This window comes from Apodemus sylvaticus, chromosome 1, assembly GCF_947179515.1.
Source record: "Apodemus sylvaticus chromosome 1, mApoSyl1.1, whole genome shotgun sequence".
In the NCBI taxonomy this organism is placed as follows: Eukaryota; Metazoa; Chordata; class Mammalia; order Rodentia; family Muridae; genus Apodemus; species Apodemus sylvaticus.
Genome location: NC_067472.1, coordinates 102,505,921 through 102,650,099, shown reverse-complemented (window position 1 = coordinate 102,650,099; position 144,179 = coordinate 102,505,921). Strand labels below are relative to the sequence as shown.

General features: G+C 36.5%; 11 protein-coding genes and 1 pseudogene across 11 annotated transcripts; 8 read left to right on the top strand and 4 right to left on the bottom strand.

Annotated features, from left to right (window-relative positions):
* Positions 1-3,076: 3,076 nt before the first annotated feature.
* On the bottom strand, positions 3,077-4,030 carry LOC127681034 (olfactory receptor 52E2). The gene has a single exon (XM_052176920.1). The coding sequence runs from the start codon at positions 4,028-4,030 to the stop codon at positions 3,077-3,079; it is 954 nt and encodes a 317-aa protein (XP_052032880.1).
* Positions 4,031-16,375: 12,345 nt separating this feature from the next.
* Positions 16,376-17,326, bottom strand: LOC127681027 (olfactory receptor 52D1-like). Its single transcript, XM_052176907.1, has one exon. It carries the CDS (start codon positions 17,318-17,320, stop codon positions 16,376-16,378), a length of 945 nt encoding a protein of 314 aa, XP_052032867.1. The 5' UTR covers positions 17,321-17,326.
* Positions 17,327-39,207: 21,881 nt separating this feature from the next.
* On the top strand, positions 39,208-40,146 carry LOC127681018 (olfactory receptor 52J3). Its single transcript, XM_052176895.1, has one exon. The coding sequence runs from the start codon at positions 39,208-39,210 to the stop codon at positions 40,144-40,146; it is 939 nt and encodes a 312-aa protein (XP_052032855.1).
* Positions 40,147-53,499: 13,353 nt separating this feature from the next.
* LOC127681011 (olfactory receptor 52D1-like) lies at positions 53,500-54,483 on the top strand. Its single transcript, XM_052176884.1, has one exon. It carries the CDS (start codon positions 53,500-53,502, stop codon positions 54,481-54,483), a length of 984 nt encoding a protein of 327 aa, XP_052032844.1.
* Positions 54,484-62,666: 8,183 nt separating this feature from the next.
* Positions 62,667-66,987, top strand: LOC127681005 (olfactory receptor 52E2-like). The gene is made up of 2 exons (XM_052176872.1): positions 62,667-63,575; positions 66,967-66,987. Exons 1-2 carry the CDS (start codon positions 62,667-62,669, stop codon positions 66,985-66,987), a joined length of 930 nt encoding a protein of 309 aa, XP_052032832.1.
* A 15,300-nt stretch (positions 66,988-82,287) lies between these two features.
* LOC127680998 (olfactory receptor 52E1-like) lies at positions 82,288-83,222 on the top strand (annotated as a pseudogene).
* A 5,383-nt stretch (positions 83,223-88,605) lies between these two features.
* LOC127680991 (olfactory receptor 52E4-like) lies at positions 88,606-93,397 on the top strand. Its single transcript, XM_052176848.1, has 2 exons — positions 88,606-88,613; positions 92,458-93,397. Exons 1-2 carry the CDS (start codon positions 88,606-88,608, stop codon positions 93,395-93,397), a joined length of 948 nt encoding a protein of 315 aa, XP_052032808.1.
* Positions 93,398-100,396: 6,999 nt separating this feature from the next.
* On the top strand, positions 100,397-102,731 carry LOC127680984 (olfactory receptor 52A1-like). The gene is made up of 2 exons (XM_052176836.1): positions 100,397-100,639; positions 101,547-102,731. The coding sequence occupies exon 2, from the start codon at positions 101,575-101,577 to the stop codon at positions 102,532-102,534; it is 960 nt and encodes a 319-aa protein (XP_052032796.1). The 5' UTR covers positions 100,397-100,639; positions 101,547-101,574; the 3' UTR covers positions 102,535-102,731.
* Positions 102,732-108,309: 5,578 nt separating this feature from the next.
* On the top strand, positions 108,310-110,672 carry LOC127680977 (olfactory receptor 52A1-like). The gene is made up of 2 exons (XM_052176823.1): positions 108,310-108,539; positions 109,657-110,672. The coding sequence occupies exon 2, from the start codon at positions 109,685-109,687 to the stop codon at positions 110,642-110,644; it is 960 nt and encodes a 319-aa protein (XP_052032783.1). The 5' UTR covers positions 108,310-108,539; positions 109,657-109,684; the 3' UTR covers positions 110,645-110,672.
* A 6,318-nt stretch (positions 110,673-116,990) lies between these two features.
* On the top strand, positions 116,991-117,938 carry LOC127680970 (olfactory receptor 52A1-like). The gene has a single exon (XM_052176810.1). It carries the CDS (start codon positions 116,991-116,993, stop codon positions 117,936-117,938), a length of 948 nt encoding a protein of 315 aa, XP_052032770.1.
* Positions 117,939-124,816: 6,878 nt separating this feature from the next.
* Positions 124,817-125,761, bottom strand: LOC127680963 (olfactory receptor 52K2-like). The gene has a single exon (XM_052176797.1). It carries the CDS (start codon positions 125,759-125,761, stop codon positions 124,817-124,819), a length of 945 nt encoding a protein of 314 aa, XP_052032757.1.
* Positions 125,762-142,080: 16,319 nt separating this feature from the next.
* On the bottom strand, positions 142,081-143,025 carry LOC127680958 (olfactory receptor 52M1-like). Its single transcript, XM_052176784.1, has one exon. The coding sequence runs from the start codon at positions 143,023-143,025 to the stop codon at positions 142,081-142,083; it is 945 nt and encodes a 314-aa protein (XP_052032744.1).
* Between the last annotated feature and the right edge of the window lie 1,154 nt (positions 143,026-144,179).

Here is a 144,179-nt window from a genome sequence, read left to right as displayed (position 1 = left end):
CCAAAAAAAAAAAAAAAAAAAACCAGTATGGTATTAGTACAAAGACAGGCAGGTAGATCAATGGAATAAAATTAAAGACCCAAAAATGAACCTACACACATATGATCTCTTAATCTTTGACAAAGGAGCCAAGTCTGTCCAGTGGAAACAAGAAAGCATTTTCAACAAATGGTACTAGTTCAGCGGGCAGTTATGATGTAGAAGAATTCAAATAGATCCATTTTTATCTCCTTGTACAAAGCTCAAGTCCAAGTAGATCATAAAACCTGATATCCTGAAATTAATAGAAGAGAAAGTGGGGAAGAGCCTTGAACACAAGGGAATAGGGGAAATTTTTCTGAACAGAACACCAAGGGTTTATGTTTTAGATCAAGAATTGACAAATGGGACCTCATAAAATTGCAAAGATCCTGTAAGGCAAAGGACACTGTCAATAAGACAAAACAACACCAACAGATTGGGAAAAGATCTTTTTTAATCCTATATCTGATATAGGGCTAGTATCCAATATATACAAGAAACTCAAGAAGTTAGACTCCAGAGAATCAAATAAGCCTATTAAAAATGGGGTACAGAGCTTAACAAAGAATTCTCAAATGAGGAATATCAAATGGCTGAGAAGCACCTAAAGAAATGTTCAACATCCTTAGTCATCAGGGAAATGCAAATCAAAACAACCCTGAGATTCTACCTCACACCAGTCAGAATGACTAAGATCAAAAATTCAGGTGACAACAGATGCTAGTGAGGATGTCCAGAAAGGGGACCACTCCTCCATTGTTGGTGGGATTGCAAGCTGGTACAACCACTCTGGAAGTCAATCTGTTGGTTCCTCAGAAAATTGGACCTAGTATTGCCTGAGGACCCAGCTATACCACTCCTTGACATATACCCAAAAGAAGGTCCAACATATAACAAGGATACATGCTCCACTATATTCATAACAGTCTTATTTATAATAGCCAGAAGCTGGAAAGAATCAAGATATCCTTCAACAGAGGAATGGATACAGAAAATGTGGTACATTTACACAATGGAGTACTACTAAGCTATTATAAACAATGACTTCATGAAATTCCTTGGCAAATGGATGGAACTTGAAAATATAATCCTGAGTGAGGTAACACAATTACATAAGAACACATATAGTATGCATTCACTGATAAGTGGATATTACCCCAAAATCTCAGACTACCCAAGAGACAATTCACAGACCACATGAAGCTCAAGAAGAAGGAATACAAAAGTGTGGATACTTCAGTTCTTCTTAGAATGGGAAATAAAATATACTTATGAGAGCAAATACAGAGACAAAGCATGGCACAGAGACTGAAGGAAAGCCCATCTACAAACTATCCCACCTGGGGATCCATCCCACATACAATCACCAAATGCAGACACTATTATGGATTCCAATAAGTGCATGCTGACAGGAGCCTGACATAGCTGTCTCCTGAGAGACTCTACCAGAGCCTGACAAATTCAGAGGTGGATTCTTGTAGCCAACTCTTGAACTTGAATTGAGCACAAGGTCCTCAATGGAGAAGTTAGAGAAAGGACTGAAGGAGCTGAAGGGGTTTGCAACCCCATAGGAAGACCAACAATATCAATCAGTCAGGCCACCCACAAGACCTCCCAGACTAAACCACCAACCAAGTGTACATATGGAGGGACCCATGGTTCCAGCTGCATATGTAGCAGAGGATGGCCTTGTCAGGCATCAATGAGAGGAGAGATCCTTCTTGGTCCTGTGAAGGCTTGATGCCCCAGTGTAGGGGGATGTGAGGGCGGTCAGGCGGGAGTGGGTTGGTGGGTGAGGGATCACCCTAATAGAATCAAGGGGAGGGGGCCAGGAAAGGGGATAACATTTGTAATATAAGTAAATATCCAATAAAAAATAGCAATGCTAAGACATTCAAGTTGTCATCCAAATCAATATGTGGAAGAAAAATAGAATAAAATGATATTTTTAAACCTCTGAAAGAAAAATCTATAGTAGAATTTTATATCAGCAAAATAATGCTCAAATAAACATAAAGTTAAATGATTTTAAGTAAATACAAAAATACCACATATGATATCATATCAAAGAAAACATTATCTCGAGGTATAGAGAACAAGAAATATTATCATATTTGGAAACAACTAAGTGAATATTGAGCATATATGATGGTAAGCTAATGAATGTAGAGTTGAATATAGAGTTGTATAAACAACTATAAAAAGGAATGTACATAAATCATCAAGTAAGTAGGTACACTAAAAATTTTCAAAGAATCTTTATTAATAGAAATATATAAGACTGTTATTTTATACCTTCTAGTTGCATAATTACCACCAGGACAATGGCTATACTTATGGTAAAAACATATGCTATGTTGCTGAAATCTATAATTGCAAACAATAAAACTTTACTGACAGACCAAAAGCTTGAGGTGAATTGAAGAACATATGTGTGTGTTCTGATATATACATACATACACATATATGGTAGTTGGCTGAATGGAAGGGATGAGCATATTTTGTTAAATCTGAATAAATACAGTGGTATATTAAAATTGATACTGTGTTGCAATAGAAATTTATGGTCTTTGGAAGCATATAGTGATATAAATTATCATGATGTACAAGGCTCTAAAGGAAAGAATGGCACTTTATAAACTGAGTGCTAGCAAATTAAAACTTTGTAAATTTCAAAGTGAGAGAAGATTTTGTAATCACCATTTCATCTTCAAAGTCCCACAGTTATGATATCAACATTCAGAAAATTAGCACAGTCTCACCAAGAAAAGAAACTCCAGGAAACATAACCTTTTGTAACAAAAATGGTTCTCTTGAAATATTTCGCAAAACACCCACCAGGTCTCTGATGAAAGAGAAAAGAGGTTTGCATTACTCAAATACAATTGCAAGGACACTGAAGCATCAGAATAAAACACCAGTTTTCTCTTTTGTGAAGTAGCATGAAAATCCACACATTTAAAAGACTTAGAGCAGAATGTTGACTATTGGAAAGTGACTTTTACTGCAGGACATGTTTCTGGGTGATATCTGTGGAGCCTCATACAATGATGTGCTATTCCTTTTCCCTTCCTCGTGCTTGTAATAGCATTTTCTTTACCCGGTCATAGATTTGTTTGGTTCTCACCCCATATATGACAGGATTGAGCATGGGTGGAACTACAACATAAAGGTTGGCCAGAAGTATATGTATATAGCGAGGCACATTCCTACCAAAGCGGTGAGTCATGAAGGAAAAGAGAGCTGGTGTGTAGAAGGCAAGGATGACACAGACATGAGACCCACAAGTGCTGAGGGACTTGAGCCGGGCTTCCTGAGAAGGGAGATGAAATACAACACGTAATATTTGTATGTAAGAAAGAGCGATGGCTACAATGTCAAACAGTAGATTGCATATGGCACACAAGCCATAAATTACATTGGCCTTGACACTGGCACAAGACAGACGTGCTAGTCCCATGTGTTCACAGTAGGTATGGGGAATGATGTGATGCCCACAGAATGGCAGTCTCAAAATGAGAAATATAAATGGAATAACAAAGATAATTGCCCTCACTAGCACAGCAATGCCAATCATAGAAACGACCTTGTTGGTGAGAATGGTGCTATACCGAAGTGGGATACAGATGGCCACATAGCGGTCATAAGCCATCGCCAAGAGGACTGCTGACTCCATAAGTGTGAATTTGTGGATGAAAAACATCTGTATAAGGCAGTCTTCAAAGAGTATCTCTTTGAGATTAATCCAGAAGATCCCAAGCATCTTAGGGATGGTTGCTGTTGAGAGGCCCAAGTCAATGGTAGCCAACATAGCCAGAAAATAGAACATGGGCTGGTGGAGGCTGCTCTCAGTTTTGATCACAAACAAGATGGTTACATTTCCTAAGAGAGCAATCATGTATACAACACAGAAAGGAAATCCAATCCAGATGTGAAGAGATTCTAGTCCTGGGATCCCCAGCAACAAGAAAGTGGAAGGGTGAAACTGAGTGTCATTGGGAAGGATCATCCTATAGGAGAACGCATGAATCAGTCTTCAGAATTGCATGCTCATTAATTGGTAGCTCTCAGGGTAGATTTTTAAAATTGGAGACCTGGTACTATTTAAAGGGATGAGATATAGCCTACACATGTTTTTCTGGAAGCCATTGTATCCATTTCAAGTGCACTGTGAACCACAAGGGCAAGCCTTGCAGGAAGCTACACATAACACAGTAAATAAAATTAAAATATTGTGTTAAATCTATTGTACAGTCATCCTTTCAGAAATAGATAGCCTTATAACCAATCATTAGGAATTATTTTTTATTGATACTGCCTTTTATGAGTACTTTTTATTTTTACCATCTTTAATAATAGGGTATCCTTGTATGTTGATAAATTTAGACTTCAACTAGCCCCTAATATAGTACTGGAAATTAATCCAGTTAACCAAAGGACAGTACTGCAATGGTAGGCCAAGACTGTGTTAAGAATCACCCAAGAATACTAAACTCACTCCTGGATGACTTTATGTTAATCTCTAGACACTATTAAATCAGAACATAAATGAATTAGTAAAAGTTTTAATCTATTGGTACATTACAAATTTGAATGTTTACCTGTTATACATGTTGATCAACATCTTCAAGCATGCAGAATCAACACACAATCCTCCACAAATATTGTAGAAACACACAGTCCCTGTGAGTATCTCAATATCTTGCTGAATGCTACATATTAGCATCTTTAGGTTTGTAATTGAGGCAGTGATAGATTTTGGAGTTCAAGGACTTGATCAATACATGATTGTGTATTTGGAGAATTATCTCAGTGAAACCTATTAGTATGACAAATATGTTTCAGTATTTTAAAAATAAGAATATATATTACTGCTATATTTATCTGATAGATGCTACCTATACAACTACATATATCAACCATTTCTTTTTAATTAATTTTTATACAATATATTTTGATCATGTTTTTCATCTCCCCATCTCTTCTTAGATCAATACCACCACACACCCCAACATACTTTTGCTCTTTCTCCCCACTTTTGCTATTATCTATTGTCTGTCTATCATCTATCTATCTATCTATCTATCTATCTATCTATCTATCTATCTATCTATCTATCTATCATCTGTCTATCTATCTATCTATCTACCCACTTACTAGGATATATATGCATTTTTTACTTAGTTTACATACTAACCACTCAACCCACATCTCCAGCCCAAACCACCATACTTGAGACTAGTATAGTATGATGATATTAAATGCTTCAGAGTATGAAGTCTACATCAGAATGATTTTCATAAAACAGCTTTCTCAGTAATTCAACATATATTTGAAGAAATTTAAGATCAAGTGTTGTTACTTTCCACAAATAAAGTCTCTATGTGTCTCTTGATATGGACAATAGAGAGTAATTAAAGCTAATACACTTTTAACCTATTATTTTTAGAATAGGTATTTCTTTCAAAGTCAGTTTAAACCATATGTCAACAATATTCTATCATACATTAGACACCAAGCAGACTAACCTTTCTAAAATGTACAGTCTAGCATCTTCTAATAGTGTTACATAGCTTTCATTATACTTGTCCGTATTCCATGTCCTTTATTCCTGTAAATGTTTACAAAGCTTCATTTGCAATTTTTGCCTTCAATATGCCTCATGTTTCTTGGCCTCTCTTCTGTTTTCTCTTTCCCTTTAACTGTCTGTGAGCTGAAAAATGAGAGACTCACCAGGCTGAACTCCAGGATGAAATCTTGCCTTGGTTGTATGTTATTCTGGCCTGCTTTTATCTGAGCTTTACAATTTTCCAGGAAGAACCTTTCATTATTGCCATTTCCCCTAGAGCTACTATTACATAAAAAGAAATGAGAAAAAAAAACAGGTCCCTGTGGATTTCAGTTCTATTCTTTCTTGATCAATGAAGAAAATTGTAGCTTTTGAGCAAACCAAACTAGAAGAAATTAGGTTTTTGTGCAAGTACCTTGCATATGTCTGTGAATCTCTTCTCTTCTACACTAGTGGCTTTCTTGGCACCCATTTCTATAATTTTATACTATTGCCTCCTTCCTGTATCAGACAGATTTTCCTTTCTAGGAATTCATATGCATGAAAGAGAAAAAAGATTTAGAATTCTTTTTTCTTACTGAATTAGAAGGAAATGTAATGAAAAATGGTAACACAAGAATATGAAAAGCAGTTTATATACACAATCTAACATTTACTTGGTAGCTTTGCATTGCCTTAAAAATTGGATATTTGTGTTTTGTGTGTGTGTATGTATAAAACTTCATGTTTCTTTTTGATAGCTTCAGCAGAAAGATACTGAGAGACAAGACATCCTGTCACTAGGCCACCATTGAAGAGGAATCTGCACATTTCCCTGTAAGCAGACTCAGAAAAGAACATTTTATGAAGTAAACTTTGCTCTTGCTTATAAATAGTATTCCAAGGCAGCAGGTTTCTCTGGTCTCTGGTGTGAGTACCAAGACAGGAGAGGCTAGATGACAACTAGAGTTTGAGAGATGGTTTGAGGAACTTGATCAATCAAAATACACACACACACACACACACACACACACACACACCGTAGAAAGTTCTAGTTTGCCGCATTAAGTACATCATTTCGTAGCTCAAGAAATTATTTCTTATATAGCTTTAATGACATTTGTCCAGTTGAAACCTCTCTACTTTTGCCTGTAATGTTCTTAGTTCTAAAAAGCAACACTTCTATAAAATAACTTTTTTTAACACCCACCTTCCTTTCTCCAGGGAGGGAAAAGAATCTTTTTTCTTCCTTAATATCTTTTTTTATTCGATATACTCTTTATTTACATTTCAAGTGATTTCCCCTTTCCTGGACGCCCCCTCCCCAAAAATCCCATAAGCCCTCTTCCCTCCCCCTGTTCCCCAATCCACACTTTCCCACTTCCCTATCCTGTTATTCCCCAACAATGCTGCACTGAGCTTTTCCAGGACTGGGGCCATTCCTTCCTTCTTCTTGGGCATCATTTGATATGTGAATTGTGTCTTGGATATTCCAAGCTTCTAGGCTAATATCGTTTATCAGTGAGTGCATACCATGATTGATCTTTTGAAACTGGGTTGCCTCACTTAGTATGATGTTCTCCAGCTCCATCCATTTGTCTAACCATTTCATGAATTCATTGTTTCTAATGGCTGAATAGTACTCCATTGTGTATATATACCACATTTTTTTGCATCCATTCCTCCCTTGAAGGACACCTGGGTTCTTTCCAGCTTCTGGCTATTATAAATAGGGCTGCTATGAACATAGTGGAGCATGCATCCTTATTACATGCTGGGGGATCCTCTGGATATATGCCCAGCAGTGGTATAACAGTGTCCTCTGGAAGTATCATTCCCAGTTTTCTGATGAACTGTCAGACTGATTTCCAGAGTGGTTGTACCAGCTTGCAACCCCACCAGCAGTGGAGGAGTGTTTCTCTTTCTCCACATCCTGGCCAGCACCAGTTTTCTCCTGACTTTTTGATTTTAGCTATTCTGACTGGTGTGAGGTGAAATCACAGAGTTGTTTTGATTTGCATTTCTCTGATGACTAAGGATGTTGAACATTTCTTTAGGTACTTCTGAGCCATTTGATATTCCTCAGGAGAAAATTCTTTGTTTAGCTCTGTACCCCATTTTTAAGAGGGCTATTTGGCTCTCTGGAGCCTACCTTCTTGAGTTCTTTGTATATCTTAGATATAAGCCCTCTGTCTGATGTAGTGTTATTAAAGATCTTTTCCAAATTTGTTGGTTGCTGTTTTGTCCTTTTGACAATGTCTTTTGCCTTATAGAAACTTTGTAGTTTTATGAGGTCCCATTTTTCAATTCGTGATCTAAGAGCATAAGCTATTGGTGTTCTGTTGAGGAAATTTTCCCCTGTGCCCATGTCCTCAAGGGGATTCCCCAGTTTTTTTCTATTAGTTTCACTGTGTCTGGTTTTATGTATCTTGATCCACTTGGACTTGAGCTTAGTACAAAGAGATAAGAATGGATCAATTTGTATTCTTTTGCATGCTGACCTCCAGTTGAACCAGCACTATTTGTTGAAGAGGCTATCTTTTTTTTCCCACTGGATGGCTGTAGCTTCTTTATCAAAGATCAAGTGACCATAATTCTGTGGGTTCATTTCGGATCTTTAATTCTATTCTATTGATCTACTTGCCTGTCACTGTACCAATACCATGCAGTTTTTAACACAATTGCTCTGTAGTACTGCTTGAGGTTGGGTATACTGATTCCCCCAGAAGCTCTTTTACTGTTGAGAATAGTTTTAGCTATCCTGGGTTTTTTATTATTCCAGATGAATTTGAGAATTGCTCTTTCTAAGTCTATGAAGAATTGAGTTGCGATTTTGATGGGGATTACAATGAGTCTATAGGTTGTTTTTGGCAAGATGGCCATTTTTACTATAGTAATCCTGCCATTCCAAGAGGAAGGAAGATTATTTCATCTTCTGAGGTCTTATTGGATTTCTTTCTTCAAAGACTTGAAGTTCCTGTCATACAGATCTATCACTTGTTTGGTTAGAGTGACACCAACTTATTTATATTGTTTGTGGGTATTGTGAAGGGTGTCATTTCCCTAATTTCTTTCTCAGCCTGTTTATCCTTTGAGTATAGGAAGGCTACTGATTTGCTTGAGTTAATTTTATAACCAGCCACTTTGCTGAAGTTGTTTATCAGCTGTAGGAGTTCTCTGGTGGAGTTTTTGGGTCACTTAAGTATACTATCATATCATCTGCAAATAGTGATAGTTTGACTTCTTCTTTTCCAATTTGTATCCCTTTGACCTCCTTGTGTTGCCTAATTGCTCTAGGTAGAACTTCAAGTACTATATTGAAAAGATATGGAGAAGAGGGTGCAGCCTTGTCTAGTCCCTGTTAGTGGGATTGCTTCAAGCTTCTCTCCATTTAGTTTGATGTTGGCTACAGGTTTGCTGTATATTGCTTTTACTATGTTTAGGTATGGGCCTTGAATTCCTGTTCTTTCCAAGACTTTTAGCATGAAAGGATGCTGAATTTTGTCAAATGCTTTTTCAACATCTAATGAAATGACCATGTGGTTTTTTTCTTTGAGTTTGTTTATGTAGTGGATTACATTGATAGATTTCCGTATATTAAACCATCCCCACATCCCTGGGATGAAGCCTACTTCATTGTGGTGAATGATTGTTTTGATATGTTCTTGAATTCGGTTGGCACAAATTTTATTGAGTATTTTTGCATCGATATTCATAAAGGAAATTGGTCTAAGGTTCCCTTTTTTTGTTGGATCTTTGTGTGGTTTTGGTATCAGCGAAAGTGTGGCTTCATAAAACGAGTTGGGTAATGTTCCTTCTGTTTCTATTTTGTAGAATAGTTTGAAGAGTATTGACATTAGGTCTCCTTTGAATGTCTGATAGAATTCTGCACTAAAGCCATCTGGTCCTGTGCTTTTTTTGGTTGGGAGACTTTCTATGACCCCTTTTATTTCTTTTGGGGTTATGGGTTCATTTAAATGGTGTATCTAATCCTGATTAAATTTTGGTAATTGGTATCTGTCTAGGAAATTGTCCATTTCATCCAGATTTTCCAGTTTTCTTGAGTATAGGCTTTTGTAGTAGGGTATGATAATTTTTTTGGATTTCCTCAGTTTCTGTTGTTATATCACCCTTTTCATTTCTGATTTTGTTAATTTGAGTGCTGTCTCTGTGCCCTCTGGTTAGTCTGGCTAAAGGTTTATCTATCTTGTTGATTTTCTCCAAGAACCAGCTCCTACTTTTTTTTGATTCTTTGTATAGTTCTTTTTGTTTCAACTTGGTTGATTTCAGCCCTGAGTTTGATGATTTCCTGCCTTCTACTCCTCTTGGGTGTATTAGCTTCTTTTAGTTCTAAAGCTTTCAGGTGTTCTGCTAAACTGCTAGTGTATGCTCTCTCCAGTTTCTTTTTGTAGGCACTCAGAGCTATGAGTTTTCCTTTTAGCATTGCTTTCACTGTGTCCCACAAAATTGGGTATGTTGTGCCTTCATTTTCATTAAGTTCTAAAAAGGCTTCGATTTCTTTCCTTATTTCTTCCTTGATCAAGGTATTATTGAGTAGAGAGTCATTCAGCTTCCATGTATATGTGGGCTTGTTGTTGTTTTTGTTGCTATTGAAGGTGACCCTTATTCCATAGTGATCTAATAGGAGGCATGGAATTAGTTCGATCATCTTATATCTGTTGAGGTTTGTTTTGTGACCAATTATATGGTCAATTTTGGAGAAGGTACCATGAGGTGCTGAGAAGAAGGTATATCCTCTTGATTGAGGATGAAATGTTCCATAGATATCTATTAAGTCCATTTGGTCCAAAACTTCTGTTAGTTTCACTGTGACTCTGTTTAGTTTGTGTTTCCCTGACCTGTCCATTGAAGAGATTGGGGTGTTTAAGTCCCCCACAATTATTGTGTGGGGTGCAAAATATGCTTTAAGTTTTAGTAAGGTTTCCTTTACGAATGCAGGTGCCCTTTTACTTGGGGCATAGATGTTCAAAATTGAGAGTTCTTCCTGGTAGATTTTTCCTTTGATGAGTATAAAGTGGCCTTCTGTATCTTTTTTGATGACTTTTGGTGGAAAGTTTATTTTATCTGATTTAGAATGGCTACTCCGGCTTGTTTCCTGGGACCATTTGCTTGGAGAACTGTTTTCTCACCTTTTACTCTTAGGTAGTGTTTTCCTTTGACACTGAGATGCGTTTCCTGTATGCAGCAAAATGTTGGGTCTTGTTTATGAATCCAGTCTGTTAGTCTATGTTTTTTTTTTTTATTGAGGAATTGAGTCCATTGATGATAAGAGATATCAAGGAATAGTGATTGTTGCTTCCTGCTGTTTTTGATGTAATTTTTATGTTTGTGTGGTTATCTTCTTTTGGGTTTGTTGAAGAAAAATTACATTTTTGTTTTTTCTTGTGTGCAGTTTCCCTCCCTTTGTTGGTGTTTTCCATTCATTATCCTTTGAAGGGCTGAATTTGTGGAAAGATACTGTGTAAATTTGTTTTTGTCATGAAAAACCTTGGTTTCTCAATTTATGGCAATTGAGAGATTTGCTGGATATAGCAGTTAGTTGGCATTTGTGTTCCCTTAGGGTCTACATGATGTCTGCCCAGGCTCTTCTGGCTTTCCTAGTCTCTGGTGAGTAAATCTGGTGTAATTCTGATAGATCTACCTTTACATGTTACTTGACCTTTTTCCCTTACTGCTTTTAATATTTTTTCTTTGTTTAGTACATTTGGTGTTTTAATTATTATATGATGGGATGAATTTCTTTTCTCGTCAAATCTATTTGGAGTTCTGTAGGCTTCTTGTATGTTCATGGGCATCTCTTTCTTTAGGTTAGGGAAGTTCTCTTCTATAATTTTGTTGACATTTACTGGCCCTTTCAGTTGGAGATCTTCATTCTCTTCTATGCCTATAATCCTTAGGTTTGGTCTCATTTTGTCCTGGATTTCCTGGATATTTTGAGTCAGGAGCTTTTTGCATTGTTCATATTCTTCGATTATTTTATCAATGCTCTCTATGGTATCTTCTGCATCTGAGATTCTCTTTTCCATCTTTTGTATTCTGTTGTTGATGCTTGGATCCATGACTGCTGACTTCTTTCCTAAGTTTTCTATGTCCCCAGTTGTCTCCCTTTGTGATTTTGTTATTGTTTCTACCTCCTTCTTTAGAGGTTTTGTTTAATTCCTTCAGCTGTTTTGTTGTGTTTTCTCTTAGTTCTTCAAAGGCTTCTCGCTGTTTACTTGTGTTCTCTTGTATTTCTTTAAGGGAGTTATTTATGTCCTTCTTGCAGCCCTCCATGATGCCCTCCATCAGCATCATGACCTGTGATTTTAAATCCAAATCTTGCTTTCCTGCTGTGTTGGGGTATCCAGGACTTGATGTTGTGGGAGAATTGGATTCGGATGGTGCCATATTGCCTTGATTTCTGTTAGCAACATTCTCACATTTGCCTTTTGCCATCTGGTTATCTCTGGTGTTAGTTGGAGCTGCTGTCACTGCCTGGAGCTTGCCCTTCCTGTGTGTGTGCCTGTAGGCCTATCTCAGCAACCTTGGGTGAGCAGCCTTCTCCTGGCGCAAATTGCTGTTGTGCTGCAGAGTTCCTGGGTGCAGGTGGAGTCCTGGTGTGGTGTGTCCCCAGTGATCCTCTACTCTGGTGAAACCTGCCTACCAATCTGTTGCACAGTCACAGAAGCAAAGATGACAGCCAAGATCCACTCTCTTGTAGTTGTATTTGGTATGTACCTCTGTGGCCCTGATCAGCTCTGAATGCAGGTTGTGCTGGCTGTCTCCTCCTCACTGGCTGCTGGGTGTATAGTTGGCTTCCTGCACTGCTTGGAGATGGTGTGCTGTGGTAGAGGCTGTTCCCGATCCAGATGTGGAGACCAGAAGGCTCTTGCCAGAGGCCTCTGGACTGGATACTCCTCTCTGCAGGGCTGGACTCAACCTGTGCAGGCTGCCTCTTCCTAGTTGGCTGCTCTAAAATATTTTTTTTTAATTTCCTGAGACTTCATTTATCTGACTTGATGACTTCTGTGATGTCAATCAATACATTTAAATGGTACAGGAATAAACGTTCTCCAGCTAGTCTTTTGCAGCCATTCTTGGCTTAGAACCTGGAAAGTTTATTTTGTACACTCTGTTTTCTAATCCAGGGATTCCCAGGAGGATGGAAATTAGGAATGAAATAAAGTAGTGTTGTGTGAAGGCATTCCTCTGTGATTGTTATGCCAAAAAAACAACATAGACCAAACTAGAAGTTTCTAGGAACTTATGGGTGCTGAGTCCCCAGAATCACCAGCATTCCAAGTAAACTGAAGAGAAATACACACACATCATCAAAACCTGTTAATTTTTAAGTAACCACATTCTTGTTATTGCTGACTTCTGTCTTATTAACATGTCAGTTGATACTCACCTTAATTCTTTTGTGAGAAATAAAGGTATTAAAACCAAAAAAAAAAGTACTATCTTTGTCCACTCTTATCTTTGCTTTATTCAATTTATGAAATAGCCATAAAAAAATTGAACAAAAATGGGGACAAATAATAAAACATTTAGAAAGGAATTTAATATATATATATATAATATATATATTAATATATATATAGTCATTAAGCAAATATTAAATATGTATTTGTGTAATGTAAAAAAACTTAATATAATAATTATAAATAACCAACCACAGATGTCCCATGTTATTATCATTTTATTTTATTTTATTTATTATTATTTTTTCTTTTTTTCTTTACACTCAAGATTTTACTCCCCTCCTGGTCCACCCTCCAACTGTTCCACATCTTATACCTCCTGACCCCTGTCTCCACAAGGATGTCCCATGCCAATCCCCCACCCTACCAGATCTCTAAACTCCCTGGGGCCTTCAGTCTCTTGAGGGTTAGGTGCATCTTCTCTGACTGAACCCAGACCCAGCAGTCCTCTGCTGTGTATGTGTTGTGTACCACCTCTTATCAGCTGGTACACACTGCCTGGATGGTGATTCAGTGTCTGAGAGATCTCAGAGGTCCAGGTTAATTGAGACTGCTGGTCCTCCTACAGGGTCACCATTATCATTTTAAAGTCCCCTCTCTCTCACTCTCACTCAGATTTTTATCATATCCTACAAATGTTGAGGTATGATTTCAGTTGTGGAAATAAGTATTTTGACAGTTATTTGTATTGAAATTGCAACAATTCCATACATTTAATGTAATTAATGATGTTAATAAGAAAAATGTGCATTTGGTACATAATAAGTGATGACATGTAATATATGTAAATATATTCCATGGGTATCACTCTTATGGAGACAAATGTACACAGAATACTACAAATGTTAAAAAAAATAAATCCAAAACCAAACACTATGAAGATATAACATATGCAGTGCCAAGTAATTCTACTGGTTAAATGCTAGTAGCAGAAAGTTAGAACTTATCTTCTTTATATAAAAGACAAGCTACATGAATATGTTTGGACATGGAAAACAAACTGCACTGGTGCAGCCATACTCACTGGGAACAGTGAAAGTCATGAAGCCAGCACAGCTGCTCTACACAGTTCCAGCAAAGCTGAGCCGAATGCTGCACTCACTGTCAATCCGTCTCTGGCTTTTGGGTTTTGGTCCCTGCGTGTTGGATTCTTGGGGACATTCTCCATTATTCATTTTATGTCCTTTCCAGAGAAAAGTATGTCTGAGTCTTTCTTAGGAATTTTCTAAACACAAGTTTATCGGGGTCTCTATTTGGAAGTTTTCCTTATGTTCTGTAGATTGTTACACACAGATAAGCACTAATAAACTGGGAATCATTAGATGAGGCCATTACTCCAGATATCTTCTTATGGTATTTGCCCATGAGTAAATTCAAACAATATAATTGGTGCAGAGATAATTGACAAACTCTGGTCAGGAGAAAAGGTTACAAATTCAAGACTTCCCTTTAGAATACACTTATTGCTCTCTTAAAAAGTGATTTAAAGATAGAGATCATACATGGTACATCTCTCCTGAGGAATAGAACAGTAAATAAGATAAGTTGATATTCTTTTTCCTACTTTATGTCATAGATGATGAAACATAGTAAAAGAAGTTAGGTATTAGTATTTGCTATTCATAGAAAGATCTGTTCAGATATTTTCTGTTTGTCTGCAGTGCTTTCAAAATGTAAACACTTCCAGCCTAAAAGCAGACTGTCATATAATAAATATTTTCTTTGGAGGAAACGTTCTTCAGATTCTTTAAATTTGAATTATAGGGCTGATAATAAAATTAAAATCTGTTAGGCAAATGCTTGAAATTGGAAAATATAATCCTAAGTGAGGTAACTCAATCACAAAAGAACACACATGGAATGCAGTCATTGATAAGTGGATATTAGCCCAGAAACTCTGAATACCCAAGACACAATTCACATATAAAATTATTCCCAAGAAGAAGGAAGGAGAGGGCCCTGGTCATGGAAAGGCTTCATGCAGCAATATAGGGGTTTACCAGGACAGAGAAGTGGGAGGGGGTTGATTGGGGAATGGGCTGAGGGAAGAGGGCTTATGGGACTTATGGGGAGGGTGGATTCTGGAAAGGGGAAATCATTTGGGATGTAAACAAAGAAGACAGAAAAAAAAGAACAAAAAGTAAAATAAAATCTGTTCTGTATGTATTTTCAAATTGTGACTGAAATTGTAACCCTGGACATGTAATGAAAAAAATCAAACCCATAATCTGTATTTCTTGGATAATCATTATCTTCCCTTGTTCTGTGAAGCCTGTATACATAAACCAGAGCAAACTGCTAGTCATTCAGAGCTGCAAGATTCCTAGACCACTTAAATCTGACACCTGCACTCATCTCACGGTCTCCTTATTTACTCTGCATACCTCCCTGTCAGCAATGTGCCAGGTGGTGAAGGCTCCGGTACTAAATACTCTCAATGTTGTCATAACTTAAAATGTTAAAGGATATTTAATTTCAATCTTCACTTGGACATTTTCCTTGTTCTATGATAGATAGGGCAAATTTTAAGTATACAGACTTTTAGATTAGTTGGTAACGATCTCTTCAAAAATGGAGGATGAACAATAAAGTAGGTACAAACAGGAAACACACATCAAAGAAAGGACCACAAAGTGTTGTCTAAATGCCGAAGTGAACGTAGGTAAAATGCATCCTTTGCAAAGCTTCTTGCTTATTTTATAAACCTGTTTTTTAAACATATCTAGATTGATGTTTCCTATAGTGTTAATGCACAGACACTTATGTCAACATGAATATTTAAATAAGCTTCATAGTAATCTCAGTGATTAGATTCAAATCATCATGTGAAACCAGGAAATGAGGCTGCCGGGCTGGACTGATGGCTCAGTGGTTAAGCCTGTTCTTTAAACAAGCAGACTTAGGTGTGATTCCTAGTACCAACATTGTAGCTCACATAATCCATATAATTCATTCCAAAAGATATGTCATCTTTGAACTGTGTGGGCATTTTGTGCACAAAGAGTTCACAGATTTACATGCAAAAAATTACCCATAAACAAAAATTCTAGAAAATAATAAAGAAAGTGAGGCCACATTTTGAAATAAAAACAATAAGATGACCATTTTGGCATACTTATATTTCATATTGAAAGTATTCTTGAAATTCTCAGTAGTTATGTAGTTATGGATCATTAAGCAGAAATGACATTTGGATCATTTCCATTTTCAGAAAAAAAAGATCACTTGATTCTAAGAAACTATCTTAATAAAGATATGTGACAAATAAAATCAAAAGTATAATATTTTGTATTGATGTTACTCAACAACAAAATAATTAAGTTCAAACTCGTTGGAAAAGAAACAATTTAAGGAACCTGTCTCTTATCTTCTTGGTTCTTACACCATAAATAATTGGGTCTAACATGGGTGGTACAAGAAGATACATATTGGCAACAAGTATGTGTACATGTGGAGCCACTTTGTGCCCAAACCTATGGGTGAGGAAGGAGAAGAAGGCTGGCGTATAGAACACTAAGATGACACAGACATGTGAGCCACAGGTGCCCAGAGTCTTCAGTCTGGCATCCTTGGAAGGAAGATGGAAGACTGTGTTGAGTATAAGAACATATGAGCAAATGATCAATATGAAGTCAACCCCGCCCGTGAGGAAGGCAACAATGAGACTGTAAGCTCTGCGGATACTTGTCTCAGCACAGGCGATCTTGATGAGGGCCATGAACTCACAATAGGTGTGTGAAATTATATTTGTCTTGCAGTAGGGAAGCCAACGTAGCAAGAAAGGATGAAGACTTAGAAAGGCTGCTCCGCGAAGTACAATAGCCAGGCCCATTGCCCCAGTTACAGTGCGTGTCAAAATAGCTGAGTGTCTTAATGGGTTACAAATCGCTACATAGCGGTCAAAGGCCATTCCTACAAGGAAACCAGACTCCATCGTTGAGCAAGAGTGAATTAGGAAGATCTGAGTGAGGCAAGCTTCAAAGCGAATCTCTCCATCATGAAACCAAAAGAGACTGAGAAGTTTGGGAACAGCTGTAGTGCATACCACAAGGTCAGCCACTGCCAACATGCAGAGGAAGAGGTACATTGGCTCATGGAGGCTGGCATCTGTCTTGATGATGAACAGAAGTGAGCTGTTTCCCACCAATGCCAAAATGTAGCCCATGCAAAAAGGGATGGAAATCCACCTGTGTGCTGCTTCCAACCCAGGAATGCCAATGAGAATGAAGGTTGAGGGATGAACATTAGTTTTATTGTATGTTAACATGATGAGTGTCAAAGTTTGTGGATATTACCTTGAAAGAAACAATACTGATTTATAAAATATTTAAAAGGAGGAAGTCAATACACAGGTGGCTATATTCCACAGATCTACTGGAATTCTTGTAAATATATACCTACAAATTATTTCATCTTATATGGAATCAAATAAAGTTGTAGTCATTCTGCTTTCAAAACAGCATCACTTAAATTCAGATTTAGATTTTGCTAACAGTGAAGTCTGCAAAAATCATGTTACTTCTTTATTGAGATACATTTAATTCTTGTATCTGCCATGCAATGGAAAACCTTAATGCCTTTTCTCTATATGTTGAAATCTATATTATTTTGAATTACTATTTTGCTTTTTAAAAAGTGAACTGGAAATTAGTGAGTATGTTTAAAATAATGGATATAGAAGAATAAGCCTTAGTCAAAGAAGAGAGATATGTGAGAGATTTTAGCAATTATTTAGTAAATGCTAGTTGATATGTTAATTAGACTTTTGACACTAGAAAACCAATACTTAGGAAAATGATTCAATGCTACGAAATTTTGGAAGGAGATTTATTTACATCTGCCTGATTATCATTAATGAAATCTCAAAACTATGATAAGAATAGAGGTAGAAGATGATCAAGGCAGAATATTATTGTTAGCCCTTCACTAGCTGCAGAATTGATATTCACTCTTTAGCTTATAATGCAGTTATTGCAAAAATTTGATTGTAATCGGTGGTCTCTGCTCCCATAATTTCCTTTTATGTATCAGGTTAGTCAGGTGATTTTCTCTCCTTACGTTGACTATACAGTATTCTACTCCATTCAAGCTATTGTGATTTCCCATTGCTCTGACAATTTCTCTTGTATCTTTTGACACCATGGTCAGCTTCATATTGACATTTGCTTATTACACTGTTTTTATTTTTAGATCACGAGGATACTATTTAATTTGCAGTATATTGTAATTTCTTTTCTTTTATTAAAGGTAATAGCAAGTGTCCTAATCATTTTAGGATTTATTATAATGGATATCTATGCATTACAAACTTCTTTAGATTATGTAAATCATTCCTTAAGCCATTACTCAACAGTGTCTGAGCTGGAATTGTCATAGGAGACTGAACATTAATAATGAATTAAAATGATAGTATTGTAGACTTTTACTCCACTATTGAAGTTTTACAACCAAATGATTTTTAACTTCATGATTTTACTTACAGAGACAACAGTGATATGTTCTCTTTTGAGTTTGAAACAGCTGGAAACATGCATCTAAGAAGCCTCAGAAAGTCTGAGGGCATAGTAATTTTGAATCACAGCAAACACTGAGCAGAAGAAAGCCAAACAGTTTAAAAATTATGTAATGATATATCAATTAACATGTTCAAATCTTTTAGTAAATAGTAATGAGTAAGATTTTCTTTTGTGAACAGCTCATATTATGAAGCGTAAATTTCATTTATGTATTTAGCTGAGTATAGATTAAGTCAGTTACATACATTTAAACAGCTCATAGAAAACAAGTCCTGTTTGTAGCCCAGGTATGGATTTCAGAACCTTGTGCCAAATCTAAGTGCTAAATTATCCTAATTATGTGACTTATACTGATGATGCTATTAACAGAAATGATCGGCATCACTCAATGTACAGCATGAAGATGAGCCCTTGCCACTGCTTTTGATGAATAATTACTGACATCACTAGTTTTGAATGCTAAAAAGCTACTGTAACACTTAGACCTTCTTCTAATAAAGTCTTTTCCAATGTACCCACTCAGCCAATCATGACCATTTACCACAACTAACATGCACAATGCAATGATACTCTTAGTCTTACTGGTACTTTGCTCTGTGATTGATTTCATGTGTGCACATCCAGAATATTGTATTTTTATTTATTTTCCTCATTTTCATTAAAATTAGGTCTTGTATATTTTATTCTACATTTTAGTGCTTTTAATATTTTTTATTGAAAACTTTCTGATCTTTTTCTGCTCAAGGTTTTCTCTTCCTCAGCTTCTCCCAGATCCTTCTTATCCCCCAACTTTACTATCTGCCCTTTCTTTCTCTAGAAATAAAACAGATACATAAACAAAAACTCAAACAAACTATAATAAAGAAAAAGAAAAAAGAAAAATTCAAGAAACACACACAGACACACCAGGTATTTTTAAATTTTCTCTTTTGCTATCTATTCTTACCTTTATACAATATAAAAACATTTTTCATAGTAAAAAGTAACGGTAAGCTATGAAGGAAACAATCCACACTGTTGTGACTGCAAGTGTATAATGACTACACTTCAAGTGAGTTCAACTCTAGCTTCAATCATGAAATTAAAAGTGAAAAGACATAAATCACAGGATGCCAAGATGAATGCTAAATATAATTAACAAAAACATGAAATTTTATGATAAATATGAGGCTAGGATTAAAAGTCATTGCTTAAGAAAATTGATACATCTTTTAAAAGAAAATAATAGGCTAATAATTACTATTAAAATAACATTTTGTTAGAGTAACCAAATGAGTTGGAACTTTATGAGTTATATATGTATACATAAAGCTGTGTGCAGGGAGTCCTTACCATAATACTATTTATAATAAATGATATGAATTATTTAAAGCATTCAGCTATAAAATGATTAGATATAATTAACTTTTATATTACCTAGTTTGCATAATTTGATAGTACATGTTTCTATAAACTAATATAAAAATCATATAAAATGAACATTAGTTTTCCAGTTGCATTGGTATAAATACAAAGCTTTAACACATTTATAATACAAGCATTATATACTGATCACTTTATAAACAAGGAAACATAATTTAACTGGGACTCTGTAGTTAGTGGTGGATCAAAAGGAATGTAAACTATATAGAATTTACTGTGATTACTAATGTTTGATTTTTAAGTAGCAAGAACATATTTATTGCTTTCTTTTTTCCAGGTGGTATTACAATAAGTAAAAAACAATGAAAGCTTATTTTTGTATTCATTAGAAAGAAACCACAAACCAAGATAATACATATAAAATATTTCAAAATATTAAGAATCAGTGATCATTTGAAATATACTTATTTCTACCTCTTTTTATATATAATTGACTAGTTTTCTGTCAACTACAAGCAGTTATTCTTGGTGGGTTTATTGCACATGAAATAGTTTAGTAACTTCTAAGCAGAGTTGAAGATTCTATTCACATATCGCTTTTGCATTATTTTTACAGCTTTCTTGAACTATCACTGACACTTGTCCCTGGTGCCCTTGTGATGTGACACCTACCTCCTCCCTTTCATAGTTTTGCGTTTTATGTTTGGCCAATACTTTCTTATTTAATGTGTTGTAGGTAATTATTGATTAAAAATGATACTTTTCTATTGACTTCTAATGAATCAATAGGTAAAAATGAAATTGGCAGGTAAAAGAGTACATCATTTCAATATAAATTTAAGGTAAGAGTTACTTATGATTACAAACAGTAAATCTGAAGGAATCTTCAAACAATATTTCCCTAACAATTTCTTGGTTACAGCACTGAATTTTGAGATATAGTGAAGAATTTTTTTTTGCCAACAAAGTTAAATTCTATAACTAATGATTTTTAACTTCCTGTTTAAAAAATCTTGGGAACATAGAAGAAATTTAGATATGCATTTGAAGAATAATAAAGTCAATGATGTATAATGTTGGTATATCTTTCATCCTTGGCCCATATTTTAACACAAATGATGTTAAACAATATAGTGCCATAATTATTCTCTTTCATTCTCAGTTTTAATATTTGCTGTTTGGTAATCCTACTTATGACATAGATAGCTCTAGGAAATGACATTTGTAAATTATAATACAAATACAAGTGCCAATTCAAAGAACTGGAAAAATATATTATTGAAATGTATCATAATAAGAAATCATAGTTACCATTTACAAAGCTGTTGTAACCATAAAGTTGTAAACTTTGGATTTGAAAACAAATGATTATAAGCTTTAAATCTACATTATTCCTAAAACCATGTAGAGCAGGGTTAGCAAATAAAAATGACCTAAAGCTGCCAGATTGCTTTAAAGGAAGAAACATTGTTCAAATATCATAAATGTGTGAGGCTTGCGCAGCATATATGCTGATACAACTCTTCCCATTCCTCAGTAGTCTTCAGCTCACTGGGGTGCACAGAGGCCAGACACCATTCATTCTTAGAAAAAGTTTAGTTTCCTCTCAGTGTCTATCAATGATATATATAAAAAAATAACTGCTATTGTTTGTGTGGCCAATGAAGTCTAGACAGGAACTATAAAGTAAAAAGAATTCATCAGTCCAAAGAAATTTTACAGAAACCTATTTAAGCAACTGAGCCATCTAATTAGAGTCCTGCTCCAGCCAGAAGTTTGCCCAAGTCGTGGCATAATGAGAGTTACTGTAAAGTCCTTACCTCACTAGCTGTTTTGTGTAGACCAAGGTGAGTCCTTGAGCAAGCCCTGTTCTCTCATGACTTATAGCTTTCCATTTAGACTTATTATGGGCAGCTTCCAGGTCCTTCTGACTCTCATTGGCAGGGAAGGAGAATGACTTCTCCATGGGATCAAAAAGAGAAACCACAGGGAGTTTGAAATTTGGGATCAAAAGGCTACATCTAGATACTTAAAGCAACAGTACCTCAATAACAGCAGAATCCAAAAGCATAGAGGCCAAGGAGATTTCAACTTTCTGCAGCCTGATTCCCAGCAGGACTAAAGTCTCAGAAGAATTCCTTGAAATATTTATACATGTATGTAATGAACATGGCCCCCTGATATTTCCCTGTCCTCATCTTTCCCTTCCCTTTCCATTATTTGCTTCCTAGACTGTTCTGCTCCTACTTTGGTATCATACATATATCTGTGTCTGTGACTATTTGTCTATCTATCTATGCCTCTGTGTCTTTATCTATGTATCTATCTATCTATGCATCTATATATCTATTTGATATATATGCATGTAATATATATACATATATATTACATATGTATTTTATTTATACACACACATATAATTATATGTGTATATAAATAAAATTATATTATATACACATATATACACATATTCATTTATATACATATATAAAACTTCATGTATATAAAGCCTATGAACTACCAATAAGAAAAAATTTTTATATTTGTCTTTCTGGAATAGGCTTGATTCAGTTATATGGTTATCCCAGATAATTTTATTTTCTTGCAATGGGCATATTCTCAGGAAGGCTGTACCTGAGTCATATGAAAGTTATATATACCTAAATTATTATTTATAAGTTTTTTGATAAAATACTATTGACTTCTATAGTGGCTTGAATAGTTTATATTGAATAGTGGCAGAATGGTTTATTCTGACCAGAAGTATATAAGGCTTCCCTTCATCCACATCCTGGACACCAATTTTTGTTTGTGTCTTAATGTCTACAAATTATGATTGACATTAGAAAGAATCAGAAGGTAGTTTCATTTTCATTTCTATGATGTTTAGATTGAAATTATAATATTTAATATGTTGCTTCTGTAACTCATCATAACCAATCGCATAGAAAGTTGTTGAGTCATATGAAATAATAACTTGGTGAGAATTGTATTACATTACACACTAATATGAAAATGTGTTCTGTTTAGTGAACCAGCCCCATTTGTTCTGTCAGCTGATGCTTTTACCCCATTCTCAAATTCCTTGGGGTTTGTTAAATATATATTCTTGAAAAATCTTTGTGCCAGTCTCAGCAATTTGGTGAGTTGAAATTTTGAAATTTCACAGTTTATGATACTTTCACTCTTCTTATAAGAGATATTCTATATTAATAAAACACATCTATGGTATTGTTATCCTTGTCATTTGCACTAAAATTGTTGCTATTCCCTAAAATGTATTTATAACCCCAAATATGTATTGATGGCATATTTTCTATTTATTAAACTTTGCGTGTGTTTTATGATGCTGGTGTGTGTTTGAACATTAAGGCTGTGTGTGAGCTGTTCCATAGACAACTCTTGGAAATCTGTTTTCTCTTTCCACTATTTAGGTCCTTAAGGAACTCAGGCAGTCAAGCTTTGTGAACACCTTTCCCTACTGAGCCATCTCTCTGTCTCTTGATAGCCTATTCAAAATAATTAGAATCACTCACAGAGCTCAATAACCTGACATGATTATTCCCAGAAGCTTAGCAAGGCCAGACTCTGAGTTTGGTTTTAGATTTTATATCTTACATATAATGCTTTTTTGACACTTTATCCAGTTAGTTTCTCTCTTTCCCTCTGCTCACATCCCACTGCCAAAAATGCTGTGGTACATTTTCAAGAGTGCAGTTAAAGACCTAGAAGATTTTCATGGACCTCCTGGAGAGAAGTATTTTAGACAAACCACATTCAGAGTGAGTTAATGTGCTTCTGGTTACAAATTGGCTTGTGAATATAATTCCAGCACTTGGCAGCTTGAGGTAGAAAAATTTTGGAAAGAAGGAAGGAGAATTAATAACTGAATAAAGTTTCCCATGGGAATACAAAAGGAAGTTTATCTGCATGCATGTAAGTCCTGTCTGCAATGTGCTGAAATAGGTCTGTAGTATGAGACAAAGGCCTGGAGAGTAATGTCTTCCTAACAAACCATTTTCTTGATTAGAATGGCATGCTCCTCTTTATCTTTTCAGATTAGTTGTAGTTTGAATTCTGTCTTATCAGATATTAATACAGTGAAAGTTCTTTGTTCCTTGGTCCTGTGTAATTGGATCACTTTTGTTCATACTTTTCCTCTATGTGGTGCCTTTAAAGTGTGAGGAATTGGTTGAGTAGGTGGCTGGGGAAGATTAGGGAGGAGTTGGGGGATGAAAATCTGTAATCAGAATATATTATGTGAGAAAATTCCATTTTCAGTAAAAAATAGAAAAATACCAACCAAGCCAACCCACCCACCAACCAACCAACCTTCCAAACAAAACAAACAAACAAACAAAACAATCCAAATAAACAAACAAAAGAAACAATTGAACGCTGACAGGCACTACCTGTGAAGGTAGTCTTAGCCCTAGCTCTGCAACAGAATACTTGTAGCCTTCCTTCTATACTCCACCCAACCCACATCTCCAGTGAATCCCATAGACTTTCCCCTCCTAACCTCCCTGCCCCCACTTATTGCTTTATCCCAAAGCACAGCTCCAGCTGGCACTTCCTGCTAACCCACAGCCAAGGAATCAGGTCGACTGAATGCAGATTTTCACCTTTTACTCTGCATCCTAGACCCAATCATTTAGTTTCACTCCCAGCTCTCCAACAGAACAGCTACTGCAGCCCCTCCCAGTCGCCCACCCCCCATCTCCCCATGATTCAAAAGATCTTCTCCTCCTAACCTCCCTTCCCCATCACTTTCTGCTTTATTCTTGGCAGCCAGCTACTCCAGCTGGTACCCCTGCTAACCCAAAGGTCACTCCTGCTAGAGCCGCAGATAGGATGCTAGGATCCAATTTCCCAGTCTCATCCCCAGTGCACTTCAGCAGACATTCTGGAGTGACCTCGTTTTTTACCCTCCCCTCATTATAAGGAGATAATAGGCAGATCCTGTTTGAACAGTTTGTTTTCCTGCTACCTGTGAAACTCTTCAGACTCCTAGCCTATCCCTCTTCCTAAGTGTCAGCTCCCAATACCTACCTACACATTTTACCTGGAGCCCCCACAGGCAACACTTGTCAGGTATTGGTTTTTCTACGCAGGTCAGTCTGCCTACACCACAGCACAGGTCACCTGTCTGCCAGGATGCGGTGGAGACAAGGGCCGCAATGAGATACACCAGGCCAAACAGTTCCACGTGGGACTTTATTTAAGATGGGGAAAGGGGTAGCGGGCGGGAAGAAGGGAGGAAAGAAAGAGAGAGGGGGGAAGAAATGCTACCTAGTTATATACGGGTGACGATGTAAATTACAGGTAAAGGTGGGCCATTGAATTCTGGGTATATGGCGGCTGTTGCCTTGGCAACAGGCCTATAGTTCTAATTGTCGCCTATATGACGTCACAGGCCTCGCAGGTCTCGGTACCAACATCAGGTACACAGAAAATTTCCTACTAGACAACACACAGCCACCATACTCTCCTAAAGGCCAGAGGAAACAGAAACTAGGAACAAAACACCCATCCCACAAAGACAAAACCAGAAATCAGAACCTAGGCCTGTAATCATCATAAGCCTAGACACCTGCTCCCAAATACAATTAATAACAGGGTGATATGTCTCCACTAGAGCTCACAGCCCTACCACAGCAGGGCCTGAATATTTCAACATAGCTGACGCACAAGAAAAACGCCTTAATGGACATGACAGTAGTTCTTAAAGAGGAAATAAAAATTCCCTTATGAAATTCAGGAAAACACAAACAGCTGGAGGGAATGAATAAACCCCTACAGGAAATTAAGAAAAACAAAAACAGCAGAAGAAAATGGGGCTGGAGAGATGGCTCAGCGGTTAAGAGTACTGACTATTTTTCTAAGGTCCTAACTTCAAATCCCAGCAACCATATGGTGGTTGACATCCATCCACAAAGAGATCTGACACCCTCTTCTGGTGTGTCTGAAGACAGCTACAGTATGTACTTGGATATAATAATAAATAAATCTTGAAGAAGAAGAAGAAGAAGAAGAAGAAGAAGAAGAAGAAGAAGAAGAAGAAGAAGAAGAAGAAGAAGAAGAAGAAATACATAGAACTTTTCAAGATCCAAAAATGAAAATAGAATCAAAGAAAACCCAAACTGAGGGAATACAGGAAATAAAAGAAAAAAATTAATTTGGCAGGAACTACAGAGGTAAGCTTCACAAACAGAATACAAGAGATAGAAGACAGAATGCCAACACTAAAGGTACAATTGAAGAAATAAATGAAAACATTAACTTTATTATTGGTCAAAAAAATGTTAAATCTAAAACCCTCCTTACAGAAAACATCCAAGAAATGTGGGACACAATGAAAAGACCAAATCTAAAAGCAGCGGGAATAGAGAAAAGTAAAGAAACTTAGTTTACAGAACCAGAAAATAATTTTAACAAAACCACAGGAGAAAATTTTCCTAACCTTAAGATGGAAATGTCTATAGAAGTACAGGAAGCACACAGAACACCAAGAAGACTGGACCAGAAAAGAATGTTCCCTTAGGGCATAATAATCAACACGAAACATACAGAACAGAGGGAGGATATTCAAAGCTGCAAGGGAAAGGAAAAAAAATATACGAAGGCAGGCCTGTTAGAATTACATTTGACTTCTTAATAGAGACTCTAAAGGCCAGAGGGCCTGGACAGATATGCTACAGACTAAGAGACCATAGATGCCATTCCAGTCTGCTGTATACAACAAAATTTTCAATCACCGTAGATAAAGAAAATAAGGTATTCATGATAAAGCCAAATATAAATGATATTTATTCACAATCCAGTTCTACAGAAGGTGTTAGAAGAAAAACTCCAAGATAAAAGGTATAACCTATAGAAAACACAGGGAATAAATAATCTTAGAAAGTCAAAATCAAAAGAAGGAGCATGCACACACACACACACACACACACACAAACTACCACCACTGACTAACTGGACTCACTCCTTACCTAGTGTCTCTCAATATTAATGGTCTCAGTTCCCCAATAAAAAGTCGCAAACTGACAACACTGATGCAAAACCAGTATCTATCCTTCTGCTGTATCCAAGAAACACACCTCAAAATCAAGGGCAGATATTACCTCAGGGTAAAGCAATGGACAAAACATTTCAAGTAAATGGTCATAAGAAGCAAGCTGGTGTATTCATTTTAATATTCAACTAAATAGACCTTAAACTGAAATTAATCAGAAGAGGTAGGGAAGGACACTATGTTCTGACATACTCATCAAAGAAAAAAAAATCTACCAAGATGACATTCAAAGTTTTAACATCTATGTCCACACACAAGGTTACTCATATGTAGCAGAGAATGGCCTTGTGGGAAATCAAAGGGAAGAGAGGCCCTTAGTCCTGAAAAGGCTCAATGCCCCAATATAGGGGAATGCCAGGACAAGGAAGCAGGAGTGCGGGGGTTGGTGAATGGGGTTGGAGGGTTAGGGGAGATTGGATTGTGTATTTTTGGAGGGGAAACCAGGAAAGGGGATAACATTTGAAATATAAATAAAGAAAATATCTAATAAAAAAAAAACCCTTGCTTTCACAAGGTTGTTCAGAAATGCCAGAGCTAACAGACATTTTAAACCAAATGGATCTAAAAGATATTTACAGAACATTTCACTCAAACACAAAAGAGTATACCTTGTTCTGTCCATGGAACTTACTCCAAAATTGAACACATGCTCAGATATAAAGCAAGTATCAACAGATACAAGAAAATTGAAATAACTCCTTACATCCTATCAGATCACCACATTAATGACAAAAACAGTAAAACATGGAAATTGAAGAACCCTACTGAATGATAAAATGGGTCAAGAGAAAAATGAATCAAATACTTTCTAGAATTGAATGCAAATGCATACAGCACACTCAAATTTATGGGACACATTGCTAAGAAGAAAGTTTATAGCAGTCAGTGCCTATATTAAAAAAAAAATTGGAAAGATCTCATACTTGTAACTTAATAGTACCCCTGAAACCTCTAGAACAAAAAGAAGAAATTAAATACAAAAGGAGTTGATGGTAAGTAAAAAACAAAACAAAACAAAAACTCAACTAAAATAAAAGAAAGTAACAGAGAATAATACAAAGAATCAATGAAAGAAAGTTTTGGCTCTTTGACAAAAATCAATAAAATCAGTAATCTATTTATCAAAATTAACTAAAATGAAGAGAAAGAATAGTCAAATTAAGAAAATCTAAAATGAAGTGGGGGACATAATAGATACCAAGAAAACCCAGAGAATAATAAAGACATACTTTTAAAACCTTTACTACACCAAATTGGAAAATCTAACAGAAATTAATAATTTTCTTGATAGTATAGCATACCTAATTAAATTAAGATCAGATAAGGAATTTAAATAGGCCTATACCTCCCCTAGGGAGATAGGACCAGTCATTAAATGTCCCAACCAAAAAAGTACAGGGTAAGAAAGACAGTTTTACTACAGATCTACCAGACTTTTAAAGAATACTCAACACCAATACTTCTCAAATTTGTTCACAAAATAGAAAGAAAAGGAACTTTGCTCAATTCATTTTATGAGGTCATAGTTACACTGATATCTAAACCACACAAATACCCAACAAAGGAAGAGTATTACAGATTGAGTTTCTTTATGAACTGTCAGGAGCCATAATGGGACAAGCTAATATACTAGCAAAGAACAGACCAGAAGAGTTTAGGAGAGGAGCAGAGTTGAGAGAACTGAACTGAGAAGAAGTTTTTAGTCAGAAGAGAACAAGATTAGAAGGAGAACGCAGAGTAGAATAATTTAGGAACTATAGGTAACATAAAATAACTAAGAGAAACAAGGATGCAAAGGGAAAGAAGAAAAAAAGATGTTGCAGAGAGCAGAGGAGCAAGCAGGCTTCTCCTTACAGGACATGACAGGGTAAGTCTTATTAAGAGATACAAAGTGTATGTATACCACATTTTTGCATCTATTCTTCCATTGAGGGATACCTGGGTTCTTTCCAGCTTCTGGCTATTATAAATAGGGCTGCTATGAACATAGGGGAACACGTATCCTTACTACCTGCTGGGGAATCCTCTGGGTATATGCCCAGGAGTGGTATAGCAGGATCGTCCGGAAGTGGCATACCCAGTTTTCTGAGGAACCGCCAGACAGATTTCCAGAGTGGTTGTACCAATTTGCAACTCCACCAGCAGTGGAGGAGTGTTCCTCTTTCTCCACATCCTTGCCAACACCTGCTGTCTCCTGAGTTTTTTATCTTAGCCATTCTGACTGGTGTGAGGTGAGATCTCAGGGTTGTTTTGATTTGCATTTCCCTAATGACTAATGAAGTTGAGCATTTTTTAAGATGCTTCTCAGCCATCCAAAGTTCTTCAGGTGAAAATTCTTTGCTTAGCGCTGTACCCCATTTTTTAATAGGGTTATTTGGCTTTCTGGGGTCTAACTTCTTGAGTTCTTTGTATATATTGTATATTAGCCCTCTATCTGATGTAGGGTTGGTGAAGATCTTTTCCCAATTTGTTGGTTGCCGATTTGTCCTTTTGATGGTGTCCTTTGCTTACAGAAACTTTGTAATTTTATGAGGTCCCATTTGTCTATTCTTGATCTTAGAGCATACGCTATTGGTGTTCTGTTCAGGAACTTTCCCCCTGTACCAATGTCCTCAAGGGTCTTCCCCAGTTTCTTTTTTATTAGCTTCAGAGTGTCTGGCTTTATGTGGAGGTCCTTGATCCATTTGGAGTTGAGCTTAGTACAAGGAGATAAGGATGGATCAATTCACATTATTCTGCATGCTGACCTCCAGTTGAATCAGCACCACCTGTTGAAAAGGCTATCTTTTTTCCACTGGATGTTTTCAGCTCCTTTGTCGAGGAGTACTATTTAGCCATTAGAAACAATGAATTCATGAAATTCTTAGACAAATGGATGGAGCTGGAGAACATCATACTAAGTGAGGTAACCCAGTCTCAAAAGATTAATCATGGTATGCACTCACTAATAAGTGGATATTAGCATAGAAAATTGGAATACCCAAAACATAAGCCACACATCAAACGATATACAAGAAGAACGGAGGAGTGGCCTGGTTCTGGAAAGACTCAGTGTAGCAGTATAGGGCAAAACCAGAACAGGGAAATGGGAAGGGGTGGATGGGAGAACAGGGGGAAGGAAGAGGGCTTATGGGACTTTCAGGGAGTGGGGGGCCAGAAAAGGGGAAATCATTTGAAATGTAAATAAAAATTTTATCGAATAAAAAAATATTTAAAAAAAAGAGATACAAAGCCTTTTTCCTAAAAGCATGTATTTAATTCACTTAGCATTAAAAGGGTAGAAGCTTTTTCTTTCTTGATGCAATAAATATTGGAGTCCATTTTTCATCCAGAATGAGTGAGTTCTTTCTGCACCAGTGCTTGGTCTTTTGCTCCATATGCATATGTAAGTATGGATGTGTGTGTAAGTATGCAATTGTGAGAATGTATGCATGTGTTTGTATAAGTATGAAATTGTGAGAATGCATGCAAGCTGAGCCCAACTGAATTTGTGTGGAAATATATATGTTTGAAGCTGTGTATGAATTTATATGAGATTATGCATATTCACTTATGTAAAAGTTTTTCCTTCTGCATGTGTTATTCTCTTCTCCTGGTTCAATAGAAGTTTATTGTTTCTAACTTCCCCCTACACTGACAAGCAAGAGGCATCTGGACAATAGGGAAAAGGCTCTAGCAACTAATCCTTTAGTTAATCTCCTGCTGTTTTAGGATGAGGTGCTAAGTGCCTGAGACTGCAGCCTCTGGTTTCAGAGGAACACTGAAGGCAGGTTAGCTACATTAGCATAGTAACTTAGACTTAGATAAATCAGCTTTTTATTATACAGCAACCCTAAATTTTCAATAAGACAAAGTCTACCCCCCACACACACTCTTCCTCCCTGCCTCAAGAAGAACCAAGAAGAAAAACCTCTGCCAGGTCTGGCTCCTGGCAATAAACATTAGTACAAAAATAATAGAATGTTTGCAAACTAAATTCAAGAACATATCAAAATTATCATCCACTATGTTCAAGTAGGCCTTATCCCAGAAACACAGGGAAGATTCATTGTATCATAATCAAAAAATTAAGCCCAATACTTAAACAAAAGACAAAAAACACATTATCATCTCATTTGGTAAACAAAGGCCTTTGACAAAGTCCAATACCCCTTCATCATAACTGTCCTGGAGGGATTACGGATACAAGGGACATACCTAAATCTAATAAATGCAGTTTATAGCAATCCCATATCTCACACCAACTTAAATACAGAGGAAAAACTCAAAGCAGTTCCAATAAAATCAGGAACAAGATAAGGTTGTTCATTCTCTTCATCCTATTCTCTATACCTATTCAATACAATATGAAGTTTTAGCTAGAACAGTAAGACAACTGAAGGCAATCAAGGGAATATAAATTGGTAAGAAAGAAGTTACAGTATCCTTATTTGCCCATGATCTGACAGTAACATAAGTGACCCCCCCCAAAAAAATCCACTGAGGAACTCCTACACTAGATAAATACATTCAGCAAAGTAACTGGATTTAAATTATAAAAATCAGTAGCCCTCCTCTACACAAATGGCAAATGGACTGAGCAAGAAATCAGAGAAACAACACCTTTCACAATAGTTTTAAATACCATAAAATATCTTGGTGTAACTCTAACCAATTAAGTAACAGGCTTGTACGATAAAAATACAAACAAAGCAAAACAAAACAAAATGAAAGCATTGTCTTTGAAGAAAGAAATTTAAAAAGAATTTTTAATCTTAGCCATTCTGACTGGTGTAAGGTGAAATCTCTGGGTTGTTTTGATTTGCATTTCCCTAATGACTAATGAAGTTGAGCATTTTTTAAGATGTTTCTCCGCCATCTGAAGTTCTTCAGGTGAAAATTCTTTGTTTAACTTTGTACTCCATTTTTTAATAGGGTTGTTTGGTTTTCTGGAGTCTAACTTCTTGAGTTCTTTATATATATTGGATATTAGCCCTCTATCTGATGTAGGGTTGGTGAAGAGCCTTTCCCAATTTGATGGTTGCCGTTTTGTCCTTTTAACTGTGTCCTTTGCCTTACAGAAACTTTGTAATTTTATGAGGTCCCATTTGTCAATTCTTGATCTTAGAGCATAAGCTATTGGTGTTCTGTTCAGGAACTTTCCCCCTGTACCGATGTCCTCAAAGGTCTTCCCCAGTTTCTTTTCTATTAGCTTCAGAGTGTCTGGCTTTATGTGGAGGTCCTTGATAGACAGCAGATGTTGGCGAGGATGTGGAGAAAGAGGAACACTCCTCCACTACTGGTGGGGTTGCAAATTGGTACAACCACTCTGGAAATCAGTCTGGCGGTTCCACCGAAAACTGGGCACCTCACTTCCAGAAGATCCTGCTATACCACTCCTGGGCATATACCCAGAAGATTCCCCAGCATGTAATAAGGATACATGTTCTACTATGTTCATAGCAGCCCTATTTATAATTGCCAGAAGCTGGAAAGAACCCAGGTATCCCTCAACAGAAGAGTGGATACAAAATATGTGGTATATATACACAATGGAGTCCTATTCAGCCATTAGAAACAATGAATTCATGAAATTCTTAGGCAAATGGATGGAGCTGGAGAACATCATACTAAGTGACGTAACCCAGACTCAAAAGATGATTCATGGTATGCACTCACTGATAAGTGGATATTAACCTAGAATAGTGGAATACCAAAACCATAATCCACACATCAAATGAGGTACAAGAAGAATGGAGGAGTGGCCCCTTGTTCTGGAAAGACTCAGTGAAGCAGTATAGGGCAAAACCAGAACAGGGAAGTGGGAAGGGTTGGGTGGGAAAACAGGGGGAGAGAAGGGGGCTTATGGGACTTTCAGGGAGTGGGGGGTCTAGAAAAGGGGAAATCATTTGAAATGTAAATAAAAAATATATCGAATAAAAAAAAAGAAATTTAAAAAGATATCAGAAAATGGAAAGATCTCCAATTCTCACTTATTGGTAGGACTGATATGGTAAAAATAGTCATCCTACCAAAAACAATCTACAGATTCAAAATTTCAACACAATTCTTTACAGACCTTGAAATGTCAGTTTTCAGCATCGTATAGAAAACCAAAACCCCATGGTAGCTAAAACAATCCTGAAGACTAAAAGAACTGCTAGAAGTCTTCCCATTCCTGATTGCAAGGTATACTACAAAGTTACAGTAAGAAAAACAGCATGTTATTTGCATCAAACCCAAAATGCTGATCAATGCATTCAAATTGAAGACTCATACATAAATCTGCACAGTTATAAACATCTGATCTTTGATTAAAAAAAAACAATCACTTGAAAAATCCCAGCACCTTCAACAAATTTGTTCTGATGAAACTTGATGGCTTCATGTAAAAGAGAGCAAATAGGACCATTTTTACCACCTATCACAAATCTTAAGATCTTCACAAATCAAAGATCTCAACATAAATTCAGATCAAAGAGAAATTCACTGAACCTGATAGAAGAAAAAGTGGGAATTAGCCTTGAATTCATTTGCACAGAAGACTTTTTGAACAGAGTACCTTTAATGAAGACACTAAGATCACCACTTAATAAATGGGATCTGAGGAGAATGGAAAGCTGCTGTAAGGCAAAGTCATTTGGACAGAGCAGCAGCCTAGAGAATGAAGAAAGATGTTTTAGCAACTCCACATTCAGTAGAGGACTAACATCTAAATATCCATAATATGTAAAGAACTCAAGAATTTTATATCAAAAAGCCAAATTGTGTAATTAAAAAATGGGTTATAGCTCTAAACAGAATTCCTGATAGAGTAAACTCAAATGGCTGAGAAACACTAACTGTTCAATAACTTCAGCCATCAGGGATATTTAATGAAAACCACTTTGAGATTCCATCATACACTTGCCAGAATGGCTAAGATCAATACAAGAAATAACAACTCATGTTGTTTAAGAAGTGAAATAAGGGGAATTTGCTCATTGTTGATAGAAGCTCAAACTTGTACAGTCAATGTGGAGAACAATGGCAGTTCCTCAGGAAGATGGGAATTGATTTACGTCAAGGTCCAGGCAAAACACTCTTGGGGACATAAATCCAAAGGTGTTCATATCATCACAAGGACCGTTGCTCAACCATGTTCATTGTTGCTCTATTCATAATCACCAGAATCTGATAAAAAAAAAACCAACATATTTCTCAACAAAAGAATGGATAAAGAAAATGTGGTACATTTGCACAATGGAGTATTATCATCTGTAACAAAAGAATGACATCATAAAATTTGCAGGTTATCTAGATGGAACTAGAAAAATCATAAAATTTGCAGGTTATCTAAATAGAACAAGAAAAATCATCCTGACTGAGGTAACACAGACCCAGAAAAATAAATATGGTATGTATTCATTTATATGTGTATAGTAACCAATTAAATAAGAGATAATGAAACTATATTCTGAAGACCTAGGGAAGATAGGTATGGAAGAAGAGACACATAGATCTCTATGTAGGGGTATAGAATAGATGTAATGGGTGGAATGGTGGCTGTGGAACAGCAATGGGAAGATCAGATAGAGAAGGAGGAGATGGGGTTGAGAGAGGGAATGCAGAAAAAACAGCTAGAATTGAGGGGCATTTGAGGTATCCCATGGTAAGCTAGTGCAATGAGAACTTCCTAAAATGTATGAAACAATTATATATATAATTCCATATAATGAAAAAATTCCATATAATGAAAAACAAGAGTCTCGGTTGTCTAACTCTAGTCACCAAACAATGCTTCCAGTACTTGGACCGGGTTACAACCAATTGAGTTGTTTGCCAAAGATGTCATTTGGAAAACCCCAGTCAGGCTGTTGCCAAGCAAACAGGTTGCTTTCCACAAACTGACAGCAAGGCCCCATTGCTGAGGACAACATCCACATAACTCATTGAACATGGAGAGGTCAAGCTGGTGCCTCCATAGAACCTTTACTCCTATGATCTAGAGTCTTTGGTATGTGAAGGTACTTTGTAGGCTAAAACAAAACAAAATAAATGAAAAAGGAAAACAAAACAAAACAAATAATAATAAAAATGCCAATCCAGCCAAAAACTTATACATGCAGTGATATCCTGCATGCAAAATATTCTAGGGCAATCATGTCACAAAGCTTATGGAAATAATAAATTATGGAAAAATCAATTTGATTTGACTTAAGGCCCACTCCAAGAGTTGGAATCCATATTGATATTGCTTGGGTGACCAATACTGATAGACTAGATATCTCAGAGACCTATGGTTATACCAAATACTACTGGTCTTAAAAAGGTAAAATTACTCCTACTAGCATTCTGCTATACTCATAGATCAGTGTCTTATTCAGTGACCATCAGAAAAACTTCCTTTTGTAGCAAATGGAAATAGCCAGATACTAATCACACACAAAGAGAAACCTTATAACCTACAATTCTAAATGAGAAGTCTTCATCAAATCCTTCTTAGAGGTCAGGGAACCCTGTGACCAAGGAGGCAAAAAGTATGTAAGAGCCAGTAGGAATGAAGGACAACTAACAACAAGGCCCTCTAAATCAACTGAGCAATGATCATATGGCTTCACGGAGTCTGAAGCAGCATGCACGAACCCTGTATAGGTCTGCACCAGGTCATATATGTATACATTTGTTTTAGGTTTAGTGTTTTTAAAGTACTCCCAAGTATATGAACTAGTGGGTATCTGATTCATGTGCCTTGTTTTGTAGGTTTTTTGTTGTTCTTGTTCTGTTCATTTGCATTGTCCAACTTCTTTGTGATAGTTTATTTTTAAAGATTTATATATATTTTTTTATATGAGTACACTGTAGCTGTCTTCAGACACTCCAGAAGAGGGCATCAGATCCCATTACAGAGAGTTGTGAGCCACCAAGTGGTTACTGGGAATTGAACTCAGAACCTTCAGAAAAGCAGTCAGTGCTCTTAACTGCTGAGCCATCTCTCCAGCCCAGATGGTTTTTGTTTTATCTTATATTTTATTTTGTTATATTTTGTTATTTTGTTGTTGCCTCTTAAACCTGTTTTATTTTTCTAATGAAAGACAGAAAAGTAATGGATTCAAATAAGAGGAAAGATGGGCAGTGGCGAATCCTGTATGTTGTATGGTCACATGAAAAGGATGGCGTGACATAACTTCTAAACCTGGAGTAGGGACAGCAGGGTGTGAGCCACTGTGAGTGTTGAAGTTTGCTAAATGCTGTAAGGCTTGTGTTATATTTTACTTTATGATCCTTCTTTGGGGAAATATGCTTTCTGCCAAGGTTAATGACTACAAAATAATTAGAGACAGCAGGAGTCCAAGAGGTGAGAGTGTCCCCTTAGCAAAATGGTAAACCTTGTGATCTTCCAGGCAGCCCTTAAGGCTGAAGGAAAGGCATTTTGAAGATATGAGTTCAAGAGTATGTAATTTCTCAATTATGAAAAGTATAAGGAAGCAATATGAATTTTTAGGGGGGGGGTTACGGACCTAAAGGAACAGAGGCAGCTGTACTATGAGCCAGTTTCTTAGAAAGATTTTTAAGGAAGAACATGAAGAGATTTAAGGAATAGTGATCACAGGGCAAGATACCACCCAGCTAAGTTTAGTTTTTGCTTGTGCTTACAAAAGCAGTTAGATTCCTGAGTTAAGGGTAAGCTTGGGAAAGAGCTAGTTTATGCCCAGGAGTGGTGGGAATGGTGATCGCAGAGCTGGGTCCCACCTAGCTAGCTTATTGTCTATGCTTACAAAGGCAGAAGAGCTCTGAATTCATTGATAATATATGTATGTATACATACATGTATTAAAAAATGTACCTACTGTCCTTTTCTAAGAATAAAGTGGCTAAAGTCATACAATGGCAACCTTGGGTTGACAATTGAATTGATATGTAAATAAAATACTAGGCTTTGGTCTGAGAGACCTAAGCTATCTTGATGACTGTTGAGATCTCTGGGAAGCTGTCTCAAGCAGAACACAAGGCTGTCAGCTTGTACCCATGATCTGACTGAGTACTTCCCTTTGCCTCTCCCAAACACCCTTCCCTAGAACCCCTCCCCAAGCCTAGGCTGGCTCTTGACAGGGAGGAGGTGGAAATTGTAATAAGGACATACTATGATTTCAGAAATAGAGGGAAGTAACTTGAAAAAAAAAACAAAATAAAAAACTATTTGAAAGGGATCCTAGGCTGGCTAGGTAACTTGTCTCCTAAGCTTTCTCCTTGAAATAGCCATTGTGGTTAGGTAGGTTTAAACTCTGGAACAGTCATTGCTTCAGTTTGGTGTTTCTACCAGTTACCTCAGGAGACTTCAGAAAACACCTTCCTACTATGTCAGTTTTACTCTAGCATACAAAAGAAATTGTATTTATATACAATGAACTCAGTGGTATTTTTGTGGACATATGCTTTGCTTTTCTAAAAATTTGCCTTATTATTTTTTTAAATTTGTTTTGGCTTTTCATTTCTTTTTTGTTTGTGTTTGATTGTATTTCTTGGTGAAATAATATTTTAACCAGTCCAAAGTGTGATGACTGGCTGTTCATTTCTTAAACTTCCTTGAACTGACTTTATATTTTGATATCACAGTTTAGCATTAGTTATTTTTTTCTTTAATTAGTACTTATTCTTTTCTCATACAATGCATCCTGATCTCAGTTTCCCCTCCCTCCACTAGTCCCCAGCAATGGATATGAGAACTAGTCTAGATCTTACAAGTTGTGGAGGGTGCGTGGATATGGAGGGCTAGGGATAATCAGTGTGTATGAGATGTCAAATAACAAAAGCCAATGCAGAGACTGTATTTTTATGGAGCACAATGCCATGGAATTTCTACTGCAGTCATCTGAAGTCAATGAGATATCCAAGTCCCTGGAACTTTTGTATTCTTCTGGAGTAAAATAGTAATGTTTATAATATTATTTGGTAAATTTTCAACTTCATAGCCATGTTTCTGTAAATATATGCCCTGGCACATGCACACACACACACACACACACACACACACACACACACACACACACACACACACTCTGAGTTTTATATATATTGGTTATCATTTTAGCTTCATAGCTGGTGTTATTTTCATCATTAGCATTTTATGGCAAGGAATTCTAGTTATGATACAGATAAGAAAATGAGCTTTAATAATTCTCAGGTTGGGTTTAGTTCTTGTGCTTCTGCTTCCAGAGCAGAATCTAGGACTACATAAGCAGTCTCTGGGGATTCAGCCCCAGAGCTGAGTCTAAATCTGAGGGTAAACTGTGATGTATTTTTAGAAAAGTCTTTACAGTACTTGAAAGACAATATAAGTGTGTCTTTTGTGTACTGCTGAGACAGGAGTTTAACTACTGTGTTTTTCAAGGTTCTTCAGAAGAACCAGTGGATCTCTGCTAATTTCTGGTGAGTTACTAAGACAGTACTTGGAGACACATATGGGAAGTACATGGTGAGAGCAATTTTCATACATGTGTCTCTATAATGCTCTATACCTTCCACAAGTCAGAATTTATATTCTGAATTTGAACTTTCCTATAAGTCTGAATTCATAATTCATTTTCACTATGAATGTCTTACTATATTTGGACCTCCCTTATAGTGTATTCCCCTTTTCCTATACTGAATCCTACAACAAAGTGTATTCCCAGAATCAAATCACATTTTGTATTTTTTTTCCAAAGGAAGAAGAGAGTTCTGGTTATTATACATCTGCCTTGAATTTCCTGCAGTACCTATGCTAAGAGGTAAATGAAAAATTAAAATATGAAGGTGGTCAGAACTGGTCAAATGGCTAAGCAAATGAGTGAGCATACAATCTGTTGCAACAAGCTGTGCTTCATGGTAAGAGTGAGTTCAACTCTATACATGTATTTAACACACTACACTAGCCACTTCATTCCCCACTGTCTCATCATTTTGTGTTCTATCTGTCTCTGTTTCTGTCTCTGTCTCTGTCTCTGTCTCTGTCTCTCTCTGTCTCTGTCTCTGTCTCTCTCTCTCTCTCTCTCTCTCTCTCTCTCTCTCTCTCTCTCTCTTTCTCTGTGGGTGTGTGTGTGTGTCTGTCTCTCTCTCTGTTACTTGTCTATCTTTATCCCCTGTCTGTCTTCTCATTCTCTTGTGTGTATGTGTGTGTGTTTGTGTGTGTGTGTGTGTGTGTGTGTGTGTTTCATTTTTCCCCACAGAAAGAAGAACTTCACCTCTTCTGACCAGTGCAGAATGGCAATCCACAACAACAGGAGTGCCTCTCACCCAGCCACATTTTTCCTCATTGGGATTCCAGGTCTGGAGGAAGTCCATGCTTGGATCTCTCTGCCTTTCTGCTGTATTTATCTTGTGGCCCTAATGGGAAATACCACAATCCTGGTAGTTATCAAGACAGAGCGCTCTCTCCGAGAACCCATGTTCTACTTTCTAGCTATCCTTTCTTCAGTTGACTTGGCTCTTTCTACAACCTCCGTGCCCCGTATGCTTGGCATATTCTGGTTTGATGCCCATGAAATAAATTTTGGTGGCTGTGTGGCTCAGATGTTTTTAATCCATGCCTTCACTGGCATGGAGGCTGAGGTTCTCATGGCCATGGCTTTTGACCGTTATGTAGCCATTTGTGCTCCACTTCACTACACAACCATCTTGACATCTCGCGTCCTAATAGGCATCAGTATATGTGTGGTGATTCGTCCAGCCTTGTTTATATGCCCAATGATCTATCTCATTTACCGCTTACCCTTTTGTCAAGCCCATGTAATAGCACATTCCTATTGTGAGCACATGGGCATTGCAAAATTGTCCTGTGGAAACATCCATATAAATGCTGTGTATGGCCTTTTTGTGGTCTCTCTCTTTCTTCTGAATTTGTTACTGATTGGCATCTCATATGGGTACATTCTTCGCGCTGTGTTCCGTCTCCCATCTCAGGATGCACGGTTAAAAGCCCTCAGCACGTGTGGTTCCCATGTTGCTGTTCTCTTTGTTTTCTACATCCCATCAGTCTTCTCTTTCCTCACTCACCGATTTGGACACAACATTCCACACTACATTCATATTCTTGTTGCAAATCTCTATTTGGTCATTCCTCCCTCCCTCAATCCCATCATTTACGGTGTGAGGACAAAGCAGATAAGAGAACGTGTTCTCCATGTATTCACTAAAAGGTAAGAGAGTGTCATATTCTTTGATTCACCTAGGAAGACTCGTGTTCTTGTCTTAGTGTATAGTTCCTATCCTGCCCTGTGGTCTACCAGTTTGCAAGACTAGTTGATTTGTCTCAGACTGTAGATTAATAAAACAGTTATTTAGACACTTCATCATATTTCAAAGTTGAAGGACTGTTAGATTAGACTGGAAAGGCTACTCTGGGAGAAGATCATGTGGAAATTTCTTATATGCCATCACAAAAGATTCTGGTTTTCTTTCCTTCTTCTTCCACTCATGCATGTTAGCATTCATTTCTTTGATTTGCATTAGTATTGTGTCTGTTATATATCTTGAAACATTCTAATTTTGGAAGATAAACCAAGAGCTAAATATACTCAAACTATTTGGCTCTATAAACATTATGATCCTGTATGCTCCTCAAAAGCCACAGTCCTGAGTTTAGAACAACATTGCCAAATTAGTAGTTTAACCATGAATAGTCTGACAAGTATATGAGACTTAGTGGAGTGATTGACAAAGCAAACACCAATTTTCAAGAACATTTTCCACAGAGTAACCAGTACTGCATCATTGACTATCCTATATTAACTCCATAACCTAATGGAACCCAGCCATAAAAACTATTCACACCTATTTAACATGTTTGCAGTTGTCTGGCACTGTAGCTAGTTTTGCCTTTCTAATATACATTTTGGTTTTAAAATACTCTTTTTATTTAACATCCAAGATGTCTTTTTATGAATTTGTGGAGTATTTAGGAACATAATGCATTGTTAATCTTTGTTTTTGAATCAGTATTTTTAAAAAACTTTATATTTTCCAATAATTTCATTTTATCGTAAATCTTGAATTATTTAATTTCTCTGTCTTTAGTTAAACTGCCTTCTTGACTAAGTCTTGCAAATTATAAAATTTATAACTCTTGTTTTGTTGGTTATTATTAAAAGTTTCAAACTTCATTTTTCATTTTGTGTTAAAAACCAGTTTGTAACTATTCTCTGTGAAATAAAACGAACCTATTTATAAAATTTTTTCTTGTGTTCCTGTTTATCTCATGTTATAATCTGGAATTATAATATTAGATAGAAGAAAAAATGATAACTGAAGACTTTTATTTCTTGAGACATGTTTTTAACAGTTTATTTTTACAAAAGTATCATAATTATCTTCTTTGTTTGGAATCACAAGTTTCCATAGACTATACCACATATTCCAAATCATTTCACTGTAGCTGAAGTTTCCGTCGGGCTTGCTATTTTTTTGTCTTTATGTTCATATTAGCCTAATTTGCCTTTGTATGTGAATAATAAAATAGAAGTTTATAGAATTTTGATCATCCTATTCTATTGCTTTCGTATTTGTTTTTATTTTCCCATTAAATAATGTCAAGGAAATTTATTTATACAAATTCAAATTCAGTTCTTTAAAACCATTTTCCATTTTGTATGTGACATTTATTTTTGATGCTGTAACATTTACCAATATGTTGATTATATACACATGCATATTTGACTAATTGTATATACTTTATTTATAATTACTGGTTTTGTGTGTGTGGGGGAATCAAGGCATACATGTAGATGTCAGAGGACAAATTTATATTGGGTATTCCTTCTTTATATAGCTATCACTGACTGACCTCAGACCCTGTCTTACACACTACACCACACAAACACATTCACACATACACACACACACACACACATACACACACTTGTGTATGTATGTATGTGTATGTATATATTCATGTTCAGTATTCAGTAAATTTTTATTGTAAGAAATTCTATTTATTTACCATTATAAGAGATTTTTATGGCTTATTCATATGTTGTTTCAACCTAACCTTCAGTACATTCCTGTCAATATTGAAAAATAAAATTCTAATTCTTAAGTTCATGAATTTTAGCTTTCATCTTTAAAAATTTTGTTTTGTCTTTATTATTTTTTCTCTTCTCAATATAAATGTTTTCAGACACTAAAATTTTTGTAATTACTCATGATTATAATTTTCTGTTTTTCACACACATACTCATACACTTACACATCGACATCTTTTAAGGATTCTAACTGCATATCTTTAAAACACTGAAAGGTATCTAATATTTCATGCACTTTCTTATCATATTGTTAACATTTTAAAAGCTGTGAGTAATGTTGAAAGTATGATTTTTCTTTGCCCTTCTGATTCCCTGTTGAACTATCAAATCATCCTGACTAAGCACTTTGAAAGTAGAATTTCAAAAATGAATATTCTGAGGTGGAAGTAAGAAAGTAGGAAGCTCACTTGGGAGTGGTTGAGTAATTAAACACATTAAAATTTGTTGCAAAGAGGATTAAGATCAGAGACAGTATGATGGTTGTCAATCAGTTAACTTCAAGGTAAGAAAAATCTTCTGATTATCTAGAAGACCTGATATAATCATGAAGATCATTAAAAGTGGAAAAAAGAAAGATAAGATTGAGAGGAGATGCAATGACAAACGATGGCTGCAGTCGTGTCATAATAGGTTGAGTCACACCCCCGAAGCAACTCTTACACCTTTTCTTGCAACTCTTGAGTCAAGACTATGGGCAGACTATAGAAGGATGGAAAACAAGAGGATGTGTTCTCTCCTTGAAACATATAGCCATTTTTAAACAACAGAACAAGAAATGCTAAATCAGTATTCATTTAAATCATTAAAATTTTGGTTAACTGTACTCTACCAATAGAAACCAGACACACCTGTTCTCTTAAAATCAACATGATAGCAAGTTGAGTGAAGGGAGGAAGGAAATATTTGTGGCATACTGAGGTAAAGCCTTGACCTTCAGAGTACTGAGCTGCAATGTCCCTTCATGTTGCTCTTGGTTTATGGATCATGAGAGTCGTTTATCCCGAAGGATGAGTGTCCCACATTCCTATCTTTGATGGGCAAGCCTCCAAGCTGGAAGCATTGGATACTCAGGTCTGCAGCGTCATCATATATCCCCTGATGTTATATGCTTTCCGCTGGATGGTCAATGGCCCTCTGCAGGGAACTTTCAAAATTGAGGCTAGTGATGAAATGTGGACATGGTTTTTATATTACTAGTTGGTGGAGAAATAACAATAACAATAATAGTATGCATCTCCTAGATTTTTATCTTATTTCACTCACAGAAAAATCAATGAACAAGCTCAATTGTATGGCTCAATGCAATAAAATTTCTGTGTTGAGATTTTTGGGGGGGGCAATATTAAAACTGGAATTATAATCTTGACATCATGGTAAACCACATAATTTTGTAATGTTGGAATTCAGAAAATTGATAATGTATTGTGGTATGATAAACTGAATTTGACATTGTTGCTGACATGAACATTATGAGTATGTAGACAATCAATCACCTTTGAGGATTGCAGGCCAAAGAACTTAGAATAAATTTAAGCTCTCTATTAGGAAAAAGTAAGGTTAAAAATGTATAAGTTTAAACAGTTCACCTGATGGAAACAAGACAGTTTTAACCTTGTGTGTTTGGCCCTACATCAGATTACAGGTTAGTACTGTCTATTAATAATTTAATGAAAAATATTTAATGAGGAAAAATTAATACTGTTCTGGCCCCTTTTGTTTTTAATTTGCACTTCTAAAGACTTGTTTGTGGGTTGTTGTTGAAGTACCAAATACTGCTCCACTGAGCAAATGGAATTTAGAAAAATGCAAACAGAAATTTTCTAACTTTGCTCCCCTTTAGAATCTGGATCTTTATCTTGAGTATGTGAGTTCAAAAAAAGATAAATGAATGCTCTAATAGGGAAAGAAATGATAACTTCTGATTGTGGGGATGGGATGGAGACTTGACTGTAGGGATATATTGATATTCATCCTGTATATTGCTAGTTTTCACTGATGTGGAAGTGCTCTAATTATTCATTTTCAGTGTCTATTATCTACATGTTATCTGATTTATATATATATATATATATATATATATATATATATATATATACATATATATATGTGTGTGTGTGTGTGTGTGTGTGTGTGTATCTCAATATATTCAAACTTTTAATATTAGGTAAGTGGCCCCAGTTGAACACTATATTTCAAACAGCAGTATAACAGTATTGGAAATTACTTTAAATCATTTTAATTGGTTGTTCCCCACAAACTGATGGCGAGCACTTATTGCTGAAGACAACATTTGCACAAATCATTGAATACGGAGATGTTGATCTGGTGACTACATAGAGCCTTTACCTTATGGTAGTGTTCATGGCACTGGAAGGTACTCTGCATTCTACAAAAGGAGAAGGGTAAGCACCAACCCAGCTACAAACTCTTTGATCTACAATGATGATGTGTTTCCAAGATGTGCTAGTACAAATATATAATAGTATAAATTTTACTCCCATAAAATTTGTGGGTGTAAGCAACCATCATGTGATCGGATTTGAGGCTCAGTTCTCAAGATTGAATCCATTCATTGATGCTTCTTGTATCACTAAGAATTTGATACTGAATTGAGCAGGGCCACAGAGGAAAACAAGATACTACTGTTCTGCTAAAGCAATGTAGTAGTAAGTGACACTTACAGGAATCCTACTATATTCATAGATTAGTCCCTGGCTCAGACATCATTAGAAACACTTCCTTTTGCAGTAGATGGATACAAATATAGAGACTAACAGCCAGACATGCTAGGAGAGTTGAGAGACCTTGGAACACTAAGTCCTAAATCAGATTTCTCCATCAAATTCCTTACCTCAGGGCTCATGAAACTTTGAGGAAGAAGGGGTAGAAAGACTGTAAGAGCTGGATGGGATGGAAACAAGAAATAGGACTTCCAAACATGGCAGGACCAACACACATATAAACTCACAGACACTGTGGTAGTGTGCACAGGACCTGCATGGCTCTGAAACAGATGGAATTCCAGTATTGATGCAAGTGGACACAAACACCCATACCAAACCCAGTAACTATCTCTAAATAATAACCACTTGCAAATGAAAATTAGTTTTCTCCAAAAGAGTCTTAGTGGGAATACAAACTATTAACTTTTAAAGTATCAGATATATATTTTTATTTTTATTTTTACATTTCTTTTTTATTTATTCTTCTGTCATACAATAATACATTCTAACAGCAGTTTCCCCTCCTTCCATTTCTCATACACACCCCCCCCATCTCTCTTCTCCCACAGATCCACTTCTCTGGGATATCAGACTGAACATGGTATCATGGATATCACCTGAACATGGCATAACTAGTTAAGATAAGATTAGGTACAAATCCTCACATCAAGACTGAGTGAGGCAGCCTGGTAGGAAAGGGTCCAAAACCAACTTACTTTAAAGAGCAGGATTCCCATCATTGGATGACTAGCACAAGACAAAGGCAATGACATCTTTGGAGGTTTTTTATCTCATAATGTTTAGTCAGAGAATTTATTTATTTATTCATTTTCTATTTTACTTTTCATTTCTTAATATTATATTATATATTATATATATTAATATTATTTTTGTAGCTATTATTACTTAGTTTTCGAGGTCTTTTGTACATATCTTATGGCTTCCAATTTTGTGTTTTTATCTACTCATGTGTGCAAACATGCGCCTTTACATCTGAATGCGTTTTTTGCGCTTAGTCTTTGGTTCTTTTTCTTCTGTTTGTTTTGTTCTATCCCAATTCATTTGCTTTTAGTTTATCTTATTTTATTATGATTATTTAGACACCTACCTGTTTTCTAAGGAGAGTCAGAAAAATATGTGGATTCAGATGAGAAGGTAATGGGGAGGCTTCTAGAGGGTATGGATAAGAGAAAATTGTAATCAGAATATGCTGCATGAAAAATTTTCAATTAAAGAAAAATGGTAATACCTCTTATCGAGTCAGGAATGAAAAAGAATTTGAGCTCTCTACATTAAAAATATGGAGGCAATGATATATCTGGATTTATGAATAAAACCTCAAGCAGTTGTCTCTCTCGCATGACTACCAAGAAATAGATTAGAAGTTAACTATGAAGCCAGACTTGATCACTCATGTCTCTAAGACTGTGACTGTGGAGACTGACTAAGATAGATTGTAATATCATGGCTTATCTTGATTTCATAGTGATTTCCTGTCCACATTGGGCTATAAAAGAATAGCTCTTCTTTCTTTTCTTTTTCTTTTCATTTTTTGTAGAACAAGAGAGGCTAAAACTAAAAAGAAAGACAAAACAGAAGAAGGGATAAAGAATAAAAGAAATATCTGTGGGTTGTAAGTGCTTTAGGAGCTTACCCAGAAGGTCGTCTACTTACTCACATTCAAAACTGATTAGGAGCATAGACTTTGTGGCTTTATGCTCTACATGAAAGGTATATTGTATTTGCATAACTCAGAAGCATCACCCATGAAGAATCATATTGACATTAATTTAGTGTAAAGTATGTCTCATCCATAAAGTAAATTTTAACACTAAATATTCTTTAGTAAGTTTAGCCTAAAGTTTCCTAGGAGACTCTTTTCATGTTTAACAGATTACAATTTTTGTCCGATTCATATTTCATTAATCAAGATCACTCACTCTGTTACCTGTTGTAGTCACTGGTACAAATTGAATACCAAGGACAAACACAAGTTTCAACAGCTGCTAGACAACAAAGTTACTTACCCACAGATTAATAACAACTTGGGTTGCAACAAATGACTTCAAAGAAATAATACAGTTCTGAAGTGTACGGTAATGGCTTCAAAAGGGATGTGATAATTGGTATAAGAGAATTATTCCATATATCTAAGTAATGTAGTTAGTTATTTAATTACTTAACTTACTTAAAGTGTTAATGAATAGCAATACTTTAAAGAGAAGAGATGACAGAGTAGTTATCATTTAAATATTCTCAATAACTACGCTGAAGTACATTCTTGAGAGAAAAGGCAATTTGCTCAAGAAGACTGTGATACATAAAAGAAAATTTGTATGTGTTCCAAATGGTGAATCACAGATCTGTGAAACCTTACCTCATTACCACTCCTGTTCTCCCCAGTCTGGCTTCTGTTCTCTTTACATTGGATGGTGTTCTTTTTTTTGTTTGTTTGTTTGTTTTGTTTGTTTGCTTTTAAATAAAGAATATTTTGATAAAGTGTTTTCCTTGGAATCATATCTGTTTCAAAATGATGGCTTTCACTACATCTATAATAATTTTTTTTTTCTGTTTCCATTCAAAACACTTTGTATCCTCTGGCCACAAACATCTATTGGTTGTATAGCCGACAAAGTTTTCTGCCCAAGCAAACCAATATGAGTAAATTTATCTAGGAAAAATATGCTACTGATTTTGATGTTCATCTTCTGAAAGTCTAGAGCCTACCCTCAAGTGTGGTTAATATTCAGTGAGAATCCATTGGAAAAAATAAGCCAACTGCTTAATTGCTAGCAGATACCAAGAGGAGGTAGCTGCTTAGTTAGGGATGGAAGCTCACGCCCACTTCCCCTTCACAGTGCTGGGAGCCTGTCTGGCTTGAACTTGTACAGGCCACATTTCAGGGAGTTCATATGTGCATCAGTCCTGTTGTGCCTGGAAGACACCATTTCCTTGATGGCAGTCACCATTTCTGATTCTTATAAATCTTCTGCTTCTCTTCCTCATAGCTTCCTGAGCCCTGAAGGGAAGGGTTTGATGAGACCATTGGTCTTGTGAAGGCCCAGAATAGGGGAATACAAGTCAGGAAATTAGGAGTGTGAGCAGGGGGATCAGGGATGGGATAGGGGGTTTTCAGTGGGGTAACATGGAAAGGGGTTAATGCTTGAAATGTAAATAAAGCAAATATCTAATAAAAATAAGGAAAACATCCCATTTAGTACTGAATGATCCAAAGTCTTTTACTCTGCACATATTGTCCAGTTGGCTTTGCGTGTTAGTTCCCACTTCTTTACTGAAAGAAGTCTCTCTGATTATAACTGAGTGAGGAACTGATTTATGGTTGTATCAGAATATTATTATGAATCATTTTATCATTGTATTCCTTTAGCAGAAAAGTAGCATTTAGTTTTTACTAGGCCCACAGTCCATTGTGCCTCTTGGGCTGCAATAGAAAGCTTCTAAACTGATAGATGAGAGCCATAATAATTATATATAATGATAATATTTAGAAAGAAGTTTGACACTATTTTTATTCAGTAAGATAGCAGTAACAGGTTCTCCTCTAAGATAAATGAACGCCACTGCTATGGGTTCTTGGTCAGGTTTGCAAATATGAATTTCTACTTGTAGAGTGGGAGTGTATAAACCACAAAGCTATTGGTTATACACCACATTTGTGTCACCACAGCACCAATGGATGTACATTGCCAAGCTGGTCAAAATTGTAGTTAGCAAGGATCATAGCTGGGTAAAAAATACTCATGATCCCCCAAGAGGCCTCTATGTCACCTTCTGGAGCTGTGTAAGCCAGCCAAAATAGAAGAAGTTGTTAAGTCAGTACCTGCTTGATTTTTTCCACATCCTATGACCAAAATATGTAGTATCTGATATGCTTATAAAAAGATAGAGAGTTATAAGGTATGTTCTGTGGGGGTGTGGTGAGATATGGGGGAAGAGGATGTCTCAGAGGTCCCATGCCAAGACATCCCTTTCCCCAGAGGGACTAGCCACACGATGGTATAGTATAGAAGAGAGTTTATTCAGGGCATGGGGAGGGGAGTTAAGAGGATAGTAGAGGCAGAGAAAGGCAGAAAATGGAGAGAGTAGAGAAGTAAAGGCCAGTCATGACCTCGTGGAGAGAAGGGGGAAGAGAATAGGGAGAGAAAGAGGCAAGAGAGAGAGGTGAGAGAGAGAGAGAGAGAGAGAGAGAGAGAGAGAGAGAGAGGCAAGAGAGAGAGACAAGAGAGAGAGAGAGAGAGAGAGAGAGAGAGAGAGAGAGAGAGAGAGAGAGAGAGAGAGAGAAGAGAGAGAGACAAGAGAGCAAGAGAGAGAGGAGAAGTCAAGAAGCCCCCTTTGTAGTCAGTCAGGACTACCTGGCTGTTGCCAGGTAACTGTGGGGTGGAGTTTAGACCTTTACAATCAAGTTCTAGTAGAAGAACAAAAACAATGGTACTAGCCTATTTTATTTTATTTTATTTTATTTTATATTATTTTATTTTATTTTATTTTATTTATTTTTAAATCTCTGGGATCCTCTCTCCATAATCATCAAGTTGGAAGAAATGATCCAACAAATAACACTTTAAGTTTTGTTTGGTAACTTAAGCCTGACCAATTGGAGGATTTTTCTCTTTAAAGTGGTAATTTAATCACAGGGCACTAACAAGTCACCCCATTCTGTCTTGTAGGGTCGCCTTGTAAATTTTCGGAGAAATTCTTGTCCACACATTCATCATACATTCTCAATAGATACAAAGATTTCTAGAGACACATCATGTGCACATAGGGAAACCTCTCTTTCTTTGGGGACATGTGCTGATGCTTTAACTTGTAACTCATATCAGAGAGCACTGGAACTCGTTAAGTATGAAGCGTGTCTAATTAAGTTAATTTTTTTTAATCAAGCACATGACAAAATTTTGGCTCTTGGGAACACTTTACAGCCTCTCAGCACTGTACTGATGGACCATTTTATAGGGAAAGGTAGGATAATGAAGAACAAGGCTGAGTAACAATGTACAAAAGATTTTGTGTATATTATGAGCTTTATAGTCAGTGAAACCAGAACTTAAGAATATTACTTTCCCTACCTTCATCTGAGAATATGTATATTGGGACAGCCAAAATTTTGACATATTTTTGTATGTTCTTACTACTTTGAATGAGCTACCTACATTCATTTGTAGTTTAAATTATTATAAAATGAAATCTCTGAATCATTATGTATACATATAGTGCAATACATATTTAACATGCATATACAAATATAATGTAATAAAAATAAATTTATATTATTCCAAGTTTTACATCTAACAAAATTAGCAAGGTTGACCTTTGTTATGCTAAGGATTAACTGTCAACTTGATAGAAGATAGAATAGATGTTATCTGACTCAGACTGGCTATGGGTGTGTGTGCAGTTCATTATCCTAATTAAGGTAACTGATGTGAGAAGGCCCAGCCCACTGCTCATTGCTACATTCCCTGAAAAGGGGCCATGAACTATATAAAGTGGAGAAACCTGGCTAAGGTCACAGAAGCAAGCAGAAGGTATGCATGCATCTGTTCTCTGTCTGCTCTTAAGTGTGGATGTGATGGGATTAGTTGTTTAAACGTATTTCTTGACTTCCTCACACTAATGGATTGCAACGTGGACTTGAAAAGTGATATTAATGCCATCTCCCCTAAGGTGTTGTTTGTTTTTTTGTCCCCACACCCCTCAAGATATCTTATCAGAGCAACAGAAGTCAAACTAGAACCCTGCTTTTATTAAAAATGCCTTAGTCTCTATATTTTCATTTCATGTTTATTTAAAATTACATATTGAAATTCAAATGATTTTAAGGTGCTGCTGAGAGGGAGGCTGCAGAGACAGAGGAGGAAGTTTTCCTGCTCACTCTGCTCTCTGTAGTCTCCTGTAAGTAAGGCTTGAGTCTAAAGATTTAAAAGTTGTCTCTGACCTCAAATCTCCAAATGCCAATTTTTTGTTCTGATTTTTCTTGATTTCATGAAACCTGAGGCACCTGCAAGTGACCCAAAATGGGATTCAATAATAACACATAGTAAACTAAGGGAGAAACTGCAACTTACTCAAGCTAGTGGATGTTTACCCTGATGCAGAACTGGTCCTGAGGTGTGATCACTCTCATTGTGTGATCAGGTAAGTATATATGGGTCAAATAGAAGACTCCTGGGTCCTACTCAGAGCATCCAGTCACATACATGAGCTTCTTCTATTTCTTTTATTTCTTCTATTTCTTGGAACAACTGATCCCACTTGGTTTTGTGATAACTATGTGGAATATATCGATCTTATAAGCAACAGTTAATTATAACAATTAAATATAATAATAGAGATGAATAAGATTGAGAGAGCATGGTTAGTTCATTTTTTCTTCTCAGGTAAGTGTTCAGAATATCATTTGTGATGGTCTACTTTCAAAAGGAAAAAATTAATTTGAAGGAGCTACATGTAATTTTTTAAAATTGCACTTTAAACATCACTTGTCATCAAATTAATAGTGAAACATGTTTTAATATTGCCTAACAAAATACCAATCATTTCTATTTACACCAATGTAATTAAATAATATTAATTATTAAATAAACTACAGGAGTAATTTAACAGTGTAAATTACAATAAAGGTCTTGATGTTAGTATGATATAGAATTCAGGTGTATCTCTTACTACCTTTTTAAACTTATAAAGTTGCCATGACTCTACTTAAGAAGAAAGTAGAACAAATTTATGAGTTCATACATGCGATGTTCTCAGAAAAACAACTGCCTTATTGTCAATCACTGGTAGGTTTAGAAACACAATAATATACAATTAAGTAACTTTGCAAGAATTTCTCTTTTCTTTATAGTCTGGTTCTAATCTCTATATGACATTGTTTAGAAATTTCATTGCTTGACAGTCACAAAGCTGTGTTGATTTGAGTATCCAGTGATTTCTATAATCAAAAAAGAACACTCATTTCAAAGCTCTCTGAAAGTCACATAGTAGAAGTAAGCACACAATTTGAATTTAAAATTTCAAATAAAAAATGAATGTAAAATGTATTATATCCTTCCAATTTGATATTGACACCAAGTCTGTAATGCATATTATAAATGTGATTCTTCTGCATACTGTTAATTTTTATTGTCATAAACATCCCATAATGCAATACTATCAATAATAGTAAATATTTTAGAAGTGGCATCAGTTGTGTTTCTAAGTATGAGATTAAAAATAATTCATATGAGACTGACACAACTTTCAAAATTATGTTCTAATAATAATGCTTAAAATTAGAAAAGTAGAATCATTATATTATAGCATGAGTATGAACATGAAAACCAGGCAATACAGAAACACATGAGTCAAAGGAAGATCTGTGAACTGAAGGTTTGATAGAGGAGAATATCTATGCATCACCTTAACTCACAGGTAAATGAAAAGAAGTTTCAGTAACTAAAATAATGTTCTAATTCACTTATTGCAAAAAGTTGCCTAGCAAGGTCAAAAATAAAAGTCAGTAAAGTACCATGGATGACACCTTGTCTTGTTTATCTCCTAATATATATTTTTCTGGCCAATGGTTCTCAGGTAGAAGTGAGTAATTGCATACATAATCAATTAGCCACTACTATTGAAAGATGATCTCACATACTACCATTTCTATATCATAGGTATGAATACATGGTCATTTGGAATTTCTTTTAAGTATTGTGGCTAAAATTGATCTATTTATTTATTTATTTATTTATTTATTTATTTATTTATTTAACATACTCACTTTACATCCTGTTTACTGCCCCCTCCCAGTTCCACAGTCCTTCCCTCATCCCCCATCCCCTTCTCCTCTGAGCAAGTTGGAGATGGGTGATATCCCCTCATCCTGGTACATTGAATCTCTGTGAGGTTAGGAATATCCTTTCCCACTTAGGCCAGACAAGTTAGCCTAGATAGAAGAAAATTCTGTAGCCAGGCAGGAATCCCAGTGGGAAACCAAATGATTCACAAAACTTTACACCCAAAATCTGTCCTTTCTTCAATAAATGCAGGGGTGGGGGATGGAGCAGAGAATGAGGGAATGGTCAACCAATAACCATCCCAACTTAAGAACCTTCCCATGAACATCCATCAATCCCTGACACTATTAATAATAATATTTATTTTTTTAAAGAAAGAAAAGAAAGGAAGAAAAACAAATCCTCTATCCAGTCCCTCATAGAATGCTTTCCTTACTGAAAATGTTATTCCGTTACACCACTAGCCTTACAGTCTTCAGTTTTCAATAAGTATCACATTCTTTTCAATGGAAAACAGTAGAATTTCCATTCATGTAAAGCTGTGTTTTTGTACTTACATGTCTTCCTCATTTGCATCTATACATCAATCATATTATAAAACAGAAATCCATATAGCAATGAGAAAGCAACATTAATACATAAATATAACATAAAAGTTGTCTGTGTGGTCGAGGAGAACAAAGCATTCAGGGCATCCCATTAGAATGAAAAGTCTCCAGAACTCATCACAGATGTCAGCGACTTTTTAATCTGAGTGGTGACTTTTCAAAGGTAGCATAATTCTGTAGTCATAGCTGATTGTTTATGTGACAAAAAATAATGTGATAAAAATCTATCTGCTTTACATTTCAAGGTACAATAATTTATCCAGAATAAAAGGTATTACCTGTCCCTTTAACAAAGAAGAAATTCCAAATGTAGAAATTATTTTTGATCCTTCTATAGGAAACATCCATGAAGAGGAAGCTAAGACATTTAACAGTTGTTATGTCTGTTTACAATAAGTCTGATGTTCATCCCTCAACCTTCATCCTCATTGGCATTCCTGGGTTGGAGACAGCACACATGTGGATCTCCATTCCCTTTTGCATGGTCTACATTTTAGCACTGGTGGGAAACAGCTCACTTCTGTTCATCATCAAGACAGATGCCAGCCTCCATGAGCCAATGTACCTCTTCCTCTGCATGTTGGCAGTGGCTGACCTTGTGGTATGCACTACAGCTGTTCCCAAACTTCTCAGTCTCTTCTGGTTTCATGATGGAGAGATTCGCTTTGAAGCTTGCCTCACTCAGATCTTCCTAATTCACTCTTGCTCAACCATGGAGTCTGGCTTTTTCTTGGCCATGGCCTTTGACCGTTATGTAGCGATTTGTAACCCATTAAGACACTCAGCTATTTTGACACACACTCTAACTGGAGGGATAGGTCTAGCTGTTGTCCTTCGGGGAATAACCCTTCTCAGTCCTCACCCTTTCTTGTTACGTTGGCTTCCCTATTGCAAGACAAATATAATTTCCCATACCTACTGCGAGTTCATGGCCCTCATCAAGATTGCTTGTGCTGAGACAAGCATTCGCAGAGCTTACAGCCTCATTGTTGCCTTCCTCACTGGTGGGGTGGACTTTATATTGATCATTTGTTCTTATGTCCTCATACTCAACACAGTCTTTCACCTTCCTTCCAAGGATGCCAGACTCAAGACTCTGGGCACCTGTGGCTCACATGTCTGTGTCATCTTAGTGTCCTATACCCCAGCCTTCTTCTCCTTCCTCACCCATAGGTTTGGACACAAAGTGGCTCCCCAAGTGCATATATTTGTGGCCAACATCTATCTTCTTGTGCCACCCATGGTGAATCCCATTATTTATGGTGTGAGGACCAAGAAAATACGAAACAGATTCCTCAAAGCTTTCAGGTTTTCAAAGCACATAAACTGATTTCATTTTGTTGCTGAGTAAAATCTAAGTATATTTTAATTTAGGACATGAGTTGTTTTTCTTCATTTTAAAATATTTTTATAAGGTTTAAATGGGTTTTCAGTTGAAAGTGTCTTAAAGAACATAATTGTTTGCTAAAAACAGATAAAATTGCAGTTGTTCCTGTGGATTTCATACCTCTTTCATAAATAAGAAAGGATTAGTCTGCGATGATACTCTTATTATCCTCCTATAAATAATTATTTGAATTTAATTACTATGATTTAAATATACAGTATTTAAATGATTCATTTATTATAGGGCCTACATCATCACTATAAAATATATTTATATTTATGTAGAAATTGGGTTTATTGAAAAACAGAAGACTATGAAGATATCTTATACTGAGTGTACTTTCATTGGCTATTTTACAACACTCTGTAGCCATTCATAGCCCTTTCTGGTTATTTCTCATTCATTCAGTATTATTCTGTCTCTCCTTTTTTTTTTTTTTTTGGAGAGGAATTTATTTATCATCCATCCTATTTATTTGTGCTTATTTTTATTTCAAATGCTACCCCTCCTCCTAGTTCCCCTTCACAGACTCCCTCTATCATCCATCCTCTCTTTGTCTTCTGAGAGGGTGGACCCCACTCTGGGTATTTTCCCACCCTGGAATATCAAGACTCTGTCAGCTTAAGCATGCCTTTTCACACTGAGGCGAGGCAAGGCAGTACTGTTGGAGAACAGACACCAGTCAGGCTTCAGTTTTGGGGAGAGCCCCTGCTCCAGTTGTTCGGGGACCCAAGTGAAGACTGAGATGCACATCTGCTGTATATGTGCCGTGGCCCTTATTCCAGCCCATGTACATTCTTTGGTTGTGGGCTCTGTCTCTAAGAGCTCCCAGGGGTTCAGGTTAGTTGACTTTGTTGGTCTTCCTATGGGGTTCTCATCCCCTTCAGGGCCTTCAATCTTTCCCCAAACTTTTCCATAAGGGTCCCTGACCTCTGTCCAATGTTTGATGATGGGTACCTGCATATGTTTCAGTCATATAGTGTAGAGTTTCTCAAAGGACATTTATGCTAGGCTCCTGTCTGTAAGCATAACAGTATCATCAATAATGTCAGGTATTGGTGCTATTGGGATGTTTTGTATAACAGAATAAATTTAAAAGAAAATAAAAATAAAAACCATGTATGTAACACTCTAAAAAAGTAATTTGTATTCCCAGTAAGGCTTTGTTGAAGAAAACTAATTTTTCATTTGCAAGTGGTTATCGATTGGAGATAGCTTCTGGGTTAGGAATGGGGTGATTACTTCTTCTGCCATGAATTGTAGAAAAAATAGCAATGGGAACCTCCACATGAGTAGTTGGACAGGGAGTTGCCAAAAACCTCCTGAATAGTTTGGGCTCCTTCCATTAATCTTAGTTGATCCTGAGAGCTTGCTGATAAACTCCTATTGCTGATCGTACCCTACCATCTGGTCACAGGTCATAAGGAAAACAAGCATGTTCTGAGTTGGAAAATTCCCCTACACCAGCTGTCCTTCACAGTTCCAGAAGTTGCTATTCCAGATTCTTGGGGACAAAAGGCATTAATATTATTATTCAGTTCTGATTGGGACTGAACTGTGGGAAGTATAATAATGAATGACTTAATAGGTAAGAGGTGACCTCTAGCCTTATAATTGCACAGCTATTATGGAGTTAACCAGGTGCCTTCTTATTGAATTTATCTGTCTACTCCACAAGAGGGGTCTCATGCATGGTCTTGTAAATTTGGTTAAAAGCTATTGGCTGTGAGTTGAGAATTGTTGGCTCTAAGGGTGAGGCCTACTACTATTGTTTTGCTAAATAGACAAGACTATATTGTGAAACATCTTTCTAAATTCTTACTTCATGTCCAAAAGTTAGCAATCACTGCAGCCTTCACTGAGACATTTCTTACTGTAGTAGGCAATAGCTAAACACATAACTAGACAAAGTGCTGAGATCTGGTGATGGCAGTGTTCTTGAATGATGCTGTGATAGCTGTAAGACTCTGTCCATGGAAGGGAACATTGTGGAAGAGGAGGCAGAGCAAAAATAAAAACCAAGATGGGGATATGTGCAATAAATCATGATATCTTCCCAATTTCATATTCTTGTTTCAATAATGAACTTATTGCTACCATGGTTATCTTCAAAGAGATTTGCAGAAGATTAGACCCAGATGCAGGTGGAGAGTACTGGGAGAGACAAGTGGAATTGTGGTTGGATTGGGGTAGCATCCCTGAAATAAGCTAGAAACCTAGTACCATGGAAATTCCCAGGATCTATGAGGGTGGCACTAGCTATGGGGAATATGAAGCCTGAACTGGCCATCTTCTATACCCAGGGAAAACCACCAGCAGAGGGATAGGGACACTACCTAAGTCACAAAATCTTTGACATACAGTTTGTCTTTCCTACAAGATGTGCTAAGGTAAATGTAGCATAGAAATTGTGGGAATGGCCAACAAATGACTCCAGCTTGAGATCTATGCCGTGAGAGGGAGTCCAACCTTGACATTGCCTAGATGGCAAGAACCCACAGGCTGGAGAGCCCAGAGAAACAAACAAACAAACAAACAAACAAACAAACAAATATCAACAAAATTATTCCTAATGATATTCTCCTTTATTCACAAATTGGTACCTAGCCTAATTAATTGTCATCAGAGAGGCTTCACCCAGCAACTGATGGAAACAGATGGAAAAGTTGCATAGACCCACAGCCATAAGGCAGAACTTGGGAAATCATGCAGAAGAGGGGGAAGAAAGATTGTAGGAGCCAGAGGAATCAAACACACCACACGTAACCTACAGAATCAACTAACCTGGGCTCATAGGCATTCAAAGAGACTGAACTGCCTGCATGTGACTGGCCTTGGTCCTAGGTGTATGTTAGGTAGGTTAGTTCTTATGGAAGTCCTAATAGTGGGAAGAGAGGCTGACTCTGACTCTGTCTTTGGGAAACTTTTCTCCTACTGGTTTACCTCAGCCAGCCTTAATAATAGAGGAGGTGCCTGGTCTTCTGCAACTTGATATGCCATGACTGGTTGATATCCATGAAAGGCCTTCCTTTTCTGAGAAGGAACAATGGAGGAATAGATGGGGATCTGGTATGGAGTGTGAGAGGAGGTGGAGTGAAGGGGCCTGGAGGAGAGGATGGAGGGGAAAATCCCCTTTGGTCAGGTTGAAAAACAAAAGATTATCATCCACATTTTATTATGAATAAAGGAGGCAACCACAAGACCAACATTTGTCATGAAAGGAATATTTGCAGATAATACTCTTCAAAGGGGTCACCTTCTTCAGTTAGGTAGTAACAGATAGCTTGTCCTTGTTCTGTTGAATAATTTCCCACCTAAGCTCAGGGAAGGAGCTGTAATTAAGATCAATGTGCCATATACAAAAGCAAGGCGAGAAAGTCCGAGGGGAACAGATCAAGAAGAGTTCCAGTGGAAAATGGGGAGGAACGAAGAAAGGAGGTGAAGAGTGAAGATGAGTCATTCTGTAAATGATCAAACTGCTGAGCAATAATAAAATGGAAAAAAGTAACCTCTTAGACAAAATGTAATCTCCTTAATAAATACGATTTCTTTATAGCTAACACTCAAGATACTGGTAATGCAAAAATAAAATTATTAATTTTTCTCATAATTAAAACATAACAATTTCTCTCATCTTTCAGGATCTAGCCTTTTGTAAGCAGCATTTATCTTTCTGCCTGTATGTTTTAATGATTTCATATTTTTATTTCATATATGTGACTAGAAAGAATTAGTCTTTTATGCCTGGACTATTTCTGTAAGCATAATATTCTAAAAGCTTAACCACTTGTCACAAATGGCAAGACTCCTTTGAAAAGCTTAATTACATTTTCTTTGTTCCTTCTATTTTCTATGAGACAACTCTGGGGTTAAGGCATCTTTCTTATGATGGGTGGATGATAATGAAACTTTTCATTGGGTGTTCTTATTTTGTGCCTCACAAGGTTACTGTAAATTCCATGTAATTAGCATTCTCTTAGAAGAGTTTTGTCCCTAGTAGTTTTTAATTGGGTGTTTATGTTGGAAAAGGGATCCAAAAACTTTCTGTTCTGCCATCTTGCTGACATAATTCTTATTTACTTTTTTTTCTGTTTTGCTAGAAGACAGCATTGACTGTACATTTTCTGTGCTTCAATATAAACAATTTAAACATCTTCCTGTGTAAGGGATAGGCTAGGAAATGAACTCTTAAGAGGCTTTCTGTCCTTCATAAAATCATCTTTGGGGAATACAAGTGTCTCTCTTAGAAAGAGCAGATTCTTAATAAACATACATTCCAGCGAGTAAAGAAAGAAGACGGCGCTGTCCGCTGCCAAGCCTGGTGAGTCTGCGTTGTTTTTCACCTCTCAGATGAGTTCTATAGACATAGGAATAAACAGGCTGACACACAGACACACAGATACACAGACACACAGATGCACAGGCACACACACACACAGATGATCAGGAGACAAAAGACACAGGGAAGTTTCATATATTGTCAACGTAATTTGTGTTCCAACATAAATCCTTTCTATGTATGTTTTACAAAAATTAACCTCTCAATATTTGAAAAGTGATGAGCAGAATATATTTTCAGATGCATTTAAATAATTGCTGTAAGCCATTTAGAGCTATTTTCCATGTTATTTCTATTTTATACAGGAAAGGGAACCAAAAATGAAAATGCAGTTGTGAAAATTTCATGGTTAATAGTTTATGTTTCTTTAGACTTGTCAGGAAATAGGACTTCAATAGAATATAGTAATGGCTTGAATCAGACCCATTTGAGTTGAGGTAAATGTATCATTCTTAAATGCATTGGGATATCATCTATATTCTTTAAGATGTGAGAACAAAGAACACTATTGCTTAGAGTTCTGACATGGTTAGTGCACTGAATAATAGCAATTTGAGACAGCTGCTAATCTCACCATTCTGTGTATGTCTTCACGTTATATCTCTTTGGTGTACTGTCTCTTTAATAAACTCTTTAATCAACTACAATACTTAGACAGTATCACACCACTGAATATTAATTTCTACATTCATATGTATTTTTACATATTTTACACATTGCATATTTTCTTAAATTATCAGTACTCCAATGATTTCTATGATTTAAGATTTTATGTATTCTTTAGAATTAAAAATAAATAAAAATAAATCATGCACATTAAGCATATTATAAGAAACCATTTTCTTTTTAAACTTTATTAGTTTTTTTCTTTATTTACATTTCAAATGCTATCCTCTTTCCTCGTTTCCCCTCCAAAAGCTCCCTATCCCATGCCCTCTCCCCCTGCTCACTAACTCACCCACTCCTTCTTCCCTGTCCTGGCATTCCCCTACACTGGGAAAATTAGTTTTCACAGGACCAAGGGCCTCTCCTCTCGTTGATGCCCTACAAGGCCATCCTCTGCTACATATGAGGCTGGAGCTATGGGTTCTTCCATGTATACTGTTTGGCTGGTGGTTTAGTCCCTGGGTACTGGCTGGTTCATATTGTTGTTCCTCTTATGGGTATACAGACCCCTTTAGCTCCTTGGATTCTTTCTCTAGCTTCTCCATTCAATACCCTGTGCTCAGTCCAGTGGTCGGCTGGGAGTGTCCCCCTCTGTCCATTCAATACCCTGTGCTCAGTCCAGTGGTCAGCTGGGAGTGTCCCCCTCTGTCTTTGTCAGGCACTGGCAGAACCTCTCAGGAGACAGCTATATAAGGCTCCTGTCAGCAAGCACTTGTTGGCATCCACAATAGTGCTTGGGTTTGGTAACTGTATATGGGATGAATGCCTAGGTGGGGCAGGCTCCAGATGGCCTTTCCTTTAGTCTCTGCTCCACACTTTGTCTCTGTGTCTCCTCCTATGGGTATTTTGTTCCCCCCTCTAAGAAGGACCGAAGTAGTCACACATTGGTCCTCTTTCTTCTTGTACTTCATGTAGTCTATGAATTATATCTTGGTTATTCCTAGATTCTGGACTAATATCTATTTATCAGTGAGTGCATACCATGTGTGTTCTTTTGTGATTGGATTAGCTCAGTCAGGATGATATTTTCTAGTTCCATCCATTTGCCTAAGAATTTCATGAAGTCATTGTTTTTAATAGCTGAAAAGTAATCCCTTGTGTAAATATGCCACATTTTCTGTATCCATTCCTCTGTTGGAGGGCATCTGTGTTCTTTCCAGCTTCTGGCTATTATAAATAAGGGTGCTATGAACATAGTGGAGCATGTGTCCTTATTACACGTTGGAGCATCTTCTGGGTATATGCCCAGGACTGGTATAGCTGGGTCCTCAGGTAGTTTAATGTCCAATTTTCTGAAAAACCACCAAACTGATTTCCAGAGTGGTTGTACCAGCTTGCAATCCCACCAGCAATGGAGGAGTGCTCCTCTTTCTTCACATCCTCACCAGCATCTGCTGTCTCCTCAGTTTGTGATCCTAGCCATTCTGTCTGGTGTAAGGTAGATATACCAGCAAAGGGAAAATGCTAGCTTTTAGAGCCAATTAGCTGTCTTTTTGTTATCACCAGTGTCATTTAGAAGTACAGAACATTTTATTTTATGAAAACACATAATTGAAATAAGTAATAAATAAATGGTTTTCACTTTACTGGTAGAATCCTGCTTTAGCTCCTATGCAACAAATGTTATGCTTCAAAATGTTTTCTCTATCTCATTTTAAGTCCAGTCTTATGGGAAAGAAATCTTTATGTAACAGAAATTTCAGTAATTTCAATACAACAAATATACATTGTCCCTGGCTTTCCTTCTGTTGAAGTGTTTGGTTTTCTAGAAAGGAGTTCCCCATTTCCCTACCCATGTCATATTGCTCTATTGTTTCCTATTCAGGAAGGAGTCATCTACCATCCCAACCAGTGTGCTCATTATCTGTCTCTTCTAGATATTACCTTGGTTCTTATCCTGATAGTGAATCTTGGTTAGAATTGTTTTGTTCCTCTAGAATCTTTCAAGTATACACATGAACAAGGGTTATTTTTTTACTTTGAAACCATCGGCATAACAAATGATTGAAGTCTTTGAAAACATTCTGTAATAGTGTCCTAAGTAAGGTGCATGAAAGTAGAAACTAAGATAGCCTCAGACAGCTGGAGATGGACATGGCTACTAATTATACACAACACATTGTTTTTTCTTTGTATTTAGTCTTTGAAATTTGTTTGACATGTTTTGGACAGTTCTTAAAATCTTGATTGTCTGGGATTTAGGGGAAATTTACTGATACCTATTATTTGAAGAGACACAAGTTTAAAATATGTATAAACATAAATGTAGTTATATACACATTTGTAGGGGAGGCTTTGTAATGTGATACAATTAATACAATCTGATAATTATTGCTTTATTTTATTCTCTATTTTAACTCAATATTTCCTTTCATTTTCCCCTAGCTAAAAGCTATACACACTGAGCAATTGAAAAAATCTGAGATAATATCATGACTGTTCCCTTTATGAAAGGTAAGACTAACTATATGTTGTCTATGGTTATAAGGATTATGTTATTTGTACAGGTTTTGAGATAACATTTCACATGGTACATACTACCTCAACAGGGCTAGTTCATACAATTAATTTGACTACATTACAACATAATTTTGAAATTATAATAAGCATATACTGACAAATGAGTCATTTCTAAGCCTTTAAATTATTTTTTAATGGTTGAGGTTACGTTTCAATAAACTATATTGAGAACATAATTTTGTCTGTGTTAACAGTCAGAGAAAGTGATGCTTACTAGAGAAGCTACCTTGTCAGGTGGAAAAAAATTCTGTTGGCTATGATGACAGAATATATAAAGGGAGTCTGCTAAACCAAGCCCTTACCACAACATCAATAACAAAGCCAATGCAAATAACAGAGAAGAAAGGCACTAAAGTGAATATATTATGATTAATCTTATCTTGATTCATTGGCATAATTTCTGTTGAAGCCACCAAAAATTTACTCATATATATTGTTCTTTACAGATGTTTTGAATTGTATGTTTATATTGAAACACAGAACATGTGCAGTTAGTTAGTCCTTACATCAGGTCTCTAACTCCACAGATTTTGAAATGTGACCCTGAAGACTATTGAATGTTTATTCCTAAGGACCATGGATGTTGGTATGAGCAAACAGGATGCTCCTTTCCAATGATAGCCAGTTTCACCCTTCCTCCTTCCTATTGCTGGGGATCCCAGGACTAGAGTCTCACCACACCTGGATTGGCTTTCCCTTCTGTGCTGTGTATCTGATTGCTCTACTTGGGAACTTCACTATCTTGTTGGTGATTAAGACTGAGAGTAGCCTCCACCAGCCCATGTTCTACTTTCTGGCTATGCTAGCTACCATTGATTTGGGCCTTTCAACAGCAACTATCCCTAAGATGCTTGGGATCTTCTGGTTTAGCTTCAGGGTAATACTCTTTGGTGCCTGCCTCACACAGATGTTTTTTATCCACAACTTCACAGGCATGGAGTCAGCAGTCCTCTTGGCGATGGCTTATGACCGCTATGTGGCCATCTGCAATCCACTTCGATATAGCACTATCCTCACCAACAAGGCTGTTTCCATGATTGGTCTGGGTGTACTAGTGAGATCATTTCTTTCTGTTATCCCGTTTGTATTTCTCATACTACGGTTACCCTTCTGTGGGAATAATGTCATCCCCCACACCTACTGTGAGCACATGGGCCTCGCTCGTCTGTCTTGTGCCAGTATCAAGGTCAATATAATCTATGGTCTAGGTGCTATATCAATCCTGGTTTTTGACATTATAGCCATCGCTCTTTCTTATGCACAGATACTCCGTGCAGTTTTCCGTCTCCCTTCTCGGGAAGCCCGGCTCAAGTCCCTCAGCACTTGTGGGTCTCATGTCTGTGTCATCCTTGCCTTCTATACACCAGCTCTCTTTTCCTTTATGACACACCGCTTTGGTAGGAATGTGCCTCGCTATATACATATACTTCTGGCCAACCTTTATGTCATAGTGCCACCAATGCTCAATCCTGTCATTTATGGGGTGAGAACCAAACAAATCTATGACCGTGTGAAGAAAATATTATTTCAAAAATAAGAATCATATAATGAATATATTAAAAATACTTATCAGATGACATGATAGAGGGACAACTTGTATTATGTAAATGCGAATATTTTTGATAAAAAGTTTTGTTCTCTTGTGTGACTTTGAGTTTAGGATGTGTTTTGAGTTTGTATGCAGCAAGCATTATCGTCCAATTCATATTATAAATGTATTCATATATGTCAACTCATGCACAAATATACATTATTTTTCATGAACCAAACACATTATTTACATATAATTAAGGGAGCTTTCCATGACGTGCCGAAGCTGCTTGCATTTTTCCACTCATCTATTTGTTCTCATCTTATTTTAAAATTAAAATTAAATTCTGTAGTTATTTTACCCTGTGTCCCAACATTGCTCACATGACTTTAATATTCAAACAAAGATTGTAGATCATCATGTTCTTTTTTAGTATATATTTTAATTTTTCTCAGAAGTTTATTTTACAAATATATTCTTGGCTACTTTCTCATAGATTAATTATGAGTGATTTAAACAATTGATTTATTTATTTTATATTTTATGATTAAGGGTATTTTGCCTGCATGTTTGCATGTTCGTTACATGCAGAGAGTATCCATGAATGCCAGGAGAGGGCATCAGATTCCCTGGAACTGGAATTACAGATGTTATGCTCCAATTGTTTGTCGGAAACTTTAGGACTCTTACCTGATCCCCTGCAAGAGAAAAAAATACTCTTTTTTTAAACAATATTTTTATTTTCTATATTCTTTGTTTACATTCCAAATGATTTCCCCTTTCCTGGATCTCCCCTCCCTATATGTCCCATAAACCTTCTTCTCTCCATCCATAGGACAGAGAAAAAGGAGGGAGATGATTGGAGAATGAATGGAGAAAAAAATACTCTTAATCCACAAGCCATCTCTCCAACCAAAGCATGAGGGATTTAATACAAAATTTTCTGCTAACATCATATGTTGCTTTAATACAGATCAATCGTGGCAGCTGCTGGCACCACTACTTCTTATCAGTCTTCTGTTTCGTTTCTACTCTAGTGAGCTTTTCTTCTATTAATATCTTATGAAGTTTAAATTCAACCAAAGAAGGTTCTAGAAGTTGTCATATGTTGTTTAGTCATTTGATTCCTTCTCCATTTCTTCAACTTTAATTTGCTCAATGCTTTTAACATTCCTCCTATTTTGTAGATATAAGTCAACTCCTTTAAAAAAATCTTTTATAATACCAATATACCTATGTAGCTAGGTTCTTTTTTTTTAATTTTATTCAATGTATTTTTATTTACATTTCAAATGATTTCCCCTTTTCTGGTTCCCCACTCCCTGAAAGTCACATAAGACCCCTTCCCTCCCACTGTTCTCCCACCCATCCCTTCCCACTTCCCTGTTTTGGTTTTGCCCTATACTGCTTCACTGAGTCTTTCCAGAACAAGGGGCCACTCCTCCGTTCTTCTTGTACCTCATTTGATGTGTGGATTATGCTTTGCATATTCCAGGTTCTTTTTTTTTTAAATTTCAATTTCACATCCTTGTAATTTGTTTTCTGGCACTGGCATTTTTATTTGCTCTTTAAACTTTTTTTTTATCTATAAAGATATCAGAATGAATTCACACATATCAGCATGTCATAAATATTGAGTTATAATTAGAAAAATATGCATGCAGGCTATAGAATAAAGGGTTGCTTTCTAACACTGAACTTGTGTGCAAATGGCTTAATTATATTCTGTGTAGCTAATTATGACTCTTAGCATCCCGTCCTCTCCCCTTCACCTTCTGAGCACTAACATTTTATTATTACCAGGTTTGATTTATGTGGGTGTGGAGACTAGATTTATGTGGGGGTATTCATGGATGCCAAACAATCTCCCAGGTAACCCACATTCCCACTCACAAATGAGTAAAATTTAAAGGCATTTAGCATGCAAATGAATTGGGTTGGGCTGTGCTTTTCAACCTAATTCCCTTATTGATTCAAAATAAATATAAAATGGTATATTGTTTGTGACAAGTAATTTTAATATTATTCAATAGTTATTTTTTAAGACATTGACCCTCATTATCCTGTCAAAAATTTCTCAGGTAGCAAATAAAAGTCATATGTACTTTTTACAAGTCATATGTACATTTACTTTTATGTAAAGTATAATGAAATATAATTTAATGCAGCAATAAATCAAAGCCTGTAAGGCAGGCTTCAAAGTTAGCTATTTCAGTGGTCCATGACTGATTAGGGAATTGCTTTCCCTGCAGTCTTCCTCTCATTCTGTTGGAAGCTAAGAGCACAGGACTTGAGCTTGCTGGTCTTCCTAGGCAACTGCTTCTTCACTAAGCTAAATCCCTTCTGCATCCCTCCAAGTAAGCCACAAACAAAACAGAGATAAACACAAGAAGAAGATCTGTGTTTAGGCAGGGAGCCAGGGAGGGGAGATGAAAAAGGATGGGGTGAAAAGAAGCAGTGTGCTTGTGTGCATGAAACTGTCACAGAGTAAACTTAAGTAATGCAACAATAAATAAAACCAATCAAAAACAAAAAACAACCAAAGAAGAATAAATCCTTTTCACTTGGGACATAAATCAATATGCTGGCTTCAAAGCTAATCACTGATCTGGTCATTAGTTCATTATTACTGCTATATACATGTCAACTTATCTGGATTAGTGTTAGATATAGTAACTAATGTACTAAGTTGATTTACTTCTTAGAGATTTCTTATTTAAATGCAATGTATTCAATAAATTTATAGCTATAAACAAATATTCAGGGAAAGTTTTATTTTTGTTGCTGTAGATACAAATGTAATAAGGCAATTTGGGTTAATTATTATAAAATGCTTACCCTAGGGCTGGATAGATGGCTCAGCAGTTAAGAGCAATTGTTACTCTGGCAGAAGACCTGTTTTTGGTTCCTAAAACCCACATGATTATTTTCAAGCACCCTTATGCCCAGCTCTACAGGACCCAAAGCCTTTTCTGAATAGCATGCACATCCCAACATGAAACAAAGCAATCATTGCATAAAGTCAAAAAGTCTAAAAAAAACCTTATAGTGTAAATGTATAATTATTTACATATAACTACAATTGTATAATTATTTTCATTATATTTTAATGCTATTAATATTAAATTGCTGAAAACATATAATAGCTTATGATAATGCAGTGGTTGTATATTACAAACAAAACAACATATTATGATATGTTAATAAAATCAGATTCATATGAGATTTCTTTATATTCTGTTGACTGAAAAGAATAAAGTGAGACCTCTTTAAGGGCATATGTCTTCACAAGAACAGAGGAAACTTTCAGAGTTAGTGATTGATTAGTTTACATATTATTTTAGTTCATGTTTTACTTTTATTTTTTAAGTTCATAAAAATGTTTAAGTGAACAAAATTTAAACAGAAGTGCAAAAGTGAAGTCTGTATGAAAATGACATACAAAATGGGGTCTTTAATTACATGTGTAAAATTCAGTCAACATCATCATCATTATTATTATTATTATTATTTAATCCTATTTTACAGTCCAGTCTTCATCCCCTTCCTGGTCCACCCTCTAACCACTCCCCATCCCATAACTCCTCCCCCCATTTCTACCCATGTGTCCAAGAGGATGTCCTCACTTTGCTACCCCCACCCTACCAGACCTTCCTATCCCTGGGGCCTCAAGTGCATCTTCTTTCACTGAGGCCAGAATGAGAGAAGGAAGTCCTTTGTTGTATATGTGTCAGTGGCCACATATTAGCTAGTGTATACTGCCTGGTTGGTGGCTCAGTGTCTGAGAGATCTCTGGGGACCAGGTCAGTTGAGACTCCTGGTCTTTCCATGTGACTCCCTCCACTTGATGTCCTGTTCCCCCACTAGAGGTGGACTCTACAAGTACCCCCTCCCCATTGTAGAGCATTTCATCAAAGGTCCCTCCCTTTGAATCCTGAAAGTCTCTCACTTTCCAAGTCTCTGGTACATTCTAGAGGGTCCCCCAACCTCCTACTTCACAGGGTTGCCTGTTTCCATTCTTTCTGTTGCTGACACTTGGGGGCTTAAGTCCTGTTCCCATCTTCACCAATACCTGATCATGGTCCCCCCTTCCCTTCCCTGTCCCATCTCCCACCCAGGTCTTTCCCTTCCTCTGCCTCCTGTGCTTGCTTTCTTCTCCCTCCCAAGTGGAATTGAGGCATCCTGATTTGGGCCCTTTGGTTTGCTAACTCTCTCGAGTTCTGTGGATTATATCCTAGGTATTCAATAGTTTTTGGCTAATATTCATTTATGAGTGAGTACATACCATGCATGTCCTTTTTGGGTCTGAGTTACCTCACTTAGGATGATATTTTCTAGTTCCTTCCATTTGCCTGCAAAACTCATTATGTCCTCATTCTTAATAGCAGAGTAGGATTCCATTGTGTAAATGGACCACATTTTCTCCCAATATAAAATTAACTCATACAAATCAGTAGCTTTCCTTTACACAAATGATAAATGGGCTGAGAAAGAAATTAGAGAACCAACACCCTTCACAATAGCACAAATAATATAAAATATCTTGGGGGTAATTATAACCATGCAAGTGAAAGATCTGTATGAAAAGAACTTCAAGTCTCTCATTAAAGAAATCAAAGATCTCAGAAATGGAGAGATCTCCCATGCTCCTGGATTGGTAGAGGTAACATGGTAAAAATGGGCATCCTACCAAAAAATCTACATATTCAATGCAATCCCCATCAAAACTTCAACACTATTCTTCAAAGACATAGAAAGAGCAATTCTCAAATTAATCTGGAAAAACAAACCAGAATAGCAAAAATTATTCTTAACAATAAAAGAATGTCTGGGGAAATCACCATCCTGGACCTCAAGCTCTACTGCAGAGCAATAGTGATAAAAACTGTACAGCACTGGTACAGAGACAGACAAGTTGATCAAGGAAATAGAATTAAAAACTCAAAAATAAAACCACACACTACAGACACTTGCTCTTTGAAAAAGATGCCAAAAGTATGCAATGGAAAAAAGAAATGCATCTTCAATAAATGGTGCTGGTCTTACTTGCTGTCTGTATGTAGAAATATGAAAATAGATCCATATTTGTCACCTTGCACAAAGTCAAGTCCAAGTTGGATCAAGGACCTCAATATAAAGCCAGATACACTGAATCTAATAGAAGAGAAAGTGGAAAAGAGCCTAGAACTCATTGGCACAAGGGGAGATTTTCTAAACAGAACTCCAATGGCTCAGGCTCTAAGATCAAGAATTGATAAATGTTATCTCATGAAACTGGAAAGCTTCTGTAAGGCAAAGGACATAGTCAATAAGACAAATCAGCAACCTACAAATGGGGGGAAAATCTTCACTAACCCCACATCTGATAGAGGGATAATATCCAAAATATATAAAGAACTCAAGAAGCTAAGCACCAAAAAACCCCCCCAAAAACAACAAACAAACAAACAAACAAACAAACAAAACCAACCAAACAACCAAACAACCTGATCCAAAAAGAATGGGATATAGAATTAAACAGAGAATTTGCAACAGAGGAATCTTGAATGGCTGAGAAGCATTTAAAGAAATGTTCAAAGTCCTTAGTGATCAAGGAAATGCAAATCAAAACTATCAAGAGATTCCACCTTACACCAATCAGAATGGCTATGATCAAAAACTCAGGTTACAGCACATTTTGGTGTGGATGTGGAGAAAGAGGAACACTCCTCCACTTCTGATGGGATTGAAAACTGGTACAACATTTTTTTTAAAGTTTTTTTTTTTTTTAACTTAACCTTTTATCAGTCTTGAAAGATATCATTTCTGCCTCATTCCTAGTATTATACCTGATATGTAAGGGTAAAAAATTAATTTACTTATTTACTACATAATTGTATTGAACCTTCTGTGATATCAAAACACACTCAATTCTTTAAGTGCTATACTATACATATGTTCAAACTAAACGTTGTATTTTGTCTTTTTTTAATAAAAGTGTGTTCTAAGTAAATATTCAAACTCCCTTATTAGAGACTGTCTGCTTTAGCAAAATATTCATTCACCTCTGTGCCCCAGCAAAATATCATTTGACATAATTGACTTTCCAAAGAAACCAGAAGCTTCTACTTCAAGGAAGCTTCCTGCTGACAATTGGACTAGGCACTCGTACATGAATATAACAGATTTTTTTTTTGTGGCTTTTCTTTTCTTTTTTTTATTATTATTCGATATATTTTTTATTTACATTTCAAATGATTTCCCCTTTTCTAGCCCCCCACTCCCCGAAAGTCCCATAAGCCTCCCTTTTCTCCCCCTGTCCTCCCACCCACCCCTTCCCACTTCCCCGTTCTGGTTTTGCCCTATACTTCTTCACTGAGTCTTTCTAGAACAAGGGGCCACTCCTCCTTTCTTCTTGTACCTCATTTGATGTATGGATTATGTTTGGGGTATTCCAGTTTTCTAGGTTAATATCCACTTATTAGTGAGTGCATACCATGAGTCACCTTTTGAGTCTGGGTTACCTCACTTAGTATGATGTTTTCTAGCTCCATCCATTTGCCTAAGAATTTCATGAATTCATTGTTTCTAATGGCTGAATAGTACTCCATTGTGTAGATATACCACATTTTTTGCATCCACTCTTCTGTTGAGGGATACCTGGGTTCTTTCCAGCATCTGGCAATTATAAATAGGGCTGCTATGAACATAGTAGTGCATGTATCCTTATTACATGGTGGGGAATCCTCTGGGTATATGTCCAGGAGTGGTATAGCAGGATCTTCTGGAAGTGAGGTGCCCAGTTTTCGGAGGAACCGCCAGACTGATTTCCAGAGTGGTTGTACCAATTTGCAACCCCACCAGCAGTGGAGGAGTGTTCCTCTTTCTCCACATCCTCTCCAACACCCGCTGTCTCCTGAATTTTTAATCTTAGCCATTCTGACTGGTGTAAGGTGAAATCTCAGGGTTGTTTTGATTTGCATTTCCCTAATGACTAATGAAGTTGAGCATTTTTTAAGATGCTTCCCCGCCATCCGAAGTTCTTCAGGTGAGAATTCCCTGTTTAACTCTGTACCCCATTTTTTAATAGGTTTGTTTGGTTTTCTGGAGTCTAACTTCTTAAGTTCTTTATATTTTCTTTTCCTTTTCTTTCTTTCTTTCTTTCTTTCTTTCTTTCTTTCTTTCTTTCTTTCTTTCTTTCTTTCTTTCTTTCTTTCTTTCTTTCTTTCTTTCTTTCTCTCTTTTTTCTTTTTCTTTCCTTTTCTTTTTTCTTCTAGTTGTGTTTGTGTCTATATGAAGTCTGGGTCATCCAGATTCCAGTTCCTGGCCATGCAGGCAGTGTTGGGTATGGGCTCCCTCTAGTGGCTTGGGCATCAGGTTAAGCCAGTCATTGGTTGGCCAATACCAAAGCTCCTGTTACATTTTACAGGCAGGACAGGTTATAGGTGGAAGGTTGCTGTTCCAGGTTCATCACAGAAGACCTTGTGTGGTTACAGAAGATGATTGGTTCAGGCTGCATGCCTTCCATTACTAGGTGTTCTCATCAGGGTCACCCTCCTAGATTTCAGGAAGTTTCCACTACACTAGAATTCCACACTACTCCCAAGTGCCCCTTCAATTTCAGTGGCCAATTCCTATACCCTCTCCCTCCATCCTTCCTTCCTCAATCCAATTCCTCCTGTTCTTATTTTGATCTGCCTCCAACATCCACAAAAATATATTCTATTTTCCTTTCTCAGGGAGAGCCACACATTACCGTTAGAGCCCTCTCTGTTATTTACCGTCTCTGTGTCTGTGATTATAGCATGGTCAGCCTTTAAAGCTAATGTCAACTTATAAGTGAGTATATACCAGGTTTTTCTTTCTAGGACTGGGATACCTCACTCAGGATAATTTTTTTTTAGTTCCATCCATTTGTTTGCAAATTACATGATGTCATTTTTCCCTAATTGCTGAGAAGTACACCATGTGTAAATGTACCACATTTTCTTTATCCATTATTCTTATAGGATGAGTTGTAGAATTTCTATTTTATTGGAAGATGACTTTGGAAAATACATTAAACTGAATAAATGCTATTTAGTGATTTTTTGTGTCATAGGTCTGTGATACTTATGACAAGTTTTTTAGAAACAGTGTACTCTATTGAATTAAGATTCTGTTCAGTTTTGCCTCCAATGCAAGCATAAAAATGTTTCAGCTGTTAAATAATATTTTTAAAAATATAATATAATTTATGTTTAAAAATCTATGATTAATATGTTTCTAAACTTTTGAGTAATATTTATTGTGAATTATAAAAAATGTATTTTACTTTACTCCTTAAAATTCAAATGCTAAAAGATTCTAAAACAAAACAAGGCCATAAATTTGTAAGTGAGACAGGGGGAGTACCTGGGAAAGTTTGGAGGGAAGAAACAAAAGAGGTGAGTGACATAATTATTTTATAATACAAAAAAATTAAGGAAATGAAAAAGTCCTTCATGGAATGAGATTGAGCTCCTGAGGCCCCATAGCTAGTTTAGGAGCTATTGGCAGTTCATGGTTGCTGGAGGAGAGAGTCACTTTTTTTCAGGGATAGAGTTAATGGTAGGTGTTCCATGCCCAGCAGATGATCCCACAAACATGTTTACACAAATAGAGTAAATTGGACACACTGGTTAAATAAATCAATAACAAATTTTAAAAAGTTATGAGAGTCAGAGGATGATGTTATGATAGGAAATTGTTGAGAGGGTTAAAGAGGATGTGTGAAAGAGAATAAATATGATCATGAAACATTGTATTCAAGTATAGAAAATTTCAAAGAATAGATGAAATATGACAAAAAAAGAATACACATTCTGTACTCAACAAATGTTTCAAAATAAAATAACTTATCTAAAATGAAAAATGTTTCGTATTGAAGCACTATCAAGTAGTGATTAGCTTTCAGACCAAGACACAGAAAGAAGACGTGCTACAAGACAGCAAATATTTTATTCATCAGTTGAAATTACAATAAAAGACTATTGGCAAAGGAATACAAAGAAATGCACTGAGTGTCAACAAGAAGTACTTAGATGTGTTGACCTTCCCGTGTTCCTTGAGCTCTGAAATGAAGGATTTGACAGAGATATTCTATTTAGGGCTAACTGTTCCAAGTTTTCTCATTCATAATGCCTGACTGTTGGTCTCTGTATCAGTTCCTATCTACTGCAGGAGGAAGCATCTCTGATACTAGCTGAACAAGGCACTGATATATGATAAAATACCCTTAAAAGACTCTTTATCACCATATTTTAGGCCAGTATTATTTGGTTTTTACCCTACTTTCCTGGGCTACCTTGGATCAAGTTTTGTCACTCAAACAGTGTCAGCAATTGATTCCATCTTGTGGAGTGTACATTAAGTCAAATCAGTTAATGTTTGGTTTCTCCCACAAGCTTTTCCCTAGCATATCTTACATCAAGATAATGGGTTTGTGGCTGCCTTGTTTTTATGTTCTTCTTTTGAGAACATACAGAGTACCTTCCTGTACCTAAGACAAGGTAGTCCACTCTTTCCATACCTATTCAATACATTACTTGAAGTCTTAGCTAGAGCAATAAGACAACTGAAGGAGATCAATACGATACAAATTGGAAAGGAAGAAGTAAAAGTATTTTATTTGAAGATGATATAGTATAATTGACTGACCCCCAAAAATTAATCAGGAAAATCCTTCAGCTGATAACAGAGTAGCTGATTATAAAATTAACTCACAAAACTCAATAGTCCTTCTACATAATATGACAAGAAAGACATTAGAAAAACAGCATTTTTTTTAATATAGTCTCAAACAATATAAAATACCTTGGGTATCTATAACCAAGCAATCAAACAACTTGTACAATACAACTTTAAGTCACCTAAGAAAGAAATTTAAGTAGAAATCAGAAGATAGAAGTTTTTTTTTCATGCTCATGGATTAGTAGGGTTATTATAGTAAAAAGGGACATAGTACCAATAGCAATGTAGACATTCAGTGCAATCCCCATCAAGATTTCAACACAACTATTCACAGATCTTGAAAGGACAATTCTTAACCTCTTATGTAAAAACAAAAAAAACCCAGGATAGCTAAAACAAGCTTGAATAAAATAAAGAAATTTTGGAGGTATCACCATAACTGATTTCAAGTTGTATTACAGAGCTATTGTAATAAAGATAGTGGTGGTATTGGAACAAAAGAGACACAATCACCAATGAAATTAATTGAAGATCCAGACCTAACTTCAAATACCTATGGACATCTGATTTTGATAAAGAGGACAGAAATACATCTGGAAAAAATACACCATATTTACAAATAGTTCTGGTCAAATTGGATGACTGCAAGTAGAAGAATATAAATAGATGCATAGTTATTACACTATACAAACAACTACAGATAGATCAAAGACATCAACATAAACCACTGTCTGTGTGCTGAACCTGGTGAAAGAGAGAGTGAAGAATAACCTTGAATTCTTTGTAATAGGATAAGTCATTATAAATAGAATACCAGTAGTGCAGGCACTAACAACAACAAATAATACATGGGAACTCTTGAAATAGAAAAACTGTCATTCAGCCAAAGTAGTAGTCAAACTTTTTTTCCAAACTATGCATCCAACAGATGGTCAATATCCAAAATATATAAGGAACTCAAGAAACTATATATGAAGAAAACAAATAAACAATTAAAAAATGGAATAGAGCTCTAAACAGAGAATTCTCAATAGAGTAAACTCAAAAGGCTGAGAAACACTTAAAGAAATGTCTTATATTCTTAGAAATTAGGAAAATGCAAGTCTAAACAATTTTATTTTACACGTGTCAGAATGTCTAAGACCAGTTTATGCTGATGAAGAGATGGACCAAGAGGAACACTCATATGTTCCTGGACTACAAACATGTGGAGCTTCTCTGAAAATCAGTGTAGTGGTTCCTATGGCAGATGGGAATCAGTCTACCTCAAGATCTAATTATATCACTTTTTTTTTGCAGATATCCAAATAATGCTTCATTCTACAACAAACATATTTGTTCAATCATAATTATTGCTACTCTATTCATAATAGTCAGAAAGTTGAAATAACCTAAATTTCCTTCAACAGAAGAATGGCTTGTAAAAATGTTTATTTACACAAAGGAGTATTACTCAGCTGATAGAAAACATGACACATTTTTATCAGAAAATTTGTAAGAAAGTGGATGGAACTAGTAAAAAAAAAAAATCCTGAATGATGTATCCCAGAGTCAGAAAGGTGAATATGGTTTGTATATGTGCATGGATTTTAGCTAAGACAATGAAAGTCAAGTAATAATTCACAGAATCAGAGAGAGTAGATATAAAGTAAGGGGCTAGAGATAATAGATGGATCTCATTAGGAAAGAAAAAAGAAATAGATGTGAGGAGGGTAATTAAAACAGGAAGATTACACTTAGAAGAAAATGGGAAAGGGTATTATGGGAAGAAATACAGGATAGATGGCAAAAATTAAGTGGCATTTGAGGAGTAGTATGAAATCTAATACAATTGAAACTTTCTAAATATACAGTTTTTATATAATATTAAAACTGATATTCCAGAAGTGGTTTATTTGATTCATGTTTCTTATTTACTGCATACATAAACTTATGGAACTAGCAGAGTGTTAATAACATATAACTACAAAGTTCTAAGAAATATCTCCATGGTAACTGAAATCTCTGTGAAATTCTATATCCTAGTTCAGAATATTATCAAACATTTACAAATTTAGACATTTCTTCCTTATATTATGAATGCCTTGATGGAGAGTCAGACATAACAATTAATTGAGATAAGGTTTAAATTTCTTAGCCTAATTCATTTATGTATTAAATAGGCCAGGTGAAAACTCAACTTCTGCTCTCTGTTGTTTTCTTATGCCTCATATTTCTTTCCCCAGGCATTTGTCTTTTGCATAGTAAATTTAGAAGCCCTGTATTATTGTCTATAAGAAACAGGAACAAAATTGGGATTTGTGTTTTAAATACTTTGCCATTATTTTAATGTATAATCTTTTTCAAGCCTGGAAGTTGGAAACTCCAGGTGGAATTATAGTTGAACACCATTATTGCCATGGTTTTATATAAAGTTGAATTTTGGTTAGTGCTGGGGCCACAAATATAATGGAAATAAGCATTTATAGACTTTGGCCACAAATTACCTATACTCATGGCTCATGAAAGGGAATCTAGAAGTAGAGGCACCTAGCAGTGAGGGCATGTGAGCATGCCTGTCTTGCTTAGAGATAAGAAAGTAAATCATTAGTCATTTACCTCAAAAACCAGGTCAGTTTTCTTTATTCTCAGTGATTTTTTTTTTTACAATTATGAAACGTATCTCTCAGTGCCCCTGAGAGGCTTTGGTCTCCAAGGAGTTCAGATGTTTATGTGCTTCATTTTAAGGACAATGCTTACCACACAAAACTCCCACCTTATTTAGAGTTGGTGAGATTGGAACTATGTTGGGTCAGTTGAACAAGCTCATCTAGAAAGCTTTGCTAAATTCTGGCTTTTTCCTAAGGAGTTGATTCATTGTAGCCATTTACTGACCTTTAGTTTGGGGGATAAAAATGCATGACAGGAAAAGAATGAAAAGGAAAAGTTAACTGACCATGGAAAGTATCCGTGAGAAAGGAACATAATGAGGTGAGCATTTACCCAGACTCAGTCTACACTGATGACAGCTTTATAAATATTGTTTTTAAACACTTTTATAAAGGATGTGTGACTGTATATGTCTTTACTACTGTCAGTGGAGTCTCCCTGTATTTTTAATCCACTTATTTTTTATCATTTTGTGTATTATAATTACTTTAGTAAATGCTTGTTTTGAATATATTAATTAACATACACAATTGTACATATTTATGAGCTGTAGTTTGTCCTAGACTGACCCCAAGAACTGGGCTGCCCGGTGGGCCATCTGTGTGTCAACCCGGCCAGGAGGTTCTTAGCACAGCAGACTGTCCCAGCACTTTCAGGGACCCAAAAAACTCCACTAGAGAACTCCTACAGCTGATAAACAACTTCAGCAAAGTGGCAGGTTATAAAATCAACTCAAGCAAATCAGTGGCCTTCCTATACTCAAAGGATAAGCAGGCTGAGAAAGAAATTAGGGAAATGACCCCCTTCACAATAGCCACAAACAGTATAAAGTATCTTGAGGTGAATCTTACCAAACATGCAAAAGATCTGTATGACAAGATCTTCAAGACTCTGAAGAAAGAAATGGAAGAAGACCTCAAAAAATGGGAAAACCTCCCATGCTCATGGATCGGCAGAATCAATATAGTTAAAATGGCCATTTTGCCAAAAGCAATATACAGATTCAATGCAATACCCATCAAAATCCCAACTCAATTCTTCACAGAGCTAGAAAGAGCAATTATCAAATTCATCTGGAATAACAAAAAAACCCAGGATAGCTAAAATAATTCTCAGCAACAAAAGAAAGTCTGGGGGAATCAGCATCCCTGACCTCAAGCAATACTTCAGAGCAATAGTGTTAAAAACTGCATGGTATTGGCACAGTGACAGACAAGTGGACCAATGGAATAGAATTGAAGATCCAGAAATGAATCCACACACCTATGGTCACTTGATCTTCGACAAAGGAGCCAAAAACATCCAGTGGAAAAAAGATAGCCTTTTCAACAAATGGTGCTGGTTCAATTGGAGGTCAGCATGCAGAAGAATGCGAATTGATGCATTCTTATCTCCATGTACTAAACTTCACTCCAAGTGGATCAAGGACCTCCATGTAAAACCAGACACACTGAAACTAATAGAAAAGAAACTGGGGAAGACCCTTGAAGACATGGGCACAGGGGAAACGTTCCTGAACAGATCACAATAGCGTATGCTTTAAGATCAAGAATTGACAAATGGGACCTCATAAAATTATAAAGTTTCTGTAAGGCAAAGGACACTGTTAAAAGGACAAAACGGCAACCATCAAATTGGGAAAGGATCTTCACCAACCCTACACCCGATAGAGGGCTAATATCCAATATATATAAAGAACTCAAGAAGTTAGATTCCAGAAAACCAAATAACCCCATTAAAAATGGAGTACAGAGTTAAACAAAGAATTTTCACCTGAAGAACTTCGGATGGCAGAGAAGCATCTTAAAAAATGCTCAACTTCATTAGTCATTAGGGTAATGCAAATCAAATCAACCCTGAGATTTCACCTTACACCAGTCAGAATGGCTAAGATTAAAAAGTCAGGAGACAGTAGATGTTGGCGAGGATGTGGAGAAAGAGGAATACTCCTCCACTGCTGGTGGGGTTGCAAATTGGTACAACCACTCTGGAAATCAGTCTGGCGGTTCCTCTGAAAACTGGGCACCTCAATTCTAGAAGATCCTGCTATACCACTCCTGGGCATATACCCAAGAAGATTCCCCAGCATGTAATAAGGATACATGTTCCACTATGTTCATAGCAGCCCTATTTATAATTGCCAGAAGCTGGAAAGAACACAGATATCCCTCAACAGAAGAGTAGTTGCAAAAAATGTGGTATATCTACACAATGGAGCTGGAGAACATCATACCAAGTGAGGTAACCCAGACTGAAAAGATGAATCATGGTATGCACTTACTAATAAGTGGGTGTTAACCTTGAAAACTGGAAAACCCAAAACATAATCCATACATCATATGAGGTACAAGAAGAACTGAGGAGTGGCCCCTTGTTCTGGAAAGACTCAGTGAAGCAGTATAGGGCAAAACCAGAACGGGGAAGTGGGAAGAGTTGGGTGGGAAAACAGGGGGAGGCATGGGGGCTGATGGGACTTTCGGGGAGTTGGGGTCCAGAAAAGGGGAAATCATTTGAAATGTAAATAAAAAACATATCGAATTAAAAAAAGAAATAATAATTGTCAAACAAATCACCTCATGATGGGATAGAACATTAAAATTGTTTTTGTATTCTTCCCCAGTCCCTTTACCATTCTTGAATTAGCATTCTGGCCCACCTCCCTTTGCTGCTGCCAAGAATGACTAGTTAATTTTAATTTCAGTTCTGCCATTCTCTATTAGATTTTTAATATTTAAATAAAGAAATAGAATATAATGTAGACATAAAAATTAGTGAAAATGATGAACAAAATACTTAATTTCTTGGTGTTATGTGGAAAATATAGCTTGCTTTCTCTCTCCATGCTTTGTGCTTCTAGTATTTCTAACATTTCAAGTTTCTATTGTTTTGATTTTTCATTCTACAACTTAGTTTCAGCACATCCTACTCTGATAATACTTTCATTGTTATTTCTTAAATAGTTCTTTGATTAACTTGTTAAATATATAGGAAACAACATAGCATATTATTGCAATCATGATTTTTGAACTTCTGTTCCACATTTTGATAGTTTTTAAGTTACAGAGTGGTTCTGTGGCTTACCTCAACCTCACCCTCCTTCTTAATATATTCCATAAGTGTTATCTTTATCAAGATTATAGAGATGAAATAGAACAAACATTGTACATTTTCTGATACAAACATTTAATTCATACTGCTAAAAATTTGAAAATTGTTTTAACCTCCCAGTATATCAGATACCACTAAGAACCAGAGACCTAAAGTGTGCTTGTTTTCATAGTTTTACTAAGTGTATTACGTATAGTTTAGATAGTTGTATAAAGCTAAATCAATTGATGACTTAAATTATACAAAAGTTAATTATTTAATATACTACAATATCATTTTGCACACATTTGACAGGCTGACTCCAAAATATAAAGGAAACTCTACAATTAAGGCCCTACCATTTGATTTTAAAATACTTGAATAAGTAGATTTTTTTCTAAAGAAAATGAAATTGTGTCTGAAAGATATGTGGCATAATGCTCAGGATCATTAATATGGGGGAAAAGCCATTCAAACTCAAGCTACTATCTTACTTATTATAAGGATGACTCTATTTAAAAAAAGAAGCAAGAATAAATATTAATGTGTAACTAAAGAAGTTGGAACCCTGGCACATTTATTTGTAGGGATGAGAAAATGGTGCAAAGAATTATGTATTATGGAGGCTTCTCATAAAACAAAAGTATTAAAGAAGTAATATATGATGTAGAATTCCTGAGATATATTAAAAAAGAATTGAAAAAATGCATGATATGGAAAACACAAAATAGCATTTTTTATAAAGTAAGCATTAGCAGGTTTATTACTACCACAGTACTGTGAACATCTGTTAGGATGCTTAAGCACAGTGTATGCTCAACAATAGGAACATATAAAAATGTAATAGAATAGAACATTCATTATAAGCTCAAAATTATTTACATCTAAACAAGCAGAAATCCTACAACTGGCAAAAATTGCAGCAGTGAACCATCTCTCACTATATTAAGTGATATAAGACAGTCTATGAGGGATGACTTATGTATGATGCATAGGTATTTGGTATTTAAAATCACCAAGCATATAGAAACAAATAATAGAATGGCCTAAGAGGCAGAGAAATGGAAAATTTCTAATTAATGTGCACATAACTCCATGTGTAAAAGTATAACAAGCTCAAAGAATCTAATGTTAAACATTGGGTCTATAAATAATAATATCATGTTTTACACCTAAATTTCATTAAAGCAGATCTCTAGTAAGTGTTAGTACCCAACGAAAGTTACCATAGTATTTCTGGAATACTGAGAATGAAAAATATCCAGTATTTGTATATTGCTTTAAGAGTACCCAAAAAGTAAAGGGGAATTATAGCCAAGGTCTTAGAGAGTATGATGGGATTAATGCCATTGACCAAACAGAGCCTGGTTTCAAGCAGAAGACAGTTTATGTCTTTATAACCCATTATGTGAGTGCTGGGGAAGCAATGCACTGAAATATTGTGGTCAAAATGTAAGAATATTGATTTTTTCAGTTAGAGTAAGCTTAGCCATAGAAGGTAAGAAAGATTTAGAGAGACAGAAACAGAGACAGACTGACAGACATAGACTGAGAGACAGACAAACAGAGAGAGACAGAGAGACAAAGTGACACAGAGAGACAGAGGGAGAAGACAAAGAGAAGAAAGAGTGGTATCTACATGGTCAAAGGTTGTGAGTATGTACTATAGTTTGTAGCTCAAATAGGAACTAAAATACAACTAAATATAATTGTGTAAAGAACATTAATATTGCTTATTTTATATTGTAGTAAATAGAATGAAAAGAACATCATCAGAAAGGCAGTGTATAACTCAGTTATGACACGAAAAAAGTGCAAATTTAATTACCTAAAAAAGAAATCTAGAAAGAAACTACATGACATAGGAAAGACTTTTACAGTGTAGGTGATCCCATAGAAGCTTCACATGATTTCAGTTTGTAACATTTTCTTAGAAATTAGACATTTTAGAAGAAAAGATTGTGTGGAGTTTCTGAACTGGGTTTTAAATAGACAAATCTGATAGGTGGGTGAAGAGATTAGAACAATGAAAAAACAGCAGCAATTTGATATGGAATGCAGATATTTTGGAAAATTGAAAGAGGTGGAGTTGTTAGCAAATATGTAATTTTTCTGACATGGTAAGACCTCCACACTTGAAGAGGGCAGGGACCTGTTTAGAGAAGTAAAAGAAGAAAGCCTTTAGTGGGGCGGGAAATGTTGGGTTGCGACATAGGAGAGGCTCCTAGAGTGTAAGAATTGAAATGTGTAATAAGAGTGTCAACTAATAAAAAGAGGGGAAAACTGTCACGGTGAGTGGCTAAGTACAGGGGAGGTATGACAGAAAATTAATGTCAGATACTCTTGTTGAGAATGTCAAATAGAAATGGTTTTGAATATATGTATACACACACACATTTATACACAGGTAAATATGTATGTATAGGTATATACATATATAATTATATAGTCATTCTACATAATTACTTTTAATCTTTCTGTGCATTAAAATCTTCTGGCATACATTCATAATGGAAACAGCACATAAAATGATTCAATTAAGATTTCACATATTCATCTGGAGTCAAGCTGGAGTTTTAAATTTTACCTATGATGAACCAAGCTCCTAATTTCACCTTTCTCTCTTGTGCTATTTTTAGCATTCTGTCACAAAATCAATTGCTAACATCCCCTCAAACATATCAAATATATTCAAAACAAGTAAAAATTTTTAGCTGAAATATAAACTAGCTTAATGCTGATAATATAATGTCATATATTTACTTATCAGCTTCCTTCATTGGGTTTCAAACCTTAAATCATTTAGTGCAATCTCCACTAGTTAGTATGAAAAATTTTCCTAAGATAGGGAAAATTAAAGCATATTAAGTTGTCAGAAAGGCTATATATTACAGCAATTGTTACCTCCAAAGTTTCTTTAAGGTATAGAAATTACACCCATCTCCCCAAATCCAAACACGAGAGTAAGCTTTGTGCATGAATATCTGGCCTTCATCCTTTGTCTTTGTAGCCCATTAGTCCTTGGAAAAAGTCATTTAATTTCCTTTATATGTAAGTACAAAGAGGTGCAATTAATTACTTTTTGAAATAATATGAAAAAGCATGAATTTTTATATTACTTATTTAATTTATGTTTTCATGAGATTGTTGTTTCTTGATTGGCTTTGTTATTAGGAAAGATAAAACATTGATATATAATTCTACAGAATTAAATGACCTTGGATAGTTGGTGCACAGCATAAAGAATCATAAGGACAATAGAAGCATGGCCTCTCCCAATTACACACAATTCCATCTCTACTTTTTTCTTCTTCTGGGAATTCCAGGCCTGGAGGATGTACATCTATGGATTGGATTTCCATTTTTAGTTGTGTATTTGACTGCTCTACTGGGAAATATTACGATTATTTCTGTGATTCAGACTGAACAGAGTCTCCATGAACCCATGTTCTACTTTCTGGCCATTCTGTCATCTATTGACCTTGACTTGTCCACATCCACCATCCCTAAGATGCTTGGAATCTTCTGGCTCAGTTTAAAAAGATATCATTTGATGGCTGTGTTATCCAGATGTTCTTCATCCATCTGTTCACGGGTGTGGATTCAGCTGTGCTTTTGGCCATGGCCTACAATCCCTATGTGGCCATATCCATAATCCTCTTCACTACACACTGGTGCTGGCAAACTAGGTAGTCATCAATGCTTGGATTGTCCTCCTGAGACCCTTAGTCATTGTAATTCCCTTTATTGTGCTCATCCAGAGATTTCCCTTCTATGGACATCGTTATTCCACACACATACTATGAGCACATGGGCATTGCCTGCCTGTCCTGTGCCAGCATCAAGGTGAACATCATCTATGGCTTGTGTGCTATCTCTAACCTGGTTTTGGATACTGTAGCAATTATCCTTTGCTATGTCCAGATCCTCCATGCTATCTTCTGCCTCCCTTCCAGGGATGCTCGACTGAAGGCTCTCAGCACCTGTGGCTCTCATGTCTATGTCATGTTTTCTTTCTACACACCAGCATTTTTCTCCTTTAAGATTCATCAGTTTGGCCGAAATGTTCCCCGATACATCCACATTCTTCTTGCCAACCTTTATGTTGTCATTCCTCCTTCTCTTAACCCTGTTATTTATGGTATTATAACTAAGCAAATAAGAGGGAGGGTAGCTATGGCCATCAGAAATAAATTATAAACATTTGAATGTTTGATGTTAAAAGACTTACATGAAAAAAACTGGACCTCTCTTTCCAAGCTCTAAAATAAAATTATGTATCTGGGGGAAAGGTTATGTGATATGCAGATTTATGAAGCATTTTATTTGTAGTAATGAGAAAAATAAGCTCCAAGTTTTAAATATAGACAATAGCTTCAACCACACATCAAAAATGTCAATGGTAATATGATAAGGTAGTATTTACATGATAGTAAAATATGCATAGTAGAAATGACTAGCATAATAGTATAAAAGAATACATGAGCAACAGTTTTCAAACTTTGTGTTAGTGTTCTTTCTTTTGTGTGCATATGTATATATGTGTATATATCTGTGTGCTTCTATGTGTGTGTACATGTTTGCACATATGTACATGAAGTCCAAAAGTTGATGCCTAGTGTCTTTCTTGATAACCCTTATTGTTTTGAGACATTGTCTGTTTCTGAAAATGGTGCTCATTAATGCTGCTAAGGTGACTCCCGATGAGTTCTTGGAATTTCCATGTCTTTGACCCCTATCAGTGCTGAGGTAACAGACATGTCTTACCACAACAGGCTTCTTTACAGATGCTGGAATTCTGAGATAAGGTTTTTGTGTTTGCATAGTCAGTCATTTCTCTCTAGACCTCAAACTTGTTAATTCTTATTTCTGCAATATGGAACAAAGACTGCTTAATAATGGCTTTTGTCACCAAAGACGCTCAGGCAATGACCTGGTGTGGAATCATGTACAGAGTGGATTTAAGGTGGGGGAAACAGACAAAGACACACAGGAAAATACTGCAATTTGGAGGGATAAAATAATTTACCCATGGTCAAGTGGATAAAAGAACACACAAAGTCTTTTAATGAAGTATTGAAGACGTGGATGTGTGTGTGTGTGTGTGTGTGTGTGTGTGTGTGTGTGTATGTGTGAGTATGCTCACAGATCTGGCTCTGTGTGAATGTATACCGTGCAGATTTAGATTCCTACAATAGACAGAAAAGGAAATTTTATCTTCTAGTTCTAAGTATAAGACACATATATGTGGGCTGGAGACTGAATCTGGACTTTTTAAAGCTCTCTTACACACCAATCCAGCTCTCATATCCATAAAGTATGTTTTTTCTAATAGAATAAAGAAACAATATTAATATTAGGTCACAAAAGTGAAGATGAGGCCAAAGTACAAAGATGGAAACTTTGCATCTCATTCATGACAGCATATGGCATCTGTGGGTTGTTGCAGGGTTGGGAACTGAGGGCTAGAACAGAGAATGAAGAACAGTAACAATCCCACACAGTCGGTGCTCACAGGAATGAAAGAGCACCAAGTAATAATGACAGTATTAAATAAAATAAACCAAACCCCAGACACAAAACAGCAAAGTGCACATTGTTCTTCAGCTGTACTTTCATTTAAAAAAGAAAAATGAATTACAACGAATGTGTAAGTGGTAAATAAACATACTGTATCGTATGCCCATAATTTGTTGAATTTGCTTTCTCTATACACATTTTAATAACTATTGTAGAGGCAAAGAGGAAGAGAGAGATGGGGGATAGAATGGGGAAGTTGTGGAGGAGAAACCAGGAAGGAGGATATCATTTGAGATATAAACAAATAAAATGATTTTTAGAAAAAGAAATCTGAAAAAAAAAACAATATTGCTAGTGAGATAGCAGGTAATTTTTTCTGATCACTTAAGTTTTTCAGAACTATACTTGGTACTTTGGGTTGTACACTTTTTTGAGTCAAGATTCAGATGTTAAGCAGTATACACAGCCTTTTAGCTCTCTCTCACTTTCTGTCTCTGCCTCTCTTACACACACACACACACACACACACACACACACACACACACATACACACAGAGAGGGGGGAGGGAGGAAGAGTGAGCGAGTGCAATGACAATAAAATAAAAAAGGCTATCAATTTGAGAGGGGTACTAGGGAGGATACCTGAATTTTACTGGAGGACTGGAGGTGGGAGTGGACAGAAGCTAGAAGGATCAGGTTGGGGGAGGGATGTAGAGAGAGAAAGAGCATAGGGAGAGAGTAGGGAGAGACAACTGGAATTGGGGAGCATTGGGGGAGTGATGTGGAAACCTATTGAAACTTCCTGGAATCTATGTGTGTCCCTAGTAAGGATGCCTAGTAATGGAAAATATGGAGTCTCAACCGTCCATCTTTTGTAGCTTCCATGGGTGGGACTGGATTACATTAGGTTGAGTTGTTAGCCAAGGAGGTTCTATGGAGAATTCTAAATAATCAAGGTTGATGTAGGAGAGGGCCCTACTGCTGAGATAATGTTTTATTAATCATTTTATTCATTTAAATTTCAAATGATATCCCCCTTCTAGACCACAACCTCCCCATCTTATCCACCTTCTCGCCCTTCCACTTTGCCTCTATGAGGGTGCTCCTTCACCCACTTGCCCACTCGTGCCTCACTGTTTTAGCATCCCCATATGCAGGGGCATCAGGCATCTACAGGACCATGGGCCTACCATCCCACTATTGCCAGATAAGACCATTCTTTAATACATATGTAGCTGGAGCCATGGATACCTCCATGTATGCTCTTTGGTGGTGGCTTAGTCCCAGGGAGCTCTGGGTAGTCTGGTTGGTTAGTTGATGCTGTTCTCCCTATGTGGTTGCAATCCCCTTCAGCTCCTCCAGTCCTTCCCCTAGCTCTTCCATTGGGGTTCTCAGGATCAGTCTGATGGTTGACCATATCTGTATTAGTCAGGTCCTGGCAGAACCTCTCAGGGGACAGCCATACCAGGCTCCTGTCAGCAAGAGCTTCTTGGCATTACCAATAGTGTTGGGGTTTAGTGTCTGCAGATGGGGTGGATCCCTAGGTGGAATTGCTCTGGATGGCCTTTCCTTCAGTCACTGCTTCTATTTTGTCCCTGTCTTTCCTTTAAACAGGAAAAATTTTGTGATAAAGGTTTTGAGATATGTGGGTATAGCTCATTGAGCATAGAGGGGTCAAGCTCATGCTTTTGCATGGATACTTCATCCCATCTATCTTGTCTTTTTTGATTGAGAAGATACCCTTAGAGTGAATTTTTTGTGCAAGGTGTAGAAGTTTTTCCTGTCAGTACAAGGTTATTTGCCTATGAGCTATGGCAGGAAGTAGGGAGGTAAAAGTTCTGATATAGAAGATTCTGGGAGAGTTATAGGGGTAGGAGATTTCTCTGAACATTACTGGAGATAGGCACATGAAACTGAGGAGAGAGAACTAAACACACTTCAGGACTTAGAATAAAAAGGATAAGGAGCCAGCTAGCCAGGGAATGAGGAAAAGAATATGGTCTAAGCATTTATTCATAATTAATACAAGTCTCAGGATCATTAATTTAGGAAACTTGGGTGGAGATAGAAAATCCCATAGTTACAGTATCCTATGGGCTACAAAAAGAGAAACCTGGTCACTAATTCAGCCATGAAATCCTCTGCCTACAATCTGTCCTACCTACAAAATGTGCTCCGGGAACAGTAGCATAGAGCTTGTGGGAGCAGCCAACCAAAGTCTAGTTTAATTTGAGCTCATACCAAGAGAAGGAGTTCATACCCTTCACTGCCTGGATGGCCAGAAACCAGAGACTAGATAGTGCAGAGACCTAGAGTACAACTAAACATAACTGGCAAGCAAAACAAAACAAAACAAAACAAAAACAAAATAAACAAAAACACACCACCAACAGAAAACCAATCAAGCAAACTATGAAATGATTCTTAATGATACTCCATAGATTGCTCTCATATAGGCATTATCAGAGAGCTTTCATCCAGCGGCAGATGACACCCACATCCAGACAATATACACAGTGAGTGTAACTGAAGCTATCAGGCCACTCCTGTCTGACACTGGGGACTCTATGGAAGAGGGAGAGGAAAAATTGTAGGAGTCAGAGGGGATGGATAACACCAGGAGAACATGGCCCACCATAACAATTAAGCAGGATTACATGGGCTCGCAGAGACTGAATCGGCAAGCATGGCCACCATAGGTCTGCACCAGGTTCTCTGTATATGTTATGGCTATTAGCTTAGGGGTATTGTGGGGCTCTAACCACTGAAGCTAGTTGTGTCTCTGACTCATTTGCCTATTCTTGAGACTCTTTTCCTTGTATTAGGGTGCCTTGTCCAGTCTCAGTATGAGATTTACTGTATCTTGTCCTGTCAGGGAGTCATCTCTTAGATACCTGCTTTTTCCTCTGGAGGAAATGGAAAAGAAGTGGGTCTGGGGGAAAGGGATAGAGAGGGGTAGTTGGGAGGACTGGAGGGATGGGAAACTGTGGTCAGGATGTATTGTATGAGAGAAGAATTGGTCCTGTGAAGGCTTGATACACCAGGGTAGTGGAATGCCAGGTCAGGAAAGTGGGAGGGGAGTGGCGAGCAGGGGGAGGGGGGATGGGATTGGGGGTTTTCGAAGGGGAAATGAGGAAAGGGGATAACATTTGAAATGTAAATAAAACAAACATCTCATACAAATTGAAAATAAATAAAAACACTTTAAAAATAAAACAAAAACTTTATATTTTGAAATGACTTGGTTTCAGGTAAATTCCATCATCTCTCTCTGATATGACTTAAAGTAGCAATATAGAATAAAATAAGCAATCAGATATTAAGAAAATTTTGGAATTAGCATGACATTATATGATTCAAAATGGAATTATAAAAAGCACTGTACTCTTCTTTGGTGTCAGAAAAATGCATAAAATGGCAAGGATATATTTGAAAATATGACTCCAAATATAAAAGACTATAATTAAAATAATTACAGAAATCAAGAGGCATAAAAGCTATAAATAAAAGTTAACTACATAAAAAATGATGTTCCTTTAAAACAAAAGATTTCAGAATCCTCAGAGGTGTTTTAAAACTATAGAATTCCAATAGTATAATACATCTCTCTGACATACTGAGTCCCTGAACAGATGGAGCTAAACTTCTTTCTCAAGGGAGTTCCCTTCTCTTTATAAGTTTACACCTGAAGGGGCCTGGACACTGGAATCCTGGGCTGCCTGCCACTGTGGGAAGAGGCAGCACTTTGTCCTTCTTGATCAGGGAGTCCAGGTCTTGGGTCCGTGTTGTGCCTCCGACTAAAATGTCTTATTGCAGGTGAGTTGATCTCACACAGCGGATGCACAGGACTTATTGGAGGCTATATAAGTGATCCTAGTTACAGGTGCAGCACAGGTAAAAGTGTCATCTCACTTTGTCCAAGCTTTCATTGTAGAAAAGAAGGCTGTACACAAGCAGGGTGAAGTCCTCTCTGACAAGGGCCTTGGTGAGTGCCTAGTGTCCAGAGTCCCAATCAATGTTGAGTCTTACACTTGAGATAGCTTTCATGGAGAACCTCCTAAATATGACTTTGTCATATGGGCTTTAATCTGTATATTAATATATGTTAATGGGACAGGTTCTGAAAGCCCATTAAGTGAACTTCAGTTTAAGTGTAGTTTGTGTAATAAAGTACCAATTTGAGTCAGTCTTATTTTATTCAGATAAAAGTCAAGAATTCCATACACATTGCTGGTTTAACAATGCAATTTAGGATATTTATCAATTTATCCTGAAAATGTTATTTTCCTAAATAAGTGTGCATAATGGATTCTTAAATGATCATTTCATTTGTCACCTGACTAAATCGACAAACTGTATTTTGAATGATGATTTAAAGTACTGGCATTTAATCTAACTGGCCATCTTTGATTTCAACCTATACAGAATGGGGTGGATTCGGTGATTTTTTTTTTTTGTTGTTGTTGTTGGTATGATTGTCATGACCCATTTTTCTTGCAACTAAGGTGTTAGAACTGGAACTATGTCCATGCATAACGACAATGACCATGTATTCCCTTCTTTGTGAGCAAAGCCTTGGCATTAGGCATTTTACTCAGCCTCCTCTATGCAGCCATGTTGATGATATTATTATGGTCTCAGCCTTTACAGATAAAGAAAGGAAGATGCGGGAAATAATTTGTCCAAAGTCATTAATAAGTGGTAAAGTTGTAAATCTGTGGGTTTTTTTTTTTATTTTTTAGAGCCAAACAGTGTGGCCATTCACCATAAATAATATTCATCATCCATGGTGGAATGAAGGAATTTATGTGAATATAGAGTCCATAAGTGGATAAGACAAAATGGATCAGAGTTAGAGAGAGGATATCTGAAAGCATGAGATCTTCAAGTAAGTGCACGCCTAGAGCACTGTTGACAAGGTATGTAATGAACGTGTACTGTGGAGTGATGTTGTTTTAATTTGTATAGACAACATCAGTCAAAAGGTAATGAACTCTAAGTACTGTAGAGACATTTTGGATGTTAAAATTTAAAAGTGATGAATGCATTATTGTTATATATTTTAGAATTTAGATTTAGACTCTTATTTGATCTCATATATAGACACCAAATATGTGCAATCCTAGGATCAAGACAGTATATAATGAATAGGTTGATAGGTAAATTGTTTCTTAATGACAACAAATATGAAGGAGATAAATACCCAGTACAAATAAGATGTATATCATAAATAAAAGGCAAATTCAAAATCAAAACACAACAATAGTATAACATTTAATCTTTTAGGATATTCATTTTTTATTTTCATAATGTGACCAAGAAAAATGGCAATCTAATTTTAGGATATTTTTGTTTTATTACTTGAGTGTAGATAGTTTCTATTCAAGTAAAATATACAATCTCTAAAATTTGTTGCAAAATATAAGACTTAGTTAAAGCAAATTGTAAATTGTAAGTTATAAAAGGTTGATGTTTATACTTACTGTGATGAGATCTATACTTTATACCAATTTTATATGGAGAATTTTAAACAAACAATGATATTATCTTGGGCTTTAACTATGATAGATAAATAGATAGACAGATAGATAGATAGACAGACAGATAAACAGATAATATGTTGTTCTCAATAATGTGGATGGTTTTAATAGAGCATTATGCTAAGGCACAGAGAGATAACCACAGCATAATATACTTTCTAGTTGGAGTGTAACAGATAAACTCATAGAAACAAATCAGAGAAATATATGGAAAAAACATAAAACTCCTATGCTTTGTTCTTACTTGATTTGTCTTATTTAAAATGAAATGTATAGATATATAAATGAACACATATTCATACATTTTTGATAAGTGCTTATACCTATATATTTTATGCCACTGCAAAGCAATATTTTTCCATTAACTTAAATCTAGCACCTGTGTCCATTTCTAGTCTACTCCTGACTCCTCTTAACCCTTGACCTCTCACCTGATACAACAGTTTCATTTTCCTTTGTAAAAAATCCACACATGTTGGGCAATATGTGGTGTGTTAAGTAAATTTTGTAATTAAAGAGATATTAACTAAGTATAATGATTCAATATTTATTTATGCATTTGCATTAATAATTTATCCATACTAAGCCAAATAGGTTCTCTTTATATAAACTAGTTCCTTATTAACAAGTGTTTTAAGTTATCTTTACACTAAAGCCATCGTGAACAAAGCTAGCAGGAATATTCTGGTGTTATTCTTTAGGCATACATGTCCCTTCTGTCTTGAGCAATGATTTTGGAGTTTAATTCTTTGTCATGTAATGGGTATAAAATATTACTATACTTACAAGATTCCATAATGCCAGATTCTACATCATTCTTCTTCCATTTTTTTCAATTCCAGGTACCACGTCATTATATGCTTATTGTTCGAATACAGATACCTGAATAATTTCAATAATTTATGTATTTTACTTGTAAAATGTCAATTTAAGCCTTCTTATTTCTCCCTATTACCTTTAAAATTATTTGAAGACATATTTATATGTTCTAAACAAAATTTGGATTGTGGAAATTTCTTCCCATTCACATGTTCACTAGAAAACTTACAAATTTGGCAAGACAAAGTAGAATAATTTTATAGTTATTACCTCTTTGGTCTTAAAAATTACTCGTTTCCAGTGGATGGTAAAATATATTTTTCTGTGTTGAATCTAAAAATATTAGTATTTTAAAAGACTATTTTTGCTATTTTAAAGATGATTTTAACTTAAAATATGTTTAATGTTTCAGGAGTGCAAGTAAATAGTAGATCTGGGAGGATTGTAAAGTCAGACTTGAAGTTTTACTCTTTCAAGCATAATAAAATTAACCTAAGAAGGTTCTATATTTATTGAATTAGTACATTAATTTCTTCATAAAAATCAAGTTGCTCTTCCTATGTGGTTGCTCCTTCAATTCTTTCCCTAACCCTTCCATAGAAGACTCCTACCCCAGTCCAATGGTTGGCTTTGATGCCCCAGGGAAGAGAGATGTGGGGAATAAGGTAGGGGTGGGTCGGTGAGTGAGGGGTGGGTGGGTGAGTGAGGGGTGGGGGGGCAGTGAGTGGGTGGGTAGGGAGCACCTTCTTAGAGGCAAATGGAAGGAGCTACAGTGTGAGGAACTCTCAAAGATGGGACCAGTAAGGGGGACAACATTTTGAATGTAAATAAATAAAACAACTTAAAATTAAAAATAAACCAAGCTGCATGTAACTATGTGTTTGTTTTTGATGATTTTTAGGTTCCTTGTTTGCCCTTCTCTTTTTCACTTGTCATATTTTACTCCTTATTTTTATAATAAACTTGAAACCTTTTAATGCATATGGTTATACCTCATGATTTTAAGAGTAAATTTAGAATGTATCTATTTTTACTATAAAATAAATTTCAATTCTGATGTGTTGGTTGGAATGGTTTTAAACTATTGACAATCTTGGCAAAACCCAAAAAGGTAGGTACTTTGAATGACAAATAGAGTTCCAGTCTCTTCCCATTGTAATTCTTTTCTTTTGAATAGTATTTGGTATTCCTCTGTAATATGACTGAACCCCAGTAGTTTGGAAGTGTTATAAAGGAAATAACTATTACAAAGTATTCTCCATATATAGCATTTTGTGTAGATGAGAAGTTTGAAAAAGAATGAACTAAGGAGAATTGTCAATCACAACCTCGCTGTTTACAGAAAAGAGCTTCTAATTCCAAGATTCTTTATAATGGAATAGTTGATTATTTAAATATCTCTTATGCTAATTGCTGTTTAATTTTCTCTAATTATGCTCTTAAGCATTTCCTTGATATCTCACCAGATGGACTAATCGACAACTTTCGTGTATTTTCTTATCTCTTCCCAGAAATACTGAAGAAAGATTGTAGATAGTCTCCCAAGAGCCCAGAAGGATGTCCTCTATTAATGAAACTGCTTGGCACCCCTCTCTCTTCTATCTGCTGGGCATTCCCGGGCTGGAAGCTTTCCATGTCTGGATAGCCTTTCCTTTCTTTGTTGTTTATCTTATAGCACTTGTGGGGAATTTCACAATCCTCTGTGTGATCAAGAATGAGCAGAGTCTTCACCAGCCCATGTTCTACTTTCTTGCCCTTCTCTCTTTCATTGATCTTGGCCTTTCTACTTCCACCATTCCCAAGATGCTTGGTATCTTCTGGTTCAACCTTAGGGAGATAAGCTTTGAAGCCTGCCTCATCCAAATGTTCTTCATCCACACTTACACAGGCATGGAATCTGTCGTACTCCTGGCCATGGCAATTGACCGCTTTGTTGCCATCTGTTACCCACTTAGGTATACCTCTATTCTCACCAACAAGGTGGTGGCTGCCATGGCATCGATTGTAATAGCGAGACCTGTTCTTCTTGTCATCCCTTTTTGTCCCCTCCTAAAACGCCTGCCCTTTTGTGGACACTATGTTATTCCTCATACCTACTGTGAACATATGGGAATAGCTCGTCTAGCCTGTGCCAACATAAGGATAAATATCATTTATGGCTTATTCACAATTGCTGCTCTGATCTTCGATTTAATTCTCATTGCTCTCTCCTATGCTTGGATCCTACAGGCTGTTTTCCGCCTTCCTTCCAGGGATGCCAGACACAAAGCCCTCAGCACATGTGGTTCACATGTCTGTGTCATCTTAGCCTTTTATACACCAGCATTTTTCTCTTTTATGACCCATAGGTTTGGTAGAAATGTTCCTCGTTACATTCACATCCTCTTGGCCAATCTCTACGTGGTTGTCCCTCCTTGTTTAAATCCAGTCATTTATGGAGTGAGGACAAAACAAATTAGGGAGGGAGTCATAAAAATATTTGTAAAGAAAGAGTAGTTCAAACATCTCTTTCTCAGTCTTCTCTAATAGACAACTAGATCAAGGGGCATTCCAGTGCTTCAGCCATTGCTACAGAGTCATCACTCAATGATACTTTTACAAAACGTCTAGTTTGACTTTAAGTCTCATGCCATTTTTTTTTCTTTTTATTCTGACCCTAGTTTCTCCTCTCCTGACTCGTTCCAGTACCCCTTCCACCACCAGATATCCTCCTCCTCCTCCTCTTCCATTTCCCTTAAAAATAAAAGAGCAAGCCTCTCAGGAATAACAACCAAACATGGTATAATAATTTATAATTAGACTAGACAGAAACCCTTATATCAAGCCTTGAGCAAGGCAATGCAGGAGGCAGAAAAGGGTCCCAAGAGCAAGCAAAAGAGTTGAAGACATCTCCCACTGTTCGGAGTCTCACAAGAATACCAAGCCAAAAAATCATAACATATATGCAGAAGACCTAGATTAGACCCATACAGGGTCTGTGATTGTCACTTCAGATTTGTGGTCCCTTATAAGTCCTGCTTAGTTGATTCTGTGACTGTTTTCTCATGTTGCCCTTGACCTCTCTGGCTCTGGCAATCCTTCCTTCGGGTCTCTGGGCTGGCCAGCCTCTGGTTCCTGGTCATCTAGGCAGGGTCATGTATGGCTCCCTCTCATGGTGTATGCCTCAAGCCTTTGCTTTTTAGTGAGAGCTAGAGAAAATAAAGGAATGAAATCAAGTAAAGGTAGGAAAAGATTTTCTAATATATGGGAAATTATGTTTACTATGTCAGTAGCAAAAACTATGTATAGGATTCTAAAAGAAAAAATTTGATGGCTCAGATATCTAAAAAAATGACTAATGAGTCAATTTTTGAGGCATATACATTAAATACATATTTCTCTTCCAGTATTACTATTATTTACCTTATTTTTTAATTGAATATAGTTATTGCAGCCTTTAAGATATTTAATCCTTATACCTATCTGAGTCTCATCCAATTTCTGCTATAGATGCCAAAATAGTACCAAAAATTAGAAACAAGTTTTATATGAAAATGAGACAATAAAGCCTTTCATAAACTTAGTTTAAAAATGATTTGTTTATGAATTTGAAGTTAATATGACCTTATATTCTAAGTAGTGTTTATCTCACAAAAGCAAGCAAATGTCTTTGAATTTTAAATCCAACCAATTTATCTTGATGTATAACCAAAAATATTATTGAAAGGCCAATTTAGTAAATGTTTCAATATCATCAGGTCTAGTCTGAATATCAGTTTCTCATAAAATCTACAGAGAACATGAAGGAAATTGGCAAACTACCTCAAATGGATAAGGGGCACATCAAAATCAGGAGGCTTTCTTCACATTTCCTTTGGGAACAGACTTGTGGAATTGTCATCCTAATTTAATTTCAGATATTTTTATGATATTATGAAATATTTCTTGATTTTCTTTCCTTCCTGTTTCACTTTTAACTTCACTACAATGTTGACTAAGAATGCATTACAAATAAAGTACATTGGTTTTTTTCTCTTCTAAATTCAATCTATTTTTTTCAATGAAGATTTTATGCTTTTCTAGTATTTCTTAATCAGGGTCAAAAAGGATGTCTGTCTTGTGGGTTCACATATCTAAGTGCTAGGTGCACAGGCTTGTGTTCCTAAATACTCAGGAAACAGAGGCAGGGAAAACACAAAATTAAGTCCTTCCTGCATTCCAGAGTGAGTTCAAGCCAGCTTGGACTCCTTAGACCGTGATTCAAAAATATACATGTATATATGTATACATATGTGTATATGTATGCACATGTGTATGTCTATATCTATAATCTATATCTATATATTGGTATATTGATTGTGAATATATATACAGATATCTGTTTATATATATGGATGTAGCTTCATGGGTGAATAAATATGCAACATCCTTTCTTTATTTTTTTTTTTACTTTATCTGCATGTTCTGCTTGCATGCATGAATATGAACCTATGCATGCTTGTTGGATAACCTAGAACTGGGATATGGATGCTTGTGGGGCACCATATGGGCTCTGGAAATTGAACCAAGGTGCTTCATAAGACCAAGTGGTGCTCTTAACCACATACCCATCTCTATAGCTCCGATGTCTTAAATGTCACATATCACCTTTCTTACAGTGTTTTCCACAATTAATAGCAAATAATGAGTGAGTAGATCCTTTGCTAATGGACCAAATCTTTTAAATTTTAAAATAAAAAATTTAAATTTTAAATTTTAAATTTTATGTATAGAAGTAATATTTGGGAGGGAAACTTTGTCTGTTTTCATTATTTATTTTATTTACTTTATATTCTGACCACAGTTTCCCCTCCTTCCTCTCTCTTCTCCCAATTCTTCCCCTCCACCTTCCCTCCCCATCCACCTCTCCTCCTTTTCTCTTCAGAAAAGGGGAAGCCTAGAAGGAATAATATTTAATATCCATCTCTCTCTCTCTCTCTCTCTCTCTCTCTCTCTCTCTGTCTCTGTCTCTCTGTGTGTGTGAGTGTGTCTGTGTCTCTCTCTCTGTGTGTGTGTGTATGTGTGTGTGTGTGTGTGAGAGAGAGAGAGAGAGAGAGAGAGAGAGAGAATGTGTGTGTTCATTGATGAAGAATTTTAGTTCTCACTCCAAACTACTTCTCCAAATGCATCTATGACACCATAAGTTATATTACAATGAGAGTATCAAATAAGCATATTATATGTATAAATGTCCTACCTTTTCTTTGTAAATGCAACACTTCTGTTTTAAATTCAAGTAACACTAAATTTTGTTTTTAAGATTCAAATAAAACCTAAGTTAAAATATATTACTGGTGAAGCTCAATGAAATGCAAACATCCACAGAGCCATGACAGAGGGAGAATGAGATAAAATAGGCAATAAGGACTTTCTAGGAACTTTCAGCATCATATTTTGAGTAATGGCTCCTAGTAGGGTACAAACGCTATATTGCATCAAGCTTGCTACACTCATGTGAACTTTTTTGGTTAGTATTACTATAGTACTATTATATAAGAGCTGTTGTAAAGTTAACATATTTATTTTACTACAGAATTGCACTCTTGTTTGCCTTGATTAAATACCAAAGAATGGAATTATTGGGAAATGATGGAGATATCATTAATTTCTTTGGAACCTTTCAGCAGACAGAAAAATAAAAACAATAGTTGTGGTATTTTAAAAAGAGAACATGAACATGATGTTGAATTTTTGGTTGTGAATTAAATATATTAAGGGAAGTGTTAAAATTAGTTAATAGTGTTTATTTTCACATATGAGAGATGTAACAGAAAAAAGAAAATTTTTGTAGAAGTAGAAGATTGGTGAGATTTTACTTCAAACAATTAAATGAAGTAGGAACACTAAAACAGAAGCTAACTGTGGAGGAATAATAAAATCATAGGTAAACTTCAAAGAAAGGAAGAAAATACAGTAGAATCAAGACATTAAGGAAGTCCCGTGGAAGAGGAAGGAAGAATTGCAGGAGCCAGATGGCTGAGGGACACCAAGAGGACACTGCTCACAGCATCAACTAAGCAGGGATCACACAGGTCCCTGAGACTGAGAATATGTGAGACTGAAGGCTCTGTGAGACTATGGATTTGTGTTTAATATTTCAACGTTCTGATATTTATCCAGCTTCACAATAATTTCGATACACTAAATTAAAATATCATGGCTTATAGAGCTTGCGGGGGTCTTTGCTAGGTCCTCTTTATTTTAGGGTTTTGAAGATTTGTGTCTATGTGAAACTCCTAACAGTAGAAGTAGGGGTGTCTTGACTCTTTTGTTTGCTCTTGGGACTCCTTATCTCCTATTGAGCTGCCTTGCCCATTCCTGATGTGAGGGTTCCTGCCTAGTCAAGGTACAATATTAGATATTATATTGTGTTGTGCCCTGTTTCTTTGATATCCCTGAGAAGCCTGCTCTTCTCTGAAGGAAAACTGAAGAGGACTAGATCTAGAGGAGAGGGGAAGTGGGAGGGAGGAGATCGGAGGAGTGGTGGAAGGGGAAACTCTGATTAGAGTGTATTGCATGACAGAAGAATTAATTTTTTAAAAGATGACAATTGTTAGTAGTTGGAGACAATTTGTTTAATTCCCTACAGATTTAATTTTGTTTGTATCCTGAGGCTTTACAAATTATTATGAAGCTGGATATATACTAGAATGTTGAAATATTGAATATGAATTCATCAGTGAAGACCTACCAGGATCAAGAGTATCAAGAAATTTGTTAATTTTCCGAGGGAAATAACGTGTCTGAGAAAACAAGTTGTGAAATATTTGTGCAAATGTTATAGCATCATCATGGTGGTGTTACCTGGGAACTTGACAGATAGAGGCAGATGGGATTTTTTGTTAACAATTTTACCTGTTTCATAGCACAATTGTGTGACTTCCTAAACTCAGCATTTTAAATGTCTACCAATTACTGACATTAAGTGCATAATTGTTAACGATATATGGAGCTTTCTACCTTGGGAATTAATAAGATCCCTAATGAAACCATTTATATGTGTCACTTAGCAACAAACAATATTAAGAAAAATGGATCTGTGTGTGAAGGATTCAAAGAAAACTATTTCAAGGACTGTGAGAGTACTAGGGAAAGATGCATCGATTCTGGCACAGTGGCTAACACTGACTACTCCAGCTCTTGAAAGGAGGAAAGAGAAGGACCATGAGTTCAAAGTCTTTAACTAGAGCCACCCTGAATAACTTGAGACTGTGTCTCAAGAAACCAACCAACTTACTAGATGATCTAACAGGAAAAAAAAAAGGTGCATCGATTATATGTTTCATTTGATTTTAACCTAATGGTTTAGAGAAGTAGCTTATTTGCCTCTAAGTGCTAGTTGATAAAAAAAAATCAATTTAGACTCTTCTTTTGGATAACATGGTGAACTTGTATTTTATTTTTGGATTTAAAAATAGCTGCGGAAAGAGCAGAGCATAACAGTGATGTAATAAAAATCTGGTGACTTTAAAAAAGAAAAAAAATGTCAAATTTTCTGATGTTTCAACAGTAGGAACTTTGAAAACATGTACATGAAGAACTAGATTTTAATTGTATTTAAAAGTAAAATTATGAGTTGTGGTTTAAGCTAGTAGTTTAATTCTTTCTCAGCATTTATATCAATTTGATTACCCGTGAATTCACACACACACACACACACACACACGCACACACACACACACACACACACACACAGAGAGAGAGAGAGAGAGAGAGAGAGAGAGAGAGAAATGGCTGCAAAATGTTGCCCAACAGAATTGATATTCATTAAATAGTTGATTGCAATTGATGCTATGCACCACTTCTGCACTTATAAGAATAGTTGTTACTCATTTACTTTAGCTCAAGGTCTTGGCAGATGGCATAGGGTAGAAAAGATATTTAGCTTTGATACCTATATAGTAAAAATATCTATTGCTCATGTTTACTTGACCTTGCTATTGCAGTTGTCAGAATTCCCACGCTACAATGCAAGACTACATAGTTCCTATTCTTTTACTAATGAAAATACTTTTACTTTAAAATGTAAGTGAGGTTGAAACTATGTGTGTCCTGATGGTAATTTGCTTAAGGTAAATAAAGGTATGATTCATGAAGATGATAGCTCTATTAGGAGACAGACAAAAAAAAGGATTTTCTTGGCTCATGCTGTAGTGGAAAGTACAGTGGCTCTTGTAGCAACATCTAAATGTGTGGAATCTTAGTGGGAATACTACCAGTCTAACCCAGTCCAGGCTTCAGCCTTACCAGGTATGTTTTTCTCTCTATAGATTCTCAAGTGAGAATAATGGGAGTTTATTTTTGTAAAAATATAATAAAAAGTTTATGACTACTCTATTTAGCTGCTTTTTACTGGTTTACTTGCTTCTATAATTTTTTCATAAAACAGAAATACTTTAAACTTATTGGATTCATGTGTCTTTAATTTGTAAAAATTTTTAAGTATGATACAATTATTTAATTTCTCCTTTCCATTGTTTTCCTCTAATCCCACTCATATACTCCCCACATATTCCTTTTGAAATTGATAAAATTAGCAGTAGACAGACTGAAAAATTGAGTTTATATGTTTAGGAGTAATGCATTTTTTAGTTATGGTTTTATGGATAATTACATAATATATTATTGTACTTTTCGAATCCAACAGTTAATGACATAAAACAAGTTTCTGATCTATACTAAATTGCAAGAAACTCTATAACCCTATAATATTTTTTTTAAATTAAAAAGGAGTATTTCAGAATAAGTTGCTAATTTTCTCTGAAGAAGCATGACTGTGCACAGTCCATTCACTAGGGTCATTACTGAGCAGGAAGAATCAGGAGCCCAGAGTTCCTCCAGCTCCTGTTTATGGAAGAATTTGTGCCCCAGATTATTTTCATTCTCCCATAAGTGCTCACAATATAAGTGTGAAGCCTATGCCTAAATGAGAGAGTCCCATAAATGTCATGCAGGGAGGAAAGGGAGAGGAACCCACTGGCACTTCATAACTTCTCTATCAGGATCGTGATGTGAATAGATGAAAATAAATTATTCTATGGAAGATAGTGGGTTCAGTGTTTATATGTGAGAACACTGTAGAAAAAGTCTAATTATTTTATAAGTAGGCAAATTTATAGAACAACAATTAAAGGGAGGAAAAGAATTTGCTAAATAATTGGATCTCCTCCACAAACAATAAATGAGCATTATATTCAATGATTTTCAAGAAAACTCTCTTCTTACTTAAATTATCTGTTTTGAGGCCATATTTTATTCATTTTCTACTTGGTTCAAACAATTATAATTCTAAGTTTATAATGAGCAAAATATTTTCATAATGTTCATGTACATATAGAACAGTTCCATTATTATCTAATGTGTCCTAAACCTTCACTAGCATCTTAAAACAATGGTATTAATAATCAGTTTGTACAGCTTACAATATGATGAAAAATTGAAGTCAAGGCTCCTAATACTTTCACAACAGACAAGCACATGATTTGTGACTTCTGAAAAAAAAACAAAAAAAAAACTTCTGCCAGCTAGAAGCCTTCTGAAGCTCTGAAGTGAACAGCAATGTCTTGAATTCTCACACCTGACATGCCTCAGAGCTGACCCAAAGGTCTAATGCAGCTGGGCAAGTAGGGACATGTTCCCCGAGCATACAAGACACCAGAGCCTCAGAAGACCACGGCAACTCTAAGTTACACCTCCCAGTTTCTGCAGAAGAAATTTCAGGTAAGAAACAACACCTATCTCCACCTAGAAAGACATCATAAATTAGAATAGAAACATCTATGATCTTTCAAGTGTTGTACATATTGATCCGAGTCTTGTGCTTCCTGCTCTCCTTTACAGAGCAGTGGGTTGCAGAACCTCCACTGGGACCTGAGACTAGATTATTCAGAACCAAAGTCCACACTAACCCCTAAGCACTTAGCTGCAGTGAACGACCAAAAGTCTATGTTGGTGTGTGACTTTCATGGGGCAATATGTAAAGTTTCGATAATATCCATGTAGTCTTGACAGTCAAAACTATAAAGCATTTGTGGTAGTTTATGTTTTCCTCTTTTGTTTTTTTATTCGATATATTTTTTTATTTACATTTCAAATGATTTCCCCTTTTCTGGTCCCCCACTCCCTGAAAGTCACATAAGCCCCCTTCCCTCCCCCTGTTCTCCCACCCATCCCTTCCCACTTCCCTGTTCTGTTTGCCTTATACTGCTACACTGAGTCTTTCCAGAACCAGGGGCCACTCCTTTGCTTTTCTTGTACCTCATTTGATGTTTGGATTATGTTTTCGGTATTCCAATTTTCTAGGCTAATATCCACTTATTAGTGGGGAACCAGGAGAGGGGACAACATTTGAAATAAAATTAAGAATATATCTAATAAAAAAATGACATGAGACCTTGACACTTTCAATTTTGCCACTTTCATAACATTATAGAAGGCTTCAAGTGAGACTCTGCCTCTGATACTATGACACGCATCCTAGACCTTTAATGACCATATGCACAAAGAGCTACTAGAGACCCTGATCTTTGTTAAAAATACACTTAAGGTTGAATGCTACTATGACAGAGAGTGAGCTCAATTAAGGACTTAGATATTTTCACCTCTTGCCGACATTCTATTTTTTCAGGTACCATGCTCAGTGGTTAGAAGACAGAATGCTGAGCTCTGTGAACTTGAACAATGTGACATATCTGAACCCGAGAACTGTAATATTGATTGGAATTCCTGGACTAGAGCATGCACAGTTTTGGATTGGATTTCCATTCTTTACAGTGTGTCTGGTGGCTCTTTTGGGAAATATCATTTTATTAATCATCATCCCAGCTGAGCGTAGCTTACATCAGCCCATGTACATCTTCCTGGCTGTGCTGGCAGCTACAGATATAGGACTTTGTGCAGCCATTGCCCCCAAAATGTTGGCCATATTTTGGTTCAGGGCTTATTCAATGGCCTTTGATGCCTGCCTAGCCCAGCTGTTCTTCATCCATACCCTGCAGTGCATGGAGTCTGGTATTCTATTGGCAATGGCTTTTGATCGCTACATTGCCATCTGTGATCCTCTGAGGCACACATCTATCCTTACACCTTCAATCCTAGGTCGGATGATAGTGGTGGTGGTAATTCGAGCAGTAGTGCTAGTTGGCCTGTTACCTCTTCTAATAAAAAGACTGCACCATTTTTGGACCATTCAAATTGCCCACTCTTACTGTGAACACATGGCTGTGGTGAAGCTGGCAGCAGATGATGTGAAGGTCAATAAGATATGTGGTCTCTTTGTGGGGTTTAGCATTCTGGGATTTGACATGGTTTTTATCCTCATATCTTATGCCCTGATTTTCCAGGCTGTTTTCCGCCTCCAACAGAAGGAGGCAAGGCTCAAAGCCTTCAACACCTGCACAGCTCATATTTTTGTTTTTCTAGAGTTTTATATTCTTGCCTTCTTCTCCTTTTTCAGCCACCGTTTTGGTCATGTTGTTCCCTCCACCCACATTCTTCTGTCCACCATCTACCTCCTCTTGCCCCCTGCTCTCAACCCTATTGTCTATGGAGTGAAAAACATGGTCATTCGAAGGCGTGTGGTACAGATTTTCCTTCTGAATCGTGGATGTCAGTAGGGATCGCCAGACAGTTACTGTCTTGCAGAAAAGGCTGTTTCAATGTAGAAATGGCTAGAGTTTTTTCTCTGTGCTCACTATAGGGCTTCACCTCTTCCTCTTGGAACATAAAGAAATTCAATTCCACAATTATAGATGGACTAAATAAAAAACTATACAGAATTAGACTGATTTTACATCTCCATTTCTGTTTTATTTGATTTCTAATATATATCCTGGATGTTCCTTTGTTTAAATAACTTTAATCTGCAGTACATGTCATTTATTTTTTTAAATAAAAGCATTAGTTATTTACTGATTGCGCTAACTCATTTTTAGTATGGTAATTTCATATATGGGTTTATTTTAGTTATTGCTTATGTTGTATCTTATTGTGCATTGTTCCTTATATATTTTAAAATAATGAGCAAAATAAAATTTAATGAGATAATTTCTGTGATTATTCTGCTAATAACTTATTGAGGTAATTTTACTATAAATCATTTTATGTACTTCTAATTCATTCATTGCCATCAGAAAGTACTATTTGCACTTTGTCCCAGTATAACCTTTATGCTGTGTGGCTTTGTAGCTAACATATTTACTAATTTTTGGATTGTTTGGTTGTGTATCTATGTGTGTATGTAAGTGTGTGTGTGTATAAATGATTTATTTATAACTGAAAAGAATAGAGAGATGTATCAGTGGTTATGAGTGCTTGTTACTCTTTACTAGAGTTTGGTTTCTATCATATAGCCCATGGTTCACAATCACCTGTAAATTCAGGTTCAGGGAATCTGATACCTTTTATCTCATCCCTGTGGGCAGGGTGCATATACTTGTTGAAAATTCATATATGAAGAAAAGACATGTATACCAATAAAATAAAATAAATTAAAAATAAATAATTAAAAGTAGATAAATTGAAATTCAAAATGGCAATTTAAAGATTAAAAAGTACTGAGAAACAAAGACATCTCTCCAGCCCAAAATAAACCACCGACCTTAAGAAATGAAGTTCTAAACTATATTTGACAAATATTATATGATAATAAACATTTGTAATAAGTATGTGGCAAGTAATATACATATACTTAATATACTTGCTGGAGAACACAGCTCACAGAATCAACTAAGCAGGGCTCACATATGCTCACTGAGACTGAAATGACAATCACAGATTTCATGGGTTTGAACTAGGTCTATGAGAAACTCCTAATGGTGGAAGTGAGGGTGCCAATGACTCTTGAGATTCTTTTTTCTCCTACTGAGTTACCTTCTACTGAGAACCATGAAAGGGTGGGTTGTGCCTATCCTTATTATATCTTGTTATGCCATTTGTTTGACATCCTTGAGAAGCTTGATCTTTTCTGAAGGAAAACAAAAGAGGATTGGATCTGGAGGAGGGGGGAAGTGGGAAGGGGAGCTGGGAGGAATGGTGGGAGGGAAAATGGTGATCAGGGTATACTATATGAGAGAGCAATGAATTTTAATAGAAGATGAAAATTATCAGTACTTAAAGAAAATTTGTTTATTTTTCTACAAACAAAATTAATTTTGTGTATATCTTGAGCCTTCATTAACAACTGTGAAGCTAGATAAAATTAGAATATTGAAATATTGAACATAAATCTATTAGTGATGATCCACAAGGATTGAAAGAGTCAGGAAATTAAGTCACATTCTGAGGGAAGTAAAGTTTCTGAGAAAATACATTATGAAATATTTGTTCAAATGGTGTACCATCAACATGATGGTGTTTCCTGGAAACTTTATAGATAAAGGCAGATTTTTTTTGTTAGCAGTATGTTACTGGTATTATAGGGCAAATGAGTGACTTCTTAAACTCAGCATTTGTACATCTGCGAATTATTGATGCTAAATGCATAATGTTTAATGACATATGGTGCTTTCTACCTTGGGAATTAGTAAGATCCCTAAAGAATCTCCTATGTATGTGTGTGTGTCATTTAGTGACAGACCATATTAAGGAGGGAACTGTGTGCTAAAAATTCAAATAAAGTTATTACAAGGATGGTGAGAGCACTAGAGAGAGATGTATTAGATTCAGGCATGGTGGCTGACCTTGAATACTCCAGCACTTGAAAGGAGAAAGGACAAGGACCATGAGTTCAAGATCTTTTCAAATACATGGAAAATTAGAAGCCACCCAGAAGAACTTGAGACTGTGTCTTAAGAAACTAGCCAACTCACCAGATGACCCAAGAGGAAAGAAGATGCATTGGTAATAATATGCTTCATTAGAATTTGCCTAACAGTTTAGAGAATTCGCTCCTTTGCCTCTAAGTGCACATTTATAAGAGGAAGCTGACAAAAAGATATTTTAGATTGCTTTTTTGGATAGCATGGTAAATTGGTATTTGGGGCTATCATGTATTATTCTCTGAGTGGTTAAAAGGAGTTAAAAAATAGCCATCATTAGGGGTAGTGGCACATTTTAAAAAAACCAAACTTGGTGTCCTTAAAAAAATGGGATGACAAATTTTCTGATGTTTCAATAATGGAAACTTTGAAAAACATATTCCTGAGGTAGATTTATGAAGTAGATTTTCAGTGTATCTAAAAGTAAAACCATGGACTGTGGTTTCCTCTAGTAACTTAATTCTTTTTTGGTATTTTCAAGGATTTGTTTACCTTTGTATAACACAAGAATTCATAAGACTCATATATAGCAGTGGGAATCACAAAATTGACATTTGTTAAATAGTTAATTGCAGTTGTTGCTAGGCAGCACTTGTGCATTTATAAGAATAGTTGTTACTCATCTACTTTAGCTCAAGGTCTTGACAGATGACACAGGTTATAAAAGATACTAAGCCTTGATAGGTACATATTAAGAAATCTCTCAGAAGCTCATGTTTACTTGACCTTGCTATTGCAGTTGTCAGAATTCCCATGCTACAATGCAAGACTACATAGTTCTTATTCTTATACTAGTGAAAATACCTTTAAAATATAAGTGAAATTGAAAGTGTGTGTCCTGGTGCTTAAGGTAAATGAAGGTATGGTTAATAAAGATAACAGCCCTCTTGGGGAGTTAGATAAAAACAAATTTTCTTGGCTCATGCTGTAGTAGAAATCGCAGTGGCTCTTGTAGCAACAACTAAATGTGTTGAAACTTTGTGGGAATACTACCAGTCTAAGCCAGTCCAGGCTTCAGCCTTACCACGTATGTTTTTTTCTCGACAGATTTTTCAAGTGGGAATGATGGGAGTTTATTTTTGTAAAAATACAATAAAAAGTTTATGAGTACTCTATTCAGCTGCTTTTTCCTGGTTTAGTTGCTTTATAATTTTTTCCTAAAACAAGAATAATTTGAATTCATGGACCTTTAATTTTTTTTATTTTCTGAGATTATGATATAATTGCATAATTCCACCCTTCCTTTTCCTTCCTATAAACCTAGCCATACACTCTTTTGTATTTGTCTTTTAAATTGATAACACTAATGATACAAGACTATGGAGATTGTGTTTATATAATTAGGACTAATGCATTCTTTAGTTATGTTTTTAAGAATAATTACATAATACACTGTTCCAGTCTCCAAATAGTTTATGTCATAAACCATCTTTCTTGTCTATCCATACCCACTTGAAATGAATTCTACAACTCTATAATATTTTTTAAATGGAGAAGGAGTATTTCAGAATAACCTGCTAAGTACCTATTGAAAAAGCTTGACAAGTATTTAAATAATGAAGGAAATGAGGTAAAGACAGAGTAAGAATGTTCCTTTAAGGTTCAGAGTCTGATCCATCTGCCCAGGAAATGCTTCTCTCTGGGCTTAAGACCATTCCATCTCCCTGTATCCTTCCTATCTCTTTTGAATACTGTTAGTCATCACTTTGGTCTTTCTTTCTCTCTCTTTCTTTCTTTCTTTCTTTCTTTCTTTCTTTCTTTCTTTCTTTCTTTCTTTCTTTCTTTCTTTCTTTCTTCCTTCCTTCCTTCCTTCCTTCCTTCCTTCCTTCCTTCCTTCCTTCCTTTCTTTCTTTCTTTCTTTCTTTCTTTCTTTCTTTCTTTCTTTCTTTCTTTCTTTCTTTCTTTCTTTCTTTCTTTCTTTCTTTCTTTCTTTTTTTTTTTGATTTTTTTTTTCAAGACAGGGTTTCTCTGTATATCCCTGGAACTTACTCTATAGACCAGGCTGGCCTCGAACTTAGAAATCCACCTACCTCTGCCTCCCAGAGTGCTGGGATTACAGGCATGAGCCACCATCTGTAATTGTGTTATTTCAGAATTCTAAGTTTAATAGAGTTGAAAATCTACTCTTTCTTGTAGAAACTGAATTTTAGGAAACTGAGATACATGCTAACTCTCACCAAGTTTCTACATGATTATATATCCCTCAAAGGAATAGTAAGAATTACTTGATTTAAGAAATTTGAACTTTTATATATAATGGACACAAACAAATAAACAACAAAGAAATGCCTAACTTGAGTAGCAAACTGATTAGATATTCTTTGTCTTTTTCACAGTAGCATGTGACAGCTGTTCTTGAGAGTGCTGTGGCAAACATCTTTGTCTCTAGCCTGTCCTCCTCCTGCTTCTCCTCCTCCTCCTTCTTGATTTGTCTTCCTTTCTATTACAAAGAATCTCTCATTTACCTCTCGTTTTGTTTATTTTATTCTTTAGTATTCCAGTAACTGATTTAGTTTGAAGTAACATACTAGGATTTTAATAGACTTTCATATATTTAGTGTGTATTGCTCCACGTACTGATTCATCAGAATATTATTTAATTAAATGTGTGATAATTAAGGTAGTTATCTTAATTTATAGACATGAAAACTGGAAAACAGAATTAAGCAAATTTTCTAAGTAGAAAATGGACATCAGGTACTGGTAGCCAGATCACATTACTGATTAATATCAAGCTTCTGTTAAAACATTTAGTGAGAACAATATACACAGTCTAATAAATGTGCTTTCATAGCGGGAGAAGTAGAAATCATTTTTGCCTTTAAACTGTTAGGCCATTGTCAAGTGAACAAAGAGACTTCTGTACCTTCTGGCATCAAATCATATGTGTTAAAATCAGCATGGAGCTCTTTTGGCATTTCTCCCATCCAAATTTCCTGACAATTACCAAATGAAAACAATAGAGGAAAATACTTTTCATAAGTGTTAGCTTACATTACTGATACTTATGACTATTTGGACATTCACTAGTGATACTGAGTAGGAAGAATCAGAAGTGCCAGATCATTTCCATTCAGAATGTAAAAATGAAGTCTATGTGTAAATGATAGGGTCCACATAAATGGAAGAAATGATATAGTGACCCAATGATATTTTATAATTTCTTCTCTTGTGAGCACCCTGATGTGAATAGATCAAAATAAATCCTCTATGGAAGATATTTGGGCCAATGTTTATATATGAAAGAACTGAAAAAAATTCTAAATATTTTTTTAAAATACACTGATTAATAAAACCATGATTAAAGGGAGGAAAAGAATTGGCTAAATAATTGAATCTCCTCCCCACTAAAGTAAATGTGCATTATATTTAAAGATTGTCAAGAAACTTTTTATTCTACTTGATTCAAACAAATGTAATTCTCAGATTTTCACAAAATTTGCCATAAAACTTTACAGTCAGAAAAATATTTCCCTAATATTCATGTACATTTAGAACAGTTCCATTATTTATCACTGTGTTTTAATAAACCTTCACTAGAATCTTAAAACAATGGTATAAATAATCAGTTTGTACAGGTTATCATATATAAAAACGTTGAAGTAAAAACTTCTAGTATCTTCCCAGCAGCCAGGCACATGTTTTTGATGGGTAATTTATACCAGCAAGAAGCCTTCTGAAGCCCTGTGAGATGAACAATGTCTTGGGCTCACACAATTGACATGCCTTGGAGCTAACACAGGAGCTGAATGCAGCTTGACTGGAAAGGACAACTTGTTCCTCAAGCACCCAAGACACCAGAGCCTCAGAAGACCACAGCAACTCTAAATTCCTCCTTCCAGTTCCTGCAGAAGAATTTTCAGGTGAGAAACAATACCTATCTCCCCCTAGAAAGACATCATAAATTAGAATAGAAATATCAATGATCTTGCAAGTGTTGTACACATTGACCTGAGGCTTGTGCTTCCTGCTCTTCTTTAGAAAGCAGTGGGTTGCAGAACCTCCACTGGGACCTGAGACTAGATTATTCAGAACCAAAGTCCACACTAACCCCTAAGTACTTTGCTGCAGTGAACGACCTAAAGTCTATGTTGGTGTGTGACTTTCATGGAGCAATATGTAAAGTTTCAATAATATCCATATAGTCTTGACAGTCAAAACTATAACGTATTTGTTGCAATTTATGTTTTCTAAATCAAGACTCTGATCATAGATAATCTCTATCTAGGTTCTTAAAAATAAAGCATTTCACAGTAGAGAATTAGATATTAGCCCTAGTTGGAGGAACTACCTGGGATATCCTCCTGAGATTAACAGATACTTCCACTTTTAAAACAGGCAGGACATACTGGAGACACAGTGCTTTCATCCTACATACTTTGTATAAAAGATTTTCTTGTAGATTGCCTTTTGTCTACAACAGGTAGTCTAAAGTAATATTCATGGAAAACAAAATCATCCACAGCCAATTCACCAATGCCACTGAAGTTGCCAATGGTTACTCAAAGTCTATTTGTAGACACTGTGAGGCTGAATTGGTTCAAGAAACAAACATCAGTCTTTATTTTCCAAAAGGCCTTACCTTTTTTTTTCACTTTCACTGAAACCGGCTCAATAGAACATGTTTTATTCACTTTAAAATGGTCTAAAGAAGAACAATAAATATGCATTTTATAATCACAACCACATCAAACAGAAGCAACCACCTACCTGTTCAATGTCTTGAAATAAAGATTTATTCTAAGATGATTAAAAATTCCTCCAAAGTTTCCCTTGAGCACAGACCACAGTGAGCCTTTGCCTCTGCTACAAGAAGATGCTACAAGAATCGGAGACCTTTCATGACCATATGAACAAAGAGCTACTGGAGACCCTGATCTTTATTAAAAATACACTGAGGCTGAATGCTAATCTGACAGAGAGTGAGCTCAATTAAGGACTTAGATATTTTCACCTCTTGCCGACATTCTATTTTTTCAGGTACCATGCTCCGTGGTTAGAAGACAGAATGCTGAGCTCTGTGAACTCGAACAATGTGACATATCTGAACCCGAGAACTGTAATATTGATTGGAATTCCTGGACTAGAGCATGCACAGTTTTGGATTGGATTTCCATTCTTTACAGTGTGTCTGGTGGCTCTTTTGGGAAATATCATTTTATTAATCATCATCCCAGCTGAGCGTAGCTTACATCAGCCCATGTACATCTTCCTGGCTGTGCTGGCAGCTACAGATATAGGACTTTGTGCAGCCATTGCCCCCAAAATGTTGGCCATATTTTGGTTCAGGGCTTATTCAATGGCCTTTGATGCCTGCCTAGCCCAGCTGTTCTTCATCCATACCCTGCAGGGCATGGAGTCTGGTATTCTATTGGCAATGGCTTTTGATCGCTACATTGCCATCTGTGATCCTCTGAGGCACACATCTATCCTTACACCTTCAATCCTAGGTCGGATGATAGTGGTGGTGGTAATTCGAGCAGTAGTGCTAGTTGGCCTGTTACCTCTTCTAATAAAAAGACTGCACCATTTTTGGACCATTCAAATTGCCCACTCTTACTGTGAACACATGGCTGTGGTGAAGCTGGCAGCAGATGATGTGAAGGTCAATAAGATATGTGGTCTCTTTGTGGGGTTTAGCATTCTGGGATTTGACATGGTTTTTATCCTCATATCTTATGCCCTGATTTTCCAGGCTGTTTTCCGCCTTCAACAGAAGGAGGCAAGGCTCAAAGCCTTCAACACCTGCACAGCTCATATTTTTGTTTTTCTAGAGTTTTATATTCTTGCCTTCTTCTCCTTTTTCAGCCACCGTCTTGGCCATGTTGTTCCCTCCACCCACATTCTTCTGTCCACCATCTACCTCCTCTTGCCCCCTGCTCTCAACCCTATTGTCTATGGAGTGAAAAACATGGTCATTCGAAGGCGTGTGGTACAGATTTTCCTTCTGAATCGTGGATGTCAGTAGGGATCTGCCAGACAGTTACTCTCTTGCAGAAAAGTGTACAAAGTCTTTGAAGAAATTAAGACTGATATGTCTCCATCTATCATTTATTTGTCATGTTTTCCTGCTTTACTTAGTTTTAATTTTCAGTACACGCTGTTTTTGATTTAAAGTAAAAGGATTAGTTATTTACTGATTATTCAAACACATTTTAATACATTGATTTCATATATTGCTTCATTTTACTTATTATGTTGTATTATTCTTATTTTGTATTTTGTAATATACTTATAAATTAAGGGAAATGAAAATTTAATAGGATCAATTCTCACTGTGATTGTTATACTAACAATGACTTTTTGAAATTTCTTTTACTCTAAATAATTTTTTTATATATTTCTAATTCCTTGTCGTCAGAAAGTACTAACATTTGTGCTTTTCCCAGTATCACCTTTCTAATATGTGGTTTTGTATCTAACATGTCTATTATTTATTAGATTGTTTTGTTATATATCTCTGTGTATGTGAGTGTGTGTATATAAATGAAATGTTTATAACTTAAGGGACTGGGAAATGGCTCAGAGGTTATGAGCACTTATTACTCTTGCACGAGTTCTGAGTTTGGTTTCTATCATGAATCCCATGGTTCACAATCATGTGTATATTTAGGTTCAGGGATTCTGACAATTTTTTCTTGTGCCTATGGGCAGGGTGGATTCATTTATTGAAAATGCTTATACTAGGAAAAGATACTCATATACATAAAAGAAAAGAAAGTAGATAATTAAATGTATATAACTTGAAAATCAAATGATAAAATTCAATAGATAAAAATACAGAAAAACAAAGACATCTCTCCAGCTACTGACATGAAGAAATGAAGTTATAAACTGTATTCTACATATATTATTACATGACTAAATGACATATTTTGAATAAATATGTGGCAACACAATCAATAATATAAATGAACTTAATATACTTTCTGGAGGATATCAATTTTAATACAGTTTTCTATGTGGATTCTAGTCGTATTCTACAAATCAGAATATATGCCTAGTACTGTTAATTCAATGAATATCTTAATTTTTGACATCATTACCAATCTGCTCAGTATCAAACTGACATCTAAGTGCTAAACACACACACACACACACACACACACACACACACACACACACACATTTGCTACTTTAAGTCTCAATCAGAGAAGCTTCTTTTTGTAATGATAGATAGTTAACGCAGAGACACATGGGTGCTCACAGCCCAGAATAAGTGAAGCTTGAGGGCTTGTTCCTGAAGAAACCACTAATGTTACCTCTGTAAGACATAGGAGATAAAATATCAAGGAAGAGGGAGTTCAAATGCATAAGAGAAAGAAGTTAGGAAGAGGACTGCAAAATGTCATCTTTGGGAATGGGATAGCCATTTCAGTTATTAACTCAAAGCAGTTGTGCTGATCCACATTAGACTGACACAAGTCTGTCATCAGTGGTAGAGGAAAACATAAGCTACTATCCCTTTCTGCTGAACTGTTGTCTATTTACAGGTTCTGGAAGGAGAGTCATTGTTATCACCTATTTACTCCAGATGAGACCACCAAGTTATAGTATTTAGTTACAAACCCATTGCCTTTGCAAACCTCAGTACATCACAAATAAAATAAAAAGACATAAATGTAGGAAAGATATTTTCGAACAGGAATGTCAAATGGCTTAGAACAGTTAAACAACTGTTCAACATTCTTAATCATCGGGGCAAGTAAGTCAAAACTACTTTGATATTCCATTTACACCTGTCAGAATGACCAAGTTTAAAAACAAAAAACAAAAAACAAAAAACAACAACAAAAAAAAAAACCCAACCAACCAAACAAAAAACCTAAGTAACCATTCATGCTGCTGAGGGGAAATACATTTCTATTACTTGTAGGAGTGCAAACTTGTTCAAACACTATGGAAATCTATGTGGCAATTTCTCAGGAAACTGAAATCTATCTACTTCAAGACCAATTCTACCATTCTTGGACATATACTCAAGATGCTATACATTCTACCACTAAGATATTTGCTCAACTATGTTAATAGCTTTATTAATAATAGCCAAACTGGAAACAGCCTACATGTCCCTCAACCAAAGAAAAAAATAAATAAAATGTGGTATATTTACACAATGGAGAATTACTTGGTTGTTAGGAAAAAAATGATATCATGGAATTTACGGCAAATGAATGGAACTAGAAAAAAGTCATCCTGAGCAAGGCATCCCAGACTCAGAAAGAGAAACATGATATGCATCCACTTATAAGTGGATATTAACCATTAAAGATAATCACGCTATAGTCAAGATACTCAGAGAGAAGCAAAGTAACAAGAAGTCCTCTAAGGGGGACATGTGGATCTCCCTGGAAAGCGGAACTATAATGGATTTGTGGGTGGACTGGGGGAGGGTAGAGATGAGAACAGGAGAGACCACGTTGGGGTGGGGGACAGGAAGGGATGGAGAGAACCCTAGGAGAGACTACTAGAATATGGAAGTAGGGTATATTTATGGGGCTATGTGCACAGCTAGTGCATTGGAAACTTTCTGGAAACTATAAGGATAACCCTAGTGAGGACTGCTAGTAATGGAGGATAAAGAACCTACACTGGCCATCTTTGCTAACCATCAAGGCTCCCAGTTATGGGACTGACACGAACCCAGACACAAAACCTTCTACCCACAACCTGTCCTGTCTACAAGATGTGCTGGGGCAATGGTGGCTCAGAGCTTGTTGGAGTGGTCAACCAATGTGTGGTGCAACTCGAGATCAAAGACACTAAAGTGATCCCATGAGTGACACTGTGTGGCTAGCCAGGAACTGAAAATTGGATAGCCCAAGACCTGTTGTAGAACTAAACATGACAGACAGACAAACATGCAAACAAACCATGAAATGATTCCTAATGCTATTCTGATATACTCATAGGCTGGTGCCTAGCCCAGTCTTCATCAGAGGCTTTCTCCTGCAGCTGATGGGAACAGATGTAGAGATCTGGAAGATCTCAGGGAAAACCCTGTAAGAAAGGGAGGAATGATAGTAGGGGGGATTTTCCAATGGGAAATGGAGGAGCAGTGGATTTGGGGGAGTGAGAGGCAGAGTGGGACTGAGAGGAGGGGAGGAAGGGAAAGCTGTGGTCAGGATACATTATATGAGAGAAGAATAAAAAGACAAAAGAAGCCTTTCAAATAGCCCAACTTACCATCTTTCTGTGACAATTCTATCAAACTATTTACTAAAAAATTATATCAATCTCAAAATAGTTTCCGAAAAAGTGAAATCAGCACACTGAAAAGTTATGTAATGAATTTACAAACATTTAAACAATTCAAGGCAGATTCCATGGCAAAATATTTGGCTGACTTCAATATTGGTGGAGAATAATCCCACCAACTCTCCCTAATGCTGGGCCAATTAAAAGGCATTTGACATCCATCATTTTCACTATGTGTGTTTTAAAATTGCTATAATAAAATAAATATGCAAGGATGTAAAAAGAAAAAAAATAAAATGTTTTTAAAATCTCCTTTGTTCATGAAACTTCAAAGTACTATAACATTTTCAAATAAATTTAGTAATATAGTAGTTGTCAGGTGTACATGACTGACTGCTCTACTGACATTATATTTTCTATGATAAGAAATATTTTCTTTCATTTTGCTATAAAATTAACCATAGTTCACAGGGTGGGCTAAAACAATAATGAATCTTTTATTTTCCTATTCTACATGTTCCTTATGTCTCCTGTTCATTTTGTTCCAGGATCAGAATTGTTTCAGGTCTATTAGATTTTAGTCCTGACATACAGCTTCTTATTAAAAAGCTCTTGTAATTTAGAAACATTTTTTTCATGAGGTAGATTATTATATTCAGGATGTGCAACATAAAGTAATGAGAATCTTTCCTCTACTAACTAGAGATGAATATCAGAAATGTACTGGCCTTCCTCCAGGGAACAGGTCAAAACATCGACCTGGGATCAGCTCAGTTCTTAGAAAATCCAAGAAAAGAGGATGGAAGCAGATGATGCAAGGTGGTAAACTGTTAATTCCTTCTCAAATCTAAACAGCATCAGGAAAGATCTATAAGCTGGCTGCTTTTCTGTCTGTGTGAGTTTCTTCTCCATGTATTAAGACCATCATGGCTAAACATTTCTATTTGCAGCAATTTTTAAAAGAAAAAAATAACCAAATAAACAAATGAGTATCAGATGATCTCAAGTGTTTTAAGAATGGATATTCCTCTAGCATGGGCCAGTCTTTTTTTCTTGGACACAGGATTTTTTTTCTTAATAGTATGTAATGTGGATCAGACTTCTAAAGATAGAAACTCTTTTAGGGAAGGAAGAACTAGATGGAGGTTTTTGTATCATTGTTTTAGTTGCATGTGAGGAAGACATTAACTAGTTGCAAGAACAAGGTGAGAATAAGATTATTAAAGTATCATTTCAATCAAATTTTGCCTAAAATTAGCATACTAAAATTTAAAATGCAAAGAGATAGCCTGTGCTTTAGATATCTGTATGTGTAGTTTCTCTCTCTCTGTCTCTCTCTCTCTCTCTGTCTCTGTCTCTGTCTCTCTCTCTCTCTCTCTCTCTCTCTCTCTCTCTCTCTCTCTCTCTGTGTGTGTGTGTGTGTGTGTGTGCATGTACAAACAGTATATACTTTGAGCAGAATACCTGAAAGTATAGGAAGAGAGAACCACTTTTCTTAGCTCATTATCTTAATCCTTCTTTCAGAGCAGTTACAGATCACATCTCATCCCTGAAGTTCAGATGAACTGGGAAATGTACTTGCTTAAAACAAAGGCCTTTTTACTGATACACAAAAGAAAATCATGAATACCTATATAAAGAATATTATATATTTGTATGTTCATACTAAATAGAAGAAACCAAATGTGATTTCTGTATTTTTAGCTATGAGATCTGGTCTTTGCATTACTATCTATTAAATATGGTCCCTGAGTTACTATGTATCATGGTGAGACCAAAACTAATTTTGTCTTGTGTCCATAGACCATCAATATGCATTTAAATAATTATCTCACATGGAATTCCTTTGTGAAGCTCCTTGATAATTTGCCACAACGTGTGTCCCATTTATAAAACAGTTACATTTTTGTGTATAATTACTTTTAAGAAAATTTCTACTTCTACTGCCACACTCATTGTAAGTAGGCAACTTGTGATAAAAAATTTTCCAATATTTAATCAAGATCTCTATTTACTTGGTCATATTCAAATGGTTTCTGTCAGTAGACAAAAATGATTTCTACTTTTTGTCAACTGCTGAAATATTTATACTAGGTGACATTGAATAAACTCAGTTCATATCTTCAGATATATTAATGTGCTACATACTATAACCTACATATTCTTTTAATATAACTTTAACAGGGCATCCTCTTACTTATTTAAAATAAAGTGTTTTTAAAATTCCACCCAATATTATCCTCCATGTTCAGTGATTATAGTTATGTATGATTAATATTAGAGAAAGTAGAATGAAAATCATATATAACTTTATGTTTGTAGAGTTGCTAGTGAAAAAAACTAAAAGACAAAGGAGTAGATTTGCATGGTTTAAGTTTTTAATTCTTTGCCAAAGAGAGTGAGAATTAACAATTTTTTTTAAAAAAACAGAAATTGAAGCCATCCTTGTGCTGGAAAAGTGCAAAAGGGTCAGAAATGATTTTGCCTGCCAACTGAGAACAATAAAATAAGTAAAATTAAATAAATTGCATTGAACTCCACTAATAAGCCTGAGAGTCCTGCTGCTTTGCCACATATGGAGTACATTAGTACAGTAAGTATGTTTAAAGACATTTAACTAGAGGCTAGATTCCAGGGTTGAGACTGTTTCTTAGCTTATGGTTCATTTTTGCTTCTTTGACTTCTCTGTGTTTTAAACTCCACTGTTTTCTGAGATTTGTGAGTACTTACATCATCATCATCATCATCATCATCATCATCATCTGGCTACAAGATGGATGATCTTTATCACAGTGAAGATTAACATAATCTGGAAGTTATGCAGAGTTTAAAGTTTATGGATATGAAAAGAGTCACATGAATTTAGGCCATACATCTTCACTTACACGACCTCTAGAAGATGATAATATCATCTTCATTACCTAAAAGGAACACTGGATTTACAAGAGTATCAAATAATACCTTATAAAACTTAGTTGATGCTCAAAGATTTAAAGCCACTTCATCCATATGGATAAGATTCCAAGAGGAAATGTGAGTGCTCTCCTCCTTCACGTTCATCAGTTTTCTCTGATTCGTTGTCAGTCTCAGCGGTGAGTAGCGGATTCATCAGCTTCATGGGCTACACCAACTTGTCATATCTGAACCCAGGGACAGTGATTCTGATTGGCATCCCTGGACTGGAGCATGTGCAGTTTTGGATTGGATTTCCCTTCTTTGTTGTATGTCTCGTGGCTTTGCTGGGCAACCTCTTCCTGCTAATCGTTATCCCCACAGAACGCAGTCTACACCAACCCATGTACATTTTCTTGGCAGTACTGGCAGCTACTGACCTTGGTCTCTGCCTAGCCATTGCTCCTAAGATGTTGGCCATCTTCTGGTTTGGTTCGCGTTCCATGGCTTTTGATGCTTGCCTCACCCAGCTCTTCTTCATCCATGCCTTGCAAGGAATGGAATCCGGCATTCTGCTCGCCATGGCCTTTGACCGCTATGTCGCCATCTGCGATCCTCTGAGGCACACGTCCATCCTTACACCTTTGTTTTTACTTCGAGTCATTCTGGTGGTTGCAGCTCGGGCAGCTGTACTCGTTGGGATTTTACCTGTTCTCCTCAAGCGACTGCAATGGTTCCACTCTGTCGTGATCGTTCATTCTTACTGTGAGCACATGGCTGTAGTCAAGCTGGCAGCAGAAGATGTCCGCATTAATAAATCATACGGCCTCTTCGTGGCTTTTGCAATTCTAGGTTTTGACATGATATTTGTTTTCATCTCCTACATTTTGATCTTCCAAACTGTTTTTCGTCTTCCCCAGAAAGAGGCACGAAGCAAAGCATTCAACACTTGTTCGGCTCATATTGTTGTCTTCCTGGAGTTTTATATCCTTGCTTTTTTTTCCTTTTTCAGCCACCGTTTTGGTCATGTATCACCGTATGTCCACATCTTATTGTCTACCATCTATCTGCTTCTGCCTCCCGCCCTTAACCCCATTGTCTATGGTGTGAAGACAAAAGAAATCCGCAAATGTGTTGTGCAAATTTTCGTTCTGAAGTCTAATACTCAGTAAAGAACCTTAAAATACTGGGTCAAAGCGAAACTATAGAGTTGCCTGTTAAAATTGCATGTACTATACAGGACTATTTTCATTAATTTATTCATGAAAAGTCAGTCTATATTCTAAAGACAAAACCAGTCTGAGCGGGATAAACACAGGTGGAAGATGCAGATGTATTTCATGTATTCCTATGAACCATCGCCTAAGTTTTTATTCTACATTTTCTTTCTTTCTTTCTTGCATTCTTATATCTATTTTTCTTTCTCTCAACCCAGACATCTGTTGTACTTTCTGTAATGCAAAATGTAGGGTTTTTTCCTGATGGTAAACAGTGACACCTATGTATATGTTCTATGATTCTACAGGGAGATAAAAATATTGAGAAAATATAATGTATGAGGTTAAGGCAATATAATCTGGCTACACATGGAGAAACAACTAATCTAGATTTTTAAAGGAATCATATAAGATTTCATGGAGGACATAATGTTAAATGTGAGATTTGAATGTCAAACTTTACTTCAGAGGATAAAGTTTTTTTTATCATAATATTAATTCATTAATTTTAAAATGAATGTCATTAAAACTCATGAGGCCATGCTGATGTATATGACTTTGAATTCCTTGAGAATTCTGGTCATGATAAGCAGCTATTGAACATCTACACTCCAAATGCAAGGGTACCCACATTCATAAAAGAAACTTTACTAAAGCTGGAAAAGCAGCTGCACCCCTGTACTCAATAGTATCAAAATATACAAACCATCCTGTTGCATGATATCATTTGCTAATATAGCTACCATCTGATACATGGTTTTACACAAATGCAAACTATTTATTGTCTATAAATATGTATTTACATAAAATACACATTACACAAATGCAAGTGGCTTTATCAACTGAGCCATTTCAAATTCCTGAAGACCAGTGCTGTTGTCAGTGGCCATTGTCTGGGTCATTTTAAAACTCACAGTAAACTTTTCACCAAAAGTTAGTTAGGAGACAATGTGAAGAGTTTGAGATCTCTACTGTTAAACGGAGCAAATATCATGTTACATAGACTGCTGTATTTTCTATTCTTATCTTTTTAAAGCAAAAGCTCTTACAAACAAGTAAAGAGAACCAAGACATTTGCATTTACCGCTGTGTCCCTGGCCTCTTGTCAGTCCTCACTCTCCAGGGCCTCTATGCATCAAGAGCATGCGCCCCATCTTGGCTAGTGCTACATGAGCTCTAAAGATATTAACTCACCAATCTCTACATTTGCCCTACTGATTTCTTTCCCCTTTGAGGATTAAATTGATGACATACTAAATTTACAAAAGAAAAGAAAGATAAAAATTACCTGAAAACGCTTTCAACCAAAAATAGATCACTGACATAAAGATATGCTATTAAAGAATACCATAGTAAAAATTTTAGTGTCATTCTATATATTTTCAGTCTCTTAAGATACGTGAGAAAGCATGGATTTTCAAAGCTTTCTTCTGTTGAGGGCATTCTGAAAGAGTATGAGAAAATGTGCTCCCACGGGGGCGGGGGGCGGGGTAGACTTGTGAAACATCATCCAGTGATCCCTATATCCCCTCTTTGTGGATAGTAACACCTTAAGGTGCAGTGTAACACTCCCTGTACCTTGTATTCACTAGTAAGGGTACTTCCCAAACCAGCAAGCATCTCATAAATGGAGTATTCTAACTCCATTGCTGTGAATACGTGTCTCTTCAGACAACCACTGGAGCCTGAGGGCATATGAGCAGTCTTCATTTGGGTACCTAAAATACTTGAAATGGGAGCAACAAACTATATACGCAGAATAAATCTTATTCTCCTAAGTCCCCTCATGTCACATAGAAGACAATAGGGTACAGAAAACTGATGGGTGCGTCACATGCTTGTGCACTGACACATCTAAGAATTTGTAGGAAGAAATCTAAAGCCATAGACATTTAACAAGCAATGCAAATGCCACTTTTCTTTCTTTTTTAATTTTTATTGGTTATTTTATTTATTTACAGTTCACATGTTATCCCCCTTCCCCGTTTCCCCTCTGCAACCCCCTATCACACCCCTCCTCCACACTGCTTCTATGAGGGTGCTTCCCCACCCACCAACCCACTCTTGCTTTACTGACCTGGCATTCCCCTATGCTGGGCATTGAACCTTCACAGGATCAAGGGCTTCTCCTCTCATTGATGCCCGACAAGGCCATCCTCTGCTACATATGCAGCTGGAGCCATGGGTCCCTCCATGTGTGCTCTTTGGTGGTTTAGTCTCTGGGAGCTCTGGTGTGTGTATGGGGAAGCAGTGGTCTGGTTGGCTGATATTGTTCTTCCTATGTGGTTACAAATACCTTCAGCTCCTTCAGTTCTCAATAAATAGTTTGCAAGCTACCTTGTTCAGTGGAAGCTTGTATTTTATTAGAGTGTTTACTTTTATTGTACTTTGTTTTCTGGACATAAGGAACAGTTTTAGTTTCCTATAGAGACAGTGTTGTAATGAAATGCATCATCTTTAATATTAATATCTTAGTAATTAAGAGGTACAGTTTTGGATTACTAAATTTATTCAAATATGTGAAACCAGGTATATGGAGGGGAAAGTATGAAGTAAGAAAAAAGTATCTCTTTAAAGGCATTTTTTCTTTTAATTATGCTTCCATTTTTGACAGTTTCATACACTTCTATTTTTAATTTACTTTTTACCTTATTTACATCCTGCTCACTGCCCACCTCCTGGTCACCCCCTCCCACAATCCTTTCCTCCTTTCCTCTTTTTTTCTCCTCTGAGTGGGTGGGGACATCCCTCAGTATTTCCCCAAACCTAGTGTTTCAAGTCTCCATGAAGTTAGGTGCTTCCTCTCCCTCTGCGGTCAGAGGAGGCAGCCCAGCTAGAAGAACATATCCCACATGCTAGTAATAGCTGTTGGGATAGCCTCACTCCAGTCATTCAGGACCCGCATGAAGACAAAGCTGCACATCTGCCACATCTGCCACATGTGAGCAGGAGGTCCACTCATATGGTGATTCAGACTCTGAGAGCCCCGAGGTCCCAGGTTAGGTGACTCTGTTGGTCTTCCTGTGGAATTCCTATGGCATTTGAAACTTGATTTCTCTTCTCATTCAGTCCTCTAACTTTCATGTCTTCTTTTGGTGTGACTCACTGAGCATACAAAGTTTCTTACCTGAGCAGGTTTGGGATGTTACTGAACATGGACTGCTTACTAGTGGCTACACCACTGAACAAAATGACACCACGATCAAGCATCCCTTCTGCAACTATGGCACTTAGTTGGAGCTAGAAAGAAAACTTCCAACTCAATTCTTGTTTTACTTTTTTCTATGTCCTATGACCAAAATGCATGATGCCTTCATAAAGAGTCTTATCATGTTTTAGTGAGCAACGTGCATTAATTTGGGAGCTTCAGGGTCCTATCTGACCATCATCTTGAGGTATCCTATTGTTGACATTGCAATTATTGTTTAATTTCTCTAGGCTTCTGGAAGGAGCACTGTCCATGTATGGGGAATTCTGTTGGAGACCTGCTCTGGTGGTACTAGTCTCTCTCTCTCTCTCTCTCTCTCTCTCTCTCTCTCTCTCTCTCTCTCTTTCTCTCTCTCTCTCTCTCTCTCTGTCTCTCTCTGTCTCTCTCTCTCTCTCTCTGTGTGTGTGTGTGTGTGTGTCTCAAGTTTATTTATTCAAGGTTTTACATTCTAATCATTACACCCCCTCTCATCCCCTCTCCCCAAATTCCTCATCCCATTCCTCCTCCCTCTTGCCTCTGAGTGGTTGCTCTTTCACCTCCTCCCCTCCCCCTTCCCTGGGGCCTCAAGTTTCTTGTGGATTAAATAAATCTCCCACTAAGACCCAAGCAAGCAGACTTCTGCTATATTTGTGTCAGGGGCCTCAGACAGGCCCTTGCATGCTCCTGGTTTGTGGCTCAGTCTCTGGGAACTCCCTGGGGTCTGGGTAAGTTGAGATTGCTGGTCTTCCTATGGAGTTGCTCTTGCATTCAGCTTCTTCAGTCCTTGCCTAATTCAACCATAGAGGTTCCCAACTTCTATGGTTGGGTGTATCTGCTTCTGTCTCAGTCAACTGCTGGTAGGACCTCCTATGATACAGCCATGTCATGCTCCTGTCTATAAGCATATCATAGTATCAGTAATAGTGTTAGGCCTTGGTGCCCTCCCATGAGATGGATACTAAGTTGGGCCCATCATTGAACCACATTTTCTTTAGTCTCTTCTTCACTTTAGTCTCTACAGAAAACTCAGATGATAAAGAACTTCAGCAAAGTGGCAGGATATAAAATTAACTTAAACAAATCAGTAGCTAAACAAGAAAGTCCTCTGTTACATATGTGGGGAGGGTGGTCATGTACCAGCCCATGCAATCCCTTTTAGCTCTTTCAATTCTTTCCCTCACTCTTCAGTTGGGGCCCCTGGACTCAGTCCAATGGTTGGCTGTAAGTATCTGCATTTTTCTCAGTCAGGTGCTGGCAGAGCCTCCCAGAGGACAGTCATGCCATGCTCCTGTCTGCAATTACATCTTGGCATTAGCAATAGTGTCAGGGATTGGTGTCTGTGCCTAGGATAGATTGCAAGGTGGGGCACTCTCTGGATAGCCTTTCCTACAGTCTCTATTCCATTTTTTGTTCCTGCATTTATGTTAGGCAGGAACAATTCTGGGTTAATAATTTTGAGATGGGTAGATAGCCCCATCCATCAACTAGGAGCCATGTCTATCTACTGGAGGTGGTATAGAGGAAAATGTCCTGAACAGAACACAAATGTCTCAGGCTCTAAGATCAACAGTTTTACAAATGGGACCTCATGAAACTGAAAAGATTATGTAAGGCAAAGGACACTCACTGTCAATAGGACAAAAAAGCAACCCACAGATTGGGAAAACATCTTTACTAACACTACATCCCATAGAGGGCTAATATCCAAAATATACAAAGAATACAAGAAGACACCAGAAAACCAAATAACCCAATTAAAAAATCAGGTACAACTCCACAGGAAGAACAACAATATCAACCAACCAGACCCCTCCATAGCTTCCAGGGACTAAGCCACCAACCTGGGACTACATATGGCCCCAGCTGCATATGAAGCAGAGGATGTCCCTGTCAGGCATCAATGGGAAGAGAAAGCCTTGGTCCTATGAAGGCTCAATAGATGCCTCAGTGTAGGGGAATTGAGGGTGGAGAAGTGGGAATGGGTGGGTGGAGGAACTCCATCATAGAAGCAGGGGGAAGGGGGATGGGATAGGGGGTTTCTAGGAGGGGAGACCAGAAAATGAGACAATATTTAAAATGTAAATAAAGAAAATATTCAATAAAAAAATTAGGTACAGAGCTAAACAGAGAAGTCACAACTGAGGAATCTTGAATGGCCAAGAGGCACCTAAAGAAATGTTTAAGCATCCTTATTCATAAGGGAAATGCAAATCAAAATGTCCCTGAGATTCCATTTTACATCAATCAGAATGTCTAAGATAAGAAATTCAGGCAACAGCAAATGCTGGCAAGGATTTGGAAAAAGAGGAACACTTCTCCATTTCTGATAGAATTGAAAACTGGTGCAGACATTTTGGAAATCAAACTGGATTGATCTGGATTACTGAGGAATTTGATGGTTCCTCAGTAAGTTGGAAATAGTTCTACCTGAAAACCCAGTTATATGACTCCTGGGCATATACCCAAAGGATATTCCACTGTATCACAAGGTCATATGATCCACTATGTTCATAGCATCCTTATTTATAATAGCCAGAAGCTTTAAACAATGCAGATGTCCCTCCATGGAAGAATGGATACAGACAATGTGGTACATTTGCACAATTGGAGTGTATTGTAATAACTCATCTATTAAAAACAAGGATATTATGAATTTTGCAGGCAAATGCATAGAACTAGTAAATATCATCATGAGTGATATTTATTCACTGATAAGTGGATATTAGCCAAAAAGTTCAGAATACCCATGATACAACTCACAGACCATATGAAGCTTAACAGGATGGAAGGTCCAAGTGTGGATGCTTCAGTACCAGTTAGAAGTGGGAACAAAATACTCATGGGAGGTAGATTGAGGGAGGTATCTGGGGGGGAGTGGGGAGAGAGAAGCAATCAGGGTGGGCAGGATCAGGTACTGGGGAGACAGAAGAGAAGTCTAGAGGGTCAGGAGAATGAAAACAATTTTGCAGCAGAGAGAAGTGGAGAACAGGGTAGGAGAAAGAGTAACCACTAGAAAATCCCAGACTCCATGCATGAGGGAGGCTCCAAGGACCCAATGGAGATGACATTAGGCAAAATGCCCAACAGTGGGGACATAGAATCTCTAAAGGTAATTTACTACATACCCCATATGATCATTTTATTTACAATATGAAGATATTTAAGCAGGGGGATAAAGCTCATTAGTTACTAATATCTTCATAGATATGTTTATATATCTATTTTTAATTAGAATAATTTTCTATTATTTATGGTTAAGTGTTGATGAAAGAGAGAAACACAATCGTGAAAAGATAAAATTAAAGCACCACCATGTTGATGACATACACTTCTTATGAACTTATACCATTTGGAAAATATTTTCAGTTCATGTGATATCATTTGATCATAGGAGCAACAAAATTTCAATTAAAGTGTACCTATTTCATTACATATAAGCAAGCATTTAGGAATTACTAAAGTTTCATTCATCAAGACTGAACGAATACATGTGAATTATACTTCTAACCTGACAGAGTTCTTTTTTTTTGAATTAGTATTTTCTTCCTCCTCAAGAAAATCCTGAACTGGCAGAAATTATTTGAACTTCTGGCTATATATAGGCAACCACATGCCTCAATATCTTCTTTTCATCACAGGTATAAGCTCATTTCCTCCGACAGTTCAGTACCCTCAATACCCGCTCCCGTATCTGTTTGGTTCGGGCTGCATATATTAAAGGGTTGACCATAGGAGGCACAAGGAAATACAAATTGTCAATTATAATCTGTAAGTAGGGAGCCATATGGTACCCTAAAATCTGGGATAAGACCGAAAAGACAACTGGAGAATAAAACAGACCAATGACACAAAGATGAGAACCACATGTGCTGAGAGCTTTGCTCCGGGCTTGCCAAGACGGAATCCGAAACACAGCACAAAGGATCAGCGTATATGATAGAATGACAAGAAGCAGATCAATCCCCACAGATGCTACAATAACCATGAGGCCATAGACAATGTGGTTGGAGATGTCCCCACAAGCAATCATCACTACTGCCATGTAGGCACAGTAGGAATAACTAATGACCTGGGTTTGGAATCTTTCCAGGCTTTTAGTTAGGATTGGTGCAGGGGTGACCACTGCCACGGCCCTTGCCAGTATAGCCAGTGCCATCTTCACAAGCATGTTGCTGTCAAGAATGGTTGTGTACTTCAAAGGGTACCAAATAGCTGCAAATCTATCAAAAGCCATGGCCAAGAGGATCCCGGATTCCATGACATAAAAGGAAGGGATGAAATACATCTGTGTGAGGCAGGCTTCAAGGCTGATTTCTTTAGCGTTCAGCCAGAAAATTCCTAGCATCCGCGGAACAGTGACTGTAACCAGGCACAAGTCCACAACTGATAGTGTAGCCAAGAGGAGAAACATCGGTTCATGGAGAGTCTTCTCTATCCAAATGATATTTAAAATGGTGACATTTCCTATGATGGTTATTACAAATATCAAGAAAAAGGATATAGAGAACCAGCCATGGGAGGATTCGAGGCCTGGGATTCCAGCAAGGATGAATACCAGTGGCTGAGGAATGGAGTTATTACATGAGGGCATGGTCACAGGAGCTCTTCAAGGTCTGGTTCCTAGAGAGACAAGGACAAGTTTATAATGGTAATGATTAGTAAATTGATGATCAAGTCAACACTTGAGCTACTTGGAGTGGGAATGCAGAAAATTCTGGACAACTTGCTAAGAGGAAGAAGCCATCTCAAAAATAAGTTCTCATTAAACATGTACTAATTCCAAGATTTAGTCTTTCCTGTTGCTCTGATTATATAATACTCAAATCTTGCCACTTTCTAATATGATCACCTAGGATGGTAGGATATCGTAGGCCAATCATTTAAGTGTTTATCCTAATCACGGAAGTTGAATATAATTATTTATTAGTCTTGTTTGGAGGATTTAGTATTCTTGCCAGAGTTTATTATGAGTAGTTCATTCTGATAAAAGGTCCAGGAACTATGTGGGGAAATTATGTAGAAAGCAAGGTGATCACTTTTGTAGAAAAATGAATATGTGGGATGACAAAACTGAAATCTCAAAATGCCTCAACAGGTAATAACTCAGCATTTCCAGACTATTCAGTCAAACACAACCAGGGAATGGGTAAGGGTCAAGAAGAGTTATGAATTTTCTGTGGAAATGTTTGGTTCTGTTTCTGTGGGGAATAGTATTTGGGGGTTAACATAAGTATATATATTTTTAACAAAATAGCACTTTATTAGAGTTAGTAAATATTTTGAACTACATAATTACTTTTATAAAAATAAAAAAATTTCTGTCACTAAATAAAAATCATGAATGTATGTTAATATGCGAATATGGAAGTTATATATGCATAGTAAATATTAATATAAAGACATAGTGGTAAGTTTTTAACATTGCACAAATATAATTACACTGTGCTTTTAAGGCAGAGACTTTATAATTTTATTTAACATTTCAACTGTATAATTTTAATAAATAACCCAAAAAGGAGAAATATTAATAAGAGAGTAAAATAATAAATCAAAGCATGTATTTCAAAGAAATATCATATGATATGATATTTCTTTCCTAGAAATATGATAATATTAGGACAAAATTCCTCACTGTAATTGATGATTTTCTTGGATTACTAGTGTTTTATTTTTACATCCACCTCATGACATATTTAACATGTTTCTAAATTATTTGTAAGACTTGGGTTTTATTCCTGTTAATGATGTTTTCCTTTGGCATTTTATTTTGAAACAAGGTCTTTCTTTGTAGCCCAGTTTGATCTCAGACTCACTAGACAATCTGGTCTTTCTCTGACTCATGACCCTTCTGCCTCAATCTGCTGAGTGCTGGGAATACAGACACCTTGGATGGGCTTCACACTCGCCCCTCACCCAGTTATTGTTAAGTCTCTGGCATACACATATCCTCAGATTTATAATGGCAATTAAAACATACACATATATTTACACTTAGTATATACACATAAATAGATGTTTTTGTATAGTTAAATCATTATAAATATGTAAAAGTCCAATATGTTGTGATAATTGGCTTAGTACTCAAATTCTACTATAGCATTTTTACAAAGTAAGTTGACTGATTCAGACATCAATATTTTATATTAAAATTGCATTTTGTCAATGGAATACTGGTGCTTAATAATAGACATGTCTTCTAGGAGGTAACCTGGCATAATAAAAGTATGAAGGTGTTTGGAATCTCAACCTAAAACTTACTCTATGTGACTTGATCATATCTTTTTAATTTCTGGTTTATATTATACTCTAATTTTATCACTTTAACCTTCTTTGTCCTCCCTCTAAACTCTCCCATGTAACTCTCCTTTGATCTATTTGAAATTAAGTGTTAAATTAAACTTCTACATGTCAAAAATTAGATAAGCCACATAAGGTAAAATTAATCCCTGAGCAGAGATATTTCATGTATATACATGGCATCATTTCTAAAAGAATATTTTTGTTCTAAACTGAAACTGTTCTTGTTTTTCCATGCATTATTAATTTGAAGTAGGATATAGAAGTATTGAATTATAAGTTTGCTAGTTACAAAGAACTATGATGAAGCTAATAAAAAGTCGTGAAATGATTCCCAAAGCGTAAATATTTGAAAATCTTGATACTTTCATATCCTAATGTTTCTAGGTTAATAATTTATTTAAAGAGAAGTATTTCAAGTCACTATAATTAGCTATCTGGGCAAATAATGGGAGTTAAAATAGTAAAATGCAGTCTAATCTGCTACAAGTCAGGATCCTCTTATAAATAGCTGCTTGACAACAAAAAAAAATGCATAACAAAACCAGAAACTTGTACACATTGAAGTTTCCAGTGGAGAATGCATGTTCATCAATCAGGAATACTATGGACGATGTTTGCCTCAAAATAGATTCTTTAGGACAGTGCTGGTATTTTAAGCAAAGTGACAAAAGCTTTCTTTGTGCTATCATAAAATATTGGCAATAATATGTGAGTATTATAGAAAGGTGCAATCGATTCAAGAATAAACACTTGGAGGTTTCTCTCATTTTGTTTTGTTTTCTTTAAATAAGTCTCTGATTACTCTAAAATTGAAAAACCCTACAATGGGTTTAGATATTTTGTGATATTTGATTGAACGTAAATGAGAATCTATTCTACCTACATGTCTGTGTCACAGGACATTTTTACCCTATCATCTCCTTCCTTTGTTTCTTTTTCCTAGAGTCCTACCTGTAGAGTTATAGACCTGGTCAGCAATCCTGGAATGATCCCAGTATACTGGAGGTCTGAAGAAGAGCTGTTTCACTGAAGATTAAGATGGAATATTTAAGCTTGAGGCCCATTTAAGTTGGTTTGGTTTTCTTCCTTAGGTCTCAAGTGACTTTGTCTTATACCCAAATGTGCTGCTGTTGGCTTGAATGTTGTCAGATAAAAGCCTCACAATGAATCACTAAGGACAGACAGGATTTTCTAAGTACCATAGGATTTACTGTGGATGAACTGTGGGTAACATGTTGATAGAGATTAGAAATCCCAGAGGGACATGCAAAAACAGTTGAATTGGAATGGGTATCTTAAGAACACTTAAGCTAGATTGGGCAGATGGGGAGTCAAATTCAAAAGAGTGTTGAACTAGATTATAATTACATGTAAATCGATTTGTTTTCAAGTTATTTATTGTTTTACTTCTAATTACTTTTAGGGTTCCATAAATAAATCAAAAACTATGTCAGGACTCTGAATTCCTTAGATAGGATTGAAGCCCAGGCATGTGGGGTAAGAAGAAAGGGATCAGTTGATAGAAATTTAAGAACAGAGTGTTAGATGGTAAATATCATAAAAAAAACAATGCTCTGGAGAATTGTTTTAAAAAGACTCTTGGCAGAATTATGAATATGCCTAAGAAAGGAAGAAAATTTTCTGAAAATTATTTTGTTCAGAAATTGTTGGGAGAGCATAAATATCGTGAAGAGAATGATTAGGGTTCTGCCCCTTTACTTTTCCATTATTCGTTCAAATTATTGTTATTTTAAATTATGGCAACACTGTTGGGTTTGCTGTCTGCAGACACGATGGATCCACAGGTGGGCCAGTCCCCAGTTGGCCCTTCCTTCAATCTCTGTTCCATTTTTTTGTCCCTGTTCTTCCTTTGGACAGGAAAATTTCTGGGTTAAAAACTTTGAGATGGTAGCCTCATCCCTTGACCAGGGGCTGTGCCTATCTACTGGAGGTGGTCACAATAGCTGGACCTATTTCCCCCTTCTCTGAACATTTCAGCTAAAGTCATCCCCATTGGGCTCTGGGAAGCTCACATTTCTCTGGTGTCTGGGACCCTTCAGTGGCTATACCCAATTCTTCAACCAACCCACACCCCTGCTACAAATTTTTGTTTGATTTCCTGACACTCTGGACCTCTCTCACATCTGCTCCAGTTCCTGATACTGTCACCCTTATTTCCTCCCTCTCTTTTCTTCCTCTCCATTCTAATCTCCCTTAGCCTACCACAAATGTCCTGCTTACACCCCCCCCCCCTCAATGCAGGACTGAAGCATCCATACCCTGGTCTTCCTTCCTTCTATGCTCCATCTGGTCTGTGGGTTGTATTGTTGGCATTGTGTGTTTTGGGGCTAATATCCACTTCTCAGTGAGTGTATACCATGTGTGTTTGTGATTGGGTTACTTCACTCAGGATGATATTTTCTAGATGCATCAATTTGCCTGCGAATTTCATGAAATCATTGTTTTAATAGCTGAGTAATTCTCCATTGTGTAAATGTACCACATTTTCTGTATCCATTCCTCTGTTGAGGGACATCTGGGTCCTTTCCAGCTTCTGGCTATTATAAATAAGGCTGCTATGAACATAGTGAAGCATGTGTTCTTATTACATGTTGGAGCATCTTTTGGGTATATGCCCAAGAGTGGTATAGCTAGGTCCTCAGATAGTACTATGTCCAATATTCTGAGGAACCACCAGACTGATTTCCATAGTGCTTTTACTAGCTTGTAGTCTCACCAGCAATTAAGGAGTGTTCCTTTTTCCACATCTTCCCCAACACCTGCTGTAACCTGCATTTCTGATCTTTGCCATTCTGACTGATATGAAGTAGAATCTCAAGGTGGTTTTGATTTGCATTTCCCTGATGACTAAGAATGTTGAATAATTCTTTTAAGTGTTTCTTAACCATTCAAGATTCCTCAGATGAGAATTCTCTACTTAGCTCTCTCCACTTTTTAATAGGTTTATTTGGTTCTCTGGAGTTTACCTTCTTGAGTTCTTTGTATATATTGGATATTAGCCTTTTATCGGATGTACTGTTGGTAAAGATATTTTCCCAATCTGTGGGTTGCCATTTTGTCCTATTAACAGTATCCTTTGCTTTGCAGAAGCTTTTCAATTTTATGAGGCCTCATTGGTCGATTGTTGCTCTTAAGGCATAAGCTATTGTCATTCTATTCAGGAAGATTTCCCCTGTGCTCAAGTTTTCTAGGCTCTTCTCCATTTTCTCTTCTATTGGATTCAGTGTGTCTGCTTTTATGTGGAGGTCCTTGATCACTTGGACTTGAGCTTTGTACCAGGAGATAAGAATGGATCTATTTGTGTTGTGGATGGCCTGGTACTATTCTTCTGAACCAGTACCCTAATGAATAAAGGAGCCGATCACTGCAAGGATCTGCCAAGAGAGGTAGCAGATTTTAATAAGGCTTATAAGATTAGGTTTTAGTTGTTGGGCCCAGATAATAAGTTACCATTGTTTCTGAACTAAGTTTGTGTTGTGTTTTTCCTTCACACAGTTGCTCATCTGGATTCAAGAGAGAAAGGTACAACAGCAAGGGGGTTGCCAGATGTGCACCTTAAAGGCTGTGGGGATTTGAGGCACTGGGTTGGCTTGGTAGTGACCTGCTACTGGGAACTTAGCAAGGTGGGTGGAGATGTCTTGGGAGCTCAGGGCCAGTGAATCTCCAGAAGTTAAAACCAGGTCATCCATTGCTTGCCAGTGTGTGGCCGCCCATGCTGCAGAGGCAGAGAGTTAGAGGCACAAGTGCCAGAACATGCCAGTTCTACTTTTTTTAATATTTCCTGCAACAGATTTGCAATCTTCTATATGCTAACCACTAGTTTAACCAACATCATTTGTTGAAAATGCTCTCTTTTTTCCCCCACTGGATAACCATCTAGTTCTTCAGCTTCTTTGTCAAAGATCAAATGACAATAGATTTGTTGGTTCATTTCTAGGTCTTCAATTCTATTCCATTGATCTTCTTGCCTGATTCTGTACAAATACCATGCAATTTTTATCACTATTGCACTGTAGTACAGTTAGAGGTGAGTGATGGTGATTCCCCCAGAAATTCTTTTATTGTTGAGAATAGTTTGTTGAGAATTGTTGAGAATATCCTGGTATTTTTTTTTAATTCCAAATGAATTTGAAAATTGCTCTTTCTAACTCCATAAAGAATTGAGTTGGAATTTTGATGGGGATTGCATTGAATCTGTTGATTGCTTTTGGTAAGACAGCCATTTTTACTATATTAATCCTGCAAATCCATGAGCATGGGAGATCTTTCCATCTTCCGAGGTCTTATTTGATTTCATTTTTCAGAAATTTGAAGTTCTTGTCACACAGATCTTTCACTTGCTTGGTTAGAGTAACACCAACTTATTATTATTTGTGACTATTTTGAAGGGTGTTGTTTCCCTAATTTCTTTCTCAGCCCTTTTATCATTTGAGTAGAGGAAGGCTACTTACTCTTTGATATCCAGCCACTTTGCAGAAGTTGTTTATCAGGTGTAGAAGCTCTGTGGTAGAATTTTTGGGGCCACTTTTGTATAGTAGCATATCATCTGCAAATAGTGATATCCTGACTTCCTCCCTCCTAGTTTGTATCTTTTTGATCTCTTTTGGTGTCTAATTGCTCTGGCTAGAACTTCAAGAAGTATGTTGAATAGGCCTTGTCTTATTCCTGATTTTAATGGATTGCTTTGAGTTTCTCTCCATTTAGTTTGATGTTGGCTATTGGTTTGATATATATTGCTTTTATTATATTTAGGTAAGCATGTTGAATTAAAGATCTATCCAACATTTTTTAACATAAATGGGTGTTGTATTTTATCAAAGGTTTTTCAGCATCTAATGAGATGATCATAACATCTTTTCTTTGAGTTTGTTTATGTAGTGGGTTATATTGGTGAACCATATATTGAACTATCCCTGCATTCCTGGCATGAAGCTTACTTGATCATGGTGGATGATCATTTTGCTGTGTTTTTGAATTTGGTTTGTGAGAATTTTATTGAGTATTTTTGCATAGATGTTCATAAGGAAAATTGGTTTGTAGTTGTCTTTATTGGGTCTTTTTGTAGGTTAGGCAACAGTTTAACTGTGGCTTTATCAGAAGAATTCTTCATGAGAAGAATCTTCCTCCTTTTTTATTTTATGGAATATTTTGAGGAGTTGGTGTTAGATCTTCTTTGAAGGTCTGATAGAATTCTGCACTAAAACCATCTGGCCCTGGTTGGGAGACTTCTCCCCCCCCCCCGCCCCCACAGCTTTATTGGATATTTTCATTATTTACATTTCAAATGTTATCCCCTTTCCAGGTCTACCTTCCAGAAATCCCCTATTACATTCCCCCTCCTCTTGCCTCTATTTGGTGCTCCTCCACCAATGAACCCACTACCACTTTCCCACCCTGGAATTCCCCTACACTGGGGCATCGAACCCCCTCAGGCCCAAGGGCCACTCCTTGGTTGAGAGACTTCTAATGACTGCTCCTATTTCCTTTGTGGTTATGGTGATGTTTTAGATGGTTTTTCTAATCCTGATTTAACTTTGGTGCCTGGTATCTGTCTAGAAAATCATCCATTTCATCCAGGTTTTCCAGTTTTCTTGACTATAGACTTTTGAAGTAGTACCTGATATTTTTTTAATTTCTTCAATTTTGTTGTTATATCTCCATTTCATTCCTGATTTTGTTAATTTGGATACTGTCTCTGTGTCCTCTGATTATCTGGCTAAGGGTTTATCTATCGTGTTGATTTTTCTCAAAGAACCAGCTCCTAGTTTTGTTGATTCTTTGTATTTCCTCTCGGTTCATTTCAGCCCTGAGTTTGATTATTTCCTGCTGTCTACTCCTCTTTGGTGTATTTGCTTCTTTTTGTTCTGGAGCTTTCTGATGAGCTGTTAAGTTGCTAGTATTTAGCTTCCATGTGTATGTGGGCTTTCTGTTGTTTTTGTTGCTATTGAAGACCAGCCTTAGTCCATGGCAGTCCAATAGAATGCATGGAATTAATTCTATGTTCTTTTATCTGTTGAGGTTCCTTTTGTGTCCAAGTATATGGTCAGTTTTTGAGAAGGTACCATGAGGTGCTGAGAAGAAGGTATATTCTTTTGTTTTAGGATGAAATATTCTGTAGATATCTGTTAAATCCATTTGGTTCATAACTTTTTAGTTTTACTGTGTCTCTGTTTAGTTTCTCTTTCATTGATCTGTCCATTGGTGAGAGTGAGGTGTTGAAATCTACTATTTTCAGTGTGTCAGGTTTTATGTGGAGGTCATTGATCCATTTGGAGTTGAGCTTAGTACAAGGAGATAAGAATGGATCGATTTGCATTCTTCTGCATGCTGACCTCCAATTGAACCATCACCATTTGTTGAAAAGACTATCTTTTTTCCACTGGATGCTTTCAGCTCCTTTGTCGAAGATCAAGTGACCATAGGTGTGTTGGTTCATTTCTGGGTCTTCAATCCTATTCCACTGATCCACTTGCCTGACATTGTACCAATACCATGCAGTTTTTATCACTATTGCTTTGTAGTAAAGTTTGAGGTCTGGGATACTGAATCGCCCTGAAGTTCTTTTACTGTTGAGAATAGTTTTAACTATCCTGGGTTTTTTGTTATTCCAGATGAATTTGAGAATTGCTCTTTCCAGGTCTATGAAGAACTGGGTTGGGATTTTTATGGGGATAGCATTGAATCTGTAGATTGCCTTTGGCAAGATGGCCATTTTAACTATATTAATCCTGCCAATCCACAAACATGGAAGATTTTTCCATTTTCTGAGATCTTCTTCGATTTCCTTCTTCAGAGATCTGAAATTCTTGTTATATAGATCTTTCACTTATTTGGTTAGAGTCACCTCAAGATACTTTATGCTGTTTGTGGCTATTGTGAAGGGTGTCATTTCCCTAATTTCTTTCTCAGTCTGCTTATCCTTTGAGTATATAAAGGCTACTGATTTGCTTGCGTTGATTTTGTAGCCAGCCACTTTGCTGAAGTTGTCTAATATCTGTAGGAGTTCTCTAGTAGAGTTTTTTGGGCCACTTAAGTATACTATCATATCATCTGCAAATAGTGATAGTTCTTCCTTTGACTTCTTCCTTTCCAATTTGTATCCCTTTGACCTCCTTATGTTGTCTAATTGCTCTAGCTAGGACTTCGAGAACTATATTGAAAAGATATGGAGAGAGGGGGCAGCCTTTTCTAGTCCCTGATTTTAGTGGGATTGCTTCAAGTTTCTCTCCATTTAGTTTGATGTTGGCAACCGGTTGGCTGTATATTGCTTTTACTATGTTCAGATATGGGCCTTGAATTCCTGTCCTTTCCAAGACTTTTAGCATGAAAGGATGCCGAATTTTGTCAAATGCTTTTTCAGCATCTAATGAAATGATCATGTGGTTTTTTTCTTTGAGTTTGTTTATGTAGTGGATAGCATTTATGGATTTCCTTATATTGAACCATCCCTGCATCCCTGTAATGAAGCCTACTTTATCATGGAGGATGATGGTTTTAATGTGTTCGTGGATTTGGTTGGCAAGAATTTTATTGAGTATTTTTGCATCGATATTCATAAGGGAAATTGGCCTGAAATTCTCTTTCTTAGTTGGATCTTTGTGTGGTTTTGGTATCAGCGTAATAGTGGCTTCATAGAAGGAATTGGGTAGTGTTCCTTCTGTTTCTATTTGGAGGAATAGTTTGAAGAATATTGGTGTTAAGTCTTCTTTGAAGGTCTGATAGAATTCTGCACTGAAACCCTCTGGTCCTGTGCTATTTTTGGTTGGAAGGCTATCTATGACCCCTTTTATTTCTTTAGGGGTTATAGGTCTGTTTAGATGGTCTATTTAATCCTGGTATAATTTTGGTATTTGGTATCATTAGTCGCTAGGGAAATGCAAATCAAAACAACCCTGAAATTTCACCTTACACCAGTCAGAATGGCTAAGATTAAAAATTCAGGAGACAGCAGGTGTTGGCGAGGATATGGAGAAAGAGGAACACTCCTCCACTGCTGGTGGGGTTGCAAATTGGTACAACCACTCTGGAAATCACTCTGGCGGTTTCTCAGAAAACTGGGCACCTCACTTCCAGAAGATCCTGCTATACCACTCCTGGGCATATACCCAGAGGATTCCCCAGCATGTAATAAGGATACATGCTCTACAATGTTCATAGAAGCCCTATTTATAATTGTCAGAACCTGGAAAGAGCTCAGGTATCCCTCAACAGAAGAGTGGATGCAAAAAAAATGTGGTATATCTACACAATGGAGTACTATTCAGCCATTAGAAACAATGAATTCATGAAATTCTTAGGCAAATGGATGGAGCTAGAGAACATCATACTAAGTGAGGTAACCCAGACTCAAAAGGTGAATCATGGTATGCACTCACTAATAAGTGGAGATTAACCTAGAAAACTGGAATACCCAAAACATAATCCACATATCAAATGAGGTACAAGAAGAAAGGAGGAGTGGCCCCTTGTTCTGGAAAGACTCAGTGAAGCAGTATTCGGCAAAACCAGAACAGGGAAGTGGGAATGGGTGGGTGGGAGGGCAGGGGAAGAAAAGGGGGCTTATGGGACTTTCGTTGAGTGGGCGGCTAGAAAAGGGGAAATCATTTGAAATGTAAATAAAAAATGTATCAAATAAAAAAAAGATTAAAAAATAAATTATAAATTCATTAGCCAGAGGTGGAATTATAATAACCATAGCAAAACTGTTTCAAAACTGAATTGCTTACTTAAAACAAAACACCATCAAGCAAATAATTCTTTGACATTTATATTAATTACTTGAACATCGTTCCATAAAAATAAAGTGATTCTTTTGATATATCTCCAAAAAAAAGACCACTTTTACTCCATAGTGATCTGATAGGAGGCATGGGATTATTTCAATCTTCTTATATTTGTTGAGGTCTGTCTTGTAACTAACTATATGATTGATTTTGGAGAAGGTACCATGAGGTGCTAAGAAAAAGGTATATTCTTTTGTTTTGGGATGAAAAGTTCTATATATATCTGTTAAATCCAATTGGTCCAAAGCTTCAATTAGTTTCACTGTCTCCCTGTTTGGTTTCTGTTTTCCTGATCGGTCCATTGGTGAGAGTGGAGTGTTGAAGTCACCCACAATTATTGTGTTAGGTGCAATGTGTGCTTTGAGCTTTAGTAAAGTTTCTTTTATGAATGAGGGCACCCTTGTATTTGGAGCATAGATGTTCAGGATTGAGAGTTCTTCTTGTTGGATGGGGAAGATCCTTGAGCATATGGGCACAGGGGAAAAGTTCCTGAATAGAACACCAATAGCTTATGCTCTAAGATCAAGAATTAACAAATGGGACCTCATAAAACTACAAAGTTTCTGTAAGGCAAAGGACACTTTCAAAAGGACAAAACGTCAACCAACAGATTGGGAAAGGATCTTCACCAACCCTAAATCCGAACGAGGACTAATATATACAAAGAACTCAAGAAGTTAGAACCCAGAGAACCAAAAAACCCCATTAAAAAGTGGGGTACGGAGGTAAACAAAGAATTTTCACATGAAGAACTTTGGAGGGCTGAGAAACACCTTAAGAAATGTTCAACATCATTAATCATTAAGGAAATGCAAATCAAAACAACCCTGAGATTTCACCTCACACCAGTCAGAATGGCTAAGGTCAAAAACTCAGGAGATAGCAGGTGTTGGTGAGAATGTGGAGAAAGAGGAACACTCCTTCACTGCTGGTGGGATTGCAAGATGGTGCAACCACTTTGGAAATCAGTCTGGCGGTTCCTCAGAAAACTGGGCATGACACTTCCTGAGGACCCTGCTATACCACTCCTGGGCATATACTCAGAGGATTCTTCAGCATGGAATAAGGACACATGCTCCACTATGTTCATAGCAACCCTATTTGTGGTAATCAGAAGCTGGAAAGAACCCAGGTGTCCCTCAACGGAGGAATGGATACAAAAAATGTGGTATATTTACACAGTGGAGTACTATTGAACCATTAGAAATGATGAATTCATGAAATTCTTAGACAAATGGATGGAGCTGGAGAACAGCATACTAAGTGAGGTAACCCAGTGTCAAAAGATCAATCATGGCATGTACTCACTGATAAGTGGATATTGGCCTAGAAATTTTGAATACCCAAGACATAATCCACGTATTAAATGAGGTCCAAAAAGAATGGAGGAGTGGCCCCTGGTTCTGGAAAGACTCAGTGCAACAGTATATGGGAATACCAGAACAGGGAAGTGGGAAGGGGTAGATGGAGGAACAGGGGGAGGGAAGAGGGCTTATGGAACTTGCGGGGAGTGGGGAGTCAGAAAAGGAGAAATCATTTGAAATGTAAATAAAAATATATCAATAAAGAAAAAAATTAATAATAAAAAAGAAATCTACTATTTTTGTGTGAGGTTCAATGTGTGCTTTGAGATTTAGTGAATGTTTCTTTTTACAAATGTGGGTACCCTTGCATTTGTGGAATAGATATTCAAAATGGAGAGTTCATCTTGGTAGATTTTTCCTTTGATGAGTATGTAGTGTTCTTCCCCATCTTTTTTTGATAACTTTTTGTTGAAAGTCTGTTTTGTGGGGTATTAGAATGGCTCCTCCAGCTTGTTTCTTTGGACCATTTGCTTGGAAATTTTTTTCTCATCCTTTTATTTTGAGATGATATCTGTCTTTTACTCTGAGGTGTGTTTCCTGTATGCAGCACAGTACTGGATCCTTTTTATGTGTCCAGTCTGTTAGTCGATGCCTTTTTTATTGGGGAATTGAGTCCATTGATGTTGAGAGATATTAGGGACAAATGATTGTTTGTTCCTGTTATTTCTGTTGTTAGAGGTGGAATTATGTTTGTGTGTTTCTTTTTTTTTAGGTTTGTTGTGAAAAGATTAATTTGTTGCTTTTACTCATGTATAGTTCCCCTCCTTGTATTAGACTTCCCTTCTGTTATCCTTTGTAGGGCTGGATTAGTGAAAAAATAGTTTAAATTTGGTTTTGTCATGGAATACCTTTTCACCATCTATGGTATTTTGAGTTTTGCTAGGTATAGTAGCCTGGGTTGGCATTTTTGTTTTCTTGGGGTCTGTATGACATCCCAGGATCTCCTGGCTTTTAGAGTCTCTGTTGAGAAGTGTGGTGTAATTCTGTTAGTTCTTCCTTTATATATTATTTGACATTTTTCCCTTACTGCTTTCAATATCTTTTTTTGTTTTGTGCTCTTGGTGTTTTAGTTATGTGAGGAGAGGAATTTATTTTCTGGTCCCATCTGTTTGGTGTTAAGTAGGCTCCCTGTATCCTTATTGGCATCTTCTTTTTTAGGTTAGGAAAGTTTTCTTCTATAATTTTGTTGAAGATGTTTGCTGGCACTTTGAGTTGAGAATCTTCACTCTCTTCTAAACCTTTTATTCTCAGGTTCATTCTTTTCATTGTGTCCTAGATTTCTTGAATGTTTTGAAATAGGAGATTTTTGCTTATTGTATTTTCCTTGACTGATGTCGATGTCTTCTATGGTATCTTCTACTGCTGAGATTCTCTCTTCTAGATCTTATATTCTGTTGGTGGTGATTGCATCTGTGAATCTTGTTCTCTTTCCTAGATTTTCCATCTTCGGGGCTGAATCTTTATGATTCTATTTCCATTTTTAGATCCTGAATGGCTTTGTTCAATTCTTTACCTGTTTGTGTTCTCCTGTACTTCTTTAAGGGTTTATGTGTTTCCTCTTTCACGGCTACTACTTGTTTACTGGTATTTTCCTATATTTCCTTAAGGGAGTTATTATGACTTTTTAAAAGTCCTCTATCATCTTCACAAAATGAGAGAATAGATCTCAATCTTGCATTATAGGTGTGTTGTGGTATCTAGGACTTGCTGTGGTGGGAGAACTGGGTTCTGATATTGTCAAGTCAAATTGGTTTTTGTTGCTTATGTTCTTACACTTGCCTCTTGCTATTTGGTAATCTCTGGTGTTATCTGGCCTCCCTGTCTCTGGCTGGAGCCGGTCCTTCCTGTGATCCTGTGATCCTGGATGTGTCAGAATACCTTGAGAATCAAGCTGCAACTGGGGTGTGGGCCGTGTTTGTTTGAGTCCAGTGCCGGGCCTCTGCTCTTAGCACATGTGGGAACTGGAAGGCACCCATTTCCTCCATTTTTATCTTACTGTTACTTACAACATTGTGGACACAAAAATCTTTTTTATGAATATATTTTTTAATTTATAAAGTTGTATAATGTGATGCTGTTTAATGAAGTTGTGGGGATTAACATATCTATTACAGAAGGGTACTTAAAATACATTAAACTCAGAATTTACAATATCTGATTATTGTAGATAGTATTTCTTTACATTAATACTTGACCTATCCTTCATAGCTATTAACTGTACCTCATTTTATTTTCTCTCTGTCACACTAGGCCACCCTAGTAATGTTTCTTCTCTTTTCTCTGTTTAATACTTTTATTGAAAATGTATTTCTTTTATTTTTGACATTATAATATAGTTACATCATTACTCCTTGCTTTTTTCCCCTTCAAACCCTCTTACACACCCCTCCTTACTCTCCAAATTCATGACCTCTTTTTTTTCATTAATTGATATTAAATGTTTATGCCTATACATATAAATCTCTAAATATACCCTATTTTGTCAATACATAGTATTACACTTTGATATGATTTCTGTTTTGAATATCCAACTATTGTGTTTTTCCCTTGGTAAGACTATATCTCTCACTTTTAATTTGCCTTAATTGCCTGTAGTTTTGTGTAGATTTGTCTTACTTTCTTAATTATTGTTTACTTTAAATTCCACAAACACAATTATTTTTCTTTCTGGATTGGGCTCATTTCAGTATTATGTATATTGAAACAGGAGGCAGAGTTTTCTTTGTTTTAAGGCCCAATAATATTTTTTTAAAATTGCAAACTTGAGTATATTTCTCATTTACACACTACTCATCTTGTCCTCTTAGCTCAGCTACTAACTCAGCATTTATCTGAGTACAGTCTTCATGCCTTCTCACTCCTGCCTGATACTATCCCAGTCTTAATCACCTCTTACTCTGTTCAGTAGCGAGTACATACTATTCCTTTATTTATTTTATTGCTTCACACCATATACTATCTGAAGACTCATGTTGATGCATGTTTCCCATTTTCTGTCCTTGTGATATTAATAGCCCTACTTCCATGACCTCTTTGTCTTTCCTTGTCTGTTAGTTCCCATATATACACACATATTTAGACATGCATACACACATACCTGTGTCCTCACTCATCTGTGAACATTACTATACACACAAAACCACCTCAAACACATCCACATGCCTTATTCAAAAATAAAGTATGAACAATATTTTTATAAAATATGTCACTAAAGAGATAACATCAATGTCACAAATATTTATTGAGTTCTTCTGCAAATTGAGATAACATTAATGTCACAAATATTTATTGAGTTCCCTATATTGTATAAGGGAAGAAATAAGGAAAAGAGTTAAACTTTATCAAGAGTCAATGTTCAATTGCTCAAATTGTTCCAGAAAAAAATGTATTTTTAAAAAATAATTTTATTTTCAATATTGTGGGTATATAATGGTTCACAACTTTAAGCTGATTTATTTAAAAATAGACTTTTACAAAGGAAAGTAACTTTTACTTTATGAATATAAAAAATATTCAATTGAAATCAAGATTATTGTGTCTGAGCAAGCTCTGGATGAATTACAAGAATGTAGGGACAGTAGTGAATAGAATCCAAGGCTACTGAAATGAACGGTTTAAAGAGGCCATATGCTAGTTAGCTCATGTTAAAACTAGTTACACTTCCTTTCAGTAGAGAAAATAGCCTATCATTACAAGGTGATTTACATAATTGTTGAATAGGGCTGGAGAGATTCCCCGTGGCTTGATTATGAATGTGTAGAAGATTAGGCATCTCATCCCAGCATCTGCACTCCACAAATCACCTGTAACTCCGGCTGTAGGCCATCCAACACGTGTATTTCTGACAATACCTTTACTCATTTGCACATGCACAGTATTATACACACTCGTATTTAACATAGAAAAATATTAAGTATTTGTTTATTAGATCATTGAGATTATTGTAAAAGGTAGTCTACATTTTTTGTCAAGGACTTGTGTGCCAATTTTTATAAATAAATGGGACATTTTCAAAAATTTAGAGGACAAAACCAGATATATGACTTTCAATTATTAACAGTGATCATTAATATTTCAGTAGCCTGTTCTACTTGAAGAACATTTAAAAATGACCATGTACTTCCTTCCTTTTAGATTGCTTTTTATTCTAAAGTGAGCTGCTATACCAAATTAAAACATAGATTGGAAGTATCAACAAGGATAAAGGCTGCATTTATATATCAAGTTTTAAAGAAGCTTACTATAAAGTACACACAAAAATATCAGAGCTATTAATTTCATCAGAATTAGAGCTACCTCTATATGTAGTAATTCCTCCACATTAAAAAACTAATATTTATACTTAAGGACATAATGAGAAAAGACCAATTATTTGCATGCTTTCCTTTAAGTTACTTACTTAAAGTTAACACTTACTGTGTTTTCAAACAACTTCAGAACGATTAGCTGCCTTTTACTTTTAGAGTATTAAGAACATAATCTCGAATTTTCTTGGTCCTAACACCATAAACAATAGGGTTAAGAAATGGTGGAACCAATAAATACATATTGGCTATTAGGATATGAGTTTGGGGGGCCACATCGTGGCCAAAACGGTGGGTGAGGAAGGTAAACCCAGCTGTGGAATAGAACACAACAATGACACAGACATGTGAGCCACAGGTGCCTAGAGCTTTAAGACTTGCTTCTCGAGATGGGAGCCGGAAGACGGCACGAAGGATCAGAACATAGGAGATGGCAATGAAGAAACAATCACAAGAGCCAATGCCAAATGCAGCACCAAGGCTGTAACGCTTGGTGGCTCCTATGTCCAAACATGCCAACTTCACCACAGCCATGAATTCGCAATATGTGTGTGCAATGATTCGAGTTCTGCAGTAGGGCAGCTGCTTGAGCAGGATGGGGTGTGGGGAGAAGAAGCCTACCCCCCGCAGCACCACAACTGCTCCCATCACGGCGATGCGGCTGTGGGTGAGAATTGTGGCATGGCGCAGTGGGTCACAGATGGCCACATAGCGATCAATGGCCATGGCCAAGAAGAAGCCAGATTCCATGGCAGTGAAACTGTGGATGAAGAACATTTGAGCAAGGCATGCATCAAAGGTGATGTCATGGGCTGCCATCCAGAAGAGACAAAGCATGCGTGGCAATGTAGATGTGGAGAGGACCAGGTCAGTGACAGACAGCATGCACAGGAAGAGGAACATGGGCTCGTGGAGGCTGCGCTCTGCTCTCACCACGGCCAGGATAGTCACGTTCCCCATCAGGGCCACCATGTACATGGAACAGAAGGGAATCCCAATCCAGACATGGAGGTGCTCTAGGCCCGGGATGCCCATCAGCCAGAAGGTGCTTGGAGAGAGTTGCGACTTATTAGCTGGCTCCATGATGGCACTGCCCACTGTTTGTGGCTGAAGTCCTCCTGGTACAGCGTGCATGTTTTGCTAAGGTGGTTGCAAACAACTCTGAAAATGATTGAGGAATAAATCTAGAAAATCTAAAAATATCATGTTAGATAATTCTCATTGTTGTTATGTGTGTGCAGATAAAATGTGCACCCTGCAGCAAAGTCTCATTATAAATCAAGAATATCGTGAACTTACTCAAAGCTTTGCTAACATTTATATAATAAAGCATAAGTTCTCTACCCAATCATAAATTTGGTGTTTCTTTTATTTATCGATTATCTTTTCACAGTTATCAAATCAAAATGGGGAATGTATTCAACATTATTTATTTGAATATTTTTCTTTAAGCCTCAAGAAAGATAAATTTCTAATTATCTGAATACTCTCAGATGTTTTTAACTTGTTAGACAGTGTGTTCTTTGGTTTTAGGGCTTCCTGTTACTAGCTTAGAAGCTTTCCTCAGAGGCTTTGAGCAGGCCCTGGTCTTTTCTGTGGCTATCTGTAGGCTCCACGGTCCTCCACCTGGCAGAGCAGTCTTTCCAAGAACTGATAGCAACAATTAGTTTTTTGCCCATTATTTTGTTTGTTTTCCTCACATTGTCTGTCTACCTGTCTGTCTATCTAGTCTATCTATCTATCTATCTATCTATCTATCTATCTATCTATCTATCTATCCATTTATTATATCTTAATGTTGAGAAACTCTCATTTTACATTTCAACTCTTCTGTATTTTCCTAATGTGCCTGATTTGTCTCAACTTACATTATTTCTGAGCATATTAATCACAACAGAGATTAATGCACCAGCTATTTCTTTTGATACTAGCTTTATAAATTTGAGACTATACTTCAACTCACATCATTTTATATAGGGAAGTGAAGGAGACTTACTTTATTGATTCTAACCTAGAAAGGCATTAAGGCTTAGCCAGAAAAATGATGAAAGTTTTGCCGTTTTGACTGTCAGAGAGCAGAACCCTGTAAGCTTTGGTATAACACAATACCATCACAGATGACGGGGCCAGGACACAGCAATTTTAACACACCTCTTCTTGATTATAAAACTTTTGTCATTTTATTTGTGGCAAATTTATTCTGTTACACTTTGAATATTCAATATGCAGGTAAAACG

Bases quoted from the DNA above. Each gene is read 5' to 3' on its own strand.
- LOC127681034 (XM_052176920.1), bottom strand. From the start codon at position 4,030: ATGATCCTTCCCAATGACACTCAGTTTCACCCTTCCACTTTCTTGTTG.
- LOC127681027 (XM_052176907.1), bottom strand. From the start codon at position 17,320: ATGTTAACATACAATAAAACTAATGTTCATCCCTCAACCTTCATTCTC.
- LOC127681018 (XM_052176895.1), top strand. From the start codon at position 39,208: ATGGCAATCCACAACAACAGGAGTGCCTCTCACCCAGCCACATTTTTC.
- LOC127681011 (XM_052176884.1), top strand. From the start codon at position 53,500: ATGAAGAGGAAGCTAAGACATTTAACAGTTGTTATGTCTGTTTACAAT.
- LOC127681005 (XM_052176872.1), top strand. From the start codon at position 62,667: ATGCTCCTTTCCAATGATAGCCAGTTTCACCCTTCCTCCTTCCTATTG. The intron at 63,576-66,966 runs GTGAAGAAAATA...TTATTTTTTAAG, and splicing joins CCAAACAAATCTATGACCGT to TTCATAAAAATGTTTAAGTG.
- LOC127680984 (XM_052176836.1), top strand. From the start codon at position 101,575: ATGCTGAGCTCTGTGAACTTGAACAATGTGACATATCTGAACCCGAGA.
- LOC127680977 (XM_052176823.1), top strand. From the start codon at position 109,685: ATGCTGAGCTCTGTGAACTCGAACAATGTGACATATCTGAACCCGAGA.
- LOC127680970 (XM_052176810.1), top strand. From the start codon at position 116,991: ATGGGCTACACCAACTTGTCATATCTGAACCCAGGGACAGTGATTCTG.
- LOC127680963 (XM_052176797.1), bottom strand. From the start codon at position 125,761: ATGCCCTCATGTAATAACTCCATTCCTCAGCCACTGGTATTCATCCTT.
- LOC127680958 (XM_052176784.1), bottom strand. From the start codon at position 143,025: ATGGAGCCAGCTAATAAGTCGCAACTCTCTCCAAGCACCTTCTGGCTG.